The sequence below is a fragment of the Plecotus auritus genome (genome assembly GCF_963455305.1).
Source record: "Plecotus auritus genome assembly, chromosome: 9".
Classification (NCBI taxonomy): Eukaryota; Metazoa; Chordata; class Mammalia; order Chiroptera; family Vespertilionidae; genus Plecotus; species Plecotus auritus.
This window is the reverse complement of record NC_137783.1, coordinates 68,470,680-68,611,208: the sequence shown is the minus strand read 5'-3', so window position 1 is coordinate 68,611,208 and position 140,529 is coordinate 68,470,680. Positions and strand designations below refer to the sequence as shown.

Sequence of the window (140,529 nt, the reverse complement as noted above, 5' to 3'; positions counted from 1 at the left end):
ATGTTAATTTTGTGAGGTGTGATACTGATATTGCAGTTAGGTTAGAGGAAAAGAAGTCCTTCGCTACTAGAGACACACATTAAGGTATTTACAGGTGAGTAAAACGATACCTGATGTTTGCTTGTAAATACTTTGGATAAAGAAGTTTGTGCCAGGGAGAACCGATGAACTGAGATGAGCAAGACGCTAATACATTTTGAACTGAGTGGTGACAGGGGCTCCTTATAGCGGCTCCTGAAATGCTCCTTAGTGCACAGTTACATGCAGCACTTTAAAGCCCCTGCTGTGCTGGAGGGCCTGCCTGGCCTCTCAGCCCCCTGGTGGCTTCAGGTGCCCCTGGCTGTGCTGCGTAACCCACCTCCGCCTCTGTCTTCACGTCGCGTCTCTCATTCTGGAAGAGGAGTGAGCCAGGCTCCTTGTTACGGATGGATGGGCAGACGGAAGGACAGACGCAGGGCTCAGAGTCAAGCGGGCCCCATCCCGTGGGGCTGTGGAACGTTAGGTGGGAGGAGGTCGGTTGTTCTGGGTTTTGGAGGCCAGGGGACTGGGCACTCCTGGGGCCCACGTGTACCCAGGAGGTGGCTGGAGGTGGACAGAGTGAGCTCAGGCTGAGCAGCCCATAGGGGTGCTGATCTAAGCACCCTTCTGAGGGGCTGCCCCTCCTGAGAGGGCTCCACATGGGGTGGTGGCGTCGGCTGGGACTTTGGTCTGAGCTTTAGGGCAGCTTGGCTCATACAGAACTTGTTCCTTGGGTCACAGGGCACGTTTTTCTCTCACAAGCGTGGCCCTGGGGGGACAGTTCCTGGCTGCATGGAGACCTGGCATCAGCTGTTCACTAGCATTCATCCTCCTGGGCATCCCAGGAGGCGGGAGGGGCAGCCTCCGGGTTTCCTTCGAGAGGCTGGGAAGGGTGCACATAGCCATCTTCAGCACACAGGGCCCAGCACGCCTCACTCACTCCCGTTGAAGCCGCGGGACCATCCACATTGGGACAGAACGAGCTTCCCATGCTTTTTATTTTATTTTATTGCTTTTGGAGAGGAAGGGAGAGGGAGAGAGAAGCATCAATGCTGAGAGGGAATCATTGATGGCTGCCTCCTGCACTCCCCCTACTGGGGATTAAGCCTGCAACCCAGGTATGTGCCCTTGACTGGAATCAAACCCAGGACCCTTCAGTCCACAGGCTGATGCTCTATCCACTGAGCCACACCAGGCCAGGGCTTCATTCTTTTATGTCCGTGCAGTATTCCTCTGGGTCCTGGGAAACCCTTTATTCCATCGGTTCCCTACTGAATGGCATCGGATGTCCCGGCCTTTGGTTTTGTTACTATAAACAATGCAATGAAAAGCCCGCCACAGTGGCTGCCTCATGGAGAAGCTCATCCGCAGGATACGTTTCTGAAAGTTGAGCCTCATCAACGGTGTGTGGATGCTGCACCTGGACACACAGCACCTCCCATGGGGGCGGGTCAGGCCCCCGCATCCGCATGCTGGCCCTGCTCGTTTGCCCACGTCCCCACCAATGTGGCGGGTGAGAAAGAGCATTCGGTGTAATTTTGATTTACAAATCTCCTATTCCGCGTAACTTAACGTGTCTTTAACGCCCACTTCTGTAAAGTGCCTATCCCTCTCTTTGGCGTGCTGGATGGGGTCATTTTCTTGTTGCTTTTGGGGTGCTTTTTATTTGTCAGAGGACTCGGCCCCTTGTCTGTAATGCGAGTGCCTGGAGTTCTGCCCGGGGCTGAGCCTGTCGGTCTGCGAGCTGCCCCTGGGCAGCAGCTCTTCTCTCTGAGGTAGGAGGTGTCCCTGGGCCTGTGGGTCAGTGCTGCAGGTAGCTGGGCCGGGTCATGGCATGCAGGAGCCCGCAGGTCACTTGGGGCTGAAGCCTGAGCCACCAGCGCTCTACACGCTTCCCTGCCCGCAACTGGCACTACTGTTTATGCCACCAGACCGCCTCCTTCCAGCACCAGCAGCGCTGCCCTCGCTGGTCAGATAGAGGTGATTTCTGCCACAAAGAACATCCTGCTGAGGCCCCAGCGAGCAGTTCTGTTTCCTGACGTCTAGGTGTGTGTAAGGACATTGTTTAAATCCCCATGACTTGTTGAAAACCATGATTTCTCTCTCCTGTTGAAAGGCGCCCAGGTGCCATTGCTCTGTGGTCATTGCAGAGGCGTGGCTGCGGACATGCACAGCCAGGAGCTGTCCTCTTGGTGGAGGAGTGCTGGGCCTCTCTGTCTTCTGGTGGGCGGTGACTTACCCCTTCAGACATGGATTTCTAGACACCATTGTCCACGATGCACATTGCACTCCAGCCACCGACTGAGTGCCAGGAGGAAGCTGGCGGGGGAGGGGGGCAAAGAGCTGCACCCACTGTCCATCACTCTTCCAAGGGACTTAGCCGGAATGCTCGTCCCCAAACGTCAGCTATGTCGTTGCCCAGGATGCAGTCACAGGGCCATGACTTGACTCAAAGGGTTGGGAAGTGTTGTGTTTTACTAAGTCGGCCTGGGGGGGCATCCCAGGTGCTGGTGTGATGGGCGGGCAGGCTGCCCACAGAGCTGTCTGACAGCATTGGGGCTCAGGGGCAGGCCCTGCTCCTGAGAAGAGTTCTCGGGGGTGAGTCCCAACCAAAGGCACTGCAGCCATCACATGCTGCCCTTGCTCCTTTGCCGTCCCGGCTGTCTCCAGCTTCGGGACTTCCCAGCAGTGGCAGCACCTGTCGGGGAGGACTCTGTGAGGGAGCTAGAGGCCACAGGCGCTGGCGGCTGTGCTTCCTCTCGGAGCCCAGGTGCCTCTCTGTGACCTGGCGACAGGAGGACTCCCCGGGCTGCTGTGATGACAGAATGAAGTCCCGCCGAGGAAGGGCTTGGGGTTGCAGCTGTTGGTCTTGGGACAGGAGGAGAAGGCTGCCCCAGAAGCTGTGCTGCCAGGTGCCCACGGGGCAGGGGTGCCCCCCGAGAAGGGCCTGGAAGCAGGGGTGTGCTGCTCACCTGCTCCACACGCCCCGCTGCTTCCTGACCTTCCTTGGGGAGCTTTTCACCAGCTCCCCAAAGCGAAAGCCACTCGCCTGCCTTCAGCGCCAGCCCTGCCCTGCCCATTGCTAATCAACCCTTCCCTTTCTTTCTCTGCCCCTCCCCCCACCCTCGCTGACTGAGTTGCTCAGCACCTTATATTCCTCAGGAAAGGCTGGACGTGGGCCTTGGTGACAAAAGAGCCTCAAGATGGAGGCCGACCTTACTCACTGCACTTGGCTCTCCTGTGCTTCACACACACCGTGCTTTCCTCACCATCAGGCAAGACTCCTCCAGCAAAAAGATTCCGACTCGCGAGCATCTTAGGCGATGGCTGGCATCTCTTAGCAATCACTTTTCATTGGGACACGTGCATTGCTTGCTGGACATCATGCGATTGCACATGCCATAGACTGCAGTGCAGTGCAAACATCACTTTAAATGCACCAGGAGCCTCAATTCCTGTGCCACCCACTATGGAGACATGTGTGCGATGGCGGGGATTGGAGCCGTACTCAGCGTGGCTGAGGAGTGCTGGCACACAGGCGCACTTCTTGCTCGCAGAGGTCTGCGTGACTTCTTAGGACAGCTGTCCCCAAAGACGCAGGTGGAGATGGGGCAAGGCACCGTTTTGCACCCGCTGCACTTGCTGCAAAGAGGGGAGAGAGATGGGGGGTCCACCTGCTCTCCTGTGCTTCACTTGCCTCAGCTCAGAACCACAGCCCGTTGGCTAGGAGAGGGCGTGGCTGTGCCTGCCTGCAGGCCACAGCTGGAGGCGCTCAGTGGCAGCAGTGTCTGCCTCCAGCAGCCACACCTGTAGGTGCTGCCTCTGACCGAAGCCAACAGGAATCTGCCCTCCGTTCTTGTCCAGCTCCTGACCGGCCTGCAACAGCTCCTGTGATGGGTCCCCTGGACCCCCCGCCCCCGCCGCCGTCACTGTCTCTCCCTGGGTGGACTCTGCTCCAGATGCAGGGGCTCCTCTGAGCCTCCGTGGCCGTGCTCTTTGTCAGTCTCCCATCACCTCTCCCCTAGGTTCTCCAGGGCCCAAATCAAGGTCAATCTCTCTGCTGTGAAGCCTCCTTTTGGCTCAGCCCTTAGCGCTCCCCCTTCTCAGAGCTCCTCCGGGGCTTATGTTCAGGCTGGCACTCAGCCGTGGCGGCACGGGCTGTGCCCACCCCGCCTTCTCAGTGCCCTAGTCCAGTGGTCAGCAAACCGCGGCTCGCAAGCCACATGCGGCACGCGAGCCGCGGTTTGCCGCTCTGTTGACTAATGAGTTTGCTGACCACTGCCCTAGTCGGTAGGCTTCTCATGGCTTTAACGTGTGATGGTTATGGAACGCCTGTCCAGTGCCGGACTCCATGCCAGGCCCAGAGGATGCAAAGACCAGTAACACATGATTCCGGAAGGAATCAACCTAGTGTCTCTATGTGCCCGGTGGTGGAGCATCTAATGAGGAAGAGACAATGCTGGCCTCTGCTTGGGCTTGACTCCTGCCTCTGGTTCGAGAGCTGCACACCCTCAGGCAACGTCCTGCACCTCCTCAGGCTGCCCCTGCACCTCCTCAGGCCGCCGACAGTGGGGCCTCTGCTTTCTCTGTCTTCCCTGCCCCAAAGGTGTGTGGCCTGTGGGTTGGAGTGGGTGGGGAGGAACTGTGCCAGAGGCACAGAAGGGCGATTAGAGGGACTCTTCTCTCTGCCCACCAACTGCCACCCCTCTGTCCGCAGATGGATTCCAGCAGGGGGATGTGCAGAGGCCTGAGTTCTTTTCACTCAGTGCTATCACCTGACTTCATTTAGCCTCAGCTTTTCCACCCGTCAAATAGGCAGGATGGCCAAGGCCGCAGCGGGCTGGAGGCTCAGGGGGCCTTGGGGAGGAAGAGGATGGGTCATCTGCAGAGTGACGTGCAGATGTGACTGCTCCTTCTTCTTCACACTCCCACGTAGCAGGGAGGGAGACACGGACAGGTCACTGCACCTCAGGCTGGTTCATCAAGCTATCACCTGCCCAGGCAAGTACCTGGCCCATGGGAAAGGGCAAAACAACAGCTGCCAACAACTGGGGTGCGATGCTTACCCACAGGGCTCCCCTCCACCGCAGACTCAGCCTTGGGAAGGAGCTCTAGGACCTGCGCCGGCGATGACCCCTGAGCACCTGTAGAAACATTTGTAGAAGCTGCTGGAGCAGAAGTCCTCCTCAAAGGCAGTTAATACCAACCAAGCCAAGCCATGCAGCCAGCACTCTGAGCATCCCTGGGCACCATCCTGAGCTGGGCACCGTAAGAAGACCCAAGAGAACCCCAGAGGTTTCATAGTGCACTTGAGACAATAAGGTAACTCTTTCAACAGGGAAATGACAGGACCCAAAGACAACCACGCCACAAGTGCAGGAAGAAGCAGCTGTTTAACCCCATGGCCTCCCATCAGCCAGCCTCCACCAGCTGTGCAGGAGTGCGGGAGGCTGGGGGGAAGGACAAGGGCCACTGGGCTCACAATCGATCTCCCAAGCAACTCCCCAGAGTTAGCACTGGTGACGGGGCACAGCACACAAGTTCACTCGCTTCAGAGGCAGTGCAAGGCCTGGTGTCCCCATTGCTAAGATGAATAGCAAGATGAATGGGTCCAGGCTGAGTCTGGGAGGTCCAGAGCACAGTGACCTGTCCCATGGAGTCAGGATGTACCTCCTTCCGCCCAGCACCCAGGGCCTCTCAGAGCCCCACTGCTCAGTGTTCGATGGTGTCTCAGCACCCAGGGCCTCCCAGAGCCCCACTGCTCAGTGTTCGATGGTGTCTCAGCACCCAGGGCCTCTCAGAGCCCCACTGCTCAGTGTTCGATGGTGTCTCAGCACCCAGGGCCTCCCAGAGCCCCACTGCTCAGTATTTGATGGTGTCTCAGCACCCAGAGCCTCTCAGAGCCCCACTGCTCAGTGTTGGATGATGTCTCAGCACCCAGGGTCTCTCAGAGCCCCACTGCTCAGTGTTCGATGGTGTCTCAGCACCCAGGGCCTCCCAGAGCCCCACTGCTCAGTGTTCGATGGTGTCTCGGCACCCAGGGCCTCCCAGAGCCCCACTGCTCAGTGTTCGATGGTGTCTCAGCACTCAGGGTCTCTCAGAGCCCCACTGCTCAGTGTTCGATGGTGGGCTCAGCACTCAGGCTGATTAAATCACTGGCCACTGGATCGAGCTCAGCCTCCAGGCCCTCTTTGCCCTGGAAGTTGAGGGTGAAGGGCTGAAATCGAGTTACTTGGCTTCCTGATGACCAGCCCTCAACCTGAAACCCTCTGGGGACCTTCCTTGAGTCACCTCATTTGCAGAAGCTCAGGTGTGGTTGAAAGAGATTTGAAGAGAGCCCCAGCTGTGTGGCTCAGTGGATGGAGTGTTGGCCTGTGGACTGAAGAGTCCCGGGTTTGATTCCAGTCAAGGGTACATGCCCAGGTGGCTGGTTTGATCCCCAGTGGGGGACGTGCAGGAGGCAGCCGATCAGTGATTCTCTCTCATCATTGATGTTTATCTCCCTCTCCCTCTCCCTTCCTCTCTGAAATCAATAATAACATATTTTTGAAAAAGAGTCTAAAGAGGCCCTGATGAAGAACAAAACGTGCTCCCTCATTCAGACAGTCCCGGGGTTCAGAAGCTCTGTGCAAGGAGCCCACAACCATTCAAAGGCACCTTTCTACTCACAGAGGTTGCGGCCTGTGCGGACTGGGAGCACCGCGAGGGAGCCGGGTGGCGACTGCGCCACACCACGGGAAGAGTGGCTGGAAGAGCTGAGGGGTGACTGGGAAGGGAGGTCTGAGGGGACAGGGTCCCAGGAAGCCTTCAGGGAAGCGGCGGTCTGTCCCACAGAGCAGCGCTATTCGGACTAATGGACAGTGCACTTTGGACCAATCAAACTTTGAGGATTTAGAGTTCTTATTTGCATGAGCACAGACCCACCAGGGTCCACATAAGCCAGCTCCCCAGGCTCTGGGAAGCACTTTCCCACCCAGGAGAGAGGGCTCTCCCTGGCTAACCTGAAACACTCACAGGAAATGGTGAGGATTGTCATCAAAACAAAGCAATCAAAACACTTCCTGAACGACAATGGCCTGCCCCTTCCTCTCTCCCTCCTGCACCTGCCAGGTGCCCTCCCCCGAGGAAGGCAAGAGCAGGGTTTCCTAGGACCCCGGTCAGGGGCTTGCAATGGAGACTCTGGTGGGTTTCAGGAAAGATAAAAACCCTTGAACTGGGGTGCAAAGGTGTGTATATCTGTGTCTTTCTCTGTGGGGGTCAGCCACCCAGCCTGGGAGTCCTCAAAAGCTGAAAAGCTGCTGATGCTGCCTCATAGCCTGGACTGTTGGGGGAGAGGAGGGGCTGTGCCATGCAGTGAGAGGGCAGTGTGTGTGAGAGAACATGTGTATCCATGTGTGCATGCATGCACACATGCATGTTGGTGAGTTGCATCGTGGGACTGGGTGTGCAGGCCTTGTTTGTGATTATGAGTCATGTGTCCATGAGCAGATAGATAGTTGTGTGTGGGGGGCCTGTAAGTCAAGGTGTATGTGTGTGTGTGTACATGCATGTGAATTTGTATGTGGATGGAGGTCTGAGGATGTCTATGGTCACGACTCGTGTGTCTAGGGGCAGGGATGTTGTGTGTGGCATGCCTGTGGATGTATGTGCATGGATGTGAATTTGTGGGGATGGAAGTGTTTTGCGATTGTGGATCACAGAACAGAAGAACAGATTCATATAAACATGTGTGCCCATTATGTGGATTTGCCTGTGGAGGGGGGTGAGGGAGTGTTTGTGTGTGGCTATGGATCCTGTGTCTAGGGCAGGTGTGTGGGGTACCCGGGTGTAAATGAGGGCACGAGGCAGGCCTGTACTCATCCATGCCCATGCCCACGGGTGCTCTGTGTGCTGGGAAGGAGGGACATCAGATGTCCTTGTCAGCTCCCACCCCAGACCCCAGGCCCTCCGGTCCTGCTGTCATTTGCGTCTAGAACAGCAAGTTAGAGAGAGACTAATGCCCTTTCAGTCGCCTGTGACCTGCTGGGGGAGCAGTGACAAGAACATGTGCTGCTTATACCCAAATCCTGTCAGAACCATCCATTCCACGTGTCACGGGAGGGGCAGGGGAAGGCGGCATCCAATGTGAAGGACGCACAGAGAGTGGACTCCGTGGGAGGATGAACCTGTGGGCTCAGTGAGCAGATGCCAGGCCTGGAGATCGGGGCCCACTCCCTCCTGCACTCCTTCTCCCTGCAGCAGAGCCTGGGAATAGCATCACTCCATGAACACGTACGTGCGCAGTGACCTTTGTCAACGTAAAAACCATTCAAACCTGGAAAGGATTTTGTGTTTATTTGAGCCAAACTGACAACATATGCCAGGAAGCAGAACCTCAAGGAATTGAGATAATGCTCCGGAGAATGGCATGTTACATCTGTATTTATATATTGCAATCAAAGGAAGGGACGTAGGTGGGTTACATGAAATCCATTGGGGATAGACTAGAGAGGCGGGAGAAAGCAAAGCGGGAAACCTCTGGGATTGGACAAAAAGTAAAATGATAGACACATACTTAGGTGCAGGAACAATTAACATGATAATGAAGGAATTTGTGGTCCCTGTCCTGGCGCCCACCACATTTGGTTGTGCCCCAGGGGCTCCAGAAAAAGGGAAGTTACAAGCTACCCAGACATTTGAAGGGTATGTTATCATAGATGCAAAAAGACAGGTGGGCTCAGTTCAGGTAAAAGTTGACCTTGTCAGTGAAGATACCAGCCTAGTATGTAACTGCCCACCATCACTGCTTTTAGTTAGGTTTAATTTCAGACCATCCTTTGTGGTTCCTTTAGGTCTCTGAGTCTGCAAGACTGCTATGCAGGCCTGCCCTGATCTGTCAGGTTAGCATGTGGCCCCTTTTGTCCACACCTTCTTAATTATGATGAGCAAAATATTGCTTAAGACGGACGCCAGCTGCATGCGTTTCTGTCGCTGTCCTAATTGCGGTTGTAAATTGGGGAGCAGCTCTGAGCTGGGAGCTTCCCTCCCGCGTGGTGTGAGATGGATAAAAATACCCAGCGGATTGCCCGGCAAAAGGCAAAAACACACCCGCTCCATGTGGGGACAATGAGCCCAGCCGGAAGGGAATCCCACACTCACCTGCTTGGAGCTGTGGAGGTGAGACTGGGGCCTGGGGAGCCGTGGTGGCAGATGGGGCGCAGCGGAAGGGTGGGGGGATAGGCCAACGGGTCCTGTGACCTCTCTGGAGCCCCGTTTCTCCTATGAAATGGAGATATAAAACACTCAGAATGGCTCAAAGCAGGTGCTGCATGTGGAGGTTTTCAGGAACCCACCAAGTCCATGTTGAAGTGAAGGGGTCCTGGTTGATGGGGGGAGGAGACTGGGGGTTTGTTTTTTGAACCTTTCCAGGGAGGCTGCAGGTCTAGGACCAGAAAGCTGCCTGAGAGCCTCATGGTTAGGAGCATGAGCTTGGAATTCGTTAATTCGTTCATTCATTTGTTCATCTGTTTCCGAGTGGTGCCCTGGCCCTTGCAGGGAGCTCCCAGCAGGCACGGAGGAGAGGTTTCTGTCCTCAGGAAGCCGCCTTCCCTGGAAGAGCCAACACACAATGAAAGAAAGAAGGCAACAGTGCGATTACGCGGAAGTGAAACAGCCCAGCATTTCATTTCATTTGTTGTTGATCCTCACCCGAGGGTATTTCCCATTGCTTTTTAGAGAGGGTGGAGGGAGGGGGAGAGACAGAGAGAGGGAAACATAGATGTGAGAGGGACACATTGATTGGTTGCCTCCTGCACGCGCCCTGACCAGGGCCAGGATGGAGCCTGCAACCGAGGTACCTGCCCTTGACCAGAATCGAACCTGGAACCCTTCAGTCTGCAGGCTGATGAGTAGTAGAAGTATTTTAGTTGTAAGACTCTGGGCAAGTTAGCCCAGCATTGTCCCCCCTTCTGGGCAGGGTGGCAAGTGCCATCACCCTCTTGTTGTTGTTGGTGGTGGTGGTAACAACAGTGAGTGTCTACCCGGTGCCCACAGTGCCAGGTCCTGTTCCTAGCACTCGCCTGTCTATGGAGCGACTTAGTACTCAGAGGGCAGCTGTGTGGCAGGACACATGGGTATTCCCAGGCCTGTGGGGTGTGCACGAAGCGGCCGTCCTGCGGCTGAGAACGGCGGGTGTGTCCTCACGCCTGGACCCTGTTTGCTCCCCTTCTCTCAGGGCGTGAATTTCCATGTTGAGAAATGGGGACAGTCAGGGTGCTGGGCCCAAAGGGCTGAGCAAGTGCCTGAGGAGCACTTAGCACAGAGCTGCCTGGAGTCACCCCCAGGGTGCGCTTGCTCCTGTGGCTACCCAGCAAGCCGTGGGGGGGCAAAGTCACGACGACAGTGGGGAGCGGAGCAGGGAGAGGAAGTGCCCGCCATTGCTGTTCACCAGGTCACCGCAGAGCTGCGAAGGCCCCGGCGTCACGGGCACAGGGCACCGTCTGTGGAAGGCCATTTCTGGGGGAGGGGTCTTCGCTCCTGGTTGGTGTCAAATAAAGAACAAAGCCCAGCCTGGCCGGTGTGGCTCAGGGCTGAGTGTGGACCTAGGAACCAGGAGGTCACGGTTCGATTCCTGGTCAGGGCACAGGCCTGGGTTGTGGGCGCCTCCCCAGTGTGGGGAGTGCAGGAGGCAGCTGATCCATGATTCTCTCTCACCACTGATGTTTCTCTCTCCCTCTCCCTTCCTCTCTGAAATCAATTAAAAAACCAAAGCCTCAGGTGAGGAGGGACTTTCATAGAAAAGACAGTTGCAATAGGAGGGAGGGCCCTGGCCACAGGAAGGAGGACTTCAGTGCTCCAAGGTCCCCAGAAGGGACATTTTAATAGAGAAGGCGGACCAGGCCCAGGGAGAGCAAGTGAGGGGCGGGTGGAGCAGGAGGCCAGGAGGTTACAGGTTCCTGCGAAGGTCATTCACAAAGGGTTTTTCCGAGCGCCCATGCTGGCATAGGCTGAAGGGGTCAGAGTTCAGGGGAGAGCAGCCTGGCCAACGCTTGGTCAGGTCAGGTGTGTGGGCACTGTGTCCAGGTTGGCCAGAGGGGACCCCTGGCTTGGCTCATCCTCTGGGAGACTGAGAATGGGAATTTGCAGGGCCTGTGTCCGTGTCACAGGGAGACGAGGGCATGGTGACCATCTTGGAGTTGGATCTAAGTCCCAGGGGGAGTGTAGTCTCTGCAGTGAGCTCCTCCCAGACATGGGAGGCGGGGAGTCTGGCCTCTCACTCTTGGGAGCACAGGGCCAGGGCCAGTATAAAGCTGTCCCTGGTTCCTGCAGGCCGCGGAGAGAGATGGGGAACCAAGATTGGCTGGTTCCTGATTCCCCTGGCCCCCACCTTGGAAAGGCAGGGCTGGGCACCGGCGGGGGGGGGGGGCGGCGCGGGGCGCGGGCGGGGGGGGCGGGGTGCTCATTGGAGCCCTGGTCCTGCCCAGGGAGATGGAAGCTATGGTGCTGGACAGTTCCCAGACCACAAGCCTCCACACCATGCCCGCCTTTGGACAGTGGGCCTGTGACCTTGGCCAGTAGGGCTGTGACCTTAAGGGTCTAGGCCACTCTGACAGGGGCAGAGATAGAATGTGGGGACCAGCTATGACTGTAAGGAATGTGAATCCTGCTCTGTGACCGGGATTGCTTTGTTCTGATTACAGAAGGTGCAGGCTAACCTGGTGGGAGTTGCAGGGGGACCTGGGAGCTCACCTGGAAATGCAGCCCATCCTCCCCATCTGGGAGCTCCTGTTACCATGGAAAGATTAGCAACCTTGTTGCAGAGACCAGAGCCACCAGCCCTTTGAAGGCCCCCAGCCTTTGCTTACCCACAGGCTTTTGCATACCCACAGGCCTTTGCAAATCCAGCCCCCATTACCTGTGACCGGCCCATTTGGCACACCCTTTGCCTCCTTCCCCTGTAATCTTCGTCCTTCTACCCAATATAGCAGCAGCTTATGGGGAGTGGGGGAGAGCAGAGTTCTGTGGGTGACCCGCTGCTCTCCCATGCTGCCAGCAGGATTGGGACACACACTCATATGATTCACCCGTCTCTGCCGAATTGGCTCAGGTAGTGACAGGCGGCCCAGACCCCCTGGCTGTCCAGCTACACCCCCTGGACCACCTGTTGCCACATGGAGCTTCCCTGGATGCTCCCACCACAGGAGGTGGAGCCCTGGCCCTCTGGGGAGATGGAAGTGGGAACCCAGTTCCCACCAGGTGCAGTTTGCAGACCACATGTCTGGGGACACATTTCCTTTAGCTGCCCCCACCCCAGGCCCTGCTCTGCCAGAGTGCCATGAGTGGGCCTGCTGCAGGCCTGGGTTGCAGGGTACGGTGAAGCCCAGTCTGAAGGGCAAATTGAGGGACACCCCACTTTGTGGAGAGCCCGGTGCCCTGGGCTTACTGTGCCCTGTGGCTGCTGTACCGATGAGCTGGATGCCTCCCTGAGGGAGGGCGAGGGGAACTGACCCCTCTTTCTCCAGCATCTGCCACCCCTTTCTTGAACTGGTCCTCCTCACCCTGCAGCTGCCTCCTGCCTTCCAGGCCTCCGATGAACCATCTATTTGTCTTCCCGTCACTTAGGGTTGTAACCGGACAGCCAGGGGGTCCAGGCCGCCTATCACTACCTCTGCAGTGACAACCTGCATCCCCAGTGCTGCCTGTCACCCTCCCCTTGATTAAAGCCACCAGGAAGTGTGAGTGTTAGGGACAGTTTTCTGTTTTCCTTCTTGGCACCTCGCAAATAAAACGACTTCACTTTCTCCATCACATGCCTTGATATTCCGCGTTTGGCTTTGCTGATGTAGGGTGGGCAGACCCTCATTAGGTTCCCCAACAAAACCTTTCTTTCTTTTTTTTAAAATTTATTTTTATTGATTTCAGAGAGGGAGAGGGAGAGAGAGATAGAAACATCGATGAGAGAGAATCATTGATGGACTGCCTCCTGCACATCCCTTACTGGGGATTGAGTCTACAACCCAGGCACGTGCCCTAACTGGAATCGAACCTGGGACCCTTCAGTCTGTAGGCCCACTGAGCCATACCAGCCAGGGCCCCTAACAAAACCTTTCTATAAATCACACCCCTGGGGTCTAAGCCGCCCCTCCTTCCCTTCCTCCCCACCCCCAGCCTCATTCCTATACCCTGCTGGTTTCCTAAGAGGCCGAGCAACATCTTTGAAATGCTAATGTCTTATGGCCAGTTGTCTGCGCCCACTGAGTCTGACATGGGTGCCTCTGGGGAGGGCAGCTGGAGCCTGGAGCAGAGGTCAGCGGAGCTGCCGAATGGGTTTCAGTTTGATGCAGACAGACTCATGGTGCATGCGCAGAGCAAATTTGGCAAGATGTAGAATTTAGAGAGAAACTATTTAGCTCATCAACTAATGGCTGTTGGTGCCAATTCTGAGCCAACAGGAACCCCTGACTTGGGATGTGGTGAAGAAGGAAACTATTCAGTGCAACACAGCTCAACTGCGACACAGCACAGGTGCCTCCATCAGCGCCGGTGAGGCAGCTTGCAGTTCAGCTCAGCCAGAGGCCCAGTCTTCAGTGAAAAGGGAACAGGCGGGTGCTCTCAGCCACAGGGGAGCTGGCTTATATGAACAGAAATCCCTGCCCCTGGTCCATGATTGGTACATTCTCATGTAAATGAGGACTCTAAATCCTCACAGTTTGATTGGTCCAAAAGGCACTGTCCTGATTGATCATAATAGATTGCTCTTATTGGCCAGAGCTGCATAGCTGATTGGATGGGGAAAGCCTCCGTTTTGCTGGTTGAAATAGGGTTCCAGGAAACCTTTATAAGGGCCTGTAAGTAGGCACTTGAGTGCAGAGGCAGGTTCTTCAGAGCAGGCTTCCCTGTGAAGTGCAGTTTGTGTTAGAGGCTGCCCCCTCTCCCCAGGAATGTTTAAAATTTGAGTTCAATTAGCCACCAACTGTCCTTGGTAGATGCCCTATCCCCCCACCTGCCAGAGTCCACAAGCTTTAAATTCCAAAAAGGCTTAAACATAGGACTAGTCATTGAATTTTAAAAGTATATATTTTTATTGATTTCAGAGAGGAAGGGAGAGGGAGAGAGAGAGAAACATCAATGATGAGAATTATTGATCGGCTGCCTCCTGCACGCTCCACACTGGGGATCGAGCCCGCAACTCAGGCATGTGCCCTGACTGGGAATTGGACTATGACCTCCTGGTTCATAGGTCAATGCTCAACCACTGAGCCACACTGGCTGGGCAAGTCATTGAATTTTTAAAAATTAATGGTAATAGACTTATCAGGGTGATCACTTCGTAAGGTATATAAATATCTAATTACTGTGTTATACACCTAAAACTAATACAATATTATATGTTAACTGTAATCTATACTAATAAAAGGGTAATATGCTAATTAGATCCAATGTCTTCTGGACGTCCTTCCGGACAAAGCTGCAGCAGCAGCAGCTGCTGCTGCGAGGGCCAGGCCGAGGCTCAGGCAGCTGCGGCGGCTGGCAGCGGCAGCAGCAGCAGCATGATAGGCTCGTCCCCTTCTCCTGATCTGCCCAGTCGCCTCCTGTAGAGAGAGGCAAGACTGCGGCTTAGACCCACTCCCTGTGGGCCTAAGCTGTCAGTAGGACATCCCCTGAGGGCTCCCGGACTGTGAGAGGGGGCAGGCCAGACTGAGGGACCCCCCCCCCCCCGCACCCAGTGCACGAATTTTCATGCACCGGGCCTCTAGTTTAAAAATAAAATTAAAAAAATGAATCAGGCCCTAACTGGTTTGGCTCAGTGGATAGAGTGTCGGCCTGCGGACTGAAGTGTCCCAGGTTTGATTCCGGTCAAGGGCATGTACCTTGGTTGTGCGCACATCCCCAGTAGGAGGTGTGCAGGAGGCAGCTGATGGATGTTTCTCTCTCATCGATGTTTCTAACTCTCTCTCCCTTCCTCTCTGTAAAAAATCAATAAAATATATTTAAAAAAAATTAATCAGAGTGTTCAGGCATGTAGAGATGCTGATGTATTGATTGGGTTAACCCAGTGGTCAGCAAACTGCAGCTCGTGAGCCACATGCGGCTCATGAGCCGCGGTTTGCCGCTCTGTTGACTAATGAGTTTGCCGACCACTGGGTTAACCGTTCCCCACATGAAAAATCTATGAGAGTAAACTTTTATTCTCATGCAATTCTTCTAATATTAGTTTGAAGATTTAATAAGTAATAGTAGTTAACATTGTGCTTACACAGTAGCTTGCTATGTGCGAGGCACTGTTTGATATATCTCATTTAATACACTCCACAAGCTTACAAAGGGGTGTCCCAATTGCCCCAGGTTACAGATGAATTCATGTAAATTGCCCAATAGTATGCGTCGTAACAATGTCTTTCTTTTTACATAAATTCCGTTACTTCTATTTCCACTCCTGCCCCTCCAGTTCTGTGCGTTCTTCTCTTGGGGAGCATCTACTTCCAAATATGCTCCCATCCCCAGGTTCTGGGAAGGCATGGGTTTCGGGGGACACTATTCATTCCCATACAAGAAATAATCTCTGCTCTTAAGAAGCCCACGTCCTGTGGGAGGGGAACAGACATACCAACAGGCGATGCAGTGGTGGAGCGAGGGCGTGTTGAATGGGGTTACCTTCTCCCTCTTTCCACCATGTGAGGCTGCAGCAAGGAGTCTGCCATCTTGTTAACATAAAACCATTGAAACCTGTAAAGAATTTTGTGAGTTTATTTGAGCCAAACTGTCGACATATGCCGGGAAGCAGAACCTCAAGGAATTGAGATAATGCTCCGGAGAATGGCGGGTTACATTTGTATTTATACATTGCAATCAAAGGAGGGACAGAGGTGGGTCACATGAAATTCATTGGTGATAGACTAGAGAGGCGGGAGAAAGCAAAGTGGGGAAACCTCTGGGATTGGACAAAAAGTAAAATGATGGACACATACTTAGGTGGGTGCAGGGACAAGTAACATGATAATGAAGGAATTTGTGGTCTCTGTCCTGGCGCCCACCACATTTGGTTGTGCCCCAGGGGCTCCAGAGAAAGGTAAGTTACAAGTTACCCAGACATTTCAAGAGTATGTTATCATAGATGCAAAAAGACAGGTGGGCTCAGTTCAGGTAAAGGTTGACCTTGTCAGTGAAGATACAGGCCTAGGAGGTGACTGCCCACCATCACTGCTTTTAGTTAAAGTTTCATTTCAGACCATCCTTTGTGGTGACTTTAGGTCTCTGAGTCTGCAAGCCAGCCAGGCAGGCCTCCCCTGAGCTGTCAGGTCAGCACATGGCCCCTTCCGTCCAGTCTGGAAGAGGGTCTCAGCAGGATCTGACTAGGATGGCGCTCCGACCTCAGCCGTCCAGCCTCCAGGACGGCAAGGAATGCATTTCTGTTGCTTTGAGCCACCCCTTCTGGTACTGGGTTGCAGCAGCCCACAGACTCAACCACTAGTCCGGTTGGAAATAGGGGCTGTGAGCCACTGATGGGGGTCTTGAGTAGTCTGCACGGTCTGTCCTTCCGAGGTGAGCACCTGGGCCTGCACCACAAGCCCCATTTTGAGGGAGAAGCTGACCCTCGTAAAGAAAGGTAGAGAGAGCCATCGGAAATCACTGGGGTGACCACTGCGCCCGAGCGTGTGGTTTGCTGATGCCAGGGCTTCCGCTCAGAGGAGGCTTTTGAGAAGAATAACCTGTGGCCTGTGAGTGCCTTTCACAGCGCCGACCTCATTTAATCCTCCTGGGGCCACAGAGGTGGCCCGGCTCTGAGGGTGAGGTCAGCACCAGCTCCAGGCTCTCCAGCCATGAGCAGGGATGGAAATTCTCAGACAAGCGCTGGGTCTGTGTGTCCCAAGATTACGACCTTCTCCGCACAAGGTTTTGGGTGTGGAGCATGCTCAGTTCCTGGTCTTCTCCACCCTTTTCGGACATGGGCTCACAGTTCTGGTTTGGGGACGAGGCCTGAGCTCTGGTCGGCGGGGCGGGCCTAAAGCTTGTCAAAGGCCAGACAAGTGATCACAGACCTCTGTCGGGGTCAGGTGTTGTGGAGCGAGTGCGAGTGAATGACCACTGGAGCCCAGACCAAATTAAAATTTAGGGAGCCTTTATTAGCCGGCCAGCCAGCCGGCGACTGCTCTGGGTAGGGGCTGCTCTCTGGACTCCCTTTCTCCACACAGGGAGTCCAGAGAGCAGCCCCTACCCTTTGTGCAGGACCACTTTTATGCACATTAACCACATCCTGTTTTTGCAGAGCAAGTAACCCAAGACAAAACAGTTTTTCCTAAGCAATGTCAGGATCATGCCATTGACGACCATGTTATTCACAGGGTCATCCTGTTCTTCAGAAAGCTGACAGTGTTCTATGAAAGAAGGCCTACGTGCTGGGAAGGGGCTATGAGACCGTATCTCAAAGCCTGGCCCGGTGTCAGCACTGACAACTCTATCTGGGGCTTAGTCCACGGCCTCTCTGGAATGGTAGTAGTAAGCATGCTCAAAAATTCCCACTCTCCAACACAGGCTCACTCTTATTGACCCCAAAATAGATCTTGAGGAGGCTTTTGAGAAGGGAAGTGTTGGCAGGGGAGAGGGGATTTTAGATGAGCCTGGGGGTAGGGAGAGAGGAGATTTATTGCCGTGGGGGACAGGGGCTTCCCTGAGCTCCCCTGGGTGGGCCTCTCCCCTCCCCGCCCATCACTGCCCACCTGAGCCTGTCTGGTGCTCTCTGGCATCTGTTCACCCAGGAACAAGGGGAAGGCCCAGCTCTCACAGGGCAGGCTGGCCTGTGGGCTGATGTCAGCAGTGCGGGCAGACGGCAGCTTCCCAGGGCCCAGCCCAGATGTCCCCGGGCCTCCATCAAGGGCACAGGGGCACACTCAGGGTTTGGGGTTGCCGGCCTCAGGGTTTGGGGTTGCCAGGAGTGAGGGCCTCCCCGGGTCCCTGGGTCGGCTCCTTGTCCGCTGGCAGCTCCTATGAGAGAAGAAACTGTCTGTCTGGGGCCCACAGACCTGGACCCCCTTGTCCTGGCGGGGGCGCTGGGCCTGGCCAGACAGAGGCACCGGGCAGAGTGTCCGCAGAGTGGGGTTTCCTGGCTCTTTGCCTCTAACAACAGTGCCTGAGGTGGTGGAGAGTGGGAAGGAGGGACTTGGTATCTGAGTTTAGAGGTGACTTGGGGGTGCTGGAAAGCAGGGGAGCCATCCCATGGGGTCAGCTCTACTGTCCTCTTCCCTTGACTCTAATGGTCAGTGTCCCCACAGGAGGGGCAGGCCGCAGTCTCCGGCCTCAGTCTAGGGAGTGGAGGGTCAGGGTAGATCCGTCTGGAGCAGTGGTCGGCAAACCGCGGCTCGCGAGCCACATACGGCTCGCGAGCCGCGGTTTGCCACTCTGTTGACTAATGAGTTTGCCGATCACTGTCATATACTACCCTTTACCTCTTTGCACACAATATGCCCCAATTGCCTAATCCTCACAGTTTCCAACTACATGGTAACTTTTAGTCTAGTCCAGTGGTCAGCAAATTCATTAGTCAACAGAGCCGCGGTTTGCTGACCACCGGTCTGGAGGCATCGGCGAGAGGGTGGGGTGCATGCCCCACGGGAGGTCATGCTCCACGGTCCTCTGGCCAGGCCATCCCGTCCCAACTGCGCAGAGCTGGGAGGAAGCAGGGTCTGGGCCTGTGGGTCTGGTGAGGGCTGGGGCCCAGCGTGATGGGCTGGCCGAGAGCAGCAGCTGGGCCAGGTGAGGGCATGAAGGGGAATGATGCCCCCTGCAGGGTGGCCCTTAGAGGCAGGCGTGGCGCCCAAAGGCTATGTAGAGCAGCTGCAGGCAGGGTCCCGGGGGCAGGCGGGCACCAGCTCTGGGCAGTGGTGCACCAGGTAGAAGGCTGGTTCTGAAGAACCAGGCGGGGCAGGTCTCATCCTGGGGTGCAAGGGAGAGAGAGGAGGGAGGGCGGAGGAAGAGACCCACAGTCTGTCTCCTCCCATCTGCTGTCCTGTCTTGCCCGCCCTCCGCAGGCTCAGGGAGGCTGGCCGCTCACCAGGCCACACTGTCCGTGTGGAGCTGCCCGATGCAGGCCCGTCCATGCTCATCTCTCCAGCAGCGGAGATGGGAGGGGAAGATGGGGTTCTGCCTAGTGCAGGTGTGCGTGGCCATGGGATGGAGAGTTCACTCCTGGGACCCTGCACGGACCTTCACTCACCCCCACAACCCTGAGCCCAGGTTGGGGTGGCTCAGGGTCCCCTCACTTCATTCTGGTTCCCACCCCCACTGGAGGTACCACAACCCTGGAGCTTCCCTGGGGAGCTCACTTTGGGGGCAGCTGGAGCGCCTTTCTACCCACCAGCCACCTTTCCCCAGGAGGTTCTGCAGGTTCTAGGGCTCGAACAGCCACTCTGACCTCTGAGGACAGCGGAGCCACAGCGCCCTCCAATGAGGAGACAGGGTCCCTGCCCTCTCTGTCCCGCCTGAGAGACGTCGGGCATGAGACTCGGCCACTGGGCTCCACGCGGCTCCCAGGGTGAGCCTGGGCCTCACCTCCTCCAGGTTTAGAGAGAATATGGAATTGGACAGCCAGGGGTCTGGGCCGCCTGTCACTACCTGAGCCAATTCTGCAGAGATGGGTGAATCATATGAGCGTGTGTCCCAATCCTGCTGGCAGCATGGGAGAGCAGCGGGTCACCCACAGAACTCTGCTCTGCACCCCACCATAAGGACGAAGATTACAGGGGAAGGAGGCAAAGGGTGTGCCAAATGGGCAGTTCGCAGGTAATGGGGGCAGGATTTGCAAAAGCCTGTGGATAAGCAAAGGCTGGAGGCCTTCAAAGGGCTGGCGGCTCTGGTCTCTGCAACAAGGTTGCTAATCTTTCCATGGTAACAGGAGCTCCCAGATGGGGAGGATGGGCTGCATTTCCAGGTGAGCTCCCAGGTCCCCCTGCAACTCCCACCAGGTTAGCCTGCACCTTCTGTAATCAGAACAAAGCAATCCCGGTCACAGAGCAGGATTCACATTCCTTACAGTCATAGCTGGCCCCCTACATTCTATCTCTGCCCCTGTCAAAGGCTCAGCTGAGAGGTGGTGGTCCCAGGAGGAAAGGCTGTCCACGAGAGGGAAGGGCAGACCCATCAGGGGCCTTGGAGGGGAGTTTGGGCTGACACCCTAGCTCTCAGGGCAGCTCGCACTCCCCCTGGCCCACCGTGCCCTGGGCAACATCTGGGCAGTGGCCACTTGGACTCAACCCTTGGGGGGCTTATGGGGCAGGCACCTGTCTTGCCCACCTCACCACAGGCTGATGGGGAAAGTGCCCCTGCTGGGCTGGGTGTGACGCTGAGGCGAGGAGCTCAGGTGAGGCGTCTTGGTGGTGCCTCTTTCAGCCCCAGCCCTGTGTCTGTTTAAATTAAAATGGCCCGGCCGGCGTGGCTCAGGGGCTGAGCTTTGACCTATGAGCAAGGAGGCTACAGTTCAATACCGGTCAAGGGCACATGCCTGGGTTGTGGGCTCGATCCCCAGTGGGGGGCGTGCAGAAGGTAGCCAATCTATGGTTCTCTCTCATCATGAATGTTTCTATCCCTCCATCCCTCTCCCTTCCTCTCTGAAATCAATAAAAATATTTTCTAAAAAATTAATATGAAAATTAAACAGTGTGACATTGACACACCAGTATGTGGCTGGTGCTGTGCCCTGGAGAGGCTGAGGTGACTGCTCAGCCACTGCACTGCTAGGGGCCTGGTGTCGGGGACCTCGCTGAGCCAGGAGCTGGGTGCAGGGGGTGCTCTGCTCACCGTGTGGGAGGGGGTCTGGAGGGAGGTACAGGGGATACTTCACTCACCCTGTGGGAGGGGGTCTGGAAGGGGGTGGAGGGGGTGCTTCACTCACTGTATGGGAGGGGGTCTGGAGGGGGGTGCAGGGGGTGCTTCGCTCACCGTGTGGGAGGGGGTCTGGAGGGGGGTGCAGGGGGTGCTTCGCTCACCGTGTGGGAGGGGGTCTGGAGGGAGGTACAGGGGATACTTCACTCACCGTGTGGGAGGGGGTCTGGAGGGAGGTACAGGGGATACTTCACTCACCGTGTGGGAGGGGGTCTGGAAGGGGGTGGAGGGGGTGCTTCACTCACTGTATGGGAGGGGGTCTGGAGGGGGGTGCAGGGGATACTTCACTCACCGTGTGGGAGGGGGTCTGGAAGGGGGTGGAGGGGGTGCTTCACTCACTGTATGGGAGGGGGTCTGGAGGGGGGTGCAGGGGATACTTCACTCACCGTGTGGGAGGGGGTCTGGAAGGGGGTGCAGGGGATACTTCACTCACCGTGTGGGAGGGGGTCTGGAGGGGGGTGCAGGGGATACTTCACTCACCGTGTGGGAGGGGGTCTGGAGGGGGGTGCAGGGGGTGCTTCGCTCACCGTGTGGGAGGGGGTCTGGAGGGGGGTGCAGGGGATACTTCACTCACCGTGTGGGAGGGGGTCTGGAAGGGGGTAGAGGGGGTGCTTCACTCACCGTGTGGGAGGGGGTCTGGAGGGGGGTACAGGGGGTGCTTCGCTCACCGTGTGGGAGGGGGTCTGGAAGGGGGTAGAGGGGGTGCTTCGCTCACCGTGTGGGAGGGGGTCTGGAGGGGGGTACAGGGGGTGCTTCGCTCACCGTGTGGGAGGGGGTCTGGAAGGGGGTGGAGGGGGTGCTTCGCTCACCGTGTGGGAGGGGGTCTGGAGGGGGGTGCAGGGGGTGCTTCGCTCACCGTGTGGGAGGGGGTCTGGAGGGGGGTGCAGGGGGTGCTTCGCTCACCGTGTGGGAGGGGGTCTGGAGGGGGGTGCAGGGGGTGCTTCGCTCACCGTGTGGGAGGGGGTCTGGAGGGGGGTGCAGGGGGTGCTTCGCTCACCGTGTGGGAGGGGGTCTGGAGGGGGGTGCAGGGGGTGCTTCGCTCACCGTGTGGGAGGGGGTCTGGAGGGGGGTGCAGGGGGTGCTTCGCTCACCGTGTGGGAGGGGGTCTGGAGGGGGGTGCAGGGGATACTTCACTCACCGTGTGGGAGGGGGTCTGGAGGGGGGTGCAGGGGGTGCTTCGCTCACCGTGTGGGAGGGGGTCTGGAGGGGGGTGCAGGGGGTGCTTCGCTCACCGTGTGGGAGGGGGTCTGGAGGGGGGTGCAGGGGATACTTCACTCACCGTGTGGGAGGGGGTCTGGAGGGGGGTGCAGGGGGTGCTTCGCTCACCGTGTGGGAGGGGGTCTGGAGGGGGGTGCAGGGGGTGCTTCGCTCACCGTGTGGGAGGGGGTCTGGAGGGGGGTGCAGGGGATACTTCACTCACCGTGTGGGAGGGGGTCTGGAGGGGGGTGCAGGGGATACTTCACTCACCGTGTGGGAGGGGGTCTGGAAGGGGGTGGAGGGGGTGCTTCACTCACTGTATGGGAGGGGGTCTGGAGGGGGGTGCAGGGGATACTTCACTCACCGTGTGGGAGGGGGTCTGGAAGGGGGTGCAGGGGATACTTCACTCACCGTGTGGGAGGGGGTCTGGAGGGGGGTGCAGGGGATACTTCACTCACCGTGTGGGAGGGGGTCTGGAGGGGGGTGCAGGGGGTGCTTCGCTCACCGTGTGGGAGGGGGTCTGGAGGGGGGTGCAGGGGATACTTCACTCACCGTGTGGGAGGGGGTCTGGAAGGGGGTAGAGGGGGTGCTTCACTCACCGTGTGGGAGGGGGTCTGGAGGGGGGTGCAGGGGGTGCTTCGCTCACCGTGTGGGAGGGGGTCTGGAGGGGGGTGCAGGGGATACTTCACTCACCGTGTGGGAGGGGGTCTGGAAGGGGGTAGAGGGGGTGCTTCACTCACCGTGTGGGAGGGGGTCTGGAGGGGGGTGCAGGGGATACTTCACTCACCGTGTGGGAGGGGGTCTGGAAGGGGGTGCAGGGGATACTTCACTCACCGTGTGGGAGGGGGTCTGGAGGGGGGTGCAGGGGATACTTCACTCACCGTGTGGGAGGGGGTCTGGAGGGGGGTGCAGGGGGTGCTTCGCTCACCGTGTGGGAGGGGGTCTGGAGGGGGGTGCAGGGGGTGCTTCGCTCACCGTGTGGGAGGGGGTCTGGAGGGGGGTGCAGGGGGTGCTTCGCTCACCGTGTGGGAGGGGGTCTAGAGGGGGGTGCAGGGGGTGCTTCGCTCACCGTGTGGGAGGGGGTCTGGAGGGGGGTGCAGGGGATACTTCACTCACCGTGTGGGAGGGGGTCTGGAGGGGGGTGCAGGGGGTGCTTCGCTCACCGTGTGGGAGGGGGTCTGGAGGGGGGTGCAGGGGGTGCTTCGCTCACCGTGTGGGAGGGGGTCTGGAGGGGGGTGCAGGGGGTGCTTTGCTCACCGTGTGGGAGGGGGTCTGGAGGGGGGTGCAGGGGATACTTCACTCACCGTGTGGGAGGGGGTCTGGAGGGGGGTGCAGGGGATACTTCACTCACCGTGTGGGAGGGGGTCTGGAGGGGGGTGCAGGGGATACTTCACTCACCGTGTGGGAGGGGGTCTGGAGGGGGGTGCAGGGGGTGCTTCGCTCACCGTGTGGGAGGGGGTCTGGAGGGAGGTACAGGGGGTGCTTCGCTCACCGTGTGGGAGGGGGTCTGGAGGGGGGTGCAGGGGGTGCTTCACTCACCGTGTGGGAGGGGGTCTGGAGGGGGGTGCAGGGGGTGCTTCACTCACCGTGTGGGAGGGGGTCTGGAGGGGGGTGCAGGGGGTGCTTCGCTCACCGTGTGGGAGGGGGTCTGGAGGGGGGTGCAGGGGGTGCTTCGCTCACCGTGTGGGAGGGGGTCTGGAGGGGGGTACAGGGGGTGCTTCGCTCACCGTGTGGGAGGGGGTCTGGAGGGGGGTACAGGGGGTGCTTCGCTCACCGTGTGGGAGGGGGTCTGGAAGGGGGTGGAGGGGGTGCTTCGCTCACCGTGTGGGAGGGGGTCTGGAGGGGGGTACAGGGGGTGCTTCGCTCACCGTGTGGGAGGGGGTCTGGAAGGGGGTGGAGGGGGTGCTTCGCTCACCGTGTGGGAGGGGGTCTGGAGGGAGGTACAGGGGATACTTCACTCACCCTGTGGGAGGGGGTCTGGAAGGGGGTGCAGGGGATACTTCACTCACCGTGTGGGAGGGGGTCTGGAGGGGGGTGCAGGGGGTGCTTCGCTCACCGTGTGGGAGGGGGTCTGGAGGGGGGTGCAGGGGATACTTCACTCACCGTGTGGGAGGGGGTCTGGAAGGGGGTGGTGGGGGTGCTTCACTCACCGTGTGGGAGGGGGTCTGGAGGGGGGTGCAGGGGGTGCTTCGCTCACCGTGTGGGAGGGGGTCTGGAAGGGGGTGCAGGGGGTGCTTCGCTCACCGTGTGGGAGGGGGTCTGGAGGGGGGTACAGGGGATACTTCACTCACCGTGTGGGAGGGGGTCTGGAGGGGGGTGCAGGGGGTGCTTCGCTCACCGTGTGGGAGGGGGTCTGGAGGGGGGTGCAGGGGGTGCTTCGCTCACCGTGTGGGAGGGGGTCTGGAGGGGGGTGCAGGGGATACTTCACTCACCGTGTGGGAGGGGGTCTGGAGGGGGGTGCAGGGGGTGCTTCGCTCACCGTGTGGGAGGGGGTCTGGAGGGGGGTGCAGGGGATACTTCACTCACCGTGTGGGAGGGGGTCTGGAGGGGGGTGCAGGGGATACTTCACTCACCGTGTGGTAGGGGGTCTGGAGGGGGGTGCAGGGGGTGCTTCGCTCACCGTGTGGGAGGGGGTCTGGAGGGGGTGTAGGCTGGCAGCACGGAGCTGACTGGCGCTGTGGCGCTGAGGTCCCATGTCCATTTACAACCTGGAGAGAAGGACCCATCAGGTGGCGTGGGGAAGAGGCCTGCAGGGCCCGGGCTCTGCCACTCCTGCTGCTGACCAGGCCCTCACCTCCCGGAGCCCCGCCACTTCCTGGGACAACAGGACCAGAAGTTTCTGGAGAGACAGGAGGCGCGAAGCGTCCCAGCTGCTGCTATGGGAGCAGCACAGCCTGAAGATGGTCTTCTGATGCTGGGCCTGAGGCCTCAGAGGGCCTTGGCCCTACCCCCCTGGTTCTTTTTTTTTTTTTTTTTTTTAAATACATTTTTATTGATGTCAGAGAGGAAGAGAGAGGGAGAGAGAGAGAAACATCAATGATGAGAGAGAATCATGGATCGGCTGCCTCCTGCACACTGGGGATGGAGCCCACAACCCGGACAGGTGCCCTGACCAGGAATTGAACCGTGACCTCCTGGCTCATAGGTCGATTCTCAACCCCTGAGCCACGCCGGTCAGGCCTCCTGGTTCTCTGAAATGATAGTGTGCGCAGAGGCGGCTGCCGGGAGAGGTCTGAACATTCTACAATGAGAAAGCTTCCGGGGATGGCGGGGGGAGAGGGGCTGCTCAGGTTAGCTTGTCCCCAGAGCTCCCTGCTGCTCGCAGTCAAGAAATGGGTCAGAGTGCAGCTGCGGCCCCCCAGCCCTCCCTGCCCCCACCCCCGCCTGACGCCACGGGTGCGGGTCGGGCCGAGGCTGGGTGAGACTGGGCCAGAGGCTCAGAGAGGCTGCCTGGGCAGGAGAGCCCACCTGGGGCCCAGCTAGGGTCTGGGAGGAGAGGGTGCTGGGGTGGCCACTACCTCCTGGCAAGGCCAAGGCCCGGAGAGCGGGTTCAGGTGGAGCCTCTGTGCAGAGCGGCTTCTCTGGGTCAGAACTGGGATGTTAGGCTCCTGCCCTTTGGGGAGCAGCCCCGCCTTTCCGGACACCCTGCTGCCCTGCACCTCGGCGGGAGGGCTGCGCTGGCGGGCACAAGAGGAGCAGCGCCCTGAGTACATGCCGTGGGGCAGACAGCGCTGGGCCTTTCACGTACTCTCTCCTTGCAGCCCTCAGCACCCCTTGGGCAGGCCGCAGGCCCATCTCAAGAGCATGCAGCCTGGCGGCACGGCGCAGGGGCCGATCGTGGGCCTAGGAACCAGGAGGTCACAGCTCGATCCCCGGTCAGGGCACCTGCCTGGGTTGTGGACTCAGTCCCCAGTGCGGGGCGTGCAGGAGGCAGCTGACCCATGATCCTCTCTCATCATGGATGTTTTTCCCTCTCCCTCTCCCTCCCTCTCTGAAATCAGTAAAATCTATTTTAAAAAATGACCCACAATGCAGCTGTGGGTCAGAGGGTTTGGTGATGTGCCCGGTGCCACACAGCCGTAGGGGCTGGCTGGGCCAGGGTTCCTGCCAGGTCTTCCTGCCAAGTGCTCAGAGCTTCCCACCCACCAGCGGCCTTTCCAGCTGGGCCTCTGACCAGACTGTGCTTCCTGGGGGTTTGGACGGGGTGGTGGGACGGGGTGCTGGGTGGGAGTGCTGGGACAGGGTGCTGAGTGGGGGTGCTGTGACAGGGTGCTGGGTGGGGGTGCTGGGATGTGGTGCTGGGGTGGAGTGGGAGTGCTGGGTGGGGGTGCTGGGATGGGGTGCTGGCGTGGAGTGGGAGTGCTGGGTGGGGGTGCTGGGATGGAGTGCTGGGGTGGAGTGCTGGGATGGGGTGGGGGTGCTGGGTGGGGGTGCTGGGGTGGGGTGGGCATGGGGAGAGCCCTTTGGAGAGCTACTGTATAAGGGAGACCCTGGTCTTTGATGGGGGCCCAGCTTTGATCTCCTTTGAAGTCCTGGCCTCTGGAACCAAGCGAAGGGAAGGGGGATGAAAGGCCGGCTGAGAACAAAGGGAGGGAGTAGAAAGGGGGGGAGACAGGAGAGAAACAGATGTGTGACTAGGTAGCTGGTGAGAGGGAGAGTGGAGGCTGGTGAGGAAGCGGGAGTGTGAGGGAGGGAATCCCGTGGGGTGGGGGCGGGGACAGGTCTTGGTCCCAGCTTTCAGCCTCTTGTGCCCAGGAATCTGAGCTGTGGGTAGAGCCGACCTGGCCCTCACCTGCCATGGCCCTCTGCCCCGGGATGGCACCTTTTTCAGGCTGCTCCTGCATGGCTGCCTGGGATGTCCAATGGCCCAGGTCTCACTGAAGGCAGCATACCCGTTATTAACTGGATTGACCAGTTACCAGTTACTAATGCAGATTTTGTCATCAAAGGAAACACGATAATTTCAAGAGAAACATCAAAAGTGCTTTATTCAAAGTAATGTCCATCGCTAGCTACACATTCCCCCATCTTTCAGGTAATTTGTGGAAACCGTCCCAATAGAAGTTTTCTTGTTTTGAGGCAAACCATTCAGAGACCCAGTTTTCCACTTCTTTGTACATTTTGAAGTGCTGCTCAGAAAGTGCGTGTGCCATCGATCGGAACAAGTGGTCATCTGAAGGAGCAAGGGCTGGTGAATACGGCGGGTGGGTTCATACTTCCCAGGCAAGATCTTTTAATGTGTCTTTAACTGGTTTTGAAGTGTGTGATGGTGCGTCATCATGAAGCAAAATTACTTCGCCGTGTCTTCTGGTACATTCTAGTCATTTCACAATCAAAGTGTGGTTCAAATTGATTATCTGTTGTCGGTAGCGAGCAGTATTAACGGTTTCACCCGGTTTTAGAAGCTCATAATACACCACTCCTTCCTGATCCCCCCCAAACGCAGAGCATTGTCTTCTTTCCAAAGCGATTTGCAGTCGATGTTGATGGTTGATCTGTATCAACCCATGATTTTGTGCGTTTGGGATTCTCAAAATAAATCATCACAGGTCACAATTTGATGCAAAAAAGACTTTCTTGTCGTTGAAGCAACATTTTACTGATGACTTTTTGGTTTTCCATTTGTCTTTTGTTCAGTTGATGTGGCACCCATTTTCCTTCCTTTAAAATCTTTCCCATTGCTTGTAAACGATCGGAAATTGTTTGCTGAGCAACGTTTAATCTTTCTGCAAGTTGTTTTTGAGTTTGACACGCATCGTCATCCAATAATGCTTGTAATGGTTGGTCTTCAAACATTTCGGTTGACCTGGACGTTATTTGTCTTTCACATCAAAATAATCACTTTTAAAGTGTTTAAACCAGCGTTCACAAGTATCTTGAGATGGAGCATGTTCACCATAAGCTTCCCGAAGTATATGATAACTTTCAGCAGCACTTTTCTTCAAAATAAAGTAATGAATTAAAACTTCCCGCAAATGCTCTTTTTTTTGGCACGAAATTCACTTTTAAGTGTAAAAATATCTATGATGTTAACACCTTCAGCAAATTTGACATATGAAGTTTTGAAGCTTGCTGTCAATACAACAAAATAGCATTCATACCAAATTGCATATATATCAACATATGTGTAGCTCCATCTATTGAAAAAAATCCGCATTATTAACTGTACACCTGGTACATAGATATTTTTATTGATTTCAGAGAGGAAGGGAGAGGGAGAGAGAGAGAAACATCTATGATGAGAGAGAATCACTGACCCGTGGCCTCCTGCATGCTCCCCACTGGGGATCAAGCCCGAAACCTGGGCACGTGCCCTGACCGGGAATCGAACCCTGACCTCCTGGTTCCTAGTTGATGTTGAACCACTGAACCACGCGGGCCGGGCGAGCACTCTCTCTTTGGAGCAACCTGGGTTCTGACCCCAGGAGGCCTGGGAGATTGGGGTTGGGGGTGGCCAAAGGCGGTCCGGGACCATCTCCAGTTCATCCTGCAGGTCCCCAGGGTGCAGTGCTGCCCAGGACCTTGATAGGATCCATCTCAGAGGCGGGAGTGAGCAGGACCAGGGCCTCCTGCTTGGCAAGGGGCAGCCTTGGGCCGGCCGGGAGCCAGCACCTCACAGGCCAGCTCTGCTCCAGCCTGTCTCACCCTGAAGGAAGGCGCACACCTCCGGGCAGAGTTTAGGGAGCCAGTGGAAGCCAGGCCCCAGTTGGCCCCTGAGCAAATTCACCCTCAATTGCATCCCACAGGGGGGCGGGGGAGGAGAGGGGGAGCCGGGCGGGGGCGGGGATATGCCGGCCCCACACCCCTGTTTTGTTTGTAGCTCTGCAGCCATGCAGGGGCCCCACTGACTGACAGCCCAGCTGCCGGGGCTGGATCACCGTGACATCTGCAGAGGCCACACTCGCGCAGCCCCCTGAGCGCAGCTGGGACCGCCAGGCAGCCCCGGTCCTGTGGGCGGGACCCCGGCGTGAGGCTCCCTGCTGCCCCCCCTAGAGCATTTTCAGAGCTGCCCTGCTGTCTGAGGTCTGAGGTCTCCACGTGCTCCCACTTCGTCCCCTCCACCCTCAGGGCCAGACCTGCCCCCTCCTGTCCCGGCCTCTTGTGTGCCTCCCAGGGAAGCTCTTGTCATCCAATGTCATCTCGGGGCCTCAAGGCCGAGGCCAGAGTGACCTGGTGAGCAGGGGGGGCTGAGAAGATAGGCAATGGCAGGAGAAGGGAGTTGGGCTTGGCTTCCTGCCTGGCAGCAGGGATCCGCCTGGGTGGGAAGCAGGGCGTGGAGCACCCTGCACGAGGCAGCAGCCCACTGGTGACATGTCCACGGTGCTGGCCGGGAGGACATCCAGGCACTGGGGATGCGCAGACAATGCTGGGCAGCAGGGTGGTGGGTTATTGTTTAGTTTATTAGCAGGTGGAGAGACCTGACAAATGAGGGCCTCAGCAACTATGGCTCCATCGGAGAGTCAGGCTCCTCCCAGGAAGCTTGCCGAGGCCCCCCTCCTGCGGCTGGGGCGAGGGCGGTGCGGGTGCGGGTGGGTGTGTGGGGGGGTGGGGGTGTGGACACAGGAGCTGCCCCACCTGGGTTCCTGGCTGCAGTCTGAGAACAGAGGAGAGCCCAGCGCTGCCGGCTGTGGGGCAGCTGCGCCTCCCGAAGAGGAGGGAGGAGGCCCGGGCAGAAGGAGGGGCAGGAATTGTCTGGCGCATCTGTCCTGTCCCCAGAGAAGCCCAGCTTGGATTCTGCCGGTTCCTGACTGGGGCCGGAAGGAAGACTGGTGGAGTCAGGAGCACTGATGTGGGAGCACTTTCCGGGACATGGCTCCCAAGCCCGGCTAGGACCCAGAGCACAGAGCACTTTTGCTTCTAAGGCACCGGGCGTGTCCCAGGCACAGGCGCAGAATTGGGGCTGACGCACCAACACCACATGGGGCCCTTTTCTGGGGACAAGAACCAAATAGAAGCCTCCACAGGTGCCCAGGAGCCAAGGAGCAAATCAAAAGTGGCAGTGTGCTTGCCCTAGCCAGTGTGCTCAGTCAGCTTGTGGACTGAAGGGTCCCAGGTTCGATTCCAGTCAAGGGCATATGCCCAGGTTGTGGGCTTGATCCCTAGTGTGGGGTGTGCAGGAGGCAGCTGATCAATTATTCTCTCTCATCATTGATGTTTCTATCTCTCCCTTCCTCTCTGAAATGAATGAAAATCCTATATAATAAAAGCCTAATATGCAAATTGTTCCCTAGGGTGGTCATTCAACCTGGAGACCAGGAGTTCAATCGCTCGCAATGACATGCGCTGACCACCAGGGGGAAGCGTGGAACACGGCAGGCGAGCATTGGCACCAGGGCACTGGCAGTGAAGGTGCTTCGGCCCTGATGGGCCCCGACAAGAGCGGGACCATGGCAGGAGGTGGAGCAGGTGAGTGGGCAACGCCAGGCCAAAGTGGGTGTGAGTGGGGGCCCAATCGCCCTGCTGATTGCCCCGCAGACGGCAACCAGTGGCCCGCAGGCCCTGATCACCCAATCAGAGCTGGGCCTCGAGCTGGGACAGGGAACTAGGGGTGGGTGGCAGCGACCAACCTCACGCATGGCCCCCGGGCTGGGGGCTGCGACCTCTCACCAGGGTGATGGGTGTGGTGAGAATGCAGGTGTCAGAAGAGCTCGCTCTCACTCCCCCTGCTACCCTCCCCCAGGACTCCAGGGCTCACATGCTAGGAAAGCCCTCTGCACTCAGGTGCCACCAGGAGCCCGCCCACACCCGCAAGGCCTCTTCCGGGTGAGCCAGCTCACCGCAGCTGCTGGGACTGCAGGGGCTGGTCAGGCTCCCTGTGGGTGTGCGCAGGAGCTGGTCTGCAAGGCCAGCTGGGGGAGAGTGTGCTGCCTACCCAGCTTCCATGCCGCGCTGCTGGGCAGCCCAGAGGCCCACGCTGCGCCCCGGCCCGCAGCGTCTGGCTGCACTCACCGCATCTCTGCGTGGGGACTCAGGCCCTGTGACTCAGGTGGAGGGGGTATGCAGGGGCCCAGGGGCCCAGGTGCTGCCCAGGGCCCAGAGGTCAGCTGTGGCCTGCCCTTCCACGCCAGATGCTCACGCTTCAATCGCTGGCCAGGCCTAGGGACCGCACCCGTGTATAAATTTGGTGCACCAGCCTCTAGTTTACTTTAAACAATAGTGACATCGTGCTTGAGGAGGGCGAGAGATTGGTGACCTCATTACCACCCAAGAGGATGCAGGGGTGCTCCCTATATCATCCCCATGTAATGAGTCCAGCTGCCCCTGCTGGCCAGGTGGGTCCTGGGAAATGCCTGTGGATGGCCAGGGGCATCATCACAGGGCAGACCCAGATGCAGCTGCCACAGCATCGGAGCCAGCAAGTGCCAGCCCAGTGGCAGTGCTCGGCCCGGCCTCTCTGTGGTGCTGTGTCCCCAGCAGGAAGGATGCATGGCCCAGGGACCAAGGATGGGAGCAGGGGTGGCCCCACTCACCATCACACCGATGACTTGATGGGGAAACTGTGCCCCCCACCCCCAGCCCTGAGACCTGCTGGGTAAGTGGTGCTTCAGGCCCTTGGCAGGGGGACTGGCTCTGGTCGGCAGGAGGAGGCCTGGCTGTGGTCAGACTTAGGCTTCTGCTTTTTATATATATATATATAATATACTAGAGTCCCGGTGCACGAAATTCAAGCATGGGGAGGCGGGGGGGGGGGGGGGCGGGGGGGACAGGGCGTGTCCCTCAGCCCAGCCTGCACCCTCTCCAGTCTAGGACCCCTCGAGGGATGTCCAATTGCCTGTTTAGGCCCTATTCCAGGATCAGGCCTAAACGGGCAGTCGGACATCCCTCTCACAATCCAGGACTGCTGGTTCCCAACTGCTCGCCTGCCTGCCTGCCTGATTGCTCCTAACAGCTTCTGCCTGCCAGCCTGATAACCCCCTAACCCAGGGGTGGGCAAACTTTTTGACTCGAGGGCCACAATGGGTTCTTAAACTGGACCGGAGGGCCGGAACAAAAGCATGGATGGAGTGTTTGTGTGAACTAATATAAATTCAAAGTAAAGGAGCGGAGGGGAGAGCAAGAGAACCCTCCGCTCTTTCGGCTCCACGGGCCGGATAGAACAGCCTAACGGGCCGGATCCGGCCCGCGGGCCGTAGTTTGCCCACGGATGCCCTAACCACTCCCCTGCCAGCCTGATCGACACCTAACTGCTCCCCTGCTGGCCCAGTTGCCCCTAATTTCCCTTCCCTGCTGGCATGGTCACCCCCAACTGCCCTCCCCTGCCAGCCTGGTCCCCCCGCAACTGTCCTCCCCTGCCGGTCTGGTCCCCCCATAACTGCCCTCCCCTACAGGCCTTGTCCCTCCCAACTGCCCTCCCCTGCAGGCCTGATCGCCCACAACTGCCTTCCCCTGCCAGCCATCTTGTGTCCACATGGGGGCAGCCATCTTGTGTGTTGGAGTGATGGCCAATTTGCATATTACCTCTTTATTACATAGGATTTTTATTGATTTCAGAGAGGAAGGGAGAAGGAGAGAGAAACATCAATGATGAGAGAGCATAATGGATTGGCTGCCTCCTGCATGTCCCACACTGGGGATCGAGCCCACAACCCCAACATGTGTCCTGACCGGGAATCGAACTGTGACTTCCTGGTTCATAGGTTGATGCTCAACCACTGAGCCATGCCAGTCGGGCTGGGCTTCTGCTTTAACGGTGAGTGGACACCGGGCCTGGGAAGGGGCGATGATCAGGCTCTGACCACTGAGGAGTGGAGATGTGGGTCAGTGCCAGGTAAGCAACCAAGGCCTGCGAGGTGATCACTGAGTGAGGCTGGGAAAGAGAGGTGTGTCCAGTTGTGGCCCTAACACCTACCCAGGCAGCACCCTGAGGCAGAGGGGTTTGCTGAACACGGAGGAGCAGGCCCATGTGCAGGGTGGGCTGTGGGCTGTGGGCAGGCTCAGCTCTGCTCTGCTCTGGGCCCACGCTGCGACCTCGGCGGGGGCGGGGGGGGGGGGCGGCCCGCAGAGCATTGGCTCTGAGACCATGCCCCAGGCTGTCCTGCCCGGGGCTGACTGAGCAGGACCCAGGGCAGGCCCTCCTGCGGGAGGCAGGGCTCCCCTCCCGGTTGTGGCAACGTCCCAGTGCCCCAGGGCCAGCATCCAGAGCCTCTCCTGCCCACCCCTCCTGCCCTCTCCCGGTCAGACCTACACCATGGACCAGGCTCTCTCTGCTCCTGCTCCCTCCTGACCCTTCATTGGTGCCCCCCAAGGACTTGGCAGGTCTAATTCCACTTGCATCCCCTTCTTGTGAGACCTGAATGGACATACTAGCCTCAGAACTCACCCCCGCCCCCCAGAGTCGCTGTGTCCAGTCCTCTGCGTCTGGCCTGGGCCGTCTGTCCTCACGAGGCTGAAGAGAGAAGGTCATGTCTCCTCCTCCTCCCTCGTTGTCCAGACATCTGCCATGGATCCTCTGCAAGTCCACCCTAAGATCGAGCCTAGAGCCACCTCGCTTTTCAAATTGTACCTGCCTGGCCCAGCCAGCATGGCTCAGTGGTGAGTGTCGACCCATGAACCAGGAGGTCACGGTTTGATTCCTGGTCAGGGCACATGCCCAGGTTGCAGGCTCGATCTCCAGTAGTGGGTGTGCAGGAGGCAGTCGATCAATGATTCTCTCTCATCATTGATGTTTCTACGTCTCTCTCCCTCCTTCTCTCTGACATCAATAAATATTACTAGTACAAAACAACAACAAACTGTACCTGCCTGAGCAGATTCCTGGCCCAGAAACCTGGCCAGAAATAGGGGGCCGTGCTGGCCGTGGCCTTAGGTAGCTCTCTTGGGTGTGTGTGCAGCAGGGGCCTGGGAGGAGCTTGGATGAGACTCCTGCAGCCCCCGCCCTCCCAATCCCTGCCTGGGGACAGCGCATGCTCCGCCAGCTCCCTCTGTGCGTGAGGAAGAATTGATGACATCAATAAGTGCCTTGTACGCGCGCTGGCCGGCAGTCCTGGGTGCTGGGCAAACCAGCTCTGAGACAGAAGCAGTTTCCCTTCCCTGGGCGGCTGGCCTGGCCACACCCCACAGCCCCTCCCGACACCCCAGTCACGTGGCCCTGGGTTCGGGAGGTAGAGTGTCCCCAACCCTAGCCCCTCCTGCCTACGGTGGTGGTGGAGGTTGGCTCCTCTCCTCTTTGTGCCTCTTGAATGCTAAGCTCAGCCAGGGTTTCCCTCCGCCCCAGAGGCCAGGAGGGGCCGGGAGGGGCCGGGAGGGGCAGGCAGAGCGTGCTGGGCCTGGTTTGCAGGGGAAGAGGGTGGAGGAGCCTGCAGGGGGAGGGGGGCTGCAGCTCCAGCTCAGCTGGGGTCCTCTGTGCCCACCCCACCCCCTCCAGAGGGCTGTGCGTGCCAGGCTCGGGGCAGCAGGCAGAGTGAGCGGGAGACGGCGCTGGTGGGATCAGGGCAGCTGCAGCTGTCCCCTCACGTCATAGAGCGATGCCCGATGATGTCCGGGCTGAGCCGGGCCCAGTCCTCAGGGGAGCACCTGGGCAGCTCCCACGACTTACCACATGGCGACTTCCATCCCCCCTCCTCTTTGCCTCGGGCTGTGGATGCTCGGTGTTGGGGGAGCTGGGGGAGGAGGAGCTGCTCTGGGGAATCCGAGCGGCCATGGCTTCTCCTCTCTGCAAATATCAGGGTCTCCGTGCTCTCCCTCTTCCCTCCTGCTCTCGGGCCCGGGAACAGCGTTCTTCCTCACTGTTCCGGAGGATGAGGGGTTCTCCAGAGAGTCCCCTGCCTGGTGCTTGTGTGGCCTGAAGTGGCAGCTGACACCCGACTCAGGACACCAACCCTCAGGGCTCCTGGTTGCTCCCGGCCGGGCTGAGAGGCACCAAGCCCCTGAGCTGAGCACAGAAGCCTGGGGTCCATGAGGGCTCTGCCTCGGCCAATGCGCCGGAGGGGGGTGATGGTGGCAGGGCGGGGGGGTGGGGGCAGCAGGCCTCACCTCTAAACTCCCTACAAGCTCGGTCACCAGTGGCTGCCGGGTGGTCAGGGCTACGCTCGGGAGCGGAGGACCAGGGCTTTGAAGGACGCTTCCCCCAGGCACTCGCTGGGTGATGGGACAAGTCTCTCAGCTCCACAGAGCCTCAGTTTCCTCATCTGTAAAATGGGACCCACCGGGTCTCGTCATCTTGGAGATGGCTGTGAGGATTGAGCGGAACAGTGTTTGGAGTCTCAGCCTGGTGCCTGGCCCAGAGCAGGCGCTCAGTGCAGCCACCACGACCCCTCTTTCGGGGACTCATCAGCGGCGGTGGGATGCGGGGTGTGGGTGGGGCTTGAAGCAGCCCAGGAGGTGGGGTGGGTGGGGGACTCTCCGAGGGGAAGGGGCTCCCAGCTGCTGTTTGAGGAATGGACCTTGTGTCCTCAGTGAGTTCCAGCTCACGTCCACGTCTCCAAGTCTCCCCGCTGGTTGAGGAATAATAAACAGCTGGAAGTCTTCTCACCCCCACACCCAGGCATTGGGACTGGTGGCCTTTGGCCTTGGCCTTTGGGGCAGAATTCCGCATCTCAGCATGGGCTCCGCACTTTGGCGCACCCAGGTGGGAGGGAGGAGGGCTGTGCTGTGGAGACTGGGCCTGGCCCTCCCACCAGTGTCAGGACGCCATGCCCTCTGGGCCGGTGCGGGGGGGGGGGGGGGGTTGGCCAGGGTCTCTGGGCAGCACAACCTGGGTGCCTCCCCCGCCCCCCGCCCCCCGCCAGCCTCCCGAGTCCGCAGCAAGGCCAGGCCGTGGGAGCAGGCAGCAGCCAGGCCGGTGGGAATGGCCGGGCAGAGGCTGTGGATGGTTTGCTGGTGGTCATTCGTGGGGACTGGTGGGGACTGGGGTGCAGGGTAGAGAGATGGCTGGGGTTTGGGGAGACAGAGCTGGGTATCAGATCCGGGTTTTGCCTCATCAGAAACCCCCCTCCTTCCTGGTCTGTCAGTGCCCCAACCCACTCTTCCCTGATACCCACCTTAGAGCCACTCCCCGCTCCAGGGTCCCCGTCCCCCCCCTTCCCCCCCCCACCCCCGGCCCGCAACCACCTAGGCCCCCTATCCTGCCTCCCAGCCTCCTCCGCCCCCTTTCTCTCTAAGGCAGTGGGTGGAACTGGGTGGGGGCATCATCCCAGAGGCCCAGTGGTCCTTCCTGAGTGGGTGGGGAGGGAGGCCCCCATCACAGTGGGGGGTCTGCAGGGGCAGCTCCTGCTGCTCCGCCCCAGCCCCTCCTGCTGCTGCTGCTGCAGGGGCCTGGCCACAGGGCTTCAGGGGAGCATGTAAAAGAGAAGCAGGTGAGCCGCTACAGACTCCACGCAGCTCCAGGCAGCCTTTTCACACTCCAGCATGATTGGGGTTTCCTCCTGGTTCCCTAGGCACCCCATCTCCGCCTGCGCTGCACTGCTGGCTGCTGGTAACAGGGGCAGAGATAGAATGTGGGGGCCAGCTATGACTGTAAGGAATGTGAATCCTGCTCTGTGACCGGGATTGCTTTGTTCTGATTACAGAAGGTGCAGGCTAACCTGGTGGGAGTTGCAGGGGGACCTGGGAGCTCACCAGGAAATGCAGCCCATCCTCCCCATCTGGGAGCTCCTGTTACCATGGAAAGATTAGCAACCTTGTTGCAGAGACCAGAGCCACCAGCCCTTTGAAGGCCCCCAGCCTTTGCTTACCTACAGGCCTTTGCATACCCACAGGCCTTTGCAAATCCAGCCCCCATTACCTGTGACCTGCCCATTTGGCACACCCTTTGCCTCCTTCTCCTGTAATCTTCATCCTTTTTCCCAGTATAGCAGCAGCTTATGGTGGGGGGAGAGCAGAGTTCTGTGGGTGACCTGCTGCTCTCCCACGCTGCAGTAGGATTGGAATACAGGCTCATATGATTCACCCATCTCTGCCGAATTGGCTCAGGTAGTCACAGGCGGCCAGACCCCTTGGCTGTCCAACTACACTGGGAGGTGCGCGAGCAGCTGAGGCCTCAGCTCTGCAGGCTCCAGCGGAAAGCAGGGCCGGGCGCCAGGCCCTGGTGGCATTCCCTTGAGTGACTGGGTGCAGGGAGAGGTGGAGGAAGCGGGGCCCTGGGGCCCTGGGTGGGGAGGTGCCCAGGGGGTCCTTTTTCTGGGTGGGGAAGGGGGGTGTTCAGGGGCCCATGTGGGAGGAAGGCCCCTTCAGGTGGGGCCCCTCCTTGGGACATCTTCCTTTTTTTTCTCCCGCCCCCTCATTCCCGGGCCTGGGCCTCCGCAGGTCCTCAGGTGCAGGTGGCTCTCCCTGTCGGAAGAGGCACCCTTCTGGGAGGGGAAGGCAGTCCTGGGCGAGCAGAATGAGGCTCCAGGGGGCCCTGTCTGCCAGGTCACCTCACGGTGTCTGACCCCTGAGCTCCCCTCACAGGAGTGGCCCCGGAGTGGCCCGGGCTTGGGGTGTGGTCACCCCATGAGGTGGGGAAATGACTGAGTGCTCTCTCCCGCCCCAGCCTGGGCACAGGCATTGGAGGGTGTCGGCAGTGGGAACCCTGAGAATGCACGTGGGCCCAGGACCGAGGGGAGAGAGGCCTCAGGGCAAAGCTGGCGAGGACACCCAGTCTCAGCCCTCACGATAAACAAGGTTTTACTGCAAGACTCCAAACCTGGACACAAGTGCAGACGTCTCTGATGGAAAAATGCCAGCCTTCAAGTCAAGGCAGGCTTCGTCACAGCGCCGAGCCGCGGGGGGGCCTGCGGCCACAGGAGGAGTCAGTGTACCCACCCGTGTTCGGAAAATATTACTTGTCATGCTGACCGAGGTTTGGAGCTTCCCGTTAAACCTTGTGCCAGAGCGCCCCATTTACCTCGCCTGGTCTGGGTCCTGCCTCACCCCTCGTCCATGGCTGGGAGGTCAACCTGGGTAAGGGGTTAGCCCCCGTGCCTCAGTTGCCTGGCCTGTAAACAGTTACAATCGCACACCTGCTTCTCAGCATTGCTGAGGAGGAGATGCTTCTCTAGTGCCTCAGTGTGGACCGGGCCTGGCTCACACGCCTCTGAGGGTCAGCTCTTCTCGGAGGTGCCCGGCAGCAGGAGTGAGACCTGGGGCGGGGGCAGGGGGGGGAGGCCTGGGCTGCAGGGAGGGGCTGGGCAACGGTTGGGCTTACTGATGGCCACCCCCCACACCCCAGCAGCTCTTCTCTGCAGGTGAGAGAGGGGAGCCAGGGAGAGCCCCAAGAACGAGGGCCAGGAGCCCAGGGACCTGGCTGGGCGCCCTGGGGGAGGGGTGTTGCTGGTTAAGAGTGAGTGGGGGAGAGGAGGAAAGAGAGGGAAAGACGGAGGGAGGGGACTCCAGTCAGAGAGGAGGCGGGGAAGGAAGAGCAGCAGGCCCCACACCTGCAGCCCCCTCCTCATCGCCCTCAGGTTTGGGAGAGAGGCTGTGGGTTAGGGAGGAACAGACCTCACACCCTGGGTCCCCAGGGCCCTGTAACCCCAGCCTCTGCCCTCATTCAGGATCTGGGGCATGGAGGTGGGAATGGGGGTGGGAACACAGGGCAGGCGGAGGGGTGCTCAGAGATGGGGTGCCACCTCTTTGTTCCATCCCTAGCCCTGCAGGGAAGATTCCCGTGGAGTTTCATGTTCTCCCCTCCCTTCCCAATTAAACATGCAAACAGATGAATGGGGCTTTGCCTGTAGCTCTGGAGACAGCCAGGCTCAGAGCCTGGGAGGGGAGAAGTGCGGCCAGTGGGGGTCCTGGGAGACCAAGGCGATCTGTCCTGAGCAGTGGAAACCCAGGGGCCTGTGGTCTGAGCCCACCCCTGCCTGATCTGCCAGGCCAGTGTCCCTGGAGCCCCAGCCCCCGGGGCAGGAAGTGAACTGGGGCCCATGGGGGCTCCTTAACAGGCAGGGAGCACTCAGTCCCTCTGGGTCTCAGGAAGCAAGGCGTGTAGAGGCTCTCGCATGATCTCAGTCTGGGCTGGAGCAGCTGGCCGTCCCTGAGGACAAGAGTGCCAGGGGGCACTGCCCTGAGCTGGTGGCTGGTGGCCGCGCACGGCAACCCTGCTGGCCATGCTGTGAGACCTCTCCTGGCCTGTGCTGGCTCGTCTCACCTCTGACATTTACAATCCCCAGAGGGAGGAAGAGACGGAGGAGGGGGATCCACTCCCTTCCCTTCCTCCCCTCACCATAGTCCATGGAGCGCATGCGGGGCCCTGAACAGAGGCGCGAGTTGCAGTTGGCAATAAACCTCATGCAGCCAATGTCCTCCAGCAGGACTGACAAGCTCCCTGCTCCATCCCGAGGTCAAGGAGGGGTCTGGCTCCTAGGGAGTCCCAGCCGCAGGGTGTGGGAAGCCAGCCTGTCCCTCCGAAGGTGGTCTTATTCTACCACGAAGGCGCAGAGAGGTGGACTCAGTGTCCGTGCCCTGCAGCCAGGACTGCCCACCAGGCTGCCTTCTCAGTCCCCTGTCCTTACTCTGCAGCCAGGAGCCCCTCTCCCTGCAGAGCCTGCCCCTCCCAGCTTAGGTCCCAAGGATGGCCTGTGCCCCACTCCCTCCTGCTGGCTCTTGGACCACACCAGTGACACCCACTAAGCCTTGAAGCTCTCACCTGTCCCCTAGGGACAGCACACCTGGATTTCCCCCCCACAGCCTGAGAATGTGACCCCCAGTTCAGAGGGAAACACAGACCTGGGCCCAGTCCTGGGGTGAAGGGGGCTGCAGGCTGAGGACACAGGCCCTTCCTGGCCCTTCCTGGAGCTCCCCTCGGCATGGAGGCCCCGAGGTGGGGAGGGGCAGAGCTTTGGATCCCACCTGGGCACCCAGCAATCTCAGTCTGCGCTTCCCTCCAACCCCCACTTGGCCATACCCCATGGTCCTGAGCCCGCTCTGCTCAGTGGTGAGAAGGAACCCAGACAGCCTGCCTCATGGAGCACTCGCTTTCCCGGGCTGCTGGCTCTACTGCATGTCAGGTCTGTGTTGGGCTGAGGGTCTTGCCCTCCTGGCTAATGGCGTCAGGCAGGTACACAAACTGAAAGATGAGACAGAGGGCCGAAAACCAGGACTACAGGCTTTATTAGAGGAGAAGGACCCAGCCGGGCTGTCTCAAAAGGGGAGAGCAGCAACACGTGCAGAGGTGAACACACCTTTTGAGGGGAGGAATGGGAAGGGATGGGGCTTAGGGTACTTGACACTCACTGATTGGTGGCTTCATATAAGGCACATGATTAGGCACTTAGGTACTTAGGGACAAGGGCTTAGGGTATTTGGCAGGTGCTGATTGGCAGTTCAATGTATAGTCCATATGAGGTGCCTGGTTAGGTGCTCAGGAATGTCCAGGCCGCAGGTGCAGGTTACGTCATACTCTGTCCACCAGTTGGGGGAAGGGAGGATCTATCATTCCAGGCTTTTGGTAATATTTTTTTTAAAAAAAATTGAGAGTCCGGGCAAGGTCAGGGGGTGAAGGTCCATCTTCCATAGCTACTTCCTGCTGAGAGGGGACGTTGTCAGGGGTGTCTACCCGGGGTCTCAAGGATTCTGGTGACATAGGTGTCTCTAGGTTCTGAATTCAAGGCCAGATAGATCTATCCCACCTCTGGTTGGTGGACGCCTACATTCTGTTCTGCAAAAAACTAGTGAAACAGCGCATGAGACAGGAGCCAAAGAGCAAAATTAAAAGAATAAATACCAGTGGGCCTAATAGTGGGAGGAGCCATGGGGTAAGTAAGCCAAAGATGGCATACCCCCTTCTATCTGGTTATGTCATCTTTGGTCAATCCTGTCCCGGAGGGATTTAATGTGATCTTTGACAATTCCTGATTCATTTACAAAGTAGCAGCATTCTTCCCCAAGAAAGACACAGGCACCCCCTTTTTCTGCTGTCAAGAGATCTAAAGTGCACCGGTTCTGTATGGCTACTGCTGCTAAGGACGAGGGGTGCAGCAGCATGATTTCCCCATGAGACTGGTTGGGGAAGTCTCGAGAGCGATCCTGTTGAGTCATTTGGGAGGTAAAAGCTGGTCCTGAGGCTGCCACAGCGTCACTTGTCTGGTTTTGCTGCTTTTCTGGGCCTGGAGCTGAAATACAACTGAGACCTAGATGTAATTTTTAGTGGGGAAAAGTTGCCTCACTAGTGATATGAAAGGGGAGAATAGGTTACCCTGGGGGAGAGGTTCTTGCTTTCCCAGTTTTGCCCCTTGCTAGGCATCCACATGTTTCTTGTAGGTCCTGAGACGGGGTTTCAAAATAGGTAGAGCAGTTCCAACCCCTGCTGTGATGCTGATGGTTATGTGGAGAGGGATTATCTGGACTCCTCTTTTGTGTCAGATAGGATGGGTTACGGGGACAGGTAAAGACTGATTATTGGGGCTGCAGCTACATTGGGTGAGAGATAGATGAGAGTATAGGTTCCTGTCCAGTTGGTCGGGAGACAGATGTATGTGTTTTCCCCATAGAGGAAGAAAAATCCCTGATCACGGAGACAAGCTGAAAGGGGTAAGGAAAAGAGGTGGACTAAAGGGTATGAGATTCCTTTTCCCAGTTCCATACTCCAAGCTGAGAGGGTAGTCGCCATGGCACTACAAATAAGGAGTGACCGATGAGTGGTTGAGATTGTATTGCTGTGAAAGTGGGAGGGAAAGGGAAGGAAAGGAGTAGTGGAAGCCAGGGACCTGGATGGTTGGATAAGCAGTTAGACACTGTGAATATTCTGGTTTAGCTTAAGAAGTATCCAGCAACCTTGTCCTGCCAGGCTTGGAGACGGAAGCCTCACTTTCTTCCTCAGAGTAAAATGGCCCTTGTACAATTCTTGTAAATAGTTAATTTAGAATTTCTTTCTTTCAACATTTCTCTTTTCCTTCTCATCACATACACAACCTTCACAAATTTCACACTTTCAAATTAGCCTTCAAACCTTCTTTCTATGTCTTTCAAAAATTCATAACTATGCCTCAGACCTTCCATTAAGTATTTCTAAACATATCTAGCAATCAATGTTTCAGTATTGTATGCTATTTTAAAATATTTAGAAAAGGCAGGGGGAGGAGGGAGCAGGCCCCACAACCTGCTCCCAGGCCTCTAACCACTTGAATTTTAAACTGCTGCATTTTCCCTAGAGATAAAGATCTCAGTTTCTGATAATAGCCGTACTGTTAATTAAGCCTGTGCAGTCAAGAAAGTTGTTCTTTGGGAAGGGTGGGGTTGGGGGTGGTAAGAAGGCGCTGAAATCAGAGCAGTCTTCAGAGCATTAAAGGGGGTGAGAATGTTGGCCTTGGAATCTAAAGGCTCAGTGAGGGGGTCCCTTCGCCATGGCACATCATAGAGGAGCTTTGCAAGAAGACTAAAGTTGTGAACCCAGAGGCGAGAGTACCCAGTGAGCCTGAGAAAGGAGAAAAATTTCTTGTTCAGAGGAGGGGACAGTCTTAGAGGAGATAAGGAGATAAGGCGTTCACAGTCCCAGGAATGACTCAGCCTTGTGGGTCGAGAGAGTGAAACTGAGGTAGGTGACTGTGGTTTGGAACAACTGGATTTTATTGAGGGAATGCATGGTAGCCCTGGCTGGGCACTGAGGTAGAATGAGAAAAGCGTGAATGGGGGAATTTAGTAAGATGCAGTGTAGAGGTGAGGTGGCTAATGGCTGTGAGACTAATCCGTCAACCCCCATAATAGGGACTGAGGAGGGAACAAGGGTCCCAGCCAATTCGGAGAGGGCAGAATAAGTGGCCCCAGTGTCAATTAAAAAGGAGATCGGCTTACCTGCCACCACAGTCATTCCCCGAGGCTCTGTCCTGGTGATGTAAGTCTGTGGGGCCCTGTCAGGGCCTGGGCAGCTTCAGTTTTTGGTGGCCAGTCCCAGGGGGTCTGGGACCTTCAAACTGGATCCAGAGGGCGGTCATGCTGGACTAGCTAAGGTCCTACGCGGAGGGGCCAGACTACAGTCTGATTTCCAGTGGCCTTCCCTTCCGCACCTTGGGCAGGGCCCAGGCGGGGATCTCGGGTTTGGGCAGGACTTGGCCCAGTGTCTTTCATTGCTGCATTTGAAGCATGGGCCCGGAGGAGGCTTAGACCCTGACTTACCCGCCGTTGGAGGACCGGCACTTCGTTTGGGGTTCATGAGGGTGGTGGCTAGGAGCTGGAAGGCCCCCTACTGGGCCTCAGCCTTGGCCTGGTCTCATTTTTGATTTTGGATTTGGGTCTCCTTGTCTCTATTATTAAAGACCTTAAAGGTCATGTTAATGAGGTCTTTTTGAGGGGTTTGTGGACCTGCATCTATTTTTTGAAGTTGTGGCATATGTCGGGGAGTAAAGGTGGTCAGGTCAGTGGAAAAAGATCTGAGATGCCTCTCAGTCTGTGTGAGGTTGAACATAGAGAATGGGACGTGGACTCAGACTATGCCCTCAGTTCCTAATGCCTCCCTCAGGGGTAGAATGGGCGCGGGAATAGACGGGGCTGTTGAGGAAGGCAGTCTTTGGGTGGCCTGAGAACGAGTGTTAGATCCGAAAGGCTGTTTTGGAGCTCTGGTTCTCAAAATTTGAGCTCTCAGGGACTGGGGAGAAGGCAGCTGCTGATTAAGAGGGTCTGAAGAGAAAGAGCCGAGGCATTTTTCAATTCGAGAAAGATCAGAGAGTGAGAAGGGAATGGCTACCCGAATGATACCCGAAGTTCCCTGCAACTTCACGGAAAGGAACTGGCCAGCCACCTGTGAATTAGGTTGCTGGCAGTCACGGGGCGGAGATTCAGCGGAGAGCGCACAGGGGAAGGCGGGCGGTTAGAGTTCTCAGAAGGTAGAGCGTGGGGTGCAGATTCTGCATCAGGGTTGTAAGGGGGCGGCGGGAGCAGGAAAGGTGGAGATGAATGATTGGCTGAGTCAAAGAGTCAGAAGACAGAGAAAGGGGCTGTTTGAGAGGGCAAAGAGGACTTTGTGAGGAGGATCTGATGGGTGGAACATGAGAAGCAAAGCGAGGGGTGAGAGCAGGGGGAGGGGTGTGTGTTGGGGGGAAAGCCTGTTTGTAGGGATCTCTGAGGCCTCCCTGTCCAGTGGCAAAATTATCTAGGTCTTGGAGGATATTGGAATCGAAAGTGCCGTTTTTGGGCCACTGAGAGCCATTGTCGAGTTTATATTGTGGCCAGGTAGAGCTTCTTTGGTTTGATGTAGCCAGAAAGACCAAGGGTCGAGAGATTGGTGAGGAGACACCCTAAGGGTGTGTTTCGAGGGGTTTGGACTGAGAGGTCCCCATGACCGGAGGGGAGGGCCACCGGGAAGTTGGGAAGGGAACAAGGAGCGTCCTCCTTTTTCCTCAGCCAACCTGTAGAGAGAGGGGGCCAAGAGAAGGTTCCGAGATCGTCACCCCGAGACCTTTCTCGTGGAGTAGAGCAGAGTTTCCCGGCCAGGCGCCTGGGATTTCGTAGAACGTAGGACGTGTAGCCGAGTAGATGGGAAACTCTGAGGCCCTTCCAGGTCAAGGGAATGATGCGGGGGTAGGGGCGGGGGGAAGTCCCTGAAGCCTACTGGTGAGAAGGAAGCGACGAGATCCCCACGTGTCCTGGTACGGCAGGGTTCAAGAGGTGTCCAGAGCGGGCCAATCAACTCAGAACTGTACCACCGAGCAGAGCCAGAGCAGGAGTCAGAAGCTCAGAGCTAGGTTCGAGGATCATCCACGCTTCCGTGCACCTCTCCCAGACTTTGGCACCAAATGAAAGATGAGACAGAGGGCCGAAAACCAGGACTACAGGCTTTATTAGAGGAGAAGGACCCAGCCGGGCTGTCTCGCAAGGGGAGAGCAGCAACACGTGCAGAGGTGAACATGCCATTTTAGGAGAGGAATGAGAAGGGATGGGGCTTAGGGTACTTGGCACTCACTGATTGGTGGATTCATATAAGGCACATGATTAGGCACTTAGGTACTTAGGGACAAGGGCTTAGGGTATTTGGCAGGTGCTGATTGGCAGTTCAATGTATAGTCCATATGAGGTGCCTGGTTAGGTGCTCAGGAATGTCCAGGCCGCAGGTGCAGGTTACGTCATACTCTGTCCACCAGTTGGGGGAAGGGAGGATCTATCACAAATAAGTCCCTATTTTATGAGTCATGACTCAAGAGAAGTCTGTCAAGGCCCCACATAGGTGCAGAGAAGAGAGTGAGTGATCGGCTTCACAGAGGAGGGGCCTTCTGAGCACGGTTTTGAAAGCATGATAGGAGTTCACCAGGAGAATAAAGGGAGAAGAGCATTGTAGGTAGAGTGAAGGGTGCTGCAGGGATGTGTGTGAAATGTGGGGCACATGAGGGAAGTGACACATATTAGATGTGCCTGGAAGTGGGTGCAAAGGGGGATAGACAGCAGGAGTCAGGGTGGGATAAGTAGAGGCAGGCCTGGCTCAGGGGTGTCGATGCTCCAGTCCAGGTGGGCAGGGGTGGCTCCATCACTGGCCAGAGGCAGGCAGCCAGGGCTTGCGTCGGGGCGCTCTGGGCCAGCTCTCCTCTCTCCACAGCCTCCCTGCACCTGCATCTCCAGGTGCTAGATGGAGGCGGAGCTCCCGAGACCCATTCTAGTCTTGTTGCTCCATCCGTCTCCACCCAGCTCTGAGAATCTGGACCTGATCCACAAGGGATGGGGGTTGAGCGGGGACATAAAGGGCAGCAGGGCCTCCACAGGACTGTGGCTGCAACATCAAGATTAAGCTCCCTGCGCGCCCCTCTTCCCAAGGCCCTGTATGTGCTCCCAGCCCAGCCCACACCCTTCCTGGAAGTGTCTGTCTGACTGTGTGTTCCGGCTCACTCCGATCCCTATCATCTGTCTCTCTAGTAGTTCAACGCTTTCTTTCCAGGACCCCAGAGGGGTGGCTGCGGCACCATCACACTTGGGGGTGGCAATTACTTGTCCCCCAGCCTAGGAGTGGACACGACCCTCTCCTCCTCGGCTCAGCCCATACAGGAGGGATTCTTTCAGGCACTTTCCTCTGACCCAGGCTGGGGAGGGACCCCCAGAGTCTGGAGCTGGGGAGCCGCAGCCAGGAGTACCTGGCCACATGGCTCAGGCTGGGCCATGCCATTGCCTCTCTCTCCCTGGGATGCTGGGCTAGGAGGCCTGGCCCCGGGGCTAAAGCTGCCAGGAACCCCAGCCTGCTGCTCCCTGGGAAGGCTCCTGGCCAACTCCTGGGCTGGGCTGCACTCCAGCCTGTGCCAGGCTGCCTTTTCTCTTTGGCTACAGAGTTCACTGTGGTTCTGAACTTGGGCGGAGGTCCCCTTGCAGTCAAGGCCTCCGACCTCCTAGATGGAGGCTGCAGCCCTGGCTCTGCCCTGCCCTCTTTCTACCCCGACCCGACTCCCACTCCATGTGTCTGGAGCAGATGTACGTTATGCAAAGTGCTTAGCACAGTGCCCGGAATGTTCTCAGTTTGCAATACATGGTGCTGTTTCTATTATTAGTTACTAAATAGATGCATGTCGATGATGGTGATGATGGTGGTAATGATGGTAATGATGATGATGGTTGGTGATGATGGTGGGGATGATGGTGGTGTTGATGGTGATGATGGTGGTGATGTGGTGATGATGATGATGGTTGGTGATGATGGTGGTGATGATGGTGATGGTGATGATGATGGTGGTTATGATGGTGATGGTGGTGGTGATGATGGTGATGGTGGTTGGTGATGATGTTGATGATGGTGGTGATGATGGTGATGATGATGATGGTAGATGGTGGTGATGATGGTGATGACGGTGGTGGTGGTGATGATGGTGGTGATGGTGATGGTGGTAATGCTGAGGATGGTTGGTGATGATGGTGGTGATGGTGGTGACAATACATGGTGCTGTTTCTATTATTAGTTACTAAATAGATGCATGTCGATAATGGTGATGATGGTGGTAATGATGGTAATGATGATGATGGTTGGTGATGATGGTGGGGATGATGGTGGTGTTGATGGTGATGATGGTGGTGATGTGGTGATGATGATGATGGTTGGTGATGATGGTGGTGATGATGGTGATGGTGGTGATGATGGAGGTGATGATGGTGATGATGATGATGGTAGATGGTGGTGATGATGATGGTGATGGTGGTGGTGATGATGAAGGTGATGATGGTGATGATGATGTTGGTAGATGATGGAGGTGATGATGGTGATGATAATGATGGTAGATGGTGGTGATGATGGTAATGATGGTAGTGATGATGGTAATGATGAGGATGGTTGGTGATGATGGTGGTGATGGAGGTGATGATGGAGGTGATGATGGTGATGATGATGGTGATGGTGGTGGTATTGATGATGATGGTGGTGATGATGATGGTAATGATGATGATGGTTAGTGATGATGGTGGTGATGATGATGGCGGTGATGTGATGATGGTGGTGACGAAGGTGGTGATGATGGTGATGATGGTGGTGATGATGGTGGTGATGATGGTGATGACGGTAGGATGATGGTGATGGTGGTGGTGATGATGGTGGTGATGAAGGTGGTGATGATGGTGATGATGATGATGGTAGATGGTGGTGATGATGGTGATGATGGAGGTGATGATGGTGATGATGGTGGTGACAATGGTGGTTATGATAATGATGGTGGTGATGATGGAGGTGATGATGGTGGTGATGATGGTGATGATGGTGGTGATGATGGTGGTTATGATAATGATGGTGGTGATGATGGAGGTGATGATGGTGGTGATGATGGTGATGATGGTGGTGATGATGGTGGTAATGATGATGATGATGGTGGTGATGGTGGTGATGATGGTGATGATGGTGGTGATGATGGTGGTAATGATGATGATGATGGTGGTGATGGTGGTGATGATGATGATGGTGATGATGGTGGTGATGGTGGTGGTGATGATGTTGATAATGGTGGTGATGGTGATGATGATGGTGGTGGTGGTGGTGATGATGATGATGGTGGTATTTATGGTGGTGATGGTGGTGGTGATGATGACGATGGTGGTATTTATGGTGGTGATGATGATGATGGTGGCGGTGATGATTGTGATGGTGGTGGCTTCTCCCCTCCCTGGAAGCGTGGCTTCTCAGCCAGCACTTGGGCTGAATGATACCTATGGCCACATTCATCTGATATCATCATATCCTGCATGTGCCTTTACTTAAATTGCCTCATTTGATGTTTCTACCTTTTGCTCTGATGACAGCTGGGTAACTGGAGGCTCAGAGAAGTTTAGTAAAATGCTCAAGGTCACACAGCCACTGATGATGGAATAAGGTAGGAACCAGACACTAAGGTCCTCAGTGCAGATTCCGAGCGGCCTTGGCGAGGAGACCACCTGGTCCATTTTTATGCTCCCGCTGCCTCCCTCTCCCAGGTCATCTTCGGAGGAAGACACACCCACTCACTCTTGAATTTGCCACTTACTTAGGTGTATAACCTTGCAAAGTCTCTCCAACTCTCTTGGCCTCAGTGTTCCCAACTGTACAATGGGAATAACCACGAGGCTGTTGCTGGGTGTAGATGAGGTCATGCATGTTAGAGCCGAACACAGTGCCTGTGCCTAGTCCGTGCCCAGTGAGCATTGGTGCTGGTGGGACAGGGGCAGGTCTGCTGCTTGGGCGCATCCTGGGCAGCGGCCGAGGGGCTGGGAGCTCTGCTTGTCCCCGACTGGTGGCTGGATGCATGCCTGCCCTCAGCTTTCCCCAGACCCTTGCTAGGCATGACCCTGTCTGCACACAATGGTCCACCCTTTGCAATGCTCTCTTAGTGTCCCTCGCTTCCCAGCCCCGCCCCTGGCCTGCACCCCCTGAGCTGTCATTAGGAAAAATGGACATGATGGGCCTGACTTTCCCAGAGGCCCACTCTTCCCCACCCAGCTCTGGTCAGGCCCAGCTGGAGGGAGTTACTGGGATTTCATGCACATTTCTGAGGGGAGAGGGACTGTCTCCTTGTTGGGGATCCTGCCAGATAGGGACCTGACCCCCAGCCCTTGGCCCTCCCTTGCTGAGGGAGAGAGATGAGCAAGGACCTTGCCCAGCCAGGTGGGGAAAGCTAGGGGCACAGGGAAGCCATTTATCTGTCACACCCACTGTGGACTGGGCACTCGCCCTCTCCTCTCCACACCCCCCGCCCCCGCTCCTAGCTCTTCCCCTGCATCTCCTTCTCACAGAGTGCTGCTTGAAGGGGAAAGAAGGACAGGTCTGAGCCGATGCACACAGTGGCCTGACTCTCCACTTCCTAGCAGGGCGGCTCTAACTGTTCTGAGTCTCAGTTTCCCTCTGTAAATTGGGGATGTGGAGGAAATAAGTGTGATGCGTGTGGAGTGCCTGGAACAGAGCGGCAGGGGAGCACTGGAACATCAGTACTGTCCTTGTGCTGGTATCACTGTGTTCTGACATTCAAGCAGGGGCTGGTAGGGGAGGGGAGGATGGTGGTGGGGGTGGGGAGGGTGGAGGTGGTAATGCCTGTGGCCTGTGCATAGCTCCAGATTCTTTAGCTCAAGAAGATCCTCCTTCACCCCCCCGCCCCCCCCCCCCCCCACTGCTGTCCTGGAGCCATTGTCCAGCGCCCAGCAGGAGAGCCGGGTAGAGCAAGGGTCCCAGACTCTGTCCCTGCAGAAACCAAACCTCGTCGGTCAGTGTGGCTGAGGTTTCAGCCACACGCCCCCAGAGCCAGCCCCAGTCCCCAGCAGGAGCGGCCCTGGGCAGGGATCCCCACCAGCCCATGACCTTGAAGGACACATTCCAGCTCCTTGGTCGTGGGGGGTGAAGCAAACCACTGAGGCAGAAACTAAGGGGACGTGGTCACCACGAAGCAGAAGGCAGGTGTCTGACTCAGTACCACGGCCATGGCAGGCCCGTGGCGCACCCCCTCGGGTCCAGGCACTGCACTCAGCACTCTGCAGGCGGAAGGTCCCCTGTCGCTCCTGCTTCAGCAGGAACCTTCTAGCACAGTGACCGGGCCACCCCAGCAGGCTAGGGTGAGAATACAGCTCAGGGAAGTGAGCAACCTTCCTGAGGCCCACACAGCTCATAGGGTGTGCCCACTCAACCTCAGGGGACCCTAAAACCTTGCTTCTGTCCTTTCACCAGGTTCTTGAGAAACACCTGCTGTGAACTAAACAAATAGAACAGCATCTGAAAGGACTACACGGCTCAATGCCGCCTGTGAGCATTAAGATAAAACAGGAGAGATCCTGGCCACATCCTCACGTTAGGGGAGAAGCAGCCCAGCACAGGGAGAGAGGTCTGCTCAGAGGTAGCACATGCAAAAAGGACTCATCCATCCATTCACCTGCACCCCACCCCCCCGCTCAGAACCGCCACCACCATGGCGGGACCTGCTGTGGTCCCATCACTGCCAGGCGGGCAGCTGGGCTGGCGGTGCCCAGTGTCAGAGGAAGCAGGCCAGGCTCAGGGGGACAAGCAGATAACAGCCCCCACGCCACCCTGCTGGAACAGTCTTTTATCTCTGGCCCTCAGAATGAGAGAGAACTAGTAATGTGTTGGTGGTTTTGTGTGTGTGTGTGTGTGTGTGTGTGTGTATGTGTATGTGTGTGTGTGTGTGTTTCAGAACAGCTGGAGTAACTGGGATTTTTTTAAGCATATATATATATATAAATCCCAGATATATATATATATATATATATATATATATATATATATATATCCTATCTAATAAAAGAGTAATATGCAAATTAACCATCACTCCATGAAAAATGGTGGTGCTCATAGACACAAGACGGCAGCACCCAGTCCTCTCAGGCCCCCCGGAGTGCCCCAGTCCCAGGGAGGGCTGCCAATGAGAGCTGGCAGCATGGGCCCCCCAGTACGATCCGCTCCCAGCCACCGCCTGGGCTGGCGGCCTGGAAGGTGCCCACCCCCCCACACACCCCCCACGCGATCCGCTTAAAGCCAGGGCGCGGGCCGTCAGCCAGCGAGGCACCTGCGGGCCCCAGAGCGACTCCCTCAAAGCCGCAGCCAGGGCTGTAAGCCTGCGAGCGGGCCATGCCCCTCCCCCCCTCCAGCGATCAGCTCCCAGCCGCAGTTGGGGGTAGTAGGTCTGGGAGGCAGCCGTGCTCCCCAGAGCGATCCCCTCCCAGCGGCAGCCTGGGGTGTCAGCCTCCAAAGGGCCTGCGCCCCCATGGAGTGATCCCCCACACACACACCTATAGCCTTGGAACTTTCCTTGCCCCCAGTGGAGTGATTGGACATGGGGGGAGGGGGGTATCTGGGCGATGCTGCCCAGCAAACCTCTCCCATTGGGTAGAAACTTCTGAACAGGTTAGGGAGGTAAATGGGTTTTGTTTAAAATCTTTAGAAACCGCAAAGGAAATGTCTGAGGTAGGGTTTCACATCGGAAGTAACTTACAACTAATTTCTGAAGGCAAATGGGGACATTGCAGTTACAGTACTGGAGAGTACCCCGTGGTCCGGAGGTTGGCTCTGCAAGGGCTGTGGCGGGTGCTCCCAGCCCTGGTTCCTCAGCACCTCGGGCAGGGCTTGAGCCCACCCAGGAAGGCCTTTTCCCCTACAGTTTTCACCAAGGCGGGGAGGTTTTGTAGATGTGAATAAGAAGTGCCCACGCACAAGTCCTGAAGATGCCGGGGCTGGCAGAAATGACAAACAGGGAAAAGAGCAAAACCAGAACGATCCCAACATAGATCATCTTTTTCTTCAGATGACAGTGTGTTTCCCTCTTCTTTGTCTTCTGGAAGCAAGACAGATTCAAGTACTGACGATTCTACCAATGGAAAAGTTAAGAGAAAGAGAGGACAGAAAAGGAATAAAAGGAGAAAAGAAAGAAAGGACAAAAGATGAAACATCAAGAAAAAGAAAGAGAAGGAAGAAATGAAGAAAAAACCACATGATATCACCTTTCCAAGGTCTCATGAAATTCCTGTTTAAGGAGTTTAGTACACTGTCCAATATATTAAAGAAAAACCCTAATAAAGGGGGAATAAGCAGGGGAGGGCAGTTGGGGATGATCAGGCCGGCAGGGGAACAGTTAGGTGTTGATCAGGCTGGCAGAGGAGTGGTTAGGGGGTGATCAGGGTGGCAGGCAGAAGTGGTTAGGGGCAATCAAGCAGGCAGGTGAGCAGTTGGGAGCCAGCAGTCCCGGATTGTGAAAGGAATGTCCGACTGCCTGTTTAGGGGATCAGGCCTAAACAGGCAGTCGAACATTCCCCGAGGAGTCCCAGATTGGAGTTGGTGCAGGTTGGGCTGAGGGACACCCCCCCCCCGCCAGCCCCAGTGCATGAATTTTGTGCACTGGCCTCTAGAGTGTGTGTGTGTGTGTGTGTGTGTGTGTGTGTGTGTGTGTGTGTATCTTTTTGTTGCTTTTTTTGTTAATCCTCATCTGTGGCTATTTTTCCATTGATTTTTAGAGAGAGTGGAAGGGCGGGGGAGAGGGAGAGAGAGAAACATGGATGTGAGAGAGACACATCGACTGGTTGCCTCCTGCACGCACCCCTACCAGGGCCAGGGATAAAGCCTGCCTGCAACCGAGGTACATGCCCTTGACTGGAATCGAACCCAGGGCCTTTCAGTCTGCAGGCTTATGTTCTATCCACTGAGCCACACCAGCCAGGGCAATGTGTACACTTCTTTGATCCATGACCTGTATTGCATTATGTGCTAACCACCCATAGTCAGATCATCTCTCACCAAATACAGGTGCCCCCAAAGCACACAGAGTTCAACTGACACTTCTTTCTTTTCAGCCAGACTAAGCTTTGAACAAAGGAAATTCATCCTAAAATGCTACAGAAGTTTGAAAATGCAGTTAAGTACAAACACTGCCTCTAGAGGGAAAACCAAGATGGCGGCATAGGTAAACACCTGAACTTGCTGCCTGGAACAACCACTTCAAAACTACAACTAAAAGACAAAATGGACATCATCCAGAACCACAGGAAGGCTGGCTGAGTGGAAGTTCTACAACTAGAAGGAAAGAGAAAAGCACACTGAGACTCAGAGGAGCTGCAGGAGGCAGAGGTATGGAGACGCGCGTGCATGGAGAGGGCTGGCAACTGAGTACGCGGCTGGCTTTGTCAAGTGGGAGGGAGACATAAGCTCCCAACTGCTCTGAACTAGTTCCGGGCGAGACTCTGGGGACCCAGACTCATACGGGGAGAAAATGGACTGTCTGGCATCGGAGGGAACTTGAGGGCAGCTTTCTCTCAGAGGTGCTTGCAGCGATTACCACGGGACACTGAGACCCAGGGCCTCTTAGGGCAGGGCTGATGGGAAGCCATTGCTGTTTGCTCCGCCCTGAGACCCCGCCCCATCCAAGCTGTGCGCAGAGGCTTTTGCATATGAATGGCCTGGTCCTTTGAAATCTAAACTTACTTAACAAACTGCAGCTGAGTCAGAGAGACCCAGAACATCCAAAAGAAGGCCCAAGGCCCCACAGCAGCTTGCATTGCTTCACAGCTGGGCCTCATCTGGGGCCTCTACCCAGGGGTCAGAGTAGGACCATCCAGATTACAACTCCTCAGATCCATAAGGGACACACTCAGGGGGCAGACTCAGTAAGCACCAAAGCCCCACTGAAGCAAATCTTGCCTCATAAGGGTGTCTCCAGCACAGAAGTTCTCCCATCGTAGACACAGCTGATCCTCACAGCCAAATGGCCTGGAGGTCAATTCCTCCCAGTGATACCAACAACTATCAAGGCTTAACTACAACAAGACTGTGCACACAGCCCACAAAGGGGTGCACCAAGAGTGTCCACCTCAGGTAACTGGGGAGGCTGAGCCACTGGGCCCTATAGGACACCTAGCACACAAAGCCACTCTATCAACTCAGGGAAGCAGCCAAAATGCGGAGACAAATAAATAGGTCACAAATGAAAGAAATGGAGGAAAGCAAATGACTGAATATAGAGTTCAAAACCAGAGTTATAAGGTTTTTCAAAAATTTTCTAGAAAAGGCTGATAAATTTAGTGAGACCCTCGAGGATATGAAAAAGGACCAACTAGAAATTAAGCATACACTGACTGAAATAAAAAATAATATACAGAGATCCAACAGCAGACTAGAGGATCACAAGAATCAAGTCAAAGATTTGAAATACGAAGAAGCAAAAAACACCCAACCGGAAAAGCAAAAAGAATCCAAAAATATGAAGATAGTGTAAGGAGCCTCTGGGACAACTTCAAGCATACCAACATCAGAATTACGGGGGTGCCAGAAGAAGAGAGAGAGCAAGATATTGAAAACCTATTTGAAGAAATAATGACCGAAAACTTCCCCCACCTGGTGAAAGAAATAGACTTACAAGTCCAGGAAGCCCACAGAACCCCAAACAAAAGGAATCCAAAGAGGACCACACCAAGACACATCATAATTAAAATGCCAAGAGCAAAAGACAAAGAGAGAATATTAAAAGTAGCAAGAGAAAAACAGTTAGTTACCTACAAGGGAGCACCCATATGATTGTCAGCAGATTTATCAACAGAAACTATGCAGGCCAGAAGGGAGTGGCAAGAAATATTGAAAGTGATGAATATCAAGAACCTACAACCAAGATTACTCTACCCAGCAAAGCTATCATTCAGAATTGAAGGTCAGATAAAGAGCTTCACAGATAAGAAAAAGCTAAAGGAGTTCATCACCACCAAACCAGTATTATATGAAATGCTGAAAGGTATTCTTTAAGAAGAGGAAGAAGAAGAAAAAGGTAAAGATAAAAATTATGAACAACAAATACATATCTATCAACAAGTGAATCTAAAAATCAATCTAAAAATCAGAAAGGATAAAGGGAATAAAAAAATCTGATGAACAGAATAATCTGGTGAATATAATAGAATCAGGGGTATAGAAAGGGAGTGGACTGACAATTCTCAGGGGGAAAGGGGTGTGGGGGTGCGGGAAGAGACTGGACAAAAATCGTACACCTATGGATGAGGACAGTGTGGTGGGGTAAGGACAGAGGGTGGGGTGGGAACCGGGTGGAGGGGACTATGGGGGGAGAAAAAGAGGAACAATTGTAATAATCCTATCTAATAAAAGTAATATGCAGATTGACCATCACTCCAACACACAAGATGGCTGCCCCCATGTGGTCAAAAATCCTGCCCCCATGTGGACACAAGATGGCCAGCAAGGGAGGGCAGCTGGGAGGGACCAGGCCTGCAAGGGAGGGCAGTTTTGGGCAATCAGGCCAGCAGGGGAGGGCAGTTGGGAGGGACCAGGCCTGCAAGGAAGGGCAGTTGGGGGCGATCAAGCCTGCAGGGGAGGGCATTTAGGGGTGACCAAGCCGGCAGAGGAGGGAAAGTTGGGGGCGACCAGGCCTGCAGAGGAGCAGTTAGGCATCAATCAGGCTGGCAGGGGAGTGGTTAGGGGGTGATCAGGCTGGCAGGCAGAAGCGGTTAGGGGCAATCAGGAAGGCAGGCAGGCGAGCAGTTGGGAGCCAGCAGTCCTGGATTGTGAGAAGGATGTCCGACTGCCTGTTTAGGTCCAATCCCACCGGGCAGTCGGACATCCCTTGAGGGGTCCCAGATTGGAGAGGGTGCAGGCTGAGCTGAGGGACACCCCACCCCGTGCATGAATTTCATGCACTAGGCCTCTAGTCTGAACAATAAAGATTTATTAAAACAAACAAATAAACAAACACTGCCTCTATAATTATTCAAAGTGTGTGTATATATATATATATATATTTTTTGGGGGGGGACTCCCTGATAACTCACTTTTTACTCCTTTTCAGGTGTAACTGATTTGAAATAATAGGTGAAGCCAGACTAAGCTTTGAACAAAGAACATTTACCCTCTGAACTTTTTGTGGGGATACATAAGATAAAGCTGACGGTACCAAACTGGTAGCAGGTGACGCATTGAGGCGCACAAGTACTGAACAAAGCGATTCTTGATGTTTGAGATTCCATTGCTTCACGCATTAGCAGTGCCTGGACCAGAACAGTCATCAGTTTGAAAACTCATTGACAAAAAATTATTCATTTCTGTACATTCTTTTAACTTTTGAAAATGAACTGTATGTTAATAAACACTGACTTTATAATTACTTAAGTGTGTGTACATTTTTGGGGATACCCTCTATTTGGCCCCCTCAAATGATCTCTTTTACAACTAATATAAGATGCTAAATTCTTTGGCCTAGAATCCTCTTAACACACTTCTGGTCTGAAGAACTCCTATTCATCCTTCAAGGCCCAGGGGAAATGTCACCTCAGTCATTAAACCTCTCAGACCTTCCCAGACATACGTAGCCACTCCCATTCTGTGCGCTGACAGCGCTTTGCACACAGCCCTGCTTCAGCCCACGCTGAGCAAGGTCCTGCTGCTTTGGAATTTGAGGTCCTGGAGGATCTGAATTCTTTAAACAGTGCCTGGCCCAGGGGGACCGAATGAATGATGAATGCGTGCCTGCATAAGTGAATAACTGGACCCCTCCATTCATCCACCTCATTCCCTCAACCACCTGCAACCAGAGGCCAAGGTGAGGACTGAAGAGGAGCCCTGTGGTCTCCAGGGAGAAGCTGTGACCGCCGCTCTCAGTCCCGGGCCCCCAGTCCAGATGGAGTGCAGGTGGGCACACCGCAGGGGTCCTGCCTCCAGGCCAGACAGCGTTTGGCCCTTTGCTCTATTGAGGGTCGGGTGGGGGGCTGGAGACAAGGGCTGTGACTTGGGGAAGGAGCCTCAGTGCAGAACATGGCTTAGCCAGTGGCTCCTGTCCCCGGACTCCTGGGGTCCTAGGGTCCTGGGGAGGGGCCGGGCCTGGCCCTCCAGCCCAGAGGCTGTGCCTGGACTGATTGGTCTGCCCTCCTTCCGCTGCCGGAGAAAGTCTTAATCTGCTGGAACGCTCTAGTTAAATACCAATTAGGACGTCTGTCCACTGCTCTCTTCCAATCTATTAATCACGCCATTAGCACTTGTTCCTGTGCAAATTAAACATGCATTTAAACGGACGGCCTGGCAGACGGAGGGAGGGGCACCTCCTCAACCAGTTTGCATCTCGTTGGAGCATCAACATCTACCCAGTCCGGACGGGGCCTTCTGCGAGGGCCACCAGCTGCCGCCAGCTGCCCGCTCGTCGCCCGGTCTCTGCGCCGGGTGCCCCCCGCCAGTTGTGTCCCGTCCAGCCCCTTGCAAAGCAGTGCCTTGCCCAATGGCAGGAGGGCTCTCTGCTAGGCAGCCCCCGTGGCTTCCCCCCTCCCCCCGCTTTGCTCAGAGGTGTGCATTTCAGGGAGAGGAAGTGCTGGGGGGTTGGGAGGGGAGCCACCGGAGCCCTGCCGCTCCCACGCCGCCCGATTGGTCCTGCATTCCAGCCCGAGAGATGGGAAGCAGATGGCGCAGGAGTGAGGAGGGGGCAACTGAGGAACCACAAGAACGTCCCTGCAGCCGGCCCCTCGGAGGGCTGGGGGCTGGGTCTCCAGAGAGCTGGTAGGCACGGGGCCTGGCGGCGCCCTCGATAAAGGTTAAAGCTCCCGCATCTTACCTGTCCGGAGGGAGCTGACACAACAGGTGTGATGCTGCTTCTTCAACAGCCAAGGGGGTTGGCAGCAGGAAGCAGGCCAGCGGGGCCCGGGTTAGTGGAGCTCCCAGCTCTGGGGCCGGGGCCTGGGGCTCTAGCCCTCACGGCCCCCTCTCCACTGTCAGCCTCCACCTCTCTGGACCCTCATCCCTAAGGCTCCTTGCCGCTCCACTGGCCAGGCCCGGATGCTGCTGCCGTCTTCTCGTGTGGCAGATGGCACAGTGGCAGCGGGAGCTGCAGGTGGACTTGAGCTGGACCCTCATGTCCTCCCTTGGGGGTCTTTTAAAAATATATATGTATCTATTGATTTCAGAGAGGAAGGGAGAGGGAGAGATAGAAACATCAATGGTGAGAATCACTGACCAGCTGCCTTCTGCACGCCCCACACTGGGGATCGAGCCCACAACCCGGGCCTGACCCCAATCAAACTGTGACCTCCTGCTCAACCACTGAGCCACACTGGCCGGGCTCCCTTGGGGCTCTTGCCTGATGGCAGGTTGGGGTTCCCTCAGCCTGGGTGTGGGGGCCCCTGCCAGGAAGGATGGGCACCACCACCCCAGGGGGCGGGGAAGGACATGAGCCAGCCAGCATTGTTTTAAACACTTTATTATAAAAAGTACATTTTTCAACCCATGAGTTTTTTCTTAATACAAGTAAAAGGGGGCGAGGCCAACACCCCCAGGTCGGAACCAGGAGGCTCTGTGGGGCGCCCCTGGGACCGAAGATGAAAATGGCGATGAGAAGCTGAGGCAAAGCTTGTGCATCGCACTCAGGGGAGGGGCCACTTCTCCAGGTTTTGTTTTCATTTATACAAAACAGAACACCTTTTGTGGGGCCAGGAACCCCATCCTTGCAGCAGGAGGAGGAGGAGCGGCAGCGAGGGGCAGGGCTCCTTGGCTGTGCACCAGGCGGAGGCAGCCAGGCCATAGGCGCCCTCACCCTGGGCTGGGGAGACCTCCCACTGCTCACAAGGAGGGGCCATGGGCCCCCCCCCCAACACCATCCCTGCTTCCTCCACTTGGCGGGTGGCAGGAGGAAGATGGCAACAGTGACCTGGGTACATGGAGGAGCTGGCAGAGGACACATGCCCAGGGCTGGTGCTCCTGGGAGCCTCTCTGCCCATTCCTCTGATGCCTGTGAGTGTGCAGGGCCTGTGCCTGGGCTGCCAGGGGTGTACGCGCCCCACATGCCCTGTGCCCGTGTGGGCATCCCCGCGCTGCGCTCTTCATATCCTTCTCCTATGAGCCTCGTGGTTCTGTTCCACGTTATAACAATATCAAAATCTTAAGAAAACAAGGTTCAGGGAGGCCAGGACAGGAGGGCACCCCCAGAGGCAGGATGACAGCGGGAGGTCTTGGCCCCCTGAATTCCAAGTTCATGTCATCTCCAGCCAGGAAGGGCCAGGGCTCAGCGGTGCTGGTGTCACAGGGAAATGCCCCCCCCCCCCGCCCCCCGCGCACCGCTGTGCCATCTCCCTGGGCCACAGCTCCCCGGGCCAGCTGGCTGTCTGGGCCCTGTAGCCGTGCCCAGCTCCCTGCAGACTCGGGCACAGAAAACCCCATCTCCCCAGGCCCTGGTGCGGACGCTGCCTCGTGTCCACTTTTGGCTGCGGGCAGCAGCTCTCCCGTGGGGAAGGTTGCAGCGGGCTCCCGGCGAGGCAGGGGGTCCCTTGTGGCCCATGCATGCGGCACAGGCACCATCATTTGTGCTTTGCTTGGGGGAGGGCGTGGAGGTGTCCTGGGAGACTCAGAGCTTTGGCTGGGCCCAGGGGCCTCCAAAGTCCATCATCAAGTGAGAAATAGGGGTGGCAGCGGTAGCATCGACAGAGGAGGAATCCTTTCAGTCTTATGGTTTCAAGGGGACAGAGAATGCCTCCACCAGGCAGCCCCCTGAGATTTCCCCCTGCCTGGGGTGAGGGAACTGGGTGTTGGAGTCACTGCCCATGGGATAGACATTGATGTCACATGGAGAAAGCCCCTCCCCTGGGGGCTAATCCTGCTGGGAGAAGCAGCCCATCCCTCCCTCCTTCCCTTCCTCTTCTCTGTGGCTGGAAAGACCCCAGAATTTTCTCCCCAACTGCATTCCATCCAGCACCCTCAATGCCGAGGAGAGGTTGGCCCCAGGGCTGCCATGGCTTCAGATCTCTGCTACGTGGCTACTGGGTGGTTGGTGGGATATGGGGGCCAGGTGAGGTTGGCCCAACTGCGGGGCCCAAAGTTGCCAGGAGCTGGCCAGGGGACCCATAGCAGCACCAGAGAGCGGAGAAATAGGGTTAGGGGGGCTCCCTCTGGAAGCCTAAGGAAGGGCAAGTGGTGCCTGGGGGGCACAGCCATCTGCCCCTCCTCCAAACACTTGCCATCCCATAGGGCTTGACACCTGGGCCAAGTTCACCAGAATCCAGTGGGCAGGTGTTACCCCGCCTCCCCACCCAAGGTCTCCCCACCTAGAGCCAGGGGCAGGGGCGGGCAGTGATGGGCAGAGGGAGGACCTGAGGCACTTTGAGGAGGGGACCAGGGGGCAGGGCGGGCCTTGCTCCTCTGTGGAGACCGGAGTGGGTGACTGACAGGAGCTCAGGCCTATGCACTCGGAACCTACAGCTCAGAGGCAGCTCTCCTAGATGCCCAGGGACAGCTGAGCAGGAAGGAGAGTGTGGGGAGCAGGAGCTTCGGATCAGTATCCCCTGCTCCCCCTCCCTCCTTGCACTTTCTGGCCTCAGTGGGCAAGGCGCTACCCACACCCTTCAGAGTCTGAGCTCCTCCCGCATGGCTCCCTGCCCCCATACCGTGCCCCCTCCACATCTGGACCCCCAACCCCGACCCCAAGAGAATCCGTTGCTAGAACTTGCTAGGTAAGAAAGAGACCCGAGGCTTCGTGCTGTACGGAGCAGTTTAGGGCCAGCCCGCGATCCTAGTGGGGAAGCATGGGGGTCTCATCCCAGCTGCCCCGCTGTGGGTGGGAAGGGGAGGAAGTGGGGGGCAGCCGTGGACCGTGTCCCACCTGGGGAAGGCTTGTGACCCCAGGGGTGTGCAGAAGCAGACACGAGTGGCATGTGTATATGGGTCCGTGTCTGTGTTGGCAGAGGTGAGTGGGGGTGTGGGCCCCCCTCTGTGGGGACAGACTGGGGTGGCTAGGAGGGTCACGTAGGATGAGGAAAATGCACCACCAAATGCACGTGCCCACGGCCCAGGGGCCTCGGTCTACTCGGGTCTAGATTGGTTCCAACCCCGGCCGCGTCCACTGGCACGGGGCCGGGCGCCCTCTTCGTGGGAACAGGGAGCAGCATCTGGGGGAGGCTTTTCCTTGGGGAGGCCCTTCGGCCCCTCCCAGTGGAGAACAGAGACATTCCAGTGTTGGGGTGGGGAGGGGACTCCCCGGGCCCTGGAGGGCTGGGTGCCCAGGTGCACAAGATAAGACCAGGCCCGGCTCACACACAGCGCAGAGGACACCGCCAGGGAGAGGAGGCGCAGCAACATCAAAGCCACAGAGAGGACACGCGGGGAGGGCGGGACGAGGGACCAGAACCAGGGCTCTGCCCATGGCCCGGGCAGCGGTGAGTCTCTGGGGGTCCTGGAGGATCGTGGGGGAGGGTAATGGGGGGTGTGCGGCTGGAGGAGGGCGCAGACAGGCTCTGGGAGGGACTACACGTACCACTCCTTCTTGGAAATGAAAGACCCATCGTTCTGAGAAACCATGTTCTCGGCCAAGTCCAGCTGCTCGGGGTCGTACTGGTAGCCCAGGGTCCGGTCTCCGTAGCTGTCCTGACAGGCCTGGGCCTCGTCCACCGTGAAGTAGGGCCGCTTGGCGTCCTCGTTGTATTTGGGGTGCGTGCCCCCTACCTTGCACTCGTGCCCCCCACCGCCCTCCTCCTCCTCCTCCTCTTCGTAGCTGCTGCCCCCCAGCGGGCCGGCCTTCTTCTCGTCGTCCGAGTCATCGGGGTACTGCAGGCTCTGGCCCAGTGGCGGGTGGTGCTGGGGGACGCCCGCCTTGCTGTAGCCGTTGCCATACACGTGCTTCTTGGTGCTGTAGTCGCCCTTGAAGGTGTGGCGGCGCCGGCGCAGGGCCAGCACGGTGCCCCCGACCACCAGGAGCACCAGCAGCACGCTCCCCACCACGCCCCCGATGATGGCCGTGGGCACCGGCCCGGCCCGCCGCCCGTGCTCTGGAGGAGACGGGGTGTAGGGGAATTCTGGGGGAGGAAGAGAGACGGGGGGACGGTCAGTGTCTGCTCGGTGGCAGGGGGTGGGGTAGGGGGAAGACCGGCCAGGGAGTGGGCCCAAGGTCCAGGGATAGACAACTCCAGCCCCACCCTCCCAGGCTGCAGTGTGACGCGAGGCAGAGGAAGCTGCGCAGCCCCAGGGCCTCTGTGCCTACCTCCTTGGCTGTGGCGCTGGCCCACCCTGACCCCGTGCCCACCGCTGTGTGACGGCCGTGACGCCCGTGGAGCAGGCTGCTGTTACTGCCCACGACACCGGGCAGCCCGCAGCTCAGGGCCCTGCCCGCAGCCACGGGCCATGATGCAGGGTGGGCTCTTGCATGTCCAGTCCGTGCCAATGTCACCACTGCCTCTCTGCCCACACCTGTGGTCCCGGGGGCCCCTGACTTCACCTGCTCCTAGAGCATAGGGGGCTGGCCCCACAGATGCCCAGCAAGTGCCAGAAACCAGGGCTGTGGCTCTGGGCTGTGGTCTGGCCTTGCAGGGCACGGTGGGGTAGAGGTGGGGTTAGAGGTGCTGCCAGCCTGGGCCCTGAGCATAGATGCTCAGCCAGGATGTGTAGGAACGGGCGTGTGAGCACGGGACTTGGTACTAAAGGTGACGCGGAGACAGAGGTCACCTGGGCACACGCCCCTGTGCCATGGCGAGCAGTGTGCCATGCTAATGTGGTGAGTGTGTGTAAGACAGGGTCACACTGAGGACAGAGTGGAGACAAGAGGCAGGAAAGGTAGGAAGAGGAGCAAGGAAGAGAGGCTGGGCAAGTGACTTTCTTGGCCTGTGGGGCCAGGTCAGAGGGCAGAGGGGCAGTTCCCAGCACCGCCACAGGGTGGCACCGGAGACCACGGCCAGCACGGGTCATGAGGTGCAGCGGGCAGGTCAGGGCACACCTGGAGGCTGGGGCCCTGGAGCATCCCTCCTTCCTGCAGGAGGAGGGTGAGTTTGGGCCTATGTCCTGGCCTTCGGGTGGGTCTCTGCCAGCTCACGCCCTGATTCAGCCTCACTCACTGCTGTGACCCTGCCCCTCCTCCCAGGAGGGCGGCCCCTGTGTGGTGCGGCTGTTGTCGGCAGCAGGGGTACCAGGGCAGAGATTCCAGGGTGGAAAAGTCCTTCCAAGGGCTCAGGCTGGAAGGGCCGCCCATGGGGAAGGAGGGTGCGGGCGGGGGTGGGGGGGGGACGTGCCCAGTCACAGGTGGAGGTGGGGCTACCCATGCCCTCCACAGGAGGAGTCGGCAGAGCTCCCGTCCCCATTGTGTCCTCCGTGCAGGTGCCCACATGGCTGCTCAGTGATTTTTATTTTTAAATCTAGTTTGTTTTTTGAAAATTGATTTCAGACAGGAAGGGAGAGGGAGAGAGAGAGAAACATCAATGATGAGAGGGAATCATGGATCGGCTGCCACCTACACGCCCCTAACCAGGGGATCGAGCCTGCAACCCAGTCATGTGCCCTGACCAGGAGTTGAACCCTGACCTCTTGGTTCAGAGGTCGATGTTCAACCCCTGAGCCAGGCCGGCCGGGCTGCCCAATGATCCTTTACTGAATATTTGTCCTCACTGCCCACGTCCAGAACAGCACCTCTGGAGCCTCAAGGTTGTTCTGGCCTCACACGTGCTCCCAACGAGGGGAGAGCTGCCTCCACGAGGGGCACCGAGGCAGTGGCCTCTTCCTGAACTTGCACCTGCCCGTGATCTTCCCCTGCCTGTGACCTTCCCCTGCCTGTGGCCTTCCCCTGCCTGTGACCACCCAATTCCCACCCAGGCTGGATGTTCTCTCTTTGCCTGCTCCCCTGTCACCCATCCACTCATCCTCCCGTCTATCCGTCCACCCAGCCACCTGGTCAGCAAGCGTGTGCCGAGCACCTACTTTGCTAGTGGTCACAGGGGACAGGACTCACAGATTCCCCAACTCGGCACTCTTGGAGACGATTTTTAGAGAGAGTGGGAGAAAGGGAGAGAAACATCGATGTGAAAGAGACACATCGATTGGTTGCCTCCCACAGGCACCCTGACCTGGGGCTGGGGAGGAGCCTACAACCGAGGTACATGCCCTTGACTGGAATCGAACCAGGGACCCTTAGGTCTGAAGGCTGACGCTCTATCCACTGAGCCAAACAGGCCAGGGCCCCAGAGAGCTTTCTGGACCAGGGGAACCCTGGTTGTGTTGGTTGTGTTAGGCCCAGGCCTGTGCAGAAGAGGAAGAATGGCTAAGATGACTCTAGCCCAGGGGTGGGCAAACTTTTTGACTCGAGGGCCACAATGGGTTCTTAAACTGGACCGGAGGGCCGGAACAAAAGCATGGATGGAGTGTTTGTGTGAACTAATATAAATTCAAAGTAAAGGAGAGGAGGGGAGAGCAAGAGAACCGGATAGAACAGCCGGATCCGGCCCACGGGCCGTAGTTTGCCCAAGGCTGCTCTAGCCCCACAGACTTGGGGGGGAAGATGCTACGTGGGGAGCCAGAGAGCAGTCGCTACAGGGCCTAATGCAGCCTGAGCGGGCTGCTTGCTGTGGAGAACCCGCCCACCCACTCTATCCCTCCAGCTGTCCTGCGCAGCCGCAGGCCCTGCCTCCATCGCTGCAGGGGGAGGGGAGGGGAGGGAGGGGTGAGCTTGGAGGGGAGGGAGGGCTCAGTGGGTCGCTGTGCTTGCTGGCGGGGGGGGGGGGGGGCAGGATCCAGCTGCAGCCCTCAAATCCTCTTACAAAGGGGCAGCGTGGCCCCCGACTCCTGACTGGCTGCAGCTTCCCCTCTGCATCCCTTCGGGGCCCTGGCTCCCTGATGGAGCTGGGTGGACTGCTGTGGGGGCTTCGGATGGGTTTGAGTAGAGGGAAGGGTTGGGGTATTCAGTCTGAATCTAGGATCTGGAGGAGGCTTGTGGTCAACAAGAATGTTTGGACTTGCTTCCCAAACCAACACAGACAGGCAGGAAGTGCTCGGCACCAGATTAGGCTAGGTCCTAGGACGCTGTGAGAACTACACCTCCCAGCATGCAGTGTGGCGGGCCAGGGACAGTGGGAAGGCCAGGGGTCAGACTCTGGGGAGCTCTTCCCTCCTCTGCAGCTGCAGCAGCTGAGCATCTGTCAGACCGCAAACAGGCCTCATCGAGTCCAAGGGGCACCGGGTCCTCCGAGGTGCAGGCACAGCTGCCTTCCCAGACACTGGGCACTGCCACCCGCCTGAGGAAGGACACCTGCCCCAGCCCAGCCGGGCCTGTTTACACACTCAGCACGCAGCTGCTCACCTGCTGCTGGCACATCTCCTCGCCCAGGGGCACCCCCACTCAGGACCCCGGGGCGCCCCTGCTCAGGACCGCTGCAGCAGCCTGGGTCTAAAAAGCACCTTGCCCATGGGGCATACCCTGTCACCTTCATGGGAAGTGGGTCGACCCCCTACACTCTGGGGCCTCCCTGCCCTGCTCTGGAAGTGGCCTGAACCCCCAGCCCAGGGGCCTAATTTGGCCTCTTTAGTTTGATCAGGGACATCCCTGAGCGCCCCTCCCACCCCAGCATCACCCCACAGGGAGAAGGGAGGGGAGCTCACCAGTTTGTTTTGTGACTTGCTCTCAGCAGGGCTCAGGCTCCGCCTCGTGGGGACCCCGGGGAGGTTATCTCCTCTGATCTGTCACCCCACGGCCCCAGTGCAGGCCCTCACTGCTCCTTGCGGCATCCACAGCGCCTCCCAAATGCTTGGTTGGAATCAGCCCTGCCACTGCCTCTCAGGGAACCTGCAGGCTCCCCTTGGCCAGAGAGAGAAAGCCCCTCCTTCTGTTTCCTCCCACACACTCCCCCCAGGAGACCTCCCCACCTCTGTCCATGCACTCATCCTTGTAGGAACAACTAAAATACCACCTCTTCCGGGACCCGGGACCTAGAGAATCCTGTGCCAAAGCATGTGTGTGTGGTGGTGCAATGGCCAGGGACACATGCCCTGCGGCCCACCTTCTGTCCATCCTGGCCCCACTGCTCTCCATCCCTCTGCACAGGCACCAGGCTTCGCTGCTCCCCGAGCAGACAGGAGAACGAAATGTGAGCTCCCACCTCTCCATGTCCTCACACATTCCCTCCAGGCCAGCCAGGCTTGGGCCAGGGCAGGGCTGTGCCTCAGTGGCCCTGGGGAATGTGACAGGCACCAGCTGGTGCAGGGTGAAGATTGGGGGGCTGCTGCTTAGAGATTGCCTTGAGCCCAGCCAGCGTGGCTCAGTGGTTGAATGTTGATCTATGAACCAGGAGGTCATGATTCGATTCCCGGTCAGGGCACATGCCCGGGTTGTGGGCTCCATCCCCAGTAGGGGGCGTGCAAAAGGCAGCTGATCATGATTCTCTCTCGTCATGATGTTTCTATCTCTCTCTCCCTCTCACTTCCTCTCTGAAATCAATAAAAATATTAAAAGAAAAAAAGAAATTGCTGTGAGCATAAGCACACTCAGCTGGGCAAAGGTGTGGGTGCCAGCTGAGACCGCCTCTCAGGATGGCAGCTAGTGGCCCTGGGCCCTCGCTGGTTCAGGGAGTGCTGCGTTCCGGGGCTCTGGCCTGACCAGCTGCAGAACAGGGTCCCTCTGCCAGCTGCTCACCACCCGGTGTCTCAGTTACCACCCTGCCCCCCCTCGATCTCCAGGGCACAGCCCGCCCACCTGGCCTAGAGGATGACCCAGGAGACAGCAACCTCCACAGCTGCCTCCCTCCTTCCTTCCCTCTGCTCTGTCCCCAGGGCCCGGAGGTGCCCACCGGCCTCCCCTCCTCGATCTGGTGTGGCTTCCTGATGAACAGCGAGCGCTCATGGGCGCTGGGCATCCTCTGGGGTGCTGGGCAAAGGGTGGCCTGAGTCCTGCCCACCGTGTCTCTGGGCTGAGCAGCACCACAAACCAGGTAGGGCCTCAGGCTGGTCCGTGCGGCTGGGGACCAGGGCCGCCGAGAGGAAGCTGCTGGGCTTCGTGGCCTCCTCCCAGATCTTGTAACCCATGGTTTCCCTGGAGCGCCCTGGAGGGAGGGGGCGCAGCACTGTGGGAGGGGTGGGCCACCTGGGGAAGGTACACCGGGCGGGAGCACCGCCTCGTGCCAGGCAGTGAGTGCAGGTTGGTGTGACCATCAGAAGCCCGAGGTCTCCATATAAAGCCAAGGGAGCTGAGGCTCAGAGGCGAAGGACTAGTTCAAGGCCATAGCCAGAAGGGCCCGTATGTGAACACACTCGGGCCAAGTCTGTACCCCCATATGGCCAGCCTCTCGCTGGGGTGGTCAGGCTCCCTCATGACAACCCCTCACCCTTGCTGCCCCCAGCGCCCAGGCCAGCGCCCAGCTCCTGCGAGGCCTCGCCGAGCTCTGCTCACTCTCTCCAGGAAGGGAGGGGTGCAGGACTGGCCTCCCTTTGCCAGCCTTTGGGAGCCCTGAACCCTGGCCTGGAGGGGTATGCCCTCCCAAAGCAGCCTGGAGGCCAACGGCAGGGAATGGAAGAAAAGAGCAAGTGGCTCCCCCTGCACCCCGAGAGGTGAGACAGCCCGGCCCTAGGTCGAGATGGGCTTAGTGTAGCCACAGCTGCTCTTCCTGCAGCTGGGCCCCAATACACCAACAAGGCCACCCCTCCTCACAGGCTCAGAGCTCATGGTCCTCAGGTTGGCCCAGCCCTGCCCTGGGCCCCGTACCTCCACCCACGCACTCGTCCCTGAGACACACCCGCGATGCCACTCTCTGCCGCGCTCACATCCTGCACCAGCTGAGGCACAAGCTGAAGACACATCCTGCTCCGCCTGCTAGGCTGATGGCACTCTCCCCGCTGCTGCCTGTTTCTATCGTTCCCGTGACAACGAGGACGGGTCGAGATGACCATGGAGGGCGGCCGCTTATAGGCAGGTAGGTCTGTGCTGTCCTTAGCCTGTCTTTGGTGTAATTCTGACACTTCACGGCACCTCGTATTTTCCCCATTTTACAGATCCCGCCCTCCTGACATGGAAGCCTCGCTCCTTCTCATCCCTGTGAGGTCGCAGAGCCTCCCAGCCCACGTCCTCCCTTTGCTCCAAAAGGTCTGGAGGCCGACCCCCCTCGTCTGCATTGACAGAGAGAAATGCAGGGAGAATATCAGTTCAGTGGCAGGGCCCACACACCACCCTGGCTCTGGGCAACCTCCTTGCTCTCCCTCCAGTATCCCTGCAGAGGTCGGCCTCCTCTTCCAGGCAGGCCTCCTCCTTCAGCACATGGGAGCTCCCTGAACCCCAGAGACAGAGCTTGGAGATTAGCTCCATCACAACCCCCCTCCCCCAAGCTGGCCTCCCATGGTGGCTGCTGCTGGCAGACCCCAGGTGGACACTCACACCCGACCACAAGCAGCTCTGCTGTGAACAGCACTTATTTCCTCCTCCTGCTTGGGGCCTCCCCGACTGTCTCTCACACAGCCATAAACGGAGGAAAGAGAAAGGCCAGGGTTCCCGGAGAATGGGAGATGCAGGAAAAGGAGGCACAAGCTTCCTGTGACAAAGCAACCGGAAGGCGGGGGGCGGGCGGCAGTGGAGGAGCAGTGGGGGTGGGGTTGGGGGTGGGGGCAGGGAGGGTGCAGCTTCCCACCTGTGATGTTGACCTCCACCTGGCCTGAGCGGGTGCCGATGGGATTGGTGGCCTCACAGACGTAGGTCCCCATCAGGCTGTAGTCGATAGGTCCCCTGAAGAAGAGGGTTCTGTTCTGGGCCTCCACGCCCCTGGGCAGAGAGCCGTTCAGCCTGCGGGTGGAGACGCGGCTGGGTCAGGACTCTCCGGCCACACCTGGCACCAGCCCAGCCCAGCCCAGCCCAGCCCAGCCTTCTCCGCAGTGAGCAGGGAGGGTCTGGCTTGGAAGGAGTCAAAGGAGAACCACCACCATTGCTTGCATCGGCAGCTTTCTGTGACCCAGCCTTGCACACTGATTGTCACTGCACCACAATGCGGACGCCACAGGTGGGTGTGAGTCCCACTGGACAGGTGAGGGCCCTGAGGGTCAAGGCCAAGGAAACTGCTCTAAGTGGCAGGACTGGAGCTTGAGCCAGCTCTCTGGATGCCTGCCCGGCGCTCTTTCTAATACTTGTAGTTCCTGATTGTTGACCTGGTTTCCTGCGTAGCTGGTTAACCACACACGTCTGGGCTCTCACCCCAGCTCCACTGAAGCTCGACCACTGGGGCCATGGCCTGGGGATCTGTATTTTTAAAAAATATGTATTTTTGTTGATTTCAGAGAGGAGGGGAGAGGGAGAGAGATAGAAACATCAATGATGAGAATCATGGATCAGCTGCCTCCTTCAAGCCCCACACTAGGATGGAGCCTGCAACCTGGGCATATGCCCTGACCAGGAATCGAACCCTGACCTCCTGGTTCCTAGGTTGATGCTCAACCCCTGTGCCACGCTGGGGGGCTGGCCATCTACATTTTAACAAGCTACTTGGGTAAGGAGACGTGACTCAGGCTTAGGAGTTGTTCCATTTCCCTCTCTGTGTTCTTGCTGGGTATGTCACAGGCCTGGATGTTTCTGGAACATAGGGACCTTCCTTCCTCTTGCTCCCCAAGGCCACAGAGCAATTACCCTGTGGGATTCCACAGCTGCGGCCTATGGACATGGAACTGGTGAGCAGGCCCCACTCACTCACACCTTCGGAAGCACTTCCGGTTTCAGGAGGTGGAGGGTGATGGCAGGGGCCCAGTGCCCGCTCCCTCCTAGAAGAGAATGTGGAGCCCTGGCTGGTGTGGCTCAGTGGATAGAGTGTCGGCCTGCGGACTGAAGGGTCCAGGTTCGATTCCCGGTCAGAGCACATGCCCGGGTCGTGGGCTTGATCCCCAGTCGGGGGCCTGCAGGAGGCAGCAGATCCATGATTCCCTCTCATCACTGATGTTTCTCTCTCTCACTCTCCCTTCCTCTTTGAAATCAATAAAAACATATTTTAAAAAATAGTAAATGTGTTTAAAAAAAGAAATAGATGTAGATGTAATCTAGACAGCCGTCTCTGTGCACTGTGCCCGGCTCCTCCTCGGCCACCCTACCCCATCTCTCTGTGCCCCACAGCCTTTCTCCAGGAGAGCTGGCTGTGGTACTGGGGCCACTGGAGGGAAAAGAGCCTCTGAGGGCCAGGCCTGAGGCCCGCGAAGCCAGGAGAGGGACAACGGGACGTGGAATGAGCCCTCTGAACACAGGAGCTCTGGGCTGACTGTGGCCTCCCTGCGAATCTGGGGGTGCTGGAGAAGGAACAGGAGTAGAGAAAGGTCTGGAAGGCTTCAGAAAGCCAGCTTTCCTGGGGACACCGGACAGAAATAAATGCGGGGGCTGGGGTGGCAGTGACTCAGACTGAGTAACCCACGGAAAAGGGCAGCATCATTAGCAGCAGAGGGGGCAGGTCACAAGGTGAGCCCCTCTAGTTGACCGGTCTGTCCCACTGACCAACGCTGTGGACAGGTACTTGCTGCCATGGAGCAATATTGACAGCATAGCACCAGCTGAAAGGCAGCATAGAGCAACATGTCACTCGGGCCTCTCATAGCCCATTCCCCTTCTCACCAAGAAACCCGAGGCTAGACCTGAATTTCCTCCCTGGCTCAAGGTCCTGGGGTTGGGTGGGGCCCCTCTGTGACCACCCAGGCACCCCAAGGCGACGGGCTGGCCCCGCGCACTCACGTGGTCCAGTGGTATTCGGTGGCTGGGGGGTTAGCGTCAGCTTTGCAGGTGAGCTTCACATCCATCCGCTGCAGGTACCAATTCCCATCAAACCCTTCGATGGTCACCTCAGGCTCATCTGTGGCCAAAAGAACGAGGTCAGAGGAGCAGGACGTGAGGCCAGGGGCCCCCAGACAGTGAAGGGGTGGCATCGACAATGACACGGAACCAGCCAGAGAGGGAAGCGTGAGGGGTGGTAAGCTCACAGAAGCAACAAGGGGAATAAAGGAGGAGAGGAAGGGTGAGCAAAGGGAGGCGATGGGGAAGAGAAGAGGGGACAAATCACCCCCAGAAAGAGAAAAGGAGGAGGAAGAAGGAGAGGGGAGAGGGAAGAAGGAAGGGTAGAGGTGGGGAGGGAAGAAAGGGGGCCGGGAGGGTGACAGGAGAAGGGAGGCCTGGGGAGGGCGGGGCGGGAAGGGACGGTGCCCTCTCGGGAGGCCCGCCCGCCGCACCTGCCCCCGCTCACACTGCACACGGACGGTGATGCTTTCCCGGAAGCGGTCCAGGTGGTAGTTGACGATGCAGGCCAGGGGCTGCAGGTGGGCCTCCCGGCCGGGCACCAGGCGGTAGCGGCTGACAACGGTCACCGTGCCATTGGGGTTCCGGACCTCCTGGTACTCAGCCTCCCCCTTCAGCCGCGTTTCCCAGGACAGCACGCCGGGCGGCTTCCCATTGGCTGAGGTGCAGGTGGCCACCAGGACTTTCTCATCCTGCCCCTTCTCGGCACGAAGCGCAGCATGGCTGCTCTCGATCCAGTTGGTGGGTTTGGCTGCGGGAAGTGGAGGGAGCCATGGGCCTGGCTCTCATGCCCGGTCAGAGAGGCCCGGGCGGGGATGCCCTTGCCTGGCCTTGCTCAGGTCTCCGTGGCTGTCCCATCGCTGTGCCCAGGCACCCCTCCCAGGACTCTGCATGGCCGACCTCATTCCACCATCTGCACCCCCTCGGGCAGGCCCAGGCCTTCTGGGAGGCGTGCCATGATCCAGGCCATGGCTCCAGCAGCCCTCTCTTTCCCAGGGAGTCTGAGGCTCTGCACGCCTCCTGCCACCCACCAGGGGCCCCACAGTGGGGCTGCAGCCTGAACACTGACCCTCAGCTCTGTCCAGAGCTGAGGCCCTGTCCCCAACCCCTAGGAACTGTGGGCAGCCAGGCCAGAGGGACTGGAGGTGCCAGGCCTGGAGCCCTGGGAGCTCGCCAACAGAAGGAGAGTGTTTGGGGCCCCTGAAACACACGGAGGCCACACCCCAGCCCAGGCCCTGTGCACGCGGGCGGGAGGTGGCAGCTCACCCATCACGGTCAGGTTCAGCTGGCTCTCTCGATTGCCCGCAGGGAAGGTGGCGAACTCGCAGATGTAGACGCCCTCGTCGTCCAGCTCGAGGCGGGAGAGGCGGATGGTGCCATCAGTGAAGGAGGGCCGCAGGAACTGCACGCGCTCGCGGTAGGGGGCCAGCACCGAGACGCCCATGGCCGGGTTGAAGATGGCCACGTTCTGCTTGGAGCCGTTGGTCGCTTTCTGCCAGGTGACCTGGGTGATCTTCACGCCGGGCAGCGGGTTGGCGAAGCTGCAGTGCAGCACCACATCGGTGCCAATGAACCCGGACATGGAGTCGTTCACCTGCACCATCTGGGCATGGGCACCTGGGTGAGGGGGGGGGCGGGCGGCAGGGGGGTCAGTGCCAGGCACACCCTCCACCCAGCTCCCGCGACTGTCTTCTTTCCCGGCAGCCACACTCTCCTTATTCTTTTCTCAAAATATATTTTTATTGGTTTCAGGGAGGAAGGGAGACAGAGAAACATAAATGATGAGAGAGAATCATTGATCGGCTGCCTCCTGCAAGCCCCACACTGGCGATCGAGACCCCAACCTGGACATGTGCCCTGAGCTCCTGGTTCATAGGTCGACACTCAACCACTGAGCCACGCCGGCCGGGCATATTCTCCTTATTCTGATTACACACAGAATACGTGCTTGTTATAAAAACACTGTGTGTTTTATAAACACAGTATAAAAATACTGAGATGAGCCCTGGCTGGTGTGGCTTAGTGGATAGAGCATTGGCCTGCAGACTGAAGGGTCCCAGGTTCAATTCTGGTCAAGGGCATGCACCCAGGTTGCAGGCTCGATTCCTCCAGTGTGGGGTGTGCAGGAAGCAGCTGATCCATGATTCTCTCTCGTCATTGATGTTTCTATCTCTCTCTCCCTCTCCCTTCCTCTCTGAAATCAATAAAAACATAGAAAGAAAAAAACTGAGAAAAAAGTGAGAACCCATGGCCCCGCCACTCAGAAACACCATTGGTCATCTTGTGGGAACGCCTTTCCCTTTCTTCTCTGTAGCTGCCCAGCCATCTACTTACTTTTCCCCACAAAATCAAGACCACACTTTGCATGTTGCTCTATGCTGCCTTTCAGCTGGTGCTATGCTGTCAATATTGCTCCATGGCAGCAAGTACCTGTCCACACCCTCAATTTTTAATTTTTTGGTTAATCCTCACCCGAGAACATTTTTCCATTGATTTTTAGAGAGCGTGAAGGGAGAGGGAGAGACAGAGAAACATCAATGTAGAGACACATTGATTGGTTGTTTTCCACAAGCCCCGACGAGGGCCAGGGAGGAGCCTGCAACCAACATACATGCCCTTGACTGGAATTGAACCCGGGACCCTTCAGCCTGCAGGCCAATGCTCTATCCACTGAGCCACACCAGCCAGAGTTCATTTTCCATTTCCAATGAGGGTTGAATACACTGCTCTTGAGCCCAGCCCAGCCGAATGCCACTAGCCGCTTCACTTTGTCGGACCTGGGTTCCCTCCTCTTGCAGATGGGGCGGATAATCCATGGCCTCCACCTCACAGGGCTGCTAGGAGAACCAAATGGTCTGATGGATGAGGAACTGAGGAGGCAGGAAGCGCTGGGGGACATAGGACCCCGGTGGCTCTGCTCTCTCCTCCGCAGAGTTCCATCCTGTGTCCGGGTGCACTGGCTCACTGCCTCCTCCCCACCCCGACCCAGCGGGGCAGGCAGAAGCAGGCGCAGCCTTCAGAACCTGCCTGGTTTGAGTTTCTCCCCCTCCTCCCATTTATTCTACCACTAGGTGCTGAGTCCATGTATCAGCTCTTGAATCATATGAGCAATTCAGTCCCAGCCCCAAGGAGCAGATGCAACACTTCCCGCCTCCTACTCATGCAGTTCCCGAGATTATCCGCCCCTCCCCCCGCTGGATAATCCACTCGGCCACCTCCTCTGGGAAGCCCCCTCCCCCGATCCTCCAGCTGTGAACCAGCCACATCCACGACAGCTCCTTTCTGCCTCGTGAAGTGGCTGCTCACACGCCTGACACAGTGGGTGCTCGGTAAATACTTGTTCTACAGAAGATTTACAGATCAAAAACCAAGATGGCGGCATAGGTAAACACCTAAACTGCTGCCTCGCACAACAATTTCAAAACTACAACTAAAAGACAGAACGGACACCATCCAGAACCACAGGAAAGCTGGCTGAGTGAAAATTCTACAACTAGAAGGAAAGAGAAAAGCTCACAGAGAATTGGAGGTACGGCAAAGGGTCTTTGTGCGCGCAGAGGGAAGGGCGGCTGAGAGCCTGGCTGACTTTCTCTGGCGGAAGGGGGAAGGAAGCCCCCGATCGCACTGAACCCCAGTTCTGACTGCACTGAACCCCAGTTCCGGGCGAGCCCCTGGGGACCCACGCTCTTACGGGGGGAGTCTGGACTCTCGGGCGGAGACTCGGGAGCCAGGGAAGGCGGAGGATTGAAAGCGCGCGCGCGCCAGTGCGCACAAAGGCTGCGGAGGTTGCCACAGGCTTTCCCTAGTGGAAGGGAGTCAGAGGCCCCTGACTGCACTGAGCCCCAGTTCTGACTGCAGTGAACCCCAGTTCCAGGCGAGCCCCTGGGGACCCATGCTCTTGTGGGGGGAGTCTGGACTCTCGGGCGGAGACTCGGGAGCCGGGAAGGCAGAGGTCTGAAGGCACGCATGTGTGCTCAAGGGCAAGGCTGACGGGAAGCCAAGACTGAGACTCCACCCCATCCAAGCTGAGCACAGAGGCTACTGCAACTTGGCAAGTCTAATCCTATAAGGCTGTCTCCAGCACCGAACTTCTCCCAGCATAGACACAGCTGATCCTTACAGCCAATTGGCCTGGAGGTCAATTCTTCCCAGTGATACCAACAACAATAAAGACTTAATTACAACAAGGCTGTACACACAGTCCACAAAGGGGTGCACCAAGAGTGTCCACCTCAGGTTAACTGGGGAGGCAGACCCACTGGGCCATATTGGAAACCTAGCACACAAATCTACCTTACCAACTCAGGGAAGCAATGAAAATGCGGAGACAAAGAATCAGATCACAAACGAAAGAAATGGAGGAAAACAAACGACTGGATATAGAATTCAAAACCACGGTTATAAGGCTTTTTAAGAATATCCTAGAAAAGGCCGATAAATATAACGAGACCCTCGAAGATATAAAAAAGGACCAACTAGAAATTAAACATACACTGACTGAAATAAAAAATATTATACAGAGACCCAAAAACAGACAAGAGGAACACAAAAATCAAGTCAAAGAATTGAATTACAAAGAAGCAGAAAACACTCAACCGAAAAAGCAAAAAGCAAAAAAATATCCAAAAAGTTGAAGATAATGTAAGAAGACTCTGGGACAACTTCAAGCGTACCAACATCAGAATTATGGGGGTGCCAGAAGAAGAGAGAGAGCAAGATACTGAAAACCTATTTGAAGAAATAATGACCGAAAACTTCCCCCACCTGGTGAAAGAAATAGACTTACAAGTCCAGGAAGCCCACAGAACCCCAAACAAAAGGAATCCAAAGAGGACCACACCAAGACACATCATAATTAAAATGCCAAGAGCAAAAGACAAAGAGAGAATATTAAAAGCAGCAAGAGAAAAACAGTTAGTTACCTACAAGGGAGCACCCATACGACTGTCAGCTGACTTTTCAACAGGAACTATGCAGGCCAGACGGGAGTGGCAAGAAATTTTCAATGTGATGAATAGCAAGAACCTACAACCAAGATTACTCTACCCAGCAAAGCTATCATTCAGAATTGAAGGGCAGATAAAGAGTTTCACAGACAAGAAAAAGCTAAAGGAGTTCATCACCACCAAACCAGTATTATATGAAATGCTGAAAAGTATTCTTAAAGAAGAGGAAGAAGAAAAAAGTAAAGATAAAAATTATGAACAACAAATACATATCTATCAACAAGTGAACCTAAAAATCAAGTGAATTAAAAACCTGAGGGACAGAATAATCTGGTGAATATAATAGAATCAGGGGCATAGAAAGGGAGTGGACTGATAATTCTCAGGGGGAAAGGGGTATGGGGGGTTCATGAAGAGACGACAAAAATCATACACCTATGGATGAGGACAGTGGCGGGGAGGTAAGGGTAGAAGGTGGGGTGGGAAATGGATGGAGGGGAGCTATGGGGGGAAAAAGGAGAAATAATTGTAATAATCTGAATGAAGATTTATTTAAAAACAAAACAAAAAAAAAAAAAAAAAGAAGATTTACAGATCAGCCCCGGCCGGGGAGTGCCATTGGCTGGAGCGTCACCCCAACCCGCTGGGGTCGCACATGGCATCCCTGGGCAGGGCGCATACAAGAATCAACCAACGAACATATAAGTAAGTGGGACAACAAATATCTCTCTCTCTTCCTATCTCTGAGACCAATCAATAAAAAAATTATTTACAAGTCACCATGGAGGTAGTGAGAGTGGTGATTCGCAGGAAGGAGGGAGCGATCAGTGGGACTAAATAAATCCCCCCCACAGCCTCCCCCAGCTGTTCTATCCCACCGAGAATGGCTTCTGCTTGCACTTCCTCAGCCCTGAACTTGGCTTAGCCCTGACCGGGCAGCCACCTCCTCTAGCGCATGCCTTCCGCTATCTGCGGCCCGAGCCTCTGTGCACAGCGTGTCCCTGCACCCCCACTCACTCGGCCAGCTTGCTGAGCGCCATCAGCTACAGCAGCGCTGGGCCCTGCACGGACCCAGAGGCACAGCACGGCCTGGAGGCTTCCAGAGGGGTCTGGGCTCCACAGCAGGACCGTGGGCCGTGCTGCCTCTGCACGTGAGCAAGGCACAGTCCTCTGAAGGCCCCAACACCATGGACAGGGAAGCGGGCTGCCCCCTCCTCCCCTTACAAGGGTACAGGCCAGCTCTAGGCCACTGGGCTGTGCCCTGTGCTTGGCACACAGGGACTCAGGAAATGATTGTGACTAAAGGTCGCTGGTCCCTCCACACCAGGCCCCTGCCATGCTCTGAAACTCCCGAGGACCCCCTTCTCCCCCACCCGCACGCCCACAAGCCCACCTGGGTTATCCATAGCCCTACCCCCAGCTGTCCCTCAGTCGGTCTGTGGGGTTCCAACATGTCCCTGCAGGCTGGTGGACATCTGACAGAGGAGCACCCACAGGAGGTGAGGAGGCCTGGGTCCTATCGGCTCCATCTTGAGCTGCCTGAGACCTGTCCAGGAATCCCCTCTGAGCCCCACTTTCTTCTCCCTGAGTAGCCCTAACTGTTTGAGTCCTTGAACTGTAGCCCAGCCCAGTATGGTCAGTGGGCCGGACAGCCCAAGACCCCAGGTGACGGGCGAGGTGGCCAGCAGGGAAGTCCTGGGCCCTCCCAGGAGAACAGGGGTGGGTGCTCCCTGCCCGTCCACTTGCCAGGCTCGCCCAGCAGCTGAGATAATGCGGGTACAGTTGGGGAACTTTCACCAACAAAGCAGGAACAGGAAAAGCCGGTTGGGAGCGCTTGGGCCAGGTGCAGGCAGGGTGGAGAGAGGGGTGCCCCAGCAGCCGTCTGGGGGTTGGCATCGGGCACGGTGGGGCCTGCAGTGGAACAAGGCCACCCCGGAGGCTGTGACCTCCTCTCCCCACATCTCCCCGCAGGTGTGGGGGCAGCAGGGCCAGTGCCTGGCCACCAGGTTGACACTCATTATGGCCTCTTCAGCGGGGACCTGAGCCTGTGGAGCTGAGTGCCAGTGGAGGGCTGGCAGCACCTGGCATGGGCGGGAGGGCGCGGCAGGGGCTCGAGCACCTGAGATCCATCCCACAAGCCATGCCTCCAGGGCAGATGTGGCCTTCCCCTACCCCATTCCTACGCTAGGGGGAGGCCGCTCTCCTAGAAGCCACTGTGGTGAGCAGTGAGAAAGCGCCCGTGTGCCTGTTCACTGGGCACAAAGTGGGTTCTCCTGGCCCATGTTCCTTTGCCCTGGGGTGGGCGGGCCGGGCACAGTGGGTGGGAAGACCTCCAGGGAGCAGGCGACTCATTCTGATGTGGATCTCTGTGCCCACAGCACTGCTGGCAGGGCCAGAGGTGTGGCCCCAGGTTGGGCATGAGGGAGCTCGTGGATATGGGCATGGGGTCACTAGGGGGGCTCAGTAGTGGAACTGGGAGAAGTTGGGAAGACTGGGAAGGTCTGAAGACCCCCCCCCTTGCACCCCTCCCCCACCTGCCATGCTTAGGAGCCCGAACCCAAGCCAAGTGTCTGGCCTGGGGCTGCCTGTCCTGGTCAGATCAGGCAATCAGGGAGAACGCCCTTGCTGTTTACACTGGGAAGATGGGGGGCTTTCACAGAGGGGGGCAGACTCCTGGTGATGCTGACAGGCAGGGCCAGAATGCCAGTCACTAAGGGAACAGGGCTCACCACTGAAGGGAGAGAAAGGGCTGATGGGAAAGGGCAGGAGTCAGGACAGGGCCTCCTAGGGGCAGAAAGCCCCCCTGGCAGCCGGGAGAGTGGCAGGATGGAGGGAGGCCCCTCGGACACTGACGAGGATTGTCACCCCCATCCCAGCCCTCTCCATGGTGTCCAGGCCTCTCCACCAGCCCCCTGGCTCTGACAACCAGAAAATGGACTCTATGTCTCATCTGCACTGCCCACCCCCTGCCTCCTGAAGGGCTGTCCAGCCCCCTTTCTGGCAGCCAGTCGGTGGGGCTGCGGAGGATTCTCATTCTCCCCCTGCCATGGACGAGCTGTGAAACCTTGGACAAATGACTTCACCTCTTTGTGCCTCAATTTGCACTGAGTTTGCACATCTATAAAATGGGGATCATAATAGCACATACCCCACAAAATCGTTGTAAGGATTAAATGAGTGGGCACATGTGAAACTTAGAGAAGCAGCACTAAGCACAAATTAAATGCTCAGTAAATGTCAGTTGCTGTCATCGTCACCATCACCACCATCATCCTCATCATCATCATCACCATGATCATCACCACCATCATCACTGTCACCACCATCATTGTCATCATCATTACCATCACTGTCACCATCCTCAGTCACCACCATCATCATCACCATTATCGTCACCATCCTCAATCACCACCATCATCATCATCACCATCACTGTCATCATCGTCACCATCCTCAGTCACCACCATCATCATCATCACCATCACTGTCATCATCGTCACCATCCTCAGTCACCACCAGCACCATCACATCCTCTCTCCTCTACGAAGCAGCGGGCTTCCCTTCCTGGAACCTCACTCAGCAGATATCTATTGAGCACCTCTAGTACGAGGCCTTGTACTGAGTGCTCCTAGGCCCCCTCTTCCAGGAAGCCCTTCCTGACTCCCATCCCTTCCTACTTAGCTGACACCTATATGTATGCACACCCTGTTGTTGTGTTTCCTGCTGTATCACCCCGTTTTCCACAGGCTGCAAGCTCCTGCAGGGGAGGAAGAAGCAGGCCTGGCCTTGGGTTGAGTTGGTCACGTCACAGCAGACCCTGGCAGGGTCCAGAGAGTGGAGAGGACCCCCCTGCCTCTTCCTGGTTCCCAGCAGCCAGGCCAGTCCACAGAAGGGACCATGTCTCCCCGTCCAAAGGCTCCCTCTTGCCTGGGAAGCAGAGGCTGTCCCAGATGTGGGAATGGGACAACTACAATGGCAGCATGTAGGAGCTCACTGGAACATGCAACCCATTGTTTTATGGAGAACAGGGTCCAGAGGGGTTGGGTCACTTGCTCAGGGACACAGAGCAGCAGCACCCAGCCGTGTTCTTTCCACCCTGCCCTAAAAACCATCACTGTCATCACCGTCACCATCATCACCACCATCATCAGCGTCACTGCCATCATCATCATAACATCTCTCCTCTATAAAGCAGTGGGCTCTCTTCCTGCCATAAAAACAGACCCCGCTTCTCAGTCTAACATCCCAGGGCCTCATTCTGGTGGTACCCCCCCTCCCCCCTCCCCGCATAGACTGTAACTTCAGTGCCTCCGTCACTTCTTCAGAGAAACGGCTGGAGCCACGGGGCCTGGGGGCTGGGAGCCTGGTGAGTGGGGGGTCAGGTGGGGGTCAGAAGCAGGGACTTTGAGAGCCCAGGAGGGGATCCCTGCAAGAGGCTGCGATATTCAGAGCAAAAAGGAGCTGGAGAGGTAGGGAGTGGAGGGTGGAGAGGCCCACGGGAGCCTGTGTCCCCGGCGGAGGGGGTTCCTGCACCCTGGGGACATCCAAGAATGAGCGTTTTCTGACCTAAAGCTCAGGCATCCTTCTTCCCGACCGCCCTGCGCTCCAGGGTCTGGGGCCCAGGCTGGCCTGTGCAGTGCTCAGTTTCCCCCGGAGTTCAGGCAGGGCTGCTTCCATGGCTTCTCAGAAGTGCTGAGCCAGCGGTGGGCGCTGGGCGGGCCTGAGACTCAGGGGCCGCAAAAGCCCGCGCTCAGCAGCACAGCACAAAGGCTCCTCAGTGTGGCCAGCAAACCTGCTCCCAGGCCCTGCCCAGGCCCTGCCACCGTGGCGCTAGTCCCAGGCCGGGGCAGGTGCCCACACAGCGGGTGCAGCCCAGTGTGCGGAGTGGCTCTGCTTCCCACCCGCGGCGAGCAGCGTCCCCTACTGCACCACGCAATCCAGACCCCTCATCAGACCAAGCAGGCGGGCCTGGGCCTGCATGGTGGGAGGGAGAGGGCCCAGGGGAGGGGCTCGGGGATTCCTGGCATGGACCCCTCCCTTCTGTTCCTCACTCCTTTCCCAAGACTCTGCCCGGGTGCCTGCACTGGGTGGGCAGGATGGCGGCCTGGCCCGGGGAGAAGTAGAGGTGCCTGGGGGGCACTGGACTCTCAACAGGGGCCCCTCCAAAACCAAACCCCATGGCCTTGCAGCCCCTCCAGGGCTTTCCAAGGATCTACCTGCTGCCCTCCCCCCGCCCCCCCCACCACTGGCAGAGACAAAAAGGGTATCTAGTGAGAAACTCACTAAGGGCAGGGAGGGCAGGGAGGGCAGGGAGGGCAGGGCAGGCAGGGAGGCCAGGGCGGTCAGGGCGCCTCCGGGGAGGTTTTGCGGTCAGTGTCACCGGGACCCACTGTGCGGCCAGCAAGAACCTGGCAGGCTCTCACCAAGGTCCTTCCTACTGTCTGTCTCATCCCCACACCCCACATGTCTCCCCACTATCGGGGGCTCCCAGGTGACCAGGCTGCATCCACAGGTTCCCGTTGGCACCCAGGGTGGTGTCCAAGGTGATCCAGGTCAGAGTGAAGAAGCAGCTGCACCCCCATGCCCCTCCCTGGGCTGGGCATGACGCGCGGGCGTGAGCGCTGTGGGCCGAGTGCCTGCTGGTGCCCCCGTGAGCCCAGCCAACCCGCTCCCCTCGGCCCTTGCAGGGCACGGGCGGCCCTGGAGTGGGCCCTGGGGTGCAGGGGGGTGGGTGGGTGCCAGCGGCGCCAGGTGTCCTGGGCCTGAATCCCTTCCACACCCACCTTGCCGCAGGGCAACCTCCCGGGAACCCACAGCCAGGGGCTAATTGCTACTGTCAGAGCCAGGCTCCTTTGGGTTTGGGGTCACAGAAACTGTGGCTGCTTTTCCCTTGGCTGACACCCCCACCCCCCAGTCCCCACACGGGGCTGGTTAATGATGGGCTATGGGGCTGGCGCCGGGCGCCTTAGGCGGGTGAGCTCCATGCGTGGGATAGGAAGGGGCGCGGTGCCTGGGAAAAGCCCGAGGGAGCGGGAGTGGGAGCCCAGCATCTCCCAGACAGGCCGGGCCAGCCTGCTCCCCGCAGCACAAAAGCCTGGTGGTGGGGGGGGAGGGTCCCCTGGGAGTGGCAGGGGGGCTGCTCTGGCGAGTCCCGTCTCTCCCTGAAACCTGGCAGGACAGGTTGGGGGACAGGGATGAATCAGGGGGCTGGGTTTTGCAGAGGAGCCCGGACTGCTCGTCTATAGCCTGTCTCATGCTGGTGCCCCATCCCCAAGGCCAGGGCAGGGCTGGTCCTGAGCAGTCCAACTAGAACTCGCCCTCAGAACCGGGAGCCGCTTGGCTCTGCCCCTTTCCCCCCGCCTTCAGACCCCCCCCCCCCGCCACACACACACACACACACACACACACACACACACACACACACACACACACACCTGCCCCTGTCCTCAGGCCAGGCCAGGCGGGAGAAGGAAGGGCACCTACTGAGCATGGAGAGGCAAGCTCTAGTCTCCGCTGCTTGGTCGCTTCCTCCTCTTGGGCCTGAGGCGAGGTAATTTCCCCTCTTTGGCCTGTTTCCTTGACGGTAAGAGGGAAATGTGGACTCCATGACTCTGGAGGACGAGGCTTTGGATGTCAAATGTCCAGCTCTGTCTGGGCCCCAGCGCCGCACCTTCCCTGGACCAGCCTCTGGGACCTCTCCACCTCTGTGTGCTGCCCAGACCTCTGTGCACTGCCCAGCAACTCCAGGCAGACCTCCTGGGTTACATGGAGCGCCAGGGAGGTCCAGGCTGCACAGCGGCAGAGCTGGTCGCCACAGCCATGCAGTCACCAAGGGCAGCAGTTGCCAGCCCCCCCCCCCCCCCACAGAAGTCCCCCCACCCCCCGCAAGCAGAGTCTCACTTCCTTAGGTTTCAACCCTCCTGGGCTGGACTCTACCTCGGTGACGTGTCAGTCCCTTTCCTCTGAACCTTAGGGACCCCCTTCTCATCCCTCCCACCCCATCTTCTCCCCATAGCCTGCCCCTGGTGCCGGCCACAGCCATCTCTTACCCGGCCTCCTAGAGTATAATGCCAGGTGTATATCCCTGCGTCTAGCTCCCTGCTCCAATCCATCCTCCACTCTCTAAAACAGAAATCATTCTCTGTGCAAAATTCTTCCCTGGCTCCCTGCAGCCTCAGGATCAAGTTCAAATCCTTCCGCTCCAGACCTCATCTGGGGGATCCCAGCCTCCAGCCACCTCCTTCCCTGCTCTCTCCTGCCACACGAAACAAGGCCATCAATTCCCTATTAAAAATACCCCTGCCCGTTGCCGGCCCCGTCCTCTTCATCTGTCTTGAATGACCTTAGCTTTGACTTCCAACCTTCCTGGAGCCTCGCCTCCCAGCCTGAGTTAGGGGTTCCTGCATCCCGCGGGCCCCATCCATCTGCCTTAGCACCTCCCCCAGCCCAGGGCCTGGCGGGGAGTAAGCATCAGAGCTCCCAAGTGGTTGGTGGAGAAGACGGAGCCCACTGGGTCCTGGGCCAGGGTGAGCCATTTCTCAGGTCTGACTGTACTTCCTGGAAGTTGCTGTTAGCGAAAGGCATGGCCCATATAGGAGGGCACCACACAGCGGGGCAGGTGGGGTAGGAAGACAGAGAGGCGAGGCCTCAGACCTGCATGGGAGGGGAGCGGACCAGCACCAGAGTCTTCCACTTCTTGACTGAAACCAGTAAGCTACACCCCAAAAGGGTGTAGGTCTGCCTGACCTCTTGCCTGCCCCCCATTTGTGTCCTCTGCTTGCGCCCACTTGCCACTCCTGGATTCCTTTCCTCTCTCCTCTGCCCCAGTTCCTCCTCCTCCTCCACTCCAGGCCATAAGGTGAAACATATTCTCCCCCAGTGGGGGCAGCCCCAAGCCCCGCTCCCCAGGTCCGAGGCCTGCAAAGCCTGCGGCTCCCCACTCCACACCCTCCTGGCCTGGTCATTCGAGGCCTCGAAGCCCTGGAACAGCCCAGCTCTAAGGCCAGGGTTCAGATGGGGCCTGCCTGTAGCTGATGCCTATCCTCTCCACCGCTGACAGCACCGCCTCACATGGACCCACAACGGAAGCCTGGATTCCCCACTGCGAGGGGTGTGTTTCTTGGTTTGTTGTGTGTGTGTGTGTGTGTGTGTGTGTGTGTGTGTGTGTGTTTATTGATTTCAGAGAGGAAGGGAGAGGGAGAGGGACAGAAACATCAATGATGGAACAACATAAACTGATGAACAAAAACAGAACCAGAGTCACAGAAGCATCGAACAGACTGTCCAACCTCAGAGGGAAGGCGGGGGGTGAGGGGGTAAGAGATCAACCGAGGGACTTGTATGCATGCATATGAGCATAACCAATGGACACAGACAGTAGGGGGGGTGAGGGCATGTGCTGGGGGGCAGGGGCGGCTGGGGAGAGGTCAATGGGGGAAAAAGGAGACTTATGTAATACTTTAAACCAGGGGTCCTCAAACTTTTTAAACAGGGGGCCAGTTCACTGTCCCTCAGACCGTTGGAGGGCTGGACTATAGTTAAAAAAAAAAACTATGAACAAACTCCTATGCGCACTGCGGCCCGGGACAAGTCGGCTGCTAAGCAGGACAGGCAGCGGCACCTGGCGGGCCGGATAAATGTCCTCGGCAGGCCGCATGTGGCCCGCGGGCCGTAGTTTAAACAATAAAGAATTAAAAAAAATTGAAAAAGAAAAAAGAAACATCAATGATGAGAATCATTGATTGGCTGCCTCTTGCACACCCCTCACTGAGGATCAAGCCCACAACCCGAGCATGTGCCCTGACCAAGAACCGAACCGTGACCTCCTGGGTCATAGGTCGACGCTCAACCCCTGAGCCACGCCAGCTGGCCGGGTGGGAAGAGGATTTAGAGAGGGGTTTGGGCAGAGGTGCGGCTTCCTGTGAGTGCCTGCTCTGGGCCTTGTAGGAGGAGGGGTGGTGAGGTGTGCGTGGGGAAGGCAGGGGAGGGGACGGGCCCGCTGCTGTTGGCATGGGGTATGCTGTGGCACGCCTGTGCCCTCAGAGGGCAGAGCATGGGGAGGAAGGGGGAGCGGGGGGCAGAGAGGGAGGCAGGGCGTGCTTGTGGCTGGCGCCCTCGCACAGGTGCAAGAGGCTGCGGAGACGAGGACAAAGATGAAGAAGAAAGTTGGGCACCTTCTAGTGGGGAAACAGCGACCACTTCGGAAGGATGTCCACCTCTCCTGGCTCCTGCGTGAGGGAAGGCGCCTGTGCTCTCCGCATCAGTGGAATGCTTGTGCTTAGCTCGTGGCAGGTCTTTTCACGTATTATGAAAGGAATTCAGTCTTGCGTTTGCGTGTCTCACCCACCTCAGCCCTCCCTGTGGCACTGGAGCCCACAGGCCAGCCCACCCCGCGCTGGTATTTGTTGCTCCCAGCACCTCTGTCCCTGCCCGGCTTCAGCCTCTGCACCTGGGCTGGCAGCTGTGCCTCAGGCCCCACCACCTCCTGCCTCAGGGGCTGCTCCTAGGCCAGGCTTGCAGGCCAGAACTCTGGCAGGACCCTGGCTGGAGTGGGCGGGGCCCTGCAGACCTCAGGTGCGGGGATTGGGGGGTGCTGCTGGGACCGGGCAGAAGGCACCGTGTGCACAGCGTCCGCCAGCAGAGGATGGTGCTCCAGGGTACTGCTGGATGGTGTGGAGGCCCTGGAGTGGGGCTGGGCTGGCCGGCCGAGATGGCCTCTGGACCCCACCCTCTAAGATGGCCTTGGTCTCATGGGCCCCAAGTGCTGAATGCGTGGCCTCATGCCCACAGCAGTGTGACCCTGGGCCCTGGACAGGAAGAGGGGTCAGCGATCAGGGCCTGTTTCTGAAGCCGTGTGAGGGGAGGTCCGCAGAGGGAGGAGGGTAGGGCACGAGCAGCTCTGGGCCTGCAGAGGCCTCCTCTGGCCTGGACCGGTGAGGGGCTGGGAGGGAGCCATGCACAGATTCCCCATGGGAAGCCCCTCCTAGGGTGTCACAGTTGCCACAACCTGGCCCAGACTCCAGTGGCTCAGTCTCCCTTCACAATCCCGTCCAGGGCCGTGTCACACTCCTGTCCAGGGCCATTACACACTGCCGTCCAGGGTCATTACACACTGCCGTCCAGGGCCGTGTCACACTCCAGTCCAGGGCCATTACACACTCCCATCCAGGGCCGTGTCACACTCCAGTCCAGGGCCATTACACACTCCCGTCCAGGACCGTGTCACACTCCCGTCCAGGGCTGTGTCACACTCCCGTCCAGGACCGTGTCACACTCCCGTCCAGGGCCGTGTCACACTGCAATCCAGGGCCATTACACACTCCCGTCCAGGGCCGTGTCACACTCCTGTCCAGGGCCATTACACACTCCCATCCAGGGCCGTGTCACACTCCCGTCCAGGGTCATTACACACTCCCGTCCAGGGCCGTGTCACACTCCTGTCCAGGGCCATGTCACACTCCCGTCCAGGGCCGTGTCACACTCCCGTCCAGGGTCATTACACACTCCCGTCCAGGGCCATTACACACTCCCATCCAGGGCCGTGTCACACTCCCGCCCAGGGTTGTGTCACACTCCCGTCCAGGGCCATTACACACTCCCGTCCAGAGCCATTACACACTCCCGTCCAGGGCCATTACACACTCCCGTCCAGGGTCATTACACACTCCCGTCCAGGGCCGTGTCACACTCCTGTCCAGGGCCATTACACACTCCCATCCAGGGCCGTGTCACACTCCCGTCCAGGGTCATTACACACTCCCGTCCAGGGCCGTATCACACTCCCGTCCAGGGCCGTGTCACACTGCCGTCCAGGGCCGTGTCACACTCCCGTCCAGGGTCATTACACACTCCCGTCCAGGGCCATTACACACTCCCATCCAGGGCCGTGTCACACTCCCGCCCAGGGTTGTGTCACACTCCCGTCCAGGGCCATTACACACTCCCGTCCAGGGCCATTACACACTCCCGTCCAGGGCCATTACACACTCCCGTCCAGGGTCATTACACACTCCCGTCCAGGGCCGTGTCACACTCCCGTCCAGGGCCATTACACACTCCCGTCCAGGGCCGTGTCACACTCCCGTCCAGGACCGTGTCACACTCCCGTCCAGGGCCGTGTCACACTGCAATCCAGGGCCATTACACACTCCCGTCCAGGGCCGTGTCACACTCCCGTCCAGGGCCATTACACACTCCCATCCAGGGCCGTGTCACACTCCCGTCCAGGGTCATTACACACTCCCGTCCAGGGCCGTGTCACACTCCCGTCCAGGGCCATGTCACACTCCCGTCCAGGGCCCTGTCACACTCCCGTCCAGGGTCATTACACACTCCCGTCCAGGGCCATTACACACTCCCATCCAGGGCCGTGTCACACTCGTGCCCAGGGTTGTGTCACACTCCCGTCCAGGGCCATTACACACTCCCGTCCAGAGCCATTACACACTCCCGTCCAGGGCCATTACACACTCCCGTCCAGGGTCATTACACACTCCCGTCCAGGGCCGTGTCACACTCCCGTCCAGGGCCATTACACACTCCCATCCAGGGCCGTGTCACACTCCCGTCCAGGGTCATTACACACTCCCGTCCAGGGCCGTGTCACACTCCCGTCCAGGGCCGTGTCACACTGCCGTCCAGGGCCGTGTCACACTCCCGTCCAGGGTCATTACACACTCCCGTCCAGGGCCATTACACACTCCCGTCCAGGGCCGTGTCACACTCCCGTCCAGGGCCATTACACACTCCCGTCCAGGGCCATTAAACACTCCCGTCCAGGACCATTACACACTCCCGTCCAGGGCCATTACACACTCCCGTCCAGGGCCGTGTCACACTCCTGTCCAGGGCCGTGTCACACTCCTGTCCAGGGCCATTACACACTGCCGTCCAGGGGCATTACACACTCCCGTCCAGGGCCGTGTCACACTCCGTCCAGGGCCGTGTCACACTCTCGTCCAGGGCCATTACACACTCCCGTCCAGGGCCATTACACACTCCCGTCCAGGGCCGTGTCACACTCCCGTCCAGGGCCGTGTCACACTGCCGTCCAGGGCCGTGTCACACTCCCGTCCAGGGTCATTACATACTCCCGTCCAGGGCCATTACACACTCCCATCCAGGGCCGTGTCACACTCCCGCCCAGGGTTGTGTCACACTCCCGTCCAGGGCCATTACACACTCCCGTCCAGGGCCATTACACACTCCCGTCCAGGGTCATTACACACTCCCGTCCAGGGCCGTGTCACACTCCCGTCCAGGGCCATTACACACTCCCATCCAGGGCCGTGTCACACTCCCGTCCAGGGTCATTACACACTCCCGTCCAGGGCCGTGTCACACTCCCGTCCAGGGCCGTGTCACACTGCCGTCCAGGGCCGTGTCACACTCCCGTCCAGGGCCATTACACACTCCCGTCCAGGGCCATTACACACTCCCATCCAGGGCCGTGTCACACTCCCGTCCAGGGCCATTACACACTCCCGTCCAGGGCCATTAAACACTCCCGTCCAGGACCATTACACACTCCCGTCCAGGGCCATTACACACTCCCGTCCAGGGCCGTGTCACACTCCTGTCCAGGGCCGTGTCACACTCCCGTCCAGGGTTGTGTCACACTCCCGTCCAGGGCCATTACACACTCCCGTCCAGGGCCATTACATACTCCCGTCCAGGGCCATTACACACTCCCGTCCAGGGCCATTACACACTCCCGTCCAGGGCCGTGTCACACTCCCGCCCAGGGTCATTACACACTCCCGTCCAGGGCCGTGTCACACTCCCGTCCAGGGCCGTGTCACACTGCCGTCCAGGGCCGTGTCACACTCCCGTCCAGGGCCATTACACACTCCCGTCCAGGGCCATTACACACTCCCATCCAGGGCCGTGTCACACTCCCGTCCAGGGCCATTACACACTCCCGTCCAGGGCCATTAAACACTCCCGTCCAGGACCATTACACACTCCCGTCCAGGGCCATTACACACTCCCGTCCAGGGCCGTGTCACACTCCTGTCCAGGGCCGTGTCACACTCCTGTCCAGGGCCATTACACACTGCCGTCCAGGGGCATTACACACTCCCGTCCAGGGCCGTGTCACACTCCGTCCAGGGCCGTGTCACACTCTCGTCCAGGGCCATTACACACTCCCGTCCAGGGCCATTACACACTCCCGTCCAGGGCCGTGTCACACTCCCGTCCAGGGCCGTGTCACACTGCCGTCCAGGGTTGTGTCACACTCCCGTCCAGGGCCGTGTCACACTCCCGTCCAGGCCCGTGTCACACTCCCGTCCAGGGCCGTGTCACACTCCCGTCCAGGGTTGTGTCACACTCCCGTCCAGGGCCATTACACACTCCCGTCCAGGGCCATTACATACTCCCGTCCAGGGCCATTACACACTCCCGTCCAGGGCCATTACACACTCCCGTCCAGGGCCGTGTCACACTCCCGCCCAGGGTCATTACACACTCCCATCCAGGGCCATTACACACTCACGTCCAGGGTCATTACACACTCCCGTCCAGGGCCATTACACACTCCCGTCCAGGGCCATTACACACTCACGTCCAGGGCCATTACACACTCCCGTCCAGGGCCATTACACACTCCCGTCCAGGGCCGTGTCACACTCCCGCCCAGGGTCATTACACACTCCCATCCAGGGCCATTACACACTCCCTTCCAGGGCCGTGTCACACTCCCGTCCAGGGCCGTGTCACACTCCCGTCCAGGGCTGTTTCCTTCTCCAAAAGCCTACCTTGCAAGCCTAGGAGCTTGCCCCTGGGCCTCATCGGGAGGCAGCATCTTACCCAGGCACAGGGCACTTTCACCCTCTTCCATGGGCAGGCAGGGCAGTTGGACAAGAGGAGGCAGCAGGGAGCAGGGGACTGGCCAAGGCTCTGGGTCATATTTGCTCTTTGATTAGCTTTCCTTAGCTGGTGTGGCCCCAAGAGTCCCTACAGTGTCTCCCACATGAGGGCTGCGGGGGGTGGGGGGGCCAGGACAGCGGGCCCCCAGGTCAGTCATGGCCTCAGGCCTGCTGAGTGGAGAGGAGGAGGCAAACCCTTAGTTCTCACTGGCCCTTGGTTGATGGGAGAACATGAACCCCACAGAGGAGAGGCCTCCTGAGGACTGACATTCAGGCTGACGTCCAGGGAGCATCTGACGGGTGGACACTGGGGCCTGGGGCGGGGTAGACACAGGGGCCCGGAGCGGGGTGGACACTGGGGTCCGTGTGGACACAGGGGCCTGGGGTGGGGTGGACACAGGATGAGAGAGGTGAGTGAACTTGGGGAAAGGGAGGGAGAAGTTTTCCCATGGTCCCTCCATCACCATAAGAACCCACCTCTTCCCCCGCCCCCCCCCCCCGCCCTCCACCTGCTGTCCACATGAGAAATAGACGTCTCACTCCAAATACAATCAACAGGTGCTGGGTCCCCCACGTCCCACCTTCCTGGACATGTCCCAGTGTGAACCCTGAGAAGCACACCCCCAACCCCTCACGTGAATCCCCACACCAGCCCAGCCCAGTCCCCAACTCAGTGCCAATCTGGACCCGAGACCTGGGTGATGACCCTCCTCCGGGCAGCGGCCGGTCCCTGGTTCTAACCATTTATGCAGAGCCCACATGTGGCGTCATCTCAGCCCAAATCTCCCCTCGCTCTGGGGTGGGGGGGTGGGGGCCTCAGCTGGTGGCAGTCATGCTCCCAGCTTCCTTGCCACCTGACAGTTCTCCCCTTGGGTGGTCTGAGAAGGCGGGTCTGCAAAGGGTCCTGACCTCGTGTGGCAGGGGGAGTGGCTGGGCCTTGAGGACACCCTGTGAGTGGTGTCCGATCTCCATTGCCTGACTGGGGCACTAGGCTTCCCCCACTCTGCTCCTCCCGCCCCCTAGCGGAGCCTCATGAACAAGCCCAGGCCCTGGGAAGCCCTCCTGGCCTGGGTCCTTCCTGCCCGCAGTAGGCTGGGAAGGGCAGTGGGAGGCCCATGCTTTGCCGTTTGTCCTGCTGCTAATTTCAGTGTAGGAACCACACACAAGTCCACACACAACCTTCCTGAACCCCAGCCTTCTCACCTGCAAGCTGGGCTGAGATCAGTAGCTCAGGCGCTGGGGTGAGGAAGGGGAGGGGCCCTGTGGAGAGACCCCCAGCTCTGGGGTCCCCTGGGGCCTCTCCCACCTGGCTCACTGAGCCCCCAAACGCTGCCCCTGCCCCTCCCCACGCCTCTCCTCTGCTCCCTTCTCAGCAGCACTGAGGTCATCACCTTCTTGGCAAAATGCTGAGGGAGCAGCTCTGCCCCTGTCCCAGCCTGTCCTCGCCTCCCGGCAGGAGCCTGTGGGTTGCTGGGACCCAAGAGATGGGAGGTGAAACCCTGAGCCGCTCACTCCCCAGCCACGCCCCCTCTCCAGTCCACAGTGGCCGGGCAGCTCATGGTTTCCAGTGCAGGGGTCTCTCCCAGCCTCCCACCTCCTCTGCTACCCTTCTGCCCACCAGCAATCTCTCAGGAGCCTCGCCCAGCCTGCTTCCCGCTCAGGCTTGTCAGGGTTTCAGGAGTCACTAAGTAGGGGCCGGCGTGCCAGGGCCTGCTCCCGGGCCTGCCTGCAGGAACAGCAGGCACGTAGGCACAGGGCACTGTGCCCGGGCACAGGGAAGCAGCCCAGCCTCTGGGTCACTTGCTTCTTTCTTCCCAGCTCGTCACTCAGTCCCATTCCTGTGCCCTCCTGCCCTGCCCTCACGCTGCCCAGAAGGGCCGTGGCCGAGATGTGTGTGTGTGGGGCGGGGGAGGGGGAGAGTAGACCCCGTGTTCTTCCATTCAGGGAAGGGTGCTGCCTGCTTCCCTTGAGCGCCCCCAGGCCTGGGCCCTCTCCTTGGTGGTAGAATCAGGAGCTTCCCATGCTCCCCATCCCTGGGAGAGGGAGGAGGCAAGGTGTTCCCTGTTGCCCGCACTGACCGATGGCACGCACGCACAATGACCACCTGTGATCGCTGACCTGTGCCGCCCAGTGTGATGTCTGCGTGTATCGGCTCCGTGGGCCCCACCCCTCCAGGAGCGCCAGTCCCATTCCTGTCTCATCTGGGAGAGGAGGAAACAGGGCGGGGGTGGGGGGGCGCGAATGACCTGCCTGCGGCACACAGCCCACGATGCTGCTGCTGCTGCTGCTGCTACGACGGCAGCCGGGCTCCCTCTCCTTCTGGCCGACGCGTGGCTGTCACACCGGCCAAGCCCCACACCGTGTGAGGGACACACCACACGTGGATGCCTGTCTGTCGGCAGCCACAGTGATGGACCACCATCACCCCTCCACCTCTGACCCGTGCACGAGGCTGAGACCCCCATTCTATTGGGCAGCCGGGCCCAGGGCAACCCCGGCCAAGGGGTACGCCAAACCCAGAAAACCATTTCCCCTGCACCCTCTCCGCCTGGTCCCGGAGTTAAGAACCTGGGTTCCAGTCCAGGCCTGCCTCCCTGGCTGTGGGTCTCCCCCCTGCCCTGGGCTCCCCGCCTGGGCCACCCTTCCCCTGGCCTCTGGGCTGTGGGGCTGGAAGGACCAGGTGTGCCCAGGCGAAGGGCCTGGAAGGCTGACAAAGCACCCATGGCATGCCAGCCACTTCCCTATATCTCAGTCTCCACACGCATCCCAGGAGGGGGTCCCTCAGCGTCCGGCCCAGAGAGGCAGACGACCACCCCACTCTGTTCTTTCCTCAGTCCCCAGAAATGTGAGGTTTGTTATTCTTTTCCTTCTCATTTTCCTCCTGCTTCCCCCACCTGGTAGGCACTGCCCACCCCCAGCCCCACTTGCCCTCGCCACTCTGGGGACTAGCTGCCCTGAAGCCCAGACCAGGCAACGGGGGGGCTAATGGACACTCTGCAGGGCACCTTGCCCCTCCCTGGAGAGGGCCTGGAGGGGCACTGTGGGCTGGCCCTCCTCAAAGCTCCAGGTGAGCAGGGAGCTAGGACATACCTCCCAGCCAGTGCCACCAGCAGGCTTTGCCCGAGGCTGCTGGGACAGCAGCTCAAAGGAGCGTCAGTAGCAGCAAGGCCCTGCGTGGTTGGGACCCTGGGCTCACAGTGCTGCCTCCTCTCCTGCTTCCACCATGAATGCTGGGAACGGGGTAGGGGGAGGTCTCTTTTTGGGGCGCCTGCACATTTCACCCTGGCTAATGGCTCCTGGCTCCCAAAGGCCCCCACAAATGCTAACAGGGTTTATGACAGGGGTAATTCACGATTCTGTTGGAAAACTGACATTCTGTGAGTGAACTTTATGTATAAACTAGAGGCCCAGTGCATGAATTAGTGCATGGATAGGTCAGGCCGGCCGGGGGTAGGGGCCACAGGTGGTTGGCGGGCCAGCCCCGCCCCCTGGTAAAACTCCCGGTCAAAGGGGCAATTTGCATATTAGCCTTTTATTAGTAGGACAGTCAAAGGGACAGAGAACTCACAGTGAGACCCAGGATGAGCTTGGGGTGGAGGGAGGACAGGTGCGCCCCTGTCAGCCGTCCTGCATGCAGAAGAGGAGAGGCGGTGCCAGGAAAGCACCTCGTCCGAGGCTGCCATGATGTTGGTAGGGGTGGGAAGGGGGTGGCTGGTGGAGCTGAGCCCTGCTCCTAACTCGTGGCCATGAGAGAGCCTCAGGGCGGAAGGTCTCAGGCTGCTGCCAGCCGAGACTCCCTCTGTGTGGGTCTCTGTGGCTGCAGAGGCCCAGCCTCTGGGTCAGTGGGTACCTAACAGTTCATCAGGCCCATCAGGCCGAGCAGCAGGTGGGCGGGAGTGGAGGGCCACCCCTCCGTCCCCTCCAGTGTGGAGCTCTCTTCCGTGGTCCACACGGAAAGGGCTGGTGAGGCGTGTTTCCTGCGTGGCTCGCCCCTAGCCTTCCCCTGAAATTCTGGGAGAACGGGGAAGGGGGCAGATAGCTGCCCCGTGAACTTCATGGGGACCTAGAGGTTGGTACTCTTTGGGGAGGAAGGAGATTGGGGGAAAATATGAGATAAGAAGGGGAGAGAGAGGACTGGCTGCCTGAGGGGAATATCTGGTCCACGTTCCCCCACGGCCTCGATAATGCCTCCATGCTGGGGGCCCCACCTCCTGTGCTCAGCTGCCCACACAGACCCCTTCTCCTCCCAGCGGCTCCTCCCCTCCTCCCTCACCCCCTCGCCTCCACTCTCATGTCCCCCTCACCTCCCAGCTGCTCCTCCCCTCCAACCTCCCCTCCACTCTCACCTCCTCCCTCATCTCCACTCTCAGGGCCCAGCCACGCCAGCCCCCTTGTCCCCATGTCCACAGCAGCCCATGGGCACTCCCACCACATTCACACGCAGGTCCCACTGCCACCGAGACACGTGATTGCTGATGTCCCGGCACATGGCACACGGCACATGGCACACGTTAGGACTGGAGGACCGTGATTCGTGTTTGCTCACTGACCCCAGAGCCGAGCTAGACAGTCAAAGCTCCGAGAAGGGACTCAGGGACACGGGCCCTGTTGACTTGCTCCTGGAGTGACCTACAGGAAGGTGCTGCCCGCCCATTTTGTAGATGTTAGCTTCAAGGCCCAGAAGGGGGCGGGGACCTCCTGAGGGTACACACGACATGAACCAGAAAAGTGAAAGGTCTAGAGACTGCCAAGGAGAGAGCTGCAGTCTCTAGACCTTTCACTTTTCTGGTCCCAAAGGGACGAGGACGAGGGTGGGCAGAGGCAGACCCTGGCTGCGGGGAGCCTTGTGGGTGGGATCTTTGGAAGGTAGGCGGGTGTCCCATGACCATGCTCGGAGGCTCAGAATGGCCCAGGTCAGGGAGAACACGGGCAGCACCCCTCAGCCACATGGCTCCCGACTCAGTCTCAGCAGCCCCAGGCTGGGCTCCTTGCGATACATCATAATCAGACGATGTGGGGTGGGGGGGTAGGTGTGCTCTGGGGTTCACCACACCGGCCTGGGGGTGGAGGCGGGTGAGGGAGGGAAGCCTAGAGAAGCAGGTCAGAGCAAATCCTCCCACGGGCCCCACCCTCACCCCCACCGAGCGGCAGCCCGGAGCCGGCAGGACCAGAACCCTGCACCCTGTCCTGACACGTCCCAGCGAACAGCCTGAGTGGGAGGTGAGGGATGAGTCAGGGCTGGGGGTGGGGAGTGGGGGGACAGAGAGGCCGGGTGGGGGCTGGGAGATCTGTCTGCCTCGGAGGACATGGGACCACGGCTGGGAGGAACCCGGAAGGAGGTGGGTTCCCAGGGTTGGGATGAAGCAGCGCTGGCTCCGGGAGTCTGCCCACGGCCCCACCTCCTGGCTCCCTGAATGGGGGCGGGGATGCTGCTGGCCGCAGACAGAAGCCAGGGGAGCAGCCTGTGGCTTCCACTGTCTGGGCACAGCCTCCCCAAGGCCTGGGGTGAGATAGCAGCACCCTTCACCCCAGCAATGAGCTACAATCAGCAAGAGGCCTGGCAGGCGGACTTGGGAGTGGGGTGGCTGCTTTTATATCCCATTTCCCACCCCCTCCTTGCCTCCCGTCAGGCCTGGCAACTCTGGGTCCTGCCCACCTGGTCAAAGACTGGCCTGGGGAGGGGCAGGGCCCATGCCCTCTCACCCACAGTGGGGGTGTGGGTGTGGGGGGGTTGGGAGGTCAGGGGGACGATGAAGCTGGGAGATGCTTTGAACCCAAGAAACAAGGTGGGAACTGGTTCTTGACTCATGGTAGAAAAGGGGGGGCTAGGGCTTGTGCCGTATTATTTTTTCTTTTATGACTTGTGAACTCAAGCAATTAAAATATGCATCTTATTTTACACAACCTGCCCTGCTGTGTCCCTTCATCTTGCTCCAGCCCTGGCCCACCGTAAGGATTGGCATTTCACAGCAACTTTTTATCTTCCAAGTGATTAGACAGATTGGGTCCCTAAATTCTTATAAGGCTCAGAGGCCCCAACCCCCTTATGGCTCCCTCATCCCTACCAATAGATCCTGGAGGGCAGCATCGGTCCCAGGTTCCTGCCTCCCCGAAGCAAGCTATTGTATTCCCCCCAATACTGACGAACAGCTCCTATGCAGCAGGCCCTGGGATGCATCTCCCGTTCAGGGTTGATCACACTTTTACTCCCATTCTTCAGTTTTGTTTTGAAATATATATTTACTGATTTCAGAGAGGAAGGGAGAGGGAGAGAGAGAGAAACATCAATGATGAGAGAGAATCATTGATCGGTTGCCTCTTGCTCGCCCCCCACTGGGGATCGAGCCCACACCAGGAACCCAACCGTGACCTCCTGGTTCATAGGTCGATGCTCAACCACCGAGCCACGTCGGCCGGGCTACTCCCATCCTCTGGAACAAGTATTGCTGTTCCATCTTGGAGAGGAGGAGACGGAGGCTCGGGGGCTGAGTAGTCCGTCAAGCTGCATCTGCACAGCGAACAAGCACTGCGCCCGACACCGGGCTGCAGGGTTCTGGCTCCTGGCGCTGTGCTGGCTCTTAGACGAGCCCACGCTGCCTTGCGGCTGTGGTTAGAACCTCTCCTGCCCACATCTGCCTGCCTCGGAGGACATGGGGACCGTGGCTCCCAGCTGACAGGCAGGTGGGACAGACGTGCTGACGTGAGCAGGACGGGTGTCCCCAGAGGACAGGGTGAGCATTAGAAGCCAAAGCCAGTGGTGACCTACCCCTCCAGGTCTCCGCGCAACCCTGTCCTGAATGCGGGAAAGGAAACGGGAGCGAGGACTGGGGTTCCGGAGTGGCTGAGCTCTCGCCATGAGCCAACTGGTGCTGGAGCAGATAGCTGGTCCCGCACCTGCCCAGGCCCTGCCCGGCTGGCACACTGCCCTGGGCAGCAGCTGGCGAGGCATCCCGAGTGGACCTAGACAAGGAAGTGTATCCTTAGAGAGGCAGCATCCGTGCTGACGCTCTAGGCCAGGTGCAGCGTGGAGGGCAGGTGTGCCCAGAGGCAGTGTCACCTACCCACCCACCGCCTCCAGCAAGGGGTTGCCCGAACAACTCTGCCGGGTCACCACATGAGCCTGTGCCCTGGCTCCCAAGGTCTCTGGAGTCGGAGTCGCCACCATTTTCACCGACAGAGAAGCCCTTCACGATCTGCCCTCCATGCTTCCTGCTGCAACGGAAGCGCGCGCTGCCCTGCAGTGTGCTCGGGCTTTGGGTCAGGTGCCAGAGCCAGAGGCTGCACAGCTCCCTTACAGCGCCCGAGGGGGCCAGGAGGCAGGCAGACCTGCGCGGGCACTCCCCTCACTGGCAGTAAGCCCCCGGAGCCTCGGTCTCCCCATCTATAAAATGGACTTAGTGTGTCATCACACGACGGCTAAGGATGCGATAAAGCACCGAGCGTCCCTGGTTCGTGTGGGTCACTGAGCAGGAGGCCGCAGCTGGCAGGCAGGAACTTGGAGTCAAGGACAGAGCCACCAAGCCAAGACCACCCCAAGGCTGAAGCCGCCTTTCCTGTCCCGACGTGGCTCCGGGCTCTCCCCAAGGCCAAGGCTACGTTTGTCTGGATGCTGGCAGCTGCCCTGTGCCCTCCTGCTGAGGATGGGCAGCCTCAGGGCCCCACAGTGTGAGCCTGGGAGCTTGGCTGCCGCCCCACGTCAGCACTCTCCTGGCCTGGCAGGGCCTGGGGTCCTCTGGCAAGTGGCCTGGGCACCCAGCAGAGCTCCCTGCAGAGGGTGAAGGGAAGCACCCTGCGCCTCTGCCTGCCCACCTCCTGGTGGTGCCAGCACAGACCTGCACGCACACCGTGGGCCCTGGACTGCAGGCAAACAAAGGGCCAGCGGTGCCCAGGTGTGACCGGTCGAGGGAATTCCCTGTCGCCCTCCCCGGCCTGGGAGACTCAGAGAGCTCTGTGTCCTCATAGGAACTCAGGACTCCTCCCCCCGACCCCCTCGCGCCCGGCAGATGCCAACTATGCCAGCTCCTCCCTCTCCTGCATCCTTCTCCCTACCCCCAGGCTGGCCGCACCCCGCTGTGGGTGCCCAGCCCGAGTCCTAAGCAGCAGAGGCCTGTCCAGCCACCCGACATGCTCCTGCACCCTGGCCCCTCGGGCAGGCAGGCCTGGCTGGGAGGGACCTATGCCAACATCTCCCCTCCTCCCTCATGGGTGCTCCTGCACCCACCTGGCTCCTCTGCCCTCAGAATAACCGTCTGCAGCAAGCACGTGGGGAGGGGCTGAGGAAACAGGCTCAGAGCCTCCAAGTCCGTTAGTGGTGGAGCCCAGACGAGACCCAGGCTGCCCACCGGCTCAGCCTGCTCCAAGGCTCCGGGAATGAGGATGGCTCTCAGGCCTGCCTGGACAGTGGGAGTTACAGCCACCGCCACCCGACGCCGGCAGGCCGTGGGGCATTAAAAAGATGGGCTGGAGAAGGTGCCGGCTGCCACCGTTTCTCCACCTGAATGCGGGGAGCAGGGCTGCGTGCCCCATGGGGGAGGCTCTCCTCACAACTTGGCCTGGAGGCTGGAGGCTGGAGGAGTGGAGGTAGCGATCTTGCCCCCCCACCCCCGCCGGGACACAGGACCCCTCCCAGGATGTTGCACTCCTTGCTGCCACCGACTCCTCAGCCTGTCCTTGACTCCGAGAGTCCCTGACGGGACAAGGTCACCGCCCTACGATGAGTTCACCAGCACCGACACCCACTCCCCGGCAGGTGCCTCGCGGGGCCTCAGGAGACCCAGGTTCTAATCCTGGTGCCTCCAGGAGTCAGTGACACCAGCCTGCAACTCTCTTTTCTGGGTCTCAGTTTCCTCCTTGGAAACCCAGGAGTGTCCCCTTGGGCTGCCCCAGCGTGGCCAGTTGGGGGAGTCGCTGCCAGTGCAGCCCCAGCAGGTGCAGGCGCAGGCGCAGGAGGCACGGGCTCTGGGCGTCCAGGAGATGCTGCCGCATGGGGAGAGCTCGCTTCCACGTGCTCCCAAGGGCCTGGGAGCTGCTGGTGGCAGAAATGGACTTGGCGAGCCCGGCTAGTGTGGTTCAGTGGTTGAGCGTCAACCTATGAACCAGGAGGTCACAGTTCGATTCCTGGTCAGGGCACGTGCCCGGGCTGTGGGCTTGATCCCCAGTGTGGGGCGTGCAGGAGGCAGCCCATCCATGATTCTCTCTCACCATTGATGTTTCTTTCCCTCTCCCTTCCTCTCAATAAAATGTGTTTAAAAAAAAAGAAATGGGCTCTGAGATGCTATCGCTAACGGTGGATAGAGAACTCGCTGGATTGTGCAACCACTGACTTACAGATCAGGCGTGGCCCGTTCTCCGGTTTCTCGCCCAGCTGGTGGGAAGGCGGTTGTCTGCGGGTGGTTCTCTGAGATGGCACATCTGTGCCCTGTTCTGAGGCAGGGGTGCGGCAGGGTGGGGTGGGGGATGCAGAGGGAAGGTGCCAACTCTCCCAGAGGAACACTGGCTCTTGCCTAAGTCGGGGGGCGGGGGGGGGGGGGGCAGTGTGCAGACACACCGGGCGCTGGGAGCTGGGAGAGGCTCCTGGGCTGGAGACCTTGAACTCACACCCAGGAAGTGAGGTGTCTGTGAGGAAGCGAGATTCGGGGTGTACAGGGCTGTGGGCCCCAGGGCAGAGAGTGGAGGTCCAGGCTGGGGGGCAGAGTGTGTGCCTGGCCCATCTGGCCCTGCTGCTACATGAGTGTCTGGTCTTAGCGACGCCCTTCCTCACCTGTGCCTCCTTTTGGGCACCTGTGCCGTGGAAGCCCGCCAGCTGCTCGCTGGCGCCCGAGCTCCCTGTGCGGGTCCAAGCGACACGCTGTGCGCATGCAGCGAGGCTATGGCCCGCGTCAGGGCCATTTCCAGGGGCTGCCTCACTCCCGGCGGGCAACGTGGGGTCTGGCTCTCCCGCCCACGGGGGTGCAGGCCCACCCGGGGCTCACTGGGGGCCTCAGAGACGTGAGGTGTTAGTGTTGGTCAATTCACTGAACGAAATGAATTGTCATATCAGGGACTTTCAGAGTCAAGAACAGGGGCTGGAGGTTTTCGGGGGCTCCACCCCAACGTGTGTCGCCCAGGATGGGACGGGCACCTCAGTAAGTGAACACGATGATTTTGTGGGTCCCTCCCAGCTTGTGGGTCCTAGGATGGGACCCCAAAGCCTGAAGTCTGGCTTCTCCCAGACCCTCCCTCCTGCTCGGGGGATCTGAAGAGGCGATGCACTTGGAGGAAATGCTAATGGGCTCTGAGAAATTCATAGAGAGCTCGTTTATTCTCTGCATGTCATTTCCTTCCCCGCGCTCGGCTCCTGCCAACGAGCTGCTGCTGGGAGGGTGGGGAGGGGTGCTAGCGGGTCCCTCAGAAGACAGGGTCAGCCCCCATCCACACGCCTCCTCTTGGCAGCTGCCGGTGCCCACCTGCCTGCCACTGCCCAGGAGCCACCCAGACATGAAGCTGTCAAACCACAAGCCCCTGTCTCTCGGGGCGCCTGCAGGCTCAGGGGTTGACTGTCGACCACCAGGAGGTCACGGTTCGATTCCTGGTCGGGGCACATGCCCGGGTTGTGGGCTCCATCCCCAGTGTGGGCTGCGCAGGAGGCAGCCGATCAATGATTCTCTCATCATGGATGTTTCTTTCTCTCTCCCCTCTCCCTTCCTCTCTGAAATCAATAAAACATATTTTTAAAAATGACGTTTGAAGTCAGGGCTGGAGCAGACAGGGTCCCAGGAAGAGGTGGGCCCGCGGGGTGGCTGCCAGTCCCCTCTGTCTATGGCACGGTGCCTCTCATAGCCTGACACCATCTCAGCCTCAGTGCCCAGCTGAGACCTGGCAGGAGGGACCACCCTACACCTTCCTCCCCACTCCCTCTCCTACGGCAGCAGCCACACCTTGGCCTGCCCAGGAGGGCCTCTGCTTCCCTGGCTGCCCTGCCGTTTTGTTTATTTTGCTGTTTTTAATCCTCACCTGAAGATATTTTTCCATTGATTTTAGAGAGAGTGGAAGAGAGAGGGAAAGACAGAGAGAAACACTGAGGTGAGAGAGACACATCGATTGACTGCCTCCTGCATGCGCCCCGACCAGGGCCTGGGCCGGGGAGGAGCCTGCAACCGAGGTTCGTGCCCTTGACTGGAATCGAACCCAGGACCCTTCAGTCCACAGGCCGACGCTCTATCCATTGAGCCACACCGGCCAGGGCTCCTGTGCCTGGATCCCCGAGTGCCTGAGACCTGCCCGAGTGTGGGCAGTCATGACCCGTGCACATCACTGGCACCGAGGAAGGCACAGAAGGGACACAGCAGAACAACGGGCCCAGCCCTCTTCCCAAACAGACGGGACCCTCACCCACGGCTGATTGTCTCTCCCCAGAGCCCGCTTGGCCCGGGTGGCAAGCCTGCCCCCTGTTTGACCCCAGGTCCGACCCCGTCACCCTGCATGGCTGTTGAAGTAGCTCCTCTTCAAAGCTGAAAGGGAGGCTCAGAAGGACCCTGTGAGTGAGGGAGCTCATGCCAGGTTCCCTCCGAGTGTGCTCACCACACCCACCCCTGCTCCCAGGCCAGCCTGCTCCTCCGGGAGGCCCCCCCATGGGCCCGGCTTCCTGCGCGGGAGACACAGAGGCTTGTGCAAGGCCACGCGGCTATTCCCTGGGAGCCACCGCGTGCCGGCACGTGCACCCGAGGCAGGGATGTCTCCCTCCCCCTCAAATCTTTCCCAGACGACCCCAGGTTTCTCCAGGTGCAGAGCCCCGGCCTGGGAGAAGGGCTTCTGGGACAGAGGGCACCCCGGCATAGTAAGAGGCCCCGGCCTCCCCACGTTCACCTCTCCACTCTTAAGGACGCTGACGCGTGGTGAGGGCCCAGGGCTGGTCTGATTCTCCACCATGGGTGCGAGCAGGCCAGGGCCCTGCGCACGGCTGGCATTCCCAGGAGGCTCTCTAGTTAGGTGGGCAGCTGCAGAGTGTGCCATCAGCCGTGCCCATGCCCGTATCAAGGAGGAAGGGAGGGTGTGGGAGGGGAGCCAGAGGAACAGGGCATGGGAAGACCCAGACTGCCCTGAGCTGTGGGTGCAAGGAGCTCCAGGATGAGGCAGCATGCACCCTGGGCCGGGGATGGAAGCTGAGGCTGGGGAAGGCTTGGCTGTTCTACCACTCACAGCCCAGGGGCATCTGTGGAAAACGGGGCAGCTCTGGCTACGAGCCAGCCACTCCGAGCACGATTCTCCTGCAGGTCCCCCGCCTGTCTGAACGTGGCTCACATATAAAGCAGGGCGGACACCTTGGCCTGGGAGGCTGCAGGGACAGCTGAGAGCTGTGCAGAGGCTGCAGGCCTGCAGGAAGGGGCCCTGCCGGGCAGAGCAGGCTGCCCAGCAGCAGAAAGGGGGCTCAGTGCATGTGCGTGTGTGTGCATGTGTGTGTGTGTGTGTGTGCGCGCGCGCGCGCACTCACGGGCAGAGTACTGAGTTTAGATGGAGGATGGCAGGAAGGCCACACAGAGAGAGAGCGTGTGAGCCCAGACCCCGCAGCACCTGTGCTACTGGGAGAACATTCCCCGCAGGGAAGGTGCCAGACCTAAGGTGGGAGCGCGCCTGGTCAGTGTGGCCGGTGTGGCTGGAGGGAGGGAGGCAGGGGCAGGTGGGGAGGCCCGGCTCCTCTGAGCCAGAGGGGCCTAGAGGGTGTGAGCAGGTCTGGAGGGTGTGAGGGCCGGAGGGTGTGAGCGGATGAGGAAGGACACACTGGTTGTGGTTGTGGAGAACACACTGCAGCGCGGGGCAGGAAGGGGGGGGCACACTTGGAGTGAGCTGGATGGGTGAGGCATCCAGGTCTGGGGCCTCCTCTCCCCCTCCCCCACCTCTCAGGTGGGACAGCTGGCAGCCTGCACCCTCTCCCAGCCACAAGCTGCCTCCCCATCCTGGGCCTGAAAGAGCAGCTGGGAGGGGGCAGGGGGAGCCCTGCTGAGACCATGGTCTTGTGCCAAGATGAGAGATGCTGGTTCCCTTCATTTGGGATCGTCACCGGTTGAGACAGCTCTTGTGGCAGCCTCGCAGCTGGGAGCCAGGCCGGCTCTCCCCACTCCCCGCGCGTCCCACCTCCTCCCGGCACAGGTTCCCTTGGACACACAGAGATCAAATAACTCTTCCCTCAGAGAAGATAGTATCTGCCCTTACAATTCAGCACTGACATCCCCCGATGAAAAAGCAATTAGACAACTTTGTGTTTGCTGGGCAGGAGGCCCTCCTGGCACCCTCCTTGGGAACTGGAACCCGAGGTGGGGAAGCCCTGGCCCTGGTGTCTCCCTATGGGGAAGGTGGACCCTCACAGCATCCTCCCCAGCCCCTCACCTGCCAGAAGCAGGGAGGCAGACCCCCTCTGCTGCCGACCTGCGGGTGCCCCCAAAGGCGCCCAGCCAGGCACCCCTGCACATTGCACCCTGGGAGTGAGAGCGGGGCTACATTTGTCCCCTGCCCCCCAAAATCAGTACCGATTGCTTTCAAGCTTATTTCAAATAAACAGCATGGAACAGTCCCCAGCAGGGAGTCTAATCTCTTGGAAATGAGAAAAAACAGGAAGAGAAGGGGCCGTGGGGATTCCTCACACCAGAGGCCCAGCCTCGGCTTCCTCACGCAGTCACTGTGCGATGGCACCGTGGGACAATGCTCGCACCCCTTCCAGAGCATGCGGGGCCCATCTCACTCAATCCTCACCAGCCCCGGGGGCAGGTGTCACCCGAGTTTACACTCAGCTCTCCACATGTGTGCAAGGGGACCCTGGGGGTCCGAGGGGGAGCCACAAAGCCAGTGTGTGGCTGGGCCCTGCTTTCTCCCCTAGGCTGTGCGGAAGGAGGGCTGTAGGAGCCATCATTTGCCTTCCAGCAAGGACAGCAGGGCCCTGACGTGCGGGCTGGTGGTCAGGGACGTCCCTCCCCCTCTGGAAAGCAGGAGGTTTCATCAGATGCAGGAAAAGGCCGCCCCCTTCCAGCGCCTGAAGCCCCCTGGGCCTGGGGCCCCTGCACCCCCACCTGCTCCTCTGTGGTCCTCCCCTCTCCCAGGCTGGCCTGCGCCCCCGGGATATTCCAGGTGCTGGCCCTTGCCTGCTCTGGGCCGTGCCATCTTCTGTGCCTGCGACTCCCCCTTTCTGGCTGAGGGTCACCCCTCTCTCTCTTCTGCTGCCCTTTCCATGTTCTGCTCCCACCCCTGCTGCTCCCTTCCAAACCTCCCACCCCCTCTCAGGCCTGCGACCTCCGGGCACTGGGCACGGCTGTGTGAGGGAACCACCCCCCCAACGTTTCTCAGCTCTGCACGCACGGGCAGCTCCCAGACCCAGCCGCCCCACCCCACCGTGCCAGGCTGCCTGCCTCCCGCCCAGGCCTCTCCAGGTTGCATTGCCCGGGTGGCACCCACTAGCTGGGCTCACCGATCGCTGGCTGAGCGCACGCCACGTGCCCAACACTGCTCGCTGCATCTGGGGAGGTGACGAGGGGGCAGGAAGCAGGAGGCAGAGGAACAAGAAAACGTACGGATTTCCTTTTTCTCTAGAAACCCAGCCTAGCGGGGGCCCAGATGTGAAAACATGTCACTACTGAGTGATAAGTGCGTGTTTGGTGTTTCTTAAAGTCTAAACCCAAAGCGACGGGAGTTCCGGAGGAGGGGGCCCCGGGCGACGGGAGAAGTGGAGAGAGTGGAGAAGTGGAGCTGGGCCTCAGAGTGAGGGGCATCCCTGAGGGAGAAGAGGGAGGAGGGAGAAGAAAGAGTATTTTCATTTTTATTTTTTAAATAAAATTCTGTATATTCGTTTTTTTAATTGGTTTCAGAGAGTAAGGGAGAGGGAGAGAGAGATAGAAACATCAATGATGAGAGAGAATCATGGATCGGCTATCTCCTGCACACCCCACACTGGGGATCGAGCCCGCAACTCGGCCCTGTGACCTTGACCGGAATCGAACCGTGACCTCCTGGTTCATAGGTCGATGCTCAGCCACTGAGCCAGGCGGCCGGGCAGAAAGACCGTTTTTAAAAAGCACGGATGGGGCTGAGCCTTAGCTCTCCGGTGCAGAAGGGAAGGGCCTGGAGGCGGGCACAGCCCTCCCGCCATGGGGGCAAGAAGCCCCGGCCTTGAGACCAGGAGCATGCGTGCATTGATGTGCAACGCCTGACAGGCACAGACACGGAGCAGATGCCTGGCCACGAGGGCTGGGGGAGAAAGACATGGGGAGTGACTACAAACTGGCACATGGCTTCCTCGGGGCGATGAGGTGTCCCGCGTGAGGGAGTGGTGTGGCTGCACAGCCTATGAACACACTACACCGCTCACTGTACACTTCATGATTTTATTTTTATTTGTTGTTGTTAATTCTCACCCGAGGGTATTTTTCCATTGATTTTTAGAGAGAGTGGAAGGGAGGGGGAGAGGGGGAAGGGGAGAAAGAAACATCGATGTGAAAGAGTCACATCAATTGGTTGCCTCCTGTTGGGGATCGAGCCTGCCACCGAGGTATGTGCCCTTGACCAGAATGGAACCCGGGACCCTTCAGTCATGGGCCGATGCTCTATCTACCGAGCCACCAGCCAGGGCTGACCATACACTTTAAAGGGTGAATGTGATGGCAGTGAATTGTGTCAATAGAGAAAAAAGAGGCATGTGAAGTAGCCTGACGTGGGGGAGCTGACCCCTGCAATGGAAGCAAGCACTCCCCAAACATGGGGTCCCCTGTTCAGCAGGGCTGCTCTGAGCAATGACCACTGATGTCCGAGGCTGCCCTGGGCCCCTGCAGGGCAGCTCCCTCCGCCCCCGTGGGTAAGGGGTGTGGTGGCACATTGTGCCCAAGAGAGTGAGACCCTGGGCAAGCTGTGTGCACCCTGGGGTTTGAAGACGTGCAGCAGCCGCAGAAGAGGCCTTGCCATGGACGGGAAATGAGGGCAGAATCGCTCCCCAGAGAGGGGACTGCCTGGGAGCGGGAGAACAGCCCTCTCACACCGTGTCTGGGCCTTTCCGAAGGAGCTTGCCGAAGTGGGGGAGCCAGACGTAGGGGAGCCTCGCAGCTGGGAGCCTCGCAGTGACCACCGAGGTGCTCCCCAAGTCCCTCGTGTGGGGCTGTAAGGGAGCACTCAGGCCCAGGGGAGGAACAGAGGACCCCACACTCCAAGCCTGTCACCTGCACGGCTGTGGGGACAGGTCCCTAGGCACAGGCTGGGGAGGGGCAATACATTGGCCATCACAGTGGGTTGAAATTTCTGACATCTGTAAAGTGGTATGAGCGACAGAGAGATCCCTGTGAAGGAGGTTCTGAGCTGCGGGACGCGGTGAGGAAGTGGTTGGGAGGCAGGGTGGCTGAGCTCAAAAGTCTAGGCACAGCCTTAGCTGGTGTGGCTGGCGTGGGCCTGTGGACTGAAGGGTCCCGGGTTTGATTCCAATCAAGGGCACATGCCCGGGTTGCGGGCTCTAAACTTAGTGTGGGGTGTGCAGGAGACAGCTGATCAATGATTCGCCCTTATCATTGATATTTGTCTCTCTCTTCCTCTCCCTTCCTCTCTGAAATCAATAAAAAAAAATATATTTTTTAAAAAGTCTAGGCACGAACCACAGGCTTGCATGTCCCCGGGTTCCCTCCAGCTGTGGGTGAGGGCAGAAGGGCAGGGCTCGCTCCCTGGTCTGCAAGGTGTAAGAGCTTATGAATGGAGGGGGCAGGAATCGTGTGTGGGAAGCCCAAGGAGCCTGGGAGATAGCAGGGCTGGGTGGGGTGGGCGAGGGATGAGGAGGCACCCCAGACTCCCTGGCTTAGCAGGAGGGGCAGGGCAGAGAGGAGAAGGTGAGGCAGAGAGCAGTTTGAGGGAAGGACTTGGCTGATTTTTCCCAGCATCCCCCAGGCCACTTTGCTCACCACAAACCTCAGTCTCAAGCCACTTGGTTGTCATGGAAACAGGCTGGAAGAGAACAGATGGTCTCCACTAGCTAAATTCCAATTAATCAGGGCAGAGATGGATCGGAAGGGTGTGTGAGGTGACCAGGCCACAGAGGACTGCCCACCAGCACCCCCTGCCCACCCAGCCCACCGAGGGCGCAGTGACAGGAGGCCTCGGTCACTCCCCGCGGAGCAGGGCTGGGCCAGAGGAGATCCTGGAGGGGCAGAAGTCTCCGGTAGGTGGACAAAGCCAAGCTTGTGTGGGGGGTTAGTTACCACCAGTCACCCGACCTCCACCTCTTCAGTTCTCACCGGTGCAGGCGCGGGGCTGGAGGTTGGGGCCACCTAGAAAGAGCAGCATTGGGGGGCACACGGAAAGATCTGCAGAAACATGGGAACAGACACCTGCATGCGTGTGTGTACATCCACGCACACGTGGGCACACAGTGCTGTATGTAGAAGTATGTGCATGTTTACATGCACAGAAACACATGGGAGCCTATGCAGAGGGTTAGCTAAAGTTGTTCATCAGAGACACTCTCAGAATAGCACAAAGGATATGCTTTGGAAAACAAAGCAATTTAATTCCATTTACTTAATAATTATGAATCTGTCCAGTGCCTGAAAGTAGGGATTATAAAAAAATAGGCGCGCACACACACACACACATGCACGTGGGACATGGTCACAGCTCAAGGACACAGGATAAGTTAACTAATATCACAGCTCAAGGACACAGGATAAGTTAATAATAACACAGCAGTACTGGAGGAAATGATGAATTTGGGGGGCAGATGAGAGAAGAAAGGGCCTTGAAGGCTGAGTGGACGTTTGCCAAGTAGCGAAGCAGGCCCACCAAGCAAAGGGACAGCGAGAGCGCGGGCCGGGCAGGACGGAAGGTGGGAGCCGGGTGGAGGAGGGACCAGCCGGGTCTCAGCCAGGGGGGCGTGGGGTGCAGAGCAGCTGGTGGAAGGGAGACCCCAGAACACACCCTGCTGGGAACAGCATCATTCCTGATCCAACACAGACACCCACAAATAGGAATGTCACTGAACACCCCTGCCTGCAAAGCCACACATCCGCCCGGCCCGCATGGCTCAGTGGTTGAGCATCAACCTATGAAACAGGAGGTCACGGTATGATTCCTGTTCAGGCCACATGGCCAGGTTGTGGGCTCGTTCCCCAGTGTGGGGTGTGCAGGAGGCGGCTGATCCATGATTCTCATCATTGATGTTTCTAACCCTCTTTCCCTCTCCCTTCCTCTCTGAGATCAATAAAAATATATTAAAAATAAAAAGCCACACACCCACGCCCAGCATCTCACGTAGCCACAGCACCCCTGGCTCAGAGGCTTGGTACACAGGAGGTACGTAATAAATGCCAACTCAATGGGAAAAGAGGCTTCTGTTTGCTGCAAACAACACTAGGAGGTGTCAGGAGGGAGGTGTCAGCAGATGTTTTCCCATCTTGGCTCCAGGGGTTAAACAAAGTGCCAAGAACACAGGTGTGCAAAGAGGGGAACCTCAGAACTTACTGGGGCTGAGGAGGGAAAGCCGGCCAGCTCCCACCCATCTACTGTGCATTTATGGAGCACCTATTGTGTACAGTGCACCAAGCGAGAGCCTGCAGACATTTAAGGTTGAGTCCCCTCTTTCAAAGGGTGAAGGGAGGGGAGAAAGTACCAGACAGCATAGTCCCAGGAGACAGCAGGGTGTTGGGGGAGGGAGCTACGTAGGAACTAGGTATTCACAGGCGGATGTGCTGGGGTCTGGGCTCAGCTGGCAGGAGCCAAGCCCAGGGCCAGCGTGGAGGAGCTGGGAACAGCTAACTCTGGCTGGAACCTAATGTGCCCAAGTCAAGTGTGGGAGGTACTTTTGGAAAAGTAGGGTCTGGGCACAATGACAAGCATAGGATCTAGTGGTTCCCAACAGGGGTGACGCTGCCTCCCCCCGGGACACTCAGCCATGCATAAAGACACTTTTCTTTTTAATCCTCACCAGAGGATATTTTTCCATTGATTTTAGAGAGAGTGGAAGAGAGAGGGAAAGACAGAAAGAAACATCCATGTGAGAGAGACACATTGATTGGTTGCCTCCTGCATGAGCCCTGACCAGGGCCCAGGCCTGGGAGGAGCCTGCAACCTAGGTACATGCCCTTGACTGGAATCAAACCTGGGACCCTTTGGTCCACAGGCTGGTGCTCATAAAGACTATTTTTAGTGATGCACAGTGGAGGAGGGGAAATGATGCTATTGACCACACATGCCACTAACATCCTCCAAAGCACAGGTCAGCCCCACCCAGCAGAGAGGACCTGGCCCAGGTGGCAACCGTGCTGGCTGGTGGTGAGAAACCTGGCCTAGACGCGGAGGCCCGCACTTGAGCGAGTAGGACAGGGAACGGGAGCACGGCTGCTTGCACTCCCTGCTCGGGGCTGTGTGCAGGGCTGAGTACAGGGCTGGGTGCAGGGCTGTGTTCAGGGATGAGTGCAGGGCTGTGTGCAGGGCTGTATGCAGGGCTGAGTACAGGGCTGGGTGCAGGGCTGAGTACAGGGCTGTGTGCAGGCTGAGTACAGGGCTGGGTGCAGGGCTGTGTGCAGGGCTGAGTACAGGGCTGTGTGCAGGGCTGAGTACAGGGCTGAGTACAAGGCTGTGTGCAGGGCTGAGTACAGGGCTGGGTGCAGGGCTGAGTACAGGGCTGAGTACAGGGCTGTGTGCAGGGCTGAGTACAGTGCTGGGTGCAGGGCTGTGTGCAGGGCTGAGTGCAGGGCTGAGTACAGGGCTGGGTGCAGGGCTGAGTACAGGGCTGGGTGCAGGGCTGTGTGCAGGGATGAGTACAGGGCTGAGTGCAGGGCTGGGTGCAGGGCTGTGTGCAGGGATGAGTACAGGGCTGGGTGCAGGGCTGGGTGCAGGGCTGAGTGCAGGGCTGAGTACAGGGCTGGGTGCAGGGCTGGGTGCAGGGCTGAGTGCAGGGCTGAGTGCAGGGCTGGGTGCAGGGCTGGGTGCAGGGCTGAGTGCAGGGCTGAGTGCAGGGCTGGGTGCAGGGCTGAGTGCAGGCCACACAGGAGGGGAGGGCTCCAGACACCTCAGAGCGGGGGTGGTGGGACTGGGGAGGGTCCAGTAAAAACTGATAACAAAACAATCAGGCGGCGTGGCTCAGTGGTTGAGCGTCAACCTAGGAACCAGACCTCCATCAGGGCACATGCCCGGGTTGCAGGCTTGACCCACAGTGTGGGGTGTGCAGGAGGCAGCCGATCCATGATTCTCTCTCATCATGGATGTTTCTCTCTCTTTCTCCCTCTCCCTTCCTCTCTGAAACCAATAAAAAAATATTTAAAAAAAGACAACTGATAACAAGTCAGACACGAGGGAGAAGGAGGAGGCATGCAGCCCCAGGGAACAGCAGAACTGGGCTCCGAGCACCGAGGGAAGCGCTCACCAGGGAAAAGGACGAGGCTGTGAGGCCGTGCTGTATGGCACGCTGGGCACAAGGCGGCAGTGCCCAGTGGGCAGGAGAAAGGCTGGCCTGGGGTGCATGTCTGGCTGAAATTGGACAGGACAGATGGGGGGACTATTCTCTTAAGTCCCCAATCCTCCCACGGCCTTCCCCATCCCTCCATGGCCGCACAGGGCCACCCCTGGAGATGCCAGCCTCCTCCTACGTGTGCCCACAACCGGCCTCCCTCAGGCTGCCCTGCCACTCCGTGCTGCCACTCCAGCCACTCCCACTCAGCCCCAGGTTTTGTGTCAAGGTCAGTCCCCAGGGGAGGGCAGTGTCTCCCTCCCACCCTGTGCCTCCCCAGGGGACAGGGGACCCCTGGTTTGAGGGCAGGGCTCAGCCCCAGCTCCTCATGCAAAGGATTAGGAGGCAGGAGTGGGTCCCGCTGCCCTCCCTTCACTCTGGCCTCCTTTTCCTTTTGCCCTTTCTCTGCCCGCCCCCCTCTAGACCTTACAAAAACGGCTCCAGAAAGAAGCACAGCCATGGGGGTGGGACTGCACTAGGGACCCCGAGGAGGAGGCACGAGACCTGGACAACCTCCGCTGGGACACTGTCTAGCAGTTAGCGGGGAAACAAGCCACCCAAAGGGCAAACCTCAGGACACCTGGCCTCTCTCCTCCTCACCTAAACCTCCATTCTGTTTAAAAAGGTGTTTGTTTTTTTTAAAATTATTTCAGAGAGAGAGGGAGAGGGGAGAGAGAAACATTCATGATGAGAGAGAATCATGGATCGGCTGCCTCCTGCACATCCCACACTGGGGGTCAAGCCAGCAACCCGGGCAAGTGCCCTGACCGGGAATCGAAACCTGACCTCCTGGTTCCGAGGTCAACGCTCAACCACTGAGCCACGCCGGCCGGCCGGCTCCAATTCTGCTTTGGTGCAAGGAGTCACCTGGTCTTCAGGTGTCCCTACCCTTCCCCGCCCCCACCAGCTCAAACATCATCTGTTGACTGCCTGAACTCAGCTGAAGGGATTACCCAGAGGGTAACCCAGGGCCCACCTGGCCAGGCAGTGAGGTAATGGGCCTGTTGGCACTGCCAAGGAGAGTAACCAGAGATTCCTGGGGGTGGTCCTGGGCTTGCCCTCCCAGCAGGAAACATCTAGGGGCACCCAAAAAACTGGTGGGGGGCAGTGAGGCAGGTCTCTACTCTCAGAGATTAAACCCAGGCTGGCTCTGGCGGCCAGAAACCAGATGAGGGGGAGGGGAGCCCAGGGCAGGGGCGGAGGGAGCCTCCCTGTCAGAGACTGGGGAAGAGCCTAGAAGTATCTCCAGGGTGGGAGAGAGAAAATTGAGGGGAAAACACCAACAATTGATTAACCAGATACTAATTATTAACCAGCTGGACCCTTGGACTTGAGGGTCTAATTCCTGGCTTCATCTTTCATCACGGGAATCCAAGCACCTCTGGACCCCTCACCCTCATCTCCGAGGCCCGCTGCCTCCTGCAGACTGTCCCCCCCCCCCCCCCGCCCCGCGCGACTGTCCCCCGCCGCCTCCTGCAGACTGTCCCCCCCCGCCCCGCCTCCTGCAGACTGTCCCCCGCCGCCTCCTGCAGACTGTTCCCCCCCCCCGCCGCCTCCTGCAGACTGTCGCCCCCCCCCCCCCGCCTCCTGCAGACTGCCCCCCCCGCCTCCTGCAGACTGCCCCCCCGCCTCCTGCAGACTGTCCCCCCCGCCTCCTGCAGACTGTCCCCCCCCCGCCTCCTACAGACTGTCCCTCCCCGCCTCCTGCAGACTGTCCCTCCCCCGCCTCCTGCAGACTGCCCCCCCGCCTCCTGTACACTGTCCCCCCCCCCCCCCGCCTCCTGCAGACTGTCCCTCCCCCGCCTCCTGCAGACTGTCCCTCCCCCGCCTCCTGCAGACTGCCCCCCCCTCCTGTACACTGTCCCCCCTCCCCCCCTGCCTCCTGCAGACTGTCCCTCCCCCGCCTCCTGCAGACTGTCCTGCCTGGCCTTGCTCTTCATCTCCAGTGCCATCCCCTCCCTCTCCCCTCCCCTCCCCTTCCCTTCCCCCCTCCTTTCTTCTCTCCTCCTCCTCCCTCCCCTTTTCTGAAATATCAACCCCTACTCCCAGCCTTGTGAGGAGACTGGGGTGACAGTGACTGTTTGGTCTGAGGGGCCTGGAGGCAATCCTCAGGACCTCCCCCAGCTCCCATATCTCTCTGCTCAGCCTCAGGGTTTGGTAAGCGGAGGTGGAGGTACCAGGAGGAAGCATGGAAGTATGCCACCCTGCTGGGCCCCGAGTTCCCTGCCAGAGAAGGGGGTAAAGAGCAACTAGCCTGGGGGACTAGGAGAAGGGGCTCCAAGCCACGCCTCCTGGGCTTGGGGGCCCGGAGCTGAGTAGGTGAGGGCACATGGGGGGCAGATCCTGAGGAACCCCCTTTGGGGTTCAGGAAGAAGGAGTCTGGGTTACTTTTAGGATCAAAGAAGTCCAGCCTCTCCCAGGGCGAGCGGCTCCTTTAACCCCTTTAAACCCCGGCGGCTTAGCACAGCTCAGAAAGAGGCAAAGCAGCCATGGGGTCTGCAGGGAGGGAGTGACCAGTGCCAGTGCACCGATGCGGGCCAGCGGGGGCAGTCTCTGGCCCTACCAGCATCCGACAGGGGTGCCTCACTACATGCCACGTGCCTGGGCTCCCTTGCCCGGCGCTGGGACATGCCACCGCCTGCATCGTGTCTCGAAGCACTGAGGGGTGAGGAGAGGCTGCCAGGTCACCCACATAGGACCTCCTACCAGGGACCACACCCACCGGCTCGCCCCCACTGTCCTCGCGGGGGCACAGCCAGCCTGGAGTCTTGGGGCTGCCCATGGCTTCCAGGGTGAAGTGACTGCAGGAATCCGGCTATCAAGCCCCACACCACTGCCCCCTGTGCCCACTGTCCCCGCTGTCTTCCCTGGGCCCTGAGTCTCTCTCTAAATATTTTTATTGATTTCAGAGAGGAAGGGAGAGGGAGAGAGAGAGAAACATCAATGATGAGAGAGAATCACTCATTAGCTGCCTCCTGCACACCCCACACTGGGGATGGAGCCCACAACCTGGGCATGTGCCCTGACTGGGAATGGAACCGTGACCTCCTGGTTCATAGGTCGACGCTCAACCACTGGGCCACGCGGCCAGGTCTGAATCTTTTCAATATGCTCCTTCCCGCAGGCCCCTCCTTCCCCACACCAACCTAATCCTCATTCCCACTGGAGGTAAGCGGATCTTTCACTGCAATTTGCTGTTAATCCAAAGCACAGCAGGGTTGGGAGGGGAAGATGGAGGTGGGGATGTGGGCGGCAGCCGCCCGCTCTGCTCCTGGACCCTGGGCACTGTTGGGGTGGGGAGTCCTGGGCGGCCCAGGCTGCAGCAGTCCAGCTGAGACGGGACCTGGACAATCTGCTTCTGAAGAGAGCCCCTGAGATGGGCCAGTGTCAGACTTGGTTGAAGGAGCAAATGGGAGGGAGCCCCTGGGAGCCAGGGCCGCCTCTGAGTGACCGAAGGACGTCCTGTGTGAACCCGCTGTGCTCACATGAGTCCAAGGGCATGGACAAGGGCGATGGGCTGCAGCTTCAGGGTGCAGACTTCAGCTCCGGGCCAGGAAATCTGGGGCAGTCAGAATTGTACGGCTCCCATGTGGGTGTGAGTCCTCCGTCACGGGGGTTGGAGGGAATCAAGCAGAGGCTGGATGATCAAGCAACCAGGCGGGTTTTAAGAAGTGAGTGAGGACCTAGCCGATCTGGCTCAATGATAGAGCATCGGCCTACGGACCCAAGAGTCCCAGATTCCATTCTGGTCAAGGGCATGTGCCTTGGTTGCAGGCTTGATCCCCAGCCCTGGTCGGGTGCATGTGGGAGGCAACCAATCGATAGATCTCTCTCACATCAATGTTTCTCTCTCTCCCTCTCTCCCATTCTGTAAAAAAAAAAAAAAAAAAACCATGGAAAAATATCCTTGGGAGAATTAACAAAAAAAGAAAAAGAAAAAAAAAGAGTGGGTGTTACATGATTTGACTGGCTGCCAATTCTGAGACCCTAGGATTCTGACTTACCTTCCCCTCTAGGCATGCAGGCACTCTCTGCGGCGCCCCCCCTCCCGCCCCCAGGAGACAGAGTGGGTGTGGCTGTCTAGCCACTGGGGAGGGGAAGGAGATGCGGCCCCTGCCTCGCCCCCGGCACTAAGTGTAGGCACACGAGGCTGGGGAGCATCACTCACAGGCCAAGCTTCTCCTCTCCATCTCCCAGCCAGGCCTCTGCCCTCTGGGCATTGAGAGGTGGCACCCTCAGGGGTAGCCTGCTGTGGGTGAGGCCAGAGGGCTGTGCCGCCCCTCAGTGCCAGGACCAGGAGGGAAACTGCTCCTCCCACGCCAGGGCTTCCCACGGGCGGGCACCAGGCACTTAGGGCGGCCGCCACCCTGAACCTGGGCCTCTTTGCTCCAGGTACACAACTCTTGCTGCCAACTACCATTTACGAGGGAGCCCAGGAGGCTCCAGGGCCACCAGGCACTTTCCAGCTGATGCTCTGGGCATTGGGGTGTTCTCTGTGGGCTGAGCCCTGATGGCCCTTCCTGAGCTGACCCCCCTGGAGATATCCCAGGAGCCCGGCCGAGGGAGCGGGCCAGGAACTGCAGGGAAGGCCCTGACCTGGCTTCGCAGCCCCAGGAAGCCAACTCCTCTCCAGCGCAAGGGCCCTGGGCACAGGCCTGGTGGGGCCAGGGGTACAGACTGGCGCACCAGGCACGGGGCCAGGCAGCTGCCTTTTTTCCTTCTTTGAAGCCTCCAGTGATGGCATCCCGTTTACAGTGGCAGGGATTCGCCTTTAGGAGAGATAAGGCACGGACACACACAGGCACGCGTCAGTAACAAAAGGCGGAGACGCGGCCTCCAACAGACCCGGCCTGCAGTCCATTTTCTGGGGGGAAAAGAGTCAAACCAGTTGTCTGTGATCTTATAGACAGAATGATTACCCGAGACTGACCCCCATGCCGTCCTCTCACTGCTGCCTCGCCCGACTCCACGCAGCTAGGGGAGCCCTGGCCTCCAAGGGGAGAGGATGCGACCAGACTATCAAAAGCAGGCATCCCCCACAGGCCCATGGCCCCGGGCACACACAGCACAGCCCTCACGAGCACATATATAAACCATAAACCATAAATCTCTCTCACACAAAGCACATACAAGCACAGTAAGGAAACACACCAATGATCCTGACCGCACATGCTGCACACCGGATGAGAGAAATGAAGTGATGAGGGGAGAGGGGGGAGGGGACTGGCCTCTGGAGAAGCTGTCCACCGCCCAGCACTGTCTGCCCTGCCCCCGCTCCCTGGTGGAAAGTGGGCACAGACCTCCCAGCCTCCCTCAAAGCATCACTGAGAGGCGGGTGCCTGCCCTACTCCATCACCACCCCCTTCAGCACTGACCGCCCCCACCCCCCGACACACACACACACACACACACACACACACACACACACACACACACACAGGCCATTATCTGAGTCTTAGGAGGTGACAAGGGTGGAAGGGGCGGGGCCTGGCAGGGGCCGGGGGAGCAGGGGCCCATCCATCAATGTGGGGCTAATCAGGGTGCTCGCTGGCCCAGGATACTGTCTCTCTCTGGGTGTCATAAACACAGGCACCTGTCTGGGAAGGGTCGAGGAGGAGGTGGCTTGGGAGCAGGCTGGCCCCAGGCCGGCGGGGGCGGGGAAGGGCCAGGGCCATCCATCATTCTGAGATGCAGAATACAGGCCAAAGAGATCAGCACAGTGGGAGGTGGGGGAGTGGGCAATCACGACCCGCAGGGCCGCCTGGGGCAAGGCTCTGGTTTTATTTCCGCTCCGGGAGCAGCCTGTCCCGGCCTCCGCCCCAATTTTTAACCAGAAATTCTGCAGAAGCCTCTGCCATCGACTAGAACCCTCAGAAGAGGCCTGGCCAGAGGCAGAGAGAGGGTGTGAAAGTGACCCGACTCCAGTGCCCCCACCCCCAGCCCCACCCCCGGGCAGGAAGCTCTGGGCAAAGCGGCCCCTCTGTGAAAGAAGGCAGTCCTTAGGTTTAGGTGGGTGCAGGTGGGCCGAGCGCCCTCCCTCCACGCAGTTCCTGGGCAGGACACTCCAGTCCCAGGAACCCCCTGCAGCGCTGCCCGCACCCAGGCCGCGTCTGCACGGAGATTCCAGCTAATGGCGCGTGGATAATCTAGAGCAGCAGAGGGTCCGGAGGAATGCCTCTCTGGCTTCCAAACATATCAGATGACTGTTTGCAGCGAGCTGCCCTCCTAATTAAGCTGGAGTTTGTGAGGCCTGAGCCCAATGGGTGACCTGCAGGGCCCTCCGAGTCCACGCTTGTGCTCGGCATGACACTGGGCACGGGCTCTGATTGTGCTGCTCCTGGGACAGGCCCTGGGCCCAGCTGTGCCGGTGCAGCCCGGGCGGAGGCAGCTCCGGTCCTTTCCTTCTAAGAACAAAGCAGGCCGTCCCCAGCGAGGAACCCCTCCTTGCCGCCGTTTGGGATTCAGGGTGAGGACAGGAGAGACGAAACCCTCCAAGCTTAGGACAGGCCTGGCACAGTGCACCTGGCTGACCATGGGCCCCTCTGGGGTCTGGGGCGGCCGGGAATGCCTACTGGGGCAGCTCCGGGCAGACTCTCCCAGACAGGCTATTTACACGGCCCCAGCTCCCCGTGCAGCGTGGTGGGAGGACCCCAAATGGCACCGTGATGCTGAAGGCTCGGGGGATGAAAGTGATCATATCAGGACACTTCCCTCCAGCACAGCCACAGCAATGCTCCCAGGCACAGGGGCACTGGAAGGGCAAACCAGGGGCACGAGGACACGCTCTTAGTGCTTGGGAGACATCCACAGGCACAGGTGAGACTGATGATGAACAGATAGCTCCCAGGCCCCGGTTGCATAGGCTGTCTGCAGCGTCAGGGGGAGCAGGCGGGTCAGAGTTAAGGAGCTACAGAGCTGCGACACAGGGTGGCAGCCCCCTGGAAGCAAGGTTTGGTGTGACTCAGGCTTAGGGAGCTGTCCACCCACTGCCCACCCACGCAGAAGAGGGGCAGCGTAGCCCAGGGTCTGAGCATGGACAGAGAGCCTGGCTTTCCATACTGGAATCCTGCACTGACCCGGGCGCGTTAGCCTACCCTCTGTGGGGAGAGAGCTGGGGTTCCCTGGCTTTTCCATTGCAAGAAGGGGGAGCACAGGAGTCCTTCCCACAGGAACGGTTAGGGAAGTGAAATGAGTTGTATGTGAGATGCTTACAACAATGTCTGAGTGACCAAGAACTCTGGGTAAAAGTTTTCTGTTCTTTAAAAAAAAATACATTTTTAAAATTGATTTCAGAAAGGAAGGGAGAGGGAGAGAGAGAGAAACATTGATGATGAGAGAGAATCATGGATGGGCTGCCTTCTGCATGCCCCCCACTGGGGATCAAGCCCACAACCCAGGCCTGTGCCCTGACGGGGAATTGAACCTCGACCTCCTTGTCCATAGGTCGATGCTCAGCCCTGAGCCGTGCCGGTAAGTTTGCTCTTCTTATTATAATCACCAGCTGTCCAAATAAGCAACCGCGTAGCCATCTAGCATGCACTCCCAGCCCAGGACAGGCCGCCGTGCCGGGCCCCGAGGACTGAGCCCTGTCATCACGGGCCCTTTGGGAGCTTTCTCATGGAGAAGTCCTTCCCGGGCCCAGCGAGCTCCACAGCAAGACGCAGAACTACTGGCGCCTGGTGCTGCGGCTCTGAGAGGAGAGGGTCACCCAGCCAGCGCTCACAAGGCTTCATGCCAGCAGTGGCTTTGACCTCAATACTTGGATGTCAGAGATGAGGGGGAGGGGTGCTGCGGGGGAGGCATGTGCTCGGGCACTAAGGCGGGAAGCAGGGGCGCAGAGGTGGTGGCAGCGTGGGCCTGTGTCGCAAGGGCAGTGGAGGTGAGCCAGGGAGGGGCAGCGACACTCCTGAAGCTGAGTGTGTCGCAGGTGAGCGCACCCAAGCAGCAAGGTGGGCAGAGCAGGCTGAGAGCCAGGGGCCGGCGCAGTGAGCCCAGGCCCCTGCCGCCAGCCCTCCTTCCCCTCAGCGGAAGCCTCAAGGGGTAGCCAGGCTTGATTCGGAGGTGCCTTCTCGACCTCCTTTGCCCTGGCAGCTCACAGCAGCTGCCCACAGACCGTAGGAGTGAGGGAGGGGGGCCTGGGGTGCTGGCCAGGGACCAGAGAATGGGGTTCCCAGAGGCAGCCTTGCCAGCCCACATGGGGCTCCACTCCAGACCACGGCCTCGCGGGGGCTAGTACAGGTCTCTGGCCCCTCTCTCCCGGGCAGGGCCAGCCTCAAGGCTGCAGATTGGCGCTCCCATCTCTGCTGACTCACTTGGCGCCAAGCTGGGGGTTGGGCTGTGTGACCCTCAGGAACAGACCAAGTCGCCCATGTGAGCCAAGAACCAGTTACTCGCCACGAACCAGTTACTCGAGACGGGCACTCATGCTTCCTGAGACGAGGCACTCAGAAGGGCGAGCTTTGCTATTCTCTTGCCTCTTTTTTTCTGGTTATTCCTCACCCAGGGATATTTTTCTATTGGTTTTTAGGGAGAGCAGAAGGAAGGAGACACAGAGAGAGAGAAACATTGATGTGAGAGGCACATCGATTGGTTGCCTCCCGCACTCATCCTGACCTGGGGCCTGGGCCGGGGAGGAGCCTGCAACCGAGGTACATGCCCTTGACCAGAATCGAACCTGGGACCCTTTGGTCCGCGGGCCAATGCTCTATCCGAGCCAAACCGGCCAGGGCTCTTGCCTCATTTTCTCATGGCGACACCCGTGAGCCGGGTGGCAGGCATGTGGGATCACAGGGGAAGACAGATAAAGTGGGGTGGGGAGGACGCAGGCAGAGAGGAGGTGTTAGGACCCGCTGAGAAGGAACAGTTTTGCCTGTGGTAGGAGGAACCCTGAGCTGGAACCCGAGGCTCCATCACAGTGCTGTGGGCGTCCCTGTTCCTTGGGGAGGGCGTGGGACCAGGAAGCTCAGCCAAGGCTCCCAGCTGGTGAGACCGCGTCTATAGGGGAGGGAAGATGCTCCCCCAGGAGGTCCTAGGTCTCTACCCCTTCTGAACATAAAGACGACCACGAAGGAGGCCACGGGGAGGCTGGCAGGCTCCACCTCTCCAGCTAGGGCAGGCCCCAGGCCTCCAGGCCCTCAGGCATGGACGGGCATGCTGACTCCCATGCCCAGGACTCTCCTCCAAGGAATGGGGACTTGCCGAGCTTCTGGGCGGGCTCCTTCCAGAGAAGGCAAACTCCCAGGACCAGGCCCGTGGAGCGCCGTGTCCTGGTCGCCTCAGGCAGGAGCAGAACTCAGGCTCTGAGTGGACAGAGGAGCCTGGGCTTCTAGGTCTGGAAGCTCCAATTCCAGGAGCGAGGAGGGCGTGGGACTCCATTTAAGTCCATTGGTCACGCTCCCAACGGGACCCTCTCGTGCCCACGGCCACTGGCCTGCTCTGCCGCCCGGGCTGTGCCTGCAGCTGCGTCCCAGTGGAGCCACCAGCCACCAGCCAGCGGAACTAACGTCCTCTAATGAGAGCCAGGCCGAGGGGCAGGGCAGCCTTTGTTATCTGTGGCTCAGTAATGAGACTCCTCATAAACCGGGAATAAAACTGGGGTCTGCACAGAACGGAGCGGGTGGGGGTGGCCCAGGAGAGGGGGCTGACTCCACCTGCCACATCTTTCTCCTCTCCTCTCCTCTCCTCTCCTCTCCTCTCCTCTCCTCTCCTCTCCTCTCCTCTCCTCTCCTCTCCTCTCCTTCCCCCGCCGCGTCCGTACTTTCTGGGCACTGTTCTACTTGTCTCTGCCCAGCGCCAGGCTCACACCCTGCCTGGGCCTGCCATGCCCTGGACTCTGTGCCCACACTTCAGGGGCCCTGTCTTTGTCTCAGGCAGGATCCCAGGGGACACCCTCCCCTTGGCCCCTCTGTTGTTGGATGGCTTGTATTCTGTGAGCCTGGGATGTGGGCCCCACAGTCAGCTCTGGCTGGGTCCCCCTCCAACCATGTCCTCAATTGACCCCCTTTTCCCCCAGGAGCTGCCATGCCCCGGCTTGTGTGTGTGTGTGTGTGTGGCGGGGCGGGGGTGAGCGGCTGGCGGAGCAAGTGGCATGTCACTGGTTAGGCTGTACCCCCGCCTCCTCAGAGGTATCTGTCCTCCCGGCCCCTCCCGTTCCCTTGGCTGCGAGATCTGGAGCAGGAAGGCCTGGACCACATGTGGCTGCTCGGGTGTGAGACGGTCAGCAAATGACTGCTGTGGCCTCACCTTCCTCCTCTGTGAAATGGGAGAACGACTAACCCTCTCTCCCAGGGTCACCCAGAGGCTTGGCTGAAACAGGAGGCAAACACATGGCATGTTTGTTATTGGTGAAAGCTCCCATCTTCAACAGGGACACTGAGAGAGGCTTTCTCAGTGAGAGGCGGTGCCGGGAGGAGCCTTACCTGATCGGGCTGCACCTTCTCACTGAATGAGATGGTACCAGGCACTGCTGGAGAGGGGGTCCTGTGGCCCACCCTTCCCCAAAATGGGGACGTTTGAGGGGAGGCAGGGGCTGGTCCCAGGCCCCCCTGCCAGTCCAGGCTGCTGCCATGGCAAGCACTCCAGATGGTCAGCAGTGCTCAGCAGGCTGCAGCCTGGGAGAGGTGGGTGCTGGGGAGAGCCCCTGGGGGGTGCAGAACAAAGGCTGCACAGTACCCGATGCCCATGCAATACCAGCCACCTGGCTGCAGCCTCCACCATAACTCCCAGGTGGGGGCAGGGGGGTGGGGCTCACTGCTCAAAGCAGCTCCTGGTTGGAGAGAGTGAAGGGAGGCTGCAGTGGGTAGGCAGTGGAGTTGCTTTTTCTCCAGGTCATGCAGAGTTGGCACTGCCCAACTGCCCAATGCAGAGGGGTCGGGACACTCAGAGGAAAGGCATGGGAACAGGAGCAGCCACCACTCACACTGTACGTTCATCACATGCCTGGTGCTGTGCTACGCACATTTCATACGTTATTGTTGATCTAGTCTTCACAAACCTCTTTTGAAATCGACATTAATGGAAACCCATTTTACAGATGGGAATACTGAGGTCTACAAAGTGACTTAATCAAGTCCACTCAGCTAGCAATTGGCAGAGCTGGGATTCAAATCCAGTGCACCGGGCCCCACTTTGCTGTCTCACTGTGCCAGGCAGCCACATGAGGGAATCTCCAGGTCGCAGGGAGGGGAACAGAGCTACCTGCTGCTCCCTTTGGACGAGGGCCTAGGGCCACTGCTGCTCTGCCCTGGATGGCTATGGAAGGCACAGACGCCAGAAGCCCCTGAGAATACATACCCTTTGCTCCCTCCCCTGCTGCAGGATAAACTGTGGGATTACCCGTTCCCTGGAGAGCCTCCTGCCTGCTGTGCTGTCGGGAAGTCTCTTGGGTCTCCCTGCCACTGAGTTCCTGCTTTCTTGTGGAACGGCTCTGGGTTGATGTTGGGTAAGACATGCTTTCTCCCATTTTTCCAGCACAACAGCATCCCGAGCTTAAAGAGTTACTGGACCAGGGGTGCTATCTCCAGCTCAGGGCGCTTCCTTTGCAAGATGATCCCTGCTCAGATCTACATTACCTCCTGCCCCAGCCAGCACATCTGCTGCCTCCCTGCAGCCCTGGTCTCTGGAGAGGGGTGGGCACCATGGCGGGAAACAGTTGCAGCTGAACTTCAGACAGGGCGCTGGGCTCCAGGACAGCCCTCCTCCCCACTCCTTACCCCTCATTCCCACTTCCCTTTCCTATAAGGGGGCCGCCACTGTCTGCTGCATGGACTGGGGAAGCCTCAGGCACATGCTGGACACAGACGGTTCTGCAGGGCTGGTCAAGGGGGACCAAAGCCTAATGCACCCCCCTTCTCAGACTCCCAGAGTGCACCACCTTTCCCCTCTGAGGGTGCCTCTCTCCAAGTATCCGTGCAGGAAGCAAAGGTGCTAAGTTAGTATCTGAAAACCTGTCTCTGAGGCCCCTCCCCATCATGCAGGATCCCGAGAGCCGCCCGCGGAGGCTGAGAAGAGAACACCATCTCTCCAGGGAAGCACCTTCCGCGAGGACACAGGCAGGCTCCCGCCCCCCCCCCCCCCCCCCCCCCCCCCCGCTCCCGTCTACAGCCAAGGGCAGAGCACAGAAGGAAGCTGCGCCCAGGCCTGCTGCCCCTCCAGGACCTGGCAGTCCGTGGGGGGAGGAGACAGGGGTGGGGGGAGGAGCTGCCTCGGGCACATCCCTGTCTCCTCCCAGGGTCACCCTCGCTGAGCTGACATGAACACAGACATCGCCACTGAGGCTCAAAGTCACTCACTGAACCCTCGTTGGGAAGATAGGCAATCTGTTCTATGAGGATATATACTTGACTTGTGATCCTAGTCGCATGGTGACCCGCAGACAGCAGTGCATACACCTCCTGTCCCAGGCCCTACGGCCACACGCGCAGGGAATGCGGATAACCAACACAAGTACAAAGCCCACACTCTGCCACTCTACACTGGTGGTGAGACTGTATGGTGACGTTACAACTACACCCTAAAGCTGGCTACCATGCATTCTAGCCTGGCACACACTAACATCCAAGTTAAAAGAAAATCAGAACAGGTGAACCTACAGATGCCCCTCTCCCAGGTATTGAGCCGTTCAATTTACCAGATTAACCAGGAAAGACACACTCAGGAAAAATCGAAGGGACATTGACACCTCCCTTGGGTGTTTTCTGTTTGTGATGAACAATGAACATTAGTCAGCTGCTAAACAATGGCAGTATCACAGATACAGCAGCTGGGGCTCACCCTCAGCCCCCGGCCTGGCCCACTGACTTGGCCATCACACCAGGCTCTGGCCTGTGGGACCAGCCGGGCCCCCTGATTTAGCCATCACACAGGGTGCTGGCCTGTGGGACCAGCCTGCTGGCACACACCTGGGTCAGACAGTGGCCACGTGCAGCACTGAGAAATGGGGAGAGGAAAGTGAGCCGACACCCCGACACCCCGCATTTCAAAGGAGCCTCCAGGACAGCGAGCTCTGCCCAGCTGCAGAGAAGGGGCGGACTGTGGCCAGAAGGCCTTCCGAGGGTATGCATGACACCTGGGCAGTGTTTTCCTTCCAGACAAAAGGTTTGGGGAAGCCAATTAGGGTGGGTGTGGTACAGGTGGGAAACCAACACTGCACCTGCTCCTAAGGCGGGTGCTCTGCCTCCTCTGGGGCTCCCGGGTCCCTCTTTGGGTGGAGCCCGCATGCTCCACTGGCTCTCCTGTAGGGAGACTGTCCTCAGCCGGTGAACTACACACACACACACACACACACACACACAAACACACACACACACACACAGACACACACCCCGCCTGGCAAAGTCTGGGCCGTTGCAAATGTACTTTGGTGTTGACACTCCAGTGGCCAGATTGGGGATGTTTTGAAGTCAGAGACCAACCCTCCACCAGTGGCTCCCTGAGCCCCTCCCCCTCAGGAGGCTCCTCTCCTCACTCCTCCAGGTTCAGGAGACCCCAGGAAAGACCGACCCAGTGCTGCTGAGTCCCCTGAGAGAAGCTGCAGCAGGCAGTCAGGAGGGCTGGGTGTGATGGAGGGGGGCAGAGGGGGCAACGTCTGGACTTGCCAGCCTCAGTCCAAGTGTCAGGCGGGCCCTGCACATCCACACGCCCTGCCCAGGGGCCAGGGGCCAGGGGCCAGGGCCCAGGCCCTGCACATCCACACGCCCTGCCCAGGGGCCAGGGGCCAGGGGCCAGGGCCCAGGCCCTGCACATCCACACCCCCTGCCCAGGGGCCAGGACCGGGCACGGGGTGCAGGAGCGGTTGAGCCCAGGTACTTCGCAGCCATAACAATGACAACCAAGCCCGGAGCCCACGAGCTCAGTAAGCACTTTTCTGGCCCCGGTGTCCTTCTCTGCGTCCCACCCTCCATCTGGATTTTGGGTGTGCGTATAGGGGGAGTGTCCTTGCTCGAACCTGTGACACTGTCCCCTCTCTGCTCCTTCCTGAGTTGGGTGGAGCAGGGCAGGCCTCCAAGCCCCCAAAGCAGGAATTACCCCCTAGGTACCCTAAAGTCTGGGGGAAGAAGTAACCAAAGGAGGGGAGCATGGGGGTGAGTGGCTCCCCTCCCCTTATGGGATCCAAGGTTAGGGTAGCCCCTAGTGTGCCAGATCCACTGGAAACCCAGGGGTCTGCCTGTGGCTCTCCTGTGGCGGGACTCCAGGTGGGCGATATGGATGAAGGGTGTCCAGAAGCCCACACCCCAGGGTCAGAATTTCCTGGCTGCTCCCCAAGGAGGCTCAGTGTGAGAAAAGACCCCTCATTCCCTCCAAAGTGGTGGGGGGGTAATGGGGGGGCTTCATCAAGCCCCTGAATGGGCAGAGACACCTGTATGTCCAAGGATTTCCCCTCCCCCCACCTAGCAGGGAGCACCACAGGCCCAGGAGTGGGGGCACCCACCTCCACAAGTGCTTTAGGTACCACTGGCTACTCCCCGAGATTTGTGAGGCTCGGGCAGGGAGCTGGCAGCGGTGGAGGCACAGACAGGAATGGCGCCGGGTTCCTGCCTTCCCGGAGGGCACCCCAGCCCCGAAGTCAGCGGCCAGGCTGGGCCCTGGAAACCAACTGCCCGGTGAGTCCTCTGCCCTCGGGAATCGCGCCTCGGTGGCGGCCAGCGGCGCCCGCGATCTCAACGCTGGCCCTCGGGAGCTGATCTCTACTCCGGGAGCTGATCTCTACTCCGACCCGTCCTTCTGCCACCCTCAGGCCACGGCCACGTGCTCCAGCCCAACCTGCCCCCTGCCCCCTGCAGCCACAGCGGGGGTGTCAGGTTTCCTCCCGGGGATCCCCACCCCACCAGCGCTGGAGTCCCAGCCACCCGGGGAGGCGCGCAGCTTCCCCAGGGACACGAAGGGTTAAGTCCAAGCGCGGGGACTCGGTGGGATTAGCCTCCTAAACGCATTTTCCAGTCCATTCCTGGCACTGAGCGCCCAGGCGGTCCCGGCCTCCGCCCCCGTCCTCCGCCCCCGTCCTCCGCGTCCTCCCGGTTGGCGGGGCGCCGCAGGCCACCCCGGGGCGAGCTTCCGGTGAAATCCTCGGCCGCCCGACCGCCGCCAATTCGAGGAAGGGCACCCCGGGGAAAGTGGGTCACGCGGCCACCTGGCCGGCACGAAGCCGAGGCGGCCCCCTCGGGGGAGAGCCCCCCAAGCTGGGAGCGGAACCCGGAGGGGAAACGCAGCCCCGCCGTGGCCGGGAGAGGGACCGCAGGTGGGGGCCTGTGTCGGTGCCGCAGTCCCGGCTCCACGCGCCCGCCGTGGCGCGACACGGTGCGAGAGGCGCCGGAGCGCCCGGCACAGCCAGGCAAAGGGGCTCGACAAAGAGAGGCAGCCCCCCTGCCGCCTCCCAGCCTGCAGCCCACCAGCTTAGGGACAGACAGACAGACAGACGCCTCCTCCGCCGGGCTGGGTCTCCGTCCGGAGAGGCGATTACGGCGGCTATTTTGCATTTATGTAACAGGCAGTGTTTCCAAACTGCCTCCCCAGCTGAGAGCTGGGTATTAATAAATAGGACGCGATTACATATTATTTTTTGTGGAAAACTGGGCGGACTGAGCGCTCTCTTGCTGCACAGACATTTGCATCCCACCAGCCCCCTTCGGGGCAGGCTGCCGGGTCTCCCCGTCCACCCCCGCCGCGCCCCCTCGGCCCTCCCCGTCCCTAAACCCTGACCCAACTTTCCTGGTTCCTTTCACTCCCTACAACCCAGACGCGGCCGCCATCCAGCTCCCAGCGCTGGGAGGCATTGAATGGGGAAAAATTAATAAGAAGGCAGAGCTCACCTGGGAGGAAGAAGGCGGCCAAGCCGAGAGCGAGTCCCCACCAGCGTCCAGCCTCGTCCGCAAGCCTCCGCGGAGCCATCGGGGCCCGGAGGTCCGGCGAGGGGTGCGCTCCTCGCCCCAGAAACCGGCCGAAAGACGAAGGCGATCAGGGCCAGCCGGCGCGCTCCGAGGATCCAGGTCCGCCGCGGTGGTGGCCGGGGGGCGGGCGCGCGGGGTGCGCTCCGTGCGGCGCAATCCAGGCCTCGGTCGCCGGCAGCTCAGAGGCTCAGCAGATGCCCGCCGCCAGTTGCACGAGTCATGCCCCTCTCCTCGCTCTCCGCCCCGCGCCGGTCCCGCCCTCTCCTTCCAAGCAGAGCTCAGGAGAAGGGACCCACCCCCGGCTCGGCGCGGCTGCCCAGCTGCTCCGCTGCGCGGGTTCGGGCCCGGCGCGCTCACGCCCTCCCGCTCGGCTCCAGCTTGCAGGCGTCCAGGGCCAGCGTCCTTCGGGGCCCTGTGGTGGTGGGGCGTGGGCCCAGGCGGCGGGTGGGCGTACGGGGACTCAGGCCCAGACGGTGGGCGCGCGGCGCGGCGGCCGGATGCCCGGGCGGCTGAGGGGGCGGAGGGGGGGGCGATCTGCGCGCCGACAGCCAGCCAGGTGCGCGCTCCGCCGGCCGCGATCCGCACAATGTGGAGCTGCCCGGGCGCCGAGGGAGCCGCGCGCCTCCTCTCGCTCTTTCTTTCCTCGCCAGTGCCGGCCTCTCCCCGCTCGGCCGTGATGTCAGGGGGGAGGGGTTAGCGTTAACCCTCCCGGCGCCGCGCCGGCCTCTGCGCGGCTGCTCCCACCTTCCGGCTGCGGGCAGAGGCGGATCCCAGCGGGGGCCGGGGTCCCGCTGGGGCCCACTGGCTCCGGAGATGCCCCCTCCGCCGCCTGCAGCCCGGGAGAGGGCGGGGGACCCGCTCAGCCGCGGGAAAGGCGGGCAGTGACCCCTGGCGGCCGGCGTTGGGGAAGCGCTGTGCCGCGGGGTGGAGTTAGCCGGGGCCGGGTGCAGGGTGGCGGCCGCGGAAAACTGGGTCTATTCATGTCCCCGCGGAACGGGCTCCCCCAGGCCCTCCGCTCCAGTCCTGGCCCCATTTTATATCTGGGGAAACAAAGGCCCCGAAGGGTAAGGCGACTTGCCCAGGGCACAGGGCAGAGCGTGGCGGATCTCTGGAACTGGAACCCAGGGCCAGAGCCCCTGGCAACGCCCGGACGGACCCGCTGGGAGCTGTGGGGAAGGGGAAGAGGGGGTGGGGTGGGGACGGTAGCGGTTGAGATGGGGCCACGGAGGTTTCTGGTCTTTTCTAATCCCCGCTCCCTTCAGGGGTTCCTTTTCTAAAAACTGCGCCCTCGCCTCCCCAGATAGAGCGTTGCGTGGAGGTTCCCTCTGCGGGCACCGTCGTTGTGCGTCGCGGGGACCCATCCCGCCAGTGTCTGGGCAGGCGCTCCTGCCTGGCTCACCGCATCCGGGTGGGGTGGGCTTCCTGCCAAGGTGGCCAGCCCTCTGGGTCCTTGGCAGCCCCAAGCCTATCCTCCTTCTCTCTGGACCTCCCATTCTCTCTCCCAGCAAGAGACAGACAGACAGACAGACAGACAGACAGACAGAGAGGGCTTCCCAGGAAGAGGAACCTAGTTTTCCCCAGACGCTGGGCCAGAGGATGCTCCCTCTGTCCATTGCTGCCCTTTGCCCGCGGGCAGGAACGAGAGGAGTGGCTGTGCTTCCTAAATGGAAATTCTCGTTTTCCCGGGGAAACAGAGCAGGGGGTCGGGCAGGAGGGTGCCGCTGTCCCGCCCCCTCAGACCTGGCCCTGGAGTGTCTGGGGTTCCGTCTGAAACCATTTAAATATATTTTTATTGATTTCAGAGAGGAAGGGAGAGGGAGAGAGAGATAGAAACATCAATGATGAGAGAGAATCATTGATGGGCTGCCTCCTGCACACCTCACACTAGGGATCGAGCCCATAACCCGGGCATGTGCCCTGACTGGGAATCGAACTGTGACCTCCTGGTTCATAGGTCCACGCTCAGCCCCTGAGCCACGCCGGCTGGGCTGGCTGAAGCCGTTTAGTTTGGCACTTGAGCACCTGCATCACCTTTACCCAATGCGACCCACATTCTTGTTAGCAAGCACTGTGCAGGCTTGCAGATGCAGAGGAATGCCATTGTCCTAAAGGCACCCAGTCCCCTGGGGGCGTGGAAAGACAGACACAGTGGTGTGTGTGCTTACAGAGGGTATAGGATTTGCTGGGTCTCAGAGAAAGTGCCCAGCTCCGCAGGGAGGTGGGGGGCCTCCACAGGGCTGAGTCAGTTACCCATCAGACGTGCATGCCCCGCAGGGAGGCACTGAAGCTGGATTGAAGGCAGCTGGGTCAGCACATAGAAGGTGCAAAGGCCAGCAAATGGTTGAGGCCTGAGCAAGGCCCCATGTGGTTGGCTGCAGCCTGAGCCTGACTTGGGCAAAGGAGAGGCCTGCAGAGCCACAAGTACCAGGCAGCCACTGGGAGGGTTACCCCGGGCAATGTCTAGTCAGGATCTGTACCCAGCCTGGCAGCTGGCACCTCCCCACGGCTCTTCATGGACTCCATGGGCCAGGGCTGCATTGTGTCCGTGCTGTGGTCTCGGACTCTGCCTGGCGTGTTGTAGAGTGAATAGATGGGTTGGAGGGGCACTTCCAGATGCGCCCATGTCTGTTCACTTCCTGCTTGTGTTCTCACCTCTCTACCTGTCGGTGAGGCTTCTGTGACCTTCTGCTCTTACATGGGTGTCCAGAGAGGGTGTGTGGGCATTGGCATGACTGCCTGGGTGTGGGGTGGGTAGAGGAGACGAAGGCAAGTACCTGAGCTAGCATGGTCACCCACACGTCATCTTTAAAAACAAGCCCCTAAAACATGCAAAGCACCAGCATAGAGGCCAGTGGTGTGTGTGTGTGTGTGTGTGTGTGTGTGTGTGTGTGTAGTGGGTTTACTCGAAGAGTAAATAGAGGTCTTTGGGTACCTACTAGCGAGGTGCTGAGGGTACAAGAGTGAGCTACAGCTAAGAGCCCACTCAAATAACTAGATTATTATAGGATGAGAGGTCACTGCCAAAGAGAGCCACAGCCGGCCGGCCTCTGAGGAGAGTGAGCGTCTCACTCGTGGAGAGCAGGGAAGGCTTGTGGACGAGGTGACATTTGAGGGAGCCCTGAAGGGTGGGTCAGCTTGGAACCGCGGGAGACTAGGAGAGCATTTTGGCGAAGGGGACCGCACTTACTGGGAGCAGTTGGGCTGCGCTTTCGGACAAACCTGGCAGTAAGGAGCAGGACGGGCAAGTGAGGACTGGCGGGAGGAGGAGGAAGAGATGCCCTGCAAGTCCGGGAGGAGGAACGGAATGGAGGAGGAAGCTGCCCCAGGGTCTGACGCTGTAGGAAGCGGGTGGGGGTCGGTGGGACTTTGGAACCAGTGACAGGAACACTTGTGACCTTGGAGAGAGCAGTGTTGGGGGCGGAGCAGGGGTAGAACGCAGACCAAAGTGCCAGGAGCAAGTGGGATGTGGGAGCAGCGGCAGCAGGCGCCCACACTACTTCTGAGGTGCCTGGTGGCGGGCAGATGAGCAAAGTGGAACAAAAGCTGGGACACATTAGCATGACACATACCAAGGGGCTTGTTCTCTCCTTTTTTGCTGGAAATCAAAAGCTACAGTCTCTCGTCAGCAGAGGGGAGGGGAGTAGACAGCAGACTGGAGAGACGGGATAAGAAGTGAAAGTGCGCTGCAGGTGAGCCCGGAGGAGGCTTGGGTCGGGAACCAGGGAGGAGGGGTCAGCCTTGGAAGGTAGAGGACTCACCCTTCCCTGAGCCTGGAGGGAAGACGGGAAGTGCGGTGAAGATGGAGGTTTGGGGTAGAAGGCAGGGAAGTTTATAATAAGGTCGCTGCACGGCAGTAGTAAGGAGCTGCCTGCAGAGAGCACGTAGACCTCGGGTCTCAGACAGGGAAAGCCGCCGTCGGTGGAGGGAGGCGTGCTTAGCCGTCTCCAGACCCGAAGGGAGAAGGAGCAGTGTGTCTGTGTGCTCCCCAGAGAGGAACCAGGATTCGTGGGCACATGGGATGGGGAAGTCGATTTTAATTTATTCCAGGGACGAGTATTTGGGGAGCACTCCCTGTCCCTTGTCAGACGGAGGCCAAGGCCCATTTACCAGGGATGCTGTTGGTGGGATTCTTGCCGGGGCAGGAGGGCCGGCCAGGTAAACGCCACGTTCCCGCCTGGCTCTGACACCAGGTGACTGCAGAAAGGACACCATTCACAGGATAGGCACTTGGCCTATCAGGAGACGAGTGGGTAAAAAGCTGTGTGCATTTACACCATGGAATACAATGCAGCAGTAAAAAGAGAGACCTCTTACCCTTTGAGACAGCATGGGGGGACCTGGAGAGTCTCATGCTAAGTGAAGTAAATCAGTCAGAGAAAGACACGTATCACATGATCTCACTCATAGGTGGAATCTAAGTAACATAATAAACTGATGAACGAGTTGACCCAGAGACACGGAAGCATGGAACAGAGTGTGGAATCTTGGAGGGAAGGCGGGGAGACTGAGTGGGTGGGAGGTGATCAACCAAAGACCCTGTATGCATCTATGCATAACCCATGGACACAGACAGTGGGGTGGTGAGGGCCTGGGGTGGGGGGAGGGGATCAATGGGGGGGAAAAGAAACACATGTAATACTTTCAACAGTAGAGATTTTAAAAAATAAATAAATAAACAAACAAAGGGCCGGCACTTGGACTGTGTCTTCTCTCCTACCCATGGTCGGGCAGTGGCCAGACAGGCTCCGCCCCGAGGAAGGTGCCGGCCCCGGGAACTACCCGGAGTCCCTCAATGCCCACGGGCTCTGCCAGGGAGGAGCAGCTGGGCCTGGAAGGCCCACAGTCCATACAGCGATGACTTCCCCTCGCCATGCCTCGGCCCCTCCGTGTCATTCATCACTGGCTGGTGAAGCTCACTCTGATGTGAGGGGAACCCTATGAAGAAGCCCCCGAGATGCCCCAAACCCCTGAAATCTCTTGCTAGAAGATAAACTTGAACATGCTGCATGGGGTACCCCACTTCTGGGTCCCCAATCTGGGGTTAGTTGAGGCTGAGGGCAAGGAGAGAGGAGAGGAGGAGGAGGAATTCACGGAGGAAGGAGGGCCAGAGCCCTAGCCAGCCCCAGAGAGGACCCACTGGGGTGGACGCCCCTCTCCGCCCGCAGTGCTCCTGGGCAGCCAGGAGCCCAGCACCTAATGACTGCCTGTGCCACCCGTAGCTGTGGTGATGGTGCAGCTGCCCTTCGCCCACAGTGCTCAGCAACATCTAATTGTTATTCTTACCGAGGTCACGGCAGAGCCTGCCAATCACCATGGCTGCCACTGCTTGGAGGGGTGCAGCTGCCCCCAGGCCCAGTGATCCCCCACCTCAGCGTGGACCAGGATGGCTGATGGCAGCCAGTCCCTCTCCATGGGTCGTGCCGCCCCAGTATCTCCAGGACTCTGGGAGCTGGAGCTCTGAGCAGGGATAGAGAGGCCCCCAGCCAGTTTGGCTCAGTGGATAGACCGTTGGCCTCTGGACCGAAGGGTCCCGGGTTTGGTTCTGGTCAAGGGCACGTACCTGGGTTGCAGGCTCCTCCCCGGCCAGGGCCCTGGTCAGGGCATGTGCAGGAGGCAACCAATCGATGTGTCTCTCTCACATCGACTTTTCTCTCTGCCTTTCCCTCTCTCTTCCACTCTCCCTAAAATCCATGGGGACATATCCGCGGGAGAGGATAACAAGAAAGAGAGGCCCCTCTTCCACCTTGAACCACCCAATTCCCAGGACGGAGGGACCTGGAAGGTCAAGTCCTGCCTCCAGCTGGAAGCCCTCCACACCTTCCTGTGAGTCACCCGTCCCGCATCCTAAGGAGCCTGGACGGGCTGGCGGCCGCATTCCTGCCTCGGTGGCAATCCTTGAAACGCCGGTCCCCGCAAGGAGGGTTCCTTCTCAGTGAGGACGGGAAGCTTAGCCCCAGAGGTGGGCCCAGCGGGGAGGCAGCAGGGAAGACACACCACCTCCCCCCACTTTTTCCTTCCGGTGGGCTCCTCGATCCAGGAGGCGGGGTGGTCAGAGTAAGACCAGGATGGACTACCTATCTAGAACCGGGCTTGCTTTGAGCCTCAGGGAAACTGAGAGATGGGATTCATATGGGTGCAGAGCTCCCGGGTCAGCCAGCCCCCGGGGAGCAGCCTGTCTTGGGCTGTGGGACTTCTCTGGGCGCAGGCCCTCGGGGTCGGAGGAAAGCTGTCCCTCTGCCCTGCCAGCTGCCCACACGCACAGGCCAGGGTGGCGAGGCGGCCGCGGAGCCCAGCCGGGCCTGAGTTGGGGTCCGCTGAGGAGGGTGCCTGTCAGGGAGGGCAGCCTGGAACGACTCCCGTGCCAAGGCTGGTGCAGGGCCGTGATGCGCGGGATCCAGGGTGGGGGCGTCGGGAGCAGATTTCTACAATGTGAAGTGGAGAGCAGGGCAGGTGCTGTGTACTCTGCATGGCACCCTGCTGTAAAGTGAAGGCTGCAAAGAGAGGGAAGCCATGTGCAGTACAGGTTTCTGACTTTAACGTCATTATGAAGTTGCTGTAAAACAGGCTTAGTTTTTCTATATTCTGTAAAGTGCTTGTCCTGGCCCAGCTGGTGTGCCTCAGTGGTTGAGCGTTGACCTATGAACCAGGAGGTTGTGGTTCGATTCCGGTCAGGGCACATGCCTGGGTGGTGGGTTCGATCCCCAGTTGGGGGCGTGTGGGAGGCAGCCGATCCATGGTTCTCTCATCGTTGATGTCTCTCTCTCCCTCTCCCTTCCGCTCTGGAATCAATAAAAACACATTAAAAATTAAAAAATGAAGTGCTTGTCCTGCAGAAACGAGCCTCCGAGTGACCCCTGCTGCGGGGGAGGGTGTGTGTGCCCGGGGCACAGGCTGCTGGGAGAGGCTGCGGGAGGGAGTAGGTGGCCTGGAGGCATGTCCACCAGGGGGCAGTGCCCAGGTGGCCACTGGATTTGAGGAACCTCGGAAGGAAGTTGAGCAGAAGGCATGTGTCCTGGATCTGCCATGACTACGTGTGTGCAAGAAGGTGGCAACGGCCCCAGTCTGCCTGGGACCAAGGGGCTTCCCAGGACAGAGGATGCAGTGCTGAGACAGAAAGTTCCGGGCAAGCCAGACGAGCTGGTCCCACTGTTAGCGGGCGCGTTAGCCTCTCTGCGCCTCCCTTTCCTCACGGTAAAATGGTGTTGTGACTCCCGGGGCCTTTGCAAAAGTGCTTTCAAACTCTGCCATCTTCCCCCCTGTTGGGATGATAAGTATGATGGTGGGTGGGACAGAGGAGAGGCAGCATGGGGAGGGTGGCTGTCCCAGCCTGGAGGCCTGAGAGGCCACGGGCCTGACCCCTGGCACGCGTGGCTCATATAGGGAAAGCCGAACCACTTTCAACACGGGCTTCCCACAAGAATTCAGTCAGCAGGCATTTGGCCAGCTACCATGCCAGGTGCTGGAATCAAGCCGTGAACACTGAGACACGCCCCTTCCTTCCTGGGGCTAGAGTCCAACAGCAAAGGACGAGTTTGTCGGGAAGTGGGGTGATAGGGAAATCTGGGTGCCATGGGAACTTCCTGTGGGGGGCCTTTCTAATCCAGGAGGTCAGGAAGGTCAGAGTGAGCTGAGTGGCTAGTCTGGGCATGTGGAGACACCAGGCAGAGGGAAAGCAGCGAGGCGGGACAGGGGCTGGGGTATCAAAAACTAAGAGTAGTTCAGCCCGGCAGGTGTGGCTCAGGGGTTGAGCGTCGACCTATGAACCAGGTCACGGTTTGATTCCCCATCAGGGCACATACCCGGGTTGTGGGCTCCATCCCCAGTGAGGGGCATGCAGGAGGCAGCTGATCGATGATTCTCTCTCACCATTGATGTTTCTCTCTCTTTCTCTCTCTTCCTCTCTCTCTCTCTCTCTCTCTCTCTCTCTCTCCCTTCCTCTCTGAAATCAGTAAAAATAGATTAAAAAGAAAACGACTAGTCTGGCTGGCGGGCACAAGGCGCGTGGGAGGTGTGTGTGGCTGTGGACTTCATCCGGAGGCGGTGAGGAGCCGGGTATCTGCACCCAACCCCACTTGCTCCGACGGTGTGCCTGGGCCAGGCCTCTGCACCTACAGGTGCCAGCTCTCTCTGTCCTGCTCCCGGCCCCTGAGTCTGGCCTGTCTGCTGGCACTCCTGTGGCTCCAAGCCTGGTGGACCTTGCCCTGGCAGGGCCCTGCTGCCTGGCACAGAGTGGCACCCCCCCAAGCCTGCCACTGACACCCCATGTGTGGGTTGATGGCTGTCTGGCCGTGAACGTAGGCCATAAACAATGGCCTGATAAACAATGAACAGTGACATCCATCGGCTCAGGTGCAGGGAGGAGGGGTGCATCTATCTGCACATATGTGCACACACATGCATGCGTGCACACAGACTCACTGACATGTATGTCCACACTGTCACTGAAACTCAGGCGAGCGCAGGAGTGCCCTGCTGCCAGCACATGGTGAGGGGCCAAGTCGGTCACATTCCCCCAGCACATGCTCTGTGTGCAGCCTCACACAGCTTCCTGCACCCCCACACTGGCCCACACCCCTGTATTAAGTGTTTATTTTTTAAAATATATTTTTAATTGTTGATAGTATTACAGATATCTCCCATTTTCTCTCCCTTACTCCCCTTCTCTCCCAGCCTCTGCCCGCCCCCCCCCCCCCGCCCCAGGTCTTTACCACCCTATTGCCAGTGTCCATGGGCTATGCATTTAAGTATGTAAGCTCTTTGGTTTATCTCTTCTGGCCCCCTACCCCCACATCGAGATGTGTCAGTCTGTTCCATGCCTCCCTGCTTTAGGTCTTATTTTGTTGGTTAATTTATTTTGTTCATTAGGTTCCACAAATAAGTGAGATCACATGATACTTGTCTTTCGCTGACTGACTTATTTCTCTTAGCATGATATGCTCCAGGTCCCTCCATGCTGTCTCAAAGGGTAAGAGATCCTTCTTTTTTACAGCTGCGTAGTTTTCCATGGTATAAATGTACTACAGCTTTTTTAAAAAAAATAGTTCTCTTTTCTTTTTCTAAATTTTTTTTTGATGGGGCAACCACAGTATTGCCTAACCTACTGTGATCTTCTTTTTTTTAAATAAATATTTATTGTTCAGATTATTACAATTGTTCCTCTTTTTTCCCCCCATAGCTCCCCTCCACCTAGTTCCCACCCCACACTCTGCCCTTACCCCCGCACTGTCCTCATCCATAGGTGTATGATTTTTGTCCAGTCTCTTCCCGCACTCCCCACTCCCCTTTCCCCCCGAGAATTGTCAGTCCACTCCCTTTCTATGCCCCTGATTCTATTATATTCACCAGATTATTCTGTTCATCAGATTTTTTATTCCCTTGATTTTTAGATTCACTTGTTGATAGATATGTATTTGTTGTTCATAATTTTTATCTTTACCTTTTTCTTCTTCTTCCTCTTCTTAAAGAATACCTTTCAGTATTTCATATAATACTGGTTTGGCGGTGATGAACTCCTTTAGCTTTTTCTTATCAGGGAAGCTCTTTATCTGACCTTCAATTCTGAATGATAGCTTTGCTGGGTAGAGTAATCTTGGTTGTAGGTTCTTGCTATTCATCACTTTGAAAATTTCTTGCCACTCCTGTCTGGCCTGCATAGTTTCTGTTGAGAAATCAGCTGACAGTCGTATGGGTGCTCCCTTGTAGGTAATTAACTGTTTTTCTCTTGCTGCTTTTAATATTCTCTCTTTGTCTTTTGCTCTTGGCATTTTAATTATGATGTGTCTTGGTGTGGTCCTCTTTGGATTCCTTTTGTTCAGGGTTCTCTGTGCTTCCTGGACTTGTAAGTCTATTTCTTTCACCAGGTGGGGGAAGTTTTCTGTCATTATTTCTTCAAATAGGTTTTCAGTATCTTGCTCTCTCTCTTCTTCTAGCACCCCCATAATTCGGATGTTGGTATGCTTGAAGTTGTCCCAGAGGCTCCTTACACTATCTTCATATTTTTGGATTCTTTTTGCTTTTCCGGTTGAGTGTTTTTTGCTTCTTCATATTTCAAATCTTTGACTTGATTCTTGTGATCCTCTAGTCTGCTGTTGGATCTCTGTATATTATTTTTTATTTCAGTCAGTGTATGCTTAATTTCTAGTTGGTCCTTTTTCATATCCTCGAGGGTCTCACTAAATTTATTGGCCTTTTCTAGAAAATTCTTGAAAAACCTGATAACTGTGGTTTTGAACTCTATATCCAGTAGTTTGCTTTCCTCCATTTCTTTCATTTGTGACCTCTTTCTCTGTCTCTGCATTTTAGTTGCTTCCCTGCATTGATAGAGTGGCTTTGTGTGCTAGGTGTCCTATAGGGCCCAGTGGCTCAGCCTCCCCAATTACCTGAGGTGGACACTCTTGGTGCACCCCTTTGTGAGCTGTGTGCACAGTCTTGTTGTAGTTAAGCCTTGATTGTTGTTGGTATCACTGGGAGGAATTGACCTCCAGGCCATTTGGCTGTGAGGATCAGCTGTGTCTACGATGGGAGAACTTCTGTGCTGGAGACACCCTTATGAGGCAAGACTTGCTTCAGTGGGGCTTTGGTGCTCACTGAGTCTGCCCCCTGAATGTGTTCCTTATGGATCTGAGGAGTTGTAATCTGGATGGTCCTACTCTGACCCCTGGGTACACTGGCTCTTGGATCTCCAAGGAGGTGCAAATTTAGCCTCTGCCTGAGGCCACCCAGCAGGAGCTACAGAGAGATCTGCAGATTCCTCGTCTTTGTTTGGGTTTTGGAGGTGCCCAGATGAGGCCCAGCTGTGAAGCAATGCAAGCTGCTGTGGGGCCTTGGGCCTTCTTTTGGATGTTCTGGGTCTCTCTGACTCAGCTGCAGTTTGTTAGGTAAGTTTAGCTTTCAAAGGACCAGGCCATTCATATGCAAAAGCCTCTGTGCACAGCTTGGTTTGGGGGGAGTCTCAGGGTGGAGCAAACAGCAATGGCTTCCCATCAGCCCTGCCCTAAGAGGCCCTGGGTCTCAGTGTCCCTTGGTAATCACTGCAAGCACCTCTGAGAGAAAGCCGCCCTTGAGTTCCGCCTGCTGCCAGACAGTCCAGTTTCTCCCCGTATGAGTCTGGGTTCCCAGAGTCTCGCCCAGAACTGGAGTTCAGAGTAGTCAGGAGCTTGTGTCTCCCTATGGATTGAAAAAGCCAGCCGCGTACTCAGTTGCCAGCCTTTACACGCAAGCGCGCCTCCATACCTCTGCCTTTACTTCTGCAGCTCCTCTGAGTCTCAGTGTGCTTTTCTCTTTCCTTCTAGTTGTAGAATTTCCACTCAGCCAGCCTTCCTGTGGTTCTGGATGATGTCCGTTTTATCTTTTAGTTGTAGTTTTGAAGTGGTTGTGCGAGGCAGCAATTTCAGGTGTTTACCTATGCTGCCATCTTGGTTTCTCCCCACCTCTCTATTTTTTTAAAAAATATATTTTTATTGATTTCAGAGGAAGGGAGAGGGAGAGAGAGACAGAAACATCAATGATGAGAGAATCATTGATTGGCTGCCTCCTGCATGCCCTGCACTGGGGATCGAGCCCACAACCTGGGCATGTGCCCTTGATTAGAATAGAACCCAGGACCCTTCAGTCTGTAGGCTGACGTTCTAGCCACTGAGCCAAACCAGCCAGGGCTACCACAGCTTTTTTATTCACTCGTCTATTGATGGGCACTTGGGCTGCTTCCAGATCTTAGCTATTGTAAGTTGTGCTGCTATGAACATGGGGGTGCTTATATTCTTTCTGATTGGTGTTTTAGGATATATCAAGTGTTTAACAAAATGCCTGGCACATAAATTTATTACATTATTATGTTTTAATCTGGTGCTTTATTAAAGTGCGCATGTGTGTGCCCATGTGCCCACCCACACACTTGCCCCACACGCTCTTCTGAGCCAGTGCGAACGCAAGCCCACCATCCTGTGAACGTGGGCTCACGCTGCAGGTACCCAGCCCTCTACCCACAGACATGCAGATGCCACAGGGCACCTACATCCCACCCCAGCAGGAGTAATAACAGCACCAAACTCTGCTGAGCGATGGCTTCACTTTGTTCAAAGGGCTATCAGGCCTAAAGTGGATGTGACCCTCAGAGTGTCCCAGGGAGGCGGGCGAGTGGGGCAGGGACATGGAAGAAGCAGAATCCAGGGTTAGCCATGCCATCGGGAGGCAGCCTGGGACCCAGGCCCGACTGTCTCGTGAATGTCCCCAACGCCTCGAGGCCCCAGCCCTCATGACGGGAGCAGAACCGGGACAGGAGCGGGACCCGGACAGGCTGCTACCAGATCCTAGACTCCTGGTTGAAACATTTCCCAGAGTCTACCTGCGCTGAGAAGTGGGAATTGGAGGCTGGCAGAGGGAAGCTGCCACCATCAGAAACCCCATCGTCTCATTTGCAGCTCCATCAGATGAAGGGAGCCCAGACTGCAACTGCGTTGGAGGGACATGCCAATCTGTTTCCTTTAGGACTTCGGGGCCACAGCTGATCCTGGAGGGCCTGGAGGGCCTGGGGTGGGGTCCTGCCCCATCTGGATCTCCCCACTCCATACACACTCTCCCCTCTGTCTGACTGGCCCTAAGGTCAGTGGTAAGAGAAGGGGAGAAGGGACAAGGGAAGTGCCTCCTCCTCCCCCAGTGAAACCCCCTCCTTTCTCAGTGCTGAGCCTGCAGGGCCCATCAGCACCCTGTCCCTGACCTGGTGGGGCGGGAATGGGGGACAGGTTGCCGGCCCCACACCTGGCCTGCCCCGCCCACGGAGGCCAGGCCCTCTGCTGATCCCTCTGCTGGGCCCACTGCCCCAGCTGCTGGGCGGGCCTCCCCTGCCCGGTGGCGGGGGTGGGGCGGGAGGGTGGTGTGGCAAGAGGCGCTTCCTGGGTGTGCTGCCCTGGCTTCAGGGGGAGGGAGGAGACGTCTGTCTGATACTTTTGTCAGCATCCGTCACCTGGTGTGTATTTCCCGGGCTGATCGCATTAGGTGCGTGCTGATAAACATTGGGAGCTGAGCCCAATGGCAACTGAGCGGAATGCTAAGTTCAGTGCTCGGGCGGGAGCTGCTGAGAAGGGGCTGGCGGTGCGGGAGTGGGTGCTGCCGAGAGCCCTGAGCCCGCCCTTAGCCTGCCGGCCCGCCGTTCTCTCTGCCATTCTCTTCCCCCGTGGCCCCTGCTCTGGCCTCAGCAGGACATGAGGACATGGCCTCCGTGGATTCCAGGAGAAGACACGTGGAGTGTGGACTCAGGCAGGGTTGGCACCTGGGCCTGTCCCTTCACCTCCCTGAGCCTCAGTCTCCTCTTCTGTAAAGTGGGCTGAACAACTTTCGCCTGGAGGGAGAGCCATTCTGCTTCTGTTGTGCTTTGGGTCTGAGCAGCAGTTTCTTAGGTTGACTTTGGGCCAACAGGGAGTGGGCTGACTCGTGTTCTTTGTATGGGAACAGCCCATTTCCCACGCTGGCTGGGCCTGGGCAGGTGAGCGAGAGCGCACGCCCCTCCCCCCTGGGTCTGCACCGTGAGGCGGGGGATTATCTGTGTGGTTACTGCCTTGTCCTCCTCCCAGGCAGGGCTGTGTCACCTGGTCTCCGGCGAATGCGTGAAGGCAGCCGCCCAGGGCCTGGTGTGGAAGGAAGGATGACTCTCCACTATTGGATTGGTCCCGAGCAGAAGGTCGAGGCAATCCTGCTCTGAGTCTGCAGTGTCGTAATTCCCCAGCTCAGAGCCCGGCTCCCCTCACCCTGGCCTTCACATGGATCCCCTTGGACGAACTCTTCCTTCCAGTGGCTCTCATTTCCAAGTGGGGGCTTCTCGGGGTCAGGAGGGAAGTTTGACATGCAGATGAGTGCTGCGGCCTGGGAGATTTAACGGGGGTGGGGGTGGGGGGGGGGACGGACAGACTGACAAACGTGAATACATGAAGGAGGGGGTGCTGCTCCTAGCTCCTCCCCCAGCCCACCTCCAGGGGGCCTTAGGGGACTCCATGCTGCTGGGGCTGCCTCTGACGGAGGGAGGGGCATGCTGCTCAGCCCCACCTAGCAGGAGGGGCGGGGTGGGGCCAGGCCCCTGTCCCCCGCACTAAGCTGCTTCACTTCACTAAGTGGGGAAGGCTCCAGCCACTGCCTGTCCGCCAGGCCTCTAGGTCTAGAGTGTGGAGACCCCCCCGCCCCTCCCCACACACCGTGCCAGGCCCTCACTCCTGCTCCAGGCAGCTCATCCAGCCCTGGGTTCTGGGGAGCCCTGGGCCCAAGGGCGACAGGTACCCACAAGGTGTCCTCCCTCCTCCCCCCACATTTGCTGCATCCTCCTCCCTCCTCAGCCGCAAAGAGGCCATGGATTTGCAAGAGCAGCAGGTTGTGGTGGGACAGGTAAAGGGACATGTGGACACACACACACACCCCACCTGCTACACCGCCCAGCACTGGGGGGACGTAAGGTGGGGGGCACAGATCAGGCCCCACGGTGGGAAGTGCTGGTCCCAGGAGAGCTCTGCCTCTGGGAGCCCCCCCCCGCCCCCGCCATATGGTGCACCCTGGGCTGCCCGCCTCACTCCTCCCCTGCCTCCTGGTGTGCAGTCTCCTCTCGCAGCAAAGATGTTGGTGGCATGTGGGGGCCCTTTAAAAACATGTATGTTTCTTGATTTCAGAGAGGACCATCAGTGATGAGAGAGAATCATCGATCGGCTGCCTCCTGCACACTCTACACTGGGGATCAAGCCCACAACCTGGGCATGTGCCCTGACAGGGAATTGAACCATGACCTCCTGGTTCATAGGTCGACGCTCGACTGAGTCACACGGGCCGGCAAGGGGCCGTTTAAACCCTAGGCGAAGCCAAGGTTGTCAGGAAGGAGGCTTCCTGGGGGGCAGCAGGCTGGACCGGCTTTGGCTCAGCACCAGGTCCTTGCGTAGAAGGGCGAACCCAGGGGGCTGTGTGTGGCGGGGGGTGGGGGGAGAGGGGAGGCGGGGGGCAGGAGCAGGAGTTTGGGCAGCAGGCCTTCCTGGGTCCCTCTCCCTATCCCACCCTGAGGGGTGGGGC

At 58.6% G+C, this 140,529-nt stretch overlaps 1 protein-coding gene across 1 annotated transcript; it reads right to left on the bottom strand.

Moving 5' to 3' along the window:
- Nucleotides 1-60,343: 60,343 nt before the first annotated feature.
- NECTIN1 (nectin cell adhesion molecule 1) lies at nucleotides 60,344-125,730 on the bottom strand. Its single transcript, XM_080688456.1, has 6 exons — nucleotides 125,413-125,730; nucleotides 71,619-71,969; nucleotides 70,801-71,103; nucleotides 70,296-70,413; nucleotides 68,227-68,378; nucleotides 60,344-61,653 (listed from the first exon to the last, which is right to left on the bottom strand). The coding sequence occupies exons 1-6, from the start codon at nucleotides 125,489-125,491 to the stop codon at nucleotides 61,106-61,108; spliced, it is 1,551 nt and encodes a 516-aa protein (XP_080544582.1). The 5' UTR covers nucleotides 125,492-125,730; the 3' UTR covers nucleotides 60,344-61,105.
- Nucleotides 125,731-140,529: the final 14,799 nt, after the last annotated feature.

Coding starts and splice junctions, on each gene's coding strand:
- NECTIN1 (XM_080688456.1), bottom strand. CDS start 125,491: ATGGCTCCGCGGAGGCTTGCGGACGAGGCTGGACGCTGGTGGGGACTC. Junction 71,970..125,412: donor GGCCGCCTTCTTCCTCCCAG/GTGAGCTCTGCC, acceptor CCCCTCACCCAG/GTGCCCATGCCCAGATGGTG. Junction 68,379..70,295: donor ACCGAATACCACTGGACCAC/GTGAGTGCGCGG, acceptor CTCCACCCGCAG/GCTGAACGGCTCTCTGCCCA.